General features: G+C 43.2%; 1 protein-coding gene and 1 pseudogene across 5 annotated transcripts; both read left to right on the forward strand.

Annotated features, from left to right (window-relative positions):
* Window positions 1-63,152: 63,152 nt before the first annotated feature.
* On the forward strand, window positions 63,153-121,553 carry NUFIP2 (nuclear FMR1 interacting protein 2). Of its 5 annotated transcripts, none has more exons than XM_056559026.1 (4): window positions 63,153-63,505; window positions 112,207-113,883; window positions 120,288-120,338; window positions 121,392-121,553. In XM_056559026.1, the coding sequence occupies exons 1-4, from the start codon at window positions 63,316-63,318 to the stop codon at window positions 121,442-121,444; spliced, it is 1,971 nt and encodes a 656-aa protein (XP_056415001.1). In that variant the 5' UTR covers window positions 63,153-63,315; the 3' UTR covers window positions 121,445-121,553. The 5 variants fall into 5 exon arrangements, with proteins under 5 accessions (XP_056415001.1, XP_056415002.1, XP_056415003.1 ...); XM_056559027.1 differs by having other exon boundaries at window positions 63,154-63,505; window positions 120,288-120,320; XM_056559028.1 differs by lacking the exon at window positions 63,153-63,505 and adding an exon at window positions 89,699-89,740.
* On the forward strand, window positions 101,477-101,647 carry LOC130359965 (U2 spliceosomal RNA; annotated as a pseudogene).
* Window positions 121,554-122,658: the final 1,105 nt, after the last annotated feature.

Raw genomic sequence — 122,658 nt, forward strand, 5'->3', positions numbered from 1 at the left:
GTCTGCTCGGTCCCGGCGCGCGCGGCCCCACTCCCTAGGGCGCGCGCGCGCCGGCTCTCTGAGATTTAAAGGGCCAGTGTGCCATTGATTGGCACATGGCCCAATCAGTACCTGCACCTGCTCCCTCCTTATAAAAACCCACTTCCCCTTCCTGTCATCGCCGGATCTTGTTGCCTAGTGCCCAGTGAAAGCGTTTTCTGTGTTCCCAAGCCTGTGTTCTGACCTTCTGCTGTTGCCCCTGACTACGACCCTTGCTGCCTGCCCTGACCTTCTGCTACGTCCGACCTTGCTCTTGCCTTGTCCTTCTGTACCGTGCCTGTCTCAGCTGTCAGCTGGGGTTGAGTCGCTATCGGGTGGAACTACCTGGGGGTTACCTGCCGCTGCAAGTCCATCCCGCTTTGCGGCGGGCTCTGATGAAAACCAGTAACCCCTTAGACTCCGTTCCACTGGTACGGCCCACGTCATCACCCCACTGACACAGAGGATCCACCACCAGTGTCCTCGCTGCATATCTATCCGGATCCTGACAAAAGCATTTAAACTACTTAAACAGGACAGCAGTGAAGAAGCATTAAAAAGCTGTAGAGAAAAATTTTAAATATGTAAAAAAAACAGATTAAAGCTGCAAAAATAGAGACAGAAAGACTCACTACCTAAGATAGTAAAACTAACCCCAAAATGTTCTTTAACTATATAAATAGAAAAAAGGTCAAAAATGAAAGTGTTGGCCCTTTAAAAAATGAGGAAGAAATTATAGACGGAGATCAGGAAAAAGCAAATATATTAAACAAATTCTTCTCCACTGTATTCACCGAGGAAAATGAAATGCCAGGTGAAATACAGCGAGATAAGGTAAACTCAACAGTACAGGTCACCTGTCTAACCCAGGAAGAAGTACAGTGCCGCCTACAAAAAATCTAAATAGACAAATCGCCAGATCCAGATGGAATTCATTCCTGATTCTAAAGGAATTGTCAGGGTCCGGACTAGCGGCTGGTGAAGACACTGGAGGTGGATCCTCTGTGCCAGAGAGGCGATGACGCGGGCTGTACTGGGGAATCGGTTCCAAGCAGTTACTGTTGTTCAACAGAGCCCGCCGCAAAGCAGGATGGACTTGCTGCGGCAGTAACTACCAGGTCGTGTTCCCCAGTAGCGACTCGACCTCTCTGGCAGCTGAGACTGGCGCGGTACACAAGGACTAGACAGAGGCGAGGTCAGACGTAGCTGAAGGTTAGGGCAGGCAGCGAGGTTCGTAGTCAGGGGCAACAGCAGAAGGTCTGGGTACACAGGCTTGGAACACACTATAACGCTTTCTCAGGACACAAGGCAACAAGATCTGGCAAGGAGAGGAAGGGGAAGTGGGTTTTTATATGTTAGGGAGTGATTGGGAGTGATTGGGCCAGGCACCAATTAGTGGTGCACTGGCCCTTTAAATTTTAGCAAGCCGGCGCGTGCCCGCCCTAGGGCGCGGGGCCGCGCGCGCCGGGAGGAAGCAGATGGGGGCGAGAGATGAGTGACATGGGGCGCGATCCGAGGGCGGGCACGAGCCGTGCCTCGGATCGAGTCCCCTCCGGGGACCAGGGAGCAGCGCTCGCGGTCAGCAATGCCGACCGGAGCGCTGCAGACAGAAGCACGCCGTGAGCGCTCCGGGTCCCGCTGCCTCCCCGGAGCGCTCACGGCGTGCTTCTGTCTGCAGTGCTCCGGTCGGCATTGCTGACCGCGAGCGCTGCTCCCTGGTCCCCGGAGGGGATTAAGTAATGTAATAGATAGACCCCTATTTTTTAATATTCAAGGACTCTATAGTGACAGGGAAGGTTCCCCAGGACTGGCGCACAGCAAATGTGGTGCCAATATTTAAAAAGGGGTCAAAAGGTGATCCTGGGAATTATAGTCCTGTTAGTTTAACCTCCGTTGCATGTACATTTTTGAAGGTTTTCTAAGAGATGCTATTTTGGAGTATCTTGATAAAAATAAATGTATGACTCCATATCAGCATGGCTTTATGAGGGATCGGTCCTGTCATACTTACCTGATCAGCTTTTATGAGGAGGTGAGCTCCAGACTGGACCAGGGGCAATCGCTGGATGTCGTATATCTGGATTTTTCCAAAGCATTTGATACGGTGCCACATAAATGGTTGGTGCATAAAATGAGAAGTATTGGGCTGGGGGAGAATGTGTGTAAGTAACTGGCTCAGTGATAGGAAACAGGGTGGTAATTAATGGTACTTATTCTGATTGGGTGACTGTTACTAGTGGGGTACCACAGGGGTCAGTCTTGGGTCTTATTCTATTTAATATATTCATTAATGACCATGCAGAGGGGTTGAATAGTAAGGTAGTAATCTTTGCAGATGATACTAAACTCTGTAAAGTGGTAAACACTATAGAGGACAGTGCACTGTTACAAATGGATCTGGATAGGTTCGGAGGTTTGGGCTGGGATGTGGCAGATGAGGTTCAACACTGATAAATATAAGGTAGGATTATGTATTAAATGGGAGCACACTTGGGACGACTGACATGGAAAAAGACTTAGAGGTCTTAGTTAACAGTAAATTTAGCTGTAGTGACCAGTGTCGGCAGCTGCTGCCAAGGCAAATAAAATCATGGGGTGCATCAATAGGGGCATAGATGCCCACAATAAGGAAATAATTCTACCACTGTACAAATCACTAGTCAGACCACACATAGAATACTGGGTACAGTACTGGGCACCAGACTATAAGAAAGATATAGTGGAGCTGGAGATGGTTCAAAGACGGGCAACCAGGGTAATACCGGGAATGGGAGGACTACAGTACCCAGAAAGATTATCAGAATTAGGGTTATTTAGTTCAGAAAAAATAAGGCTTAGGGGAGACCTAATAACTATGTATAAATATATCAGGGGACAGTACAGAGATCTCTCCTATGATCTATTTATACCCAGGACTGTATCCATAACAAGGGGGCATCCTCTACGTCTTGAGGAAAGAAGGTTTCTACACCAGCACAGATGGGGGTTCTTTACTGTAAGAGCAGTGAGTCTATGGAACTCTCTGCCAGAGGAGGTGGTCATGGCGAATTCTGTAAAAGAGTTCAAAAGGGGCCTGGATGCATTTTTGGAGAGTAATAACATTACAGGTTATGTATACTAGATTTATAGGGACAGAACGTTAATCCAGGGATTTATTCTGACTGCCATATTTGGAGTCGAGAAGGAATTTGTACCTCTGATATGAGGGTGTTTTGCCTTCCTCTGGATAAACTCAGTAGGGTCTCAGTAGGGTTATAGGTTTTTTTAACCTTATGAACTATGTTACTATGTATAAAAAAAACATATCCCCTATCTGCACGATAGGTGATAAGTGTCAGATCGCGGGGGGTCTGACCAATGGGACCCCCGCAATCTCCTGACTGGTGCCTGGGCTCTCCACATGAATGAAGTGTGTTGACCACGGCACAAAGCAGCCGATAAGCTCCCTCCATGCATCTCTTAGGGAGACCCAGAGATGCAGTGTTCTTGTATCTCTGTCTCCTTCATAAAGATGCATGAAGGGGATGTGTTGTGCAGTGGTCAACACACTTCATTCATGTGGAGAGCCCAGGCACCAGTCAGGAGATTGGGGAGAGGGTCCCAGCAGTCAGATTACATCGTCTGAATAGGGGATACTTTTTTTTTAGACTGGACTACTCCTTTATGTAGAGCATTAAAGATATCCACTGGATAGGAGTTAATAAGCAGATGTGTCCCCCACCGATCCAAAGAAAGAAGATGGAATGAATAACAGACCACGACTGTGCAGCTCTATTCAATTTCTGTGGGGCTGCTGAACATTTCCAAGTTCAATGTTCGAAAATGTTTGGTGGCTCAATAGACAATTAAAGGGATATTCTGGAATTTTTTTTATTTGACTGTACTACAAAGGCTGTAAAGTTAGTGTACTTCATAATATAGTGTCTGCACCTGTATCTGATAGCTGGTCTTGCAATATTATGTGATCTTTGCTCCGGATGTTAATTTTTAACAGCATTTAAAATTAGTGTTGTCTCAGCTTTTCCCAGGTTGCAGTGCAGTCCAAGACATTACATCACTAGTTAGGTGTTGAAAGGGACCCTGTCAGAGCTTCAGCGGGTGGAGCGACTGCTGGGAGGGAGATCATTCTCCAGAGGGCTGCAGGGAATTGCAGTTTCATGCACAGCATGCAAGGCAGCTCAGCTGTGTTGCAATGGGTGGAGTGGCTGATGTGTGGGATGGAGTAAAGTGACCTCATACTTACAAACAAGGGATCCTGGTACTTGTAGTTGAAGGGAGGGAACTCCAACTGGAAATAGCCATTTCACAAAAAGAAAGCAGCAGTGTTATGATGGACTCACAACACAGCCATTTAGCTCCTAGACAAGCATGGATCCTCCCTAAGCATGTCCAATACTGTCTCGCAGGTAAGTCCTAATGTCACCTTATGTTGGATAACCCCTTAACGACGAAGGACGTATATTTACGTCCTCCGCCGGCTCCCCCGATATGCCGCGGGGTAATGCGGTATTCCCTCGTCATATCTGGTCGTCCCCGCGGCTATCAACGTCCGGGACCCGCGGCTAATACAGAACATCACCGATCACGGTGATGCCCTGTATTAACCCTTCTGACGCGGCGATCAAAGCTGACCGCCGCATCTGAAGTGAAAGTGAAAGTAACTCAGCTGCTCAGTCGGGCTGTTCGGGACCACCGCAGTGAAATCGCGGCATCCCGAACAGCTTACAGGACACGGGGAGGGTCCTTACTTGCCTCCTCGGTGTCCGATCGATGAATGACTGCTCCGTGCCTGAGATCCAGGCAGGAGCAGTCAAGCGCCGATAACACTGATCACAGGCGTGTTAATACACGCTAGTGATCTGTGTAAAAGATCAGTGTTTGCAGTGTTATAGGTCCCTATGGGAGCTATAACACTGCAAAATAAAAGTTAAAAAAAGGGTTAATAAAGGTCATTTAACACCTTCCCTAATAAAAGTTTGAATCTCCCCCCTTTTCCCATAAAAAAATAAAACAGTGTAAATAAAAATAAACATATGTGGTATCGCCGCGTGTGTAAATGTCCAAACTATAAAAATATATCATTAATTAAACCGCACAGTCAATGGCGTACACGTAAAAAAAATTCCAAAGTCCAAAAAAGCGTATTTTTGGATCAAAAAGTCCGATCAAAACAAAAATGGTATTGATAAAATCTTCAGATCACGGCGCAAAAAATGAGTCCTCATACCGCCCCGTACGTGGAAAAATAAAAAGTTATAGTGGTCAGAAGATGACATTTTTAAACGTATAAATTTTCCTGCATGTAGTTATGATTTTTTCCAGAAGTGCGACAAAATCAAACCTATAAAAGTAGGGTATCATTTTAACCGTATGGACCTACAGAATAAGGATAAGGTGTCATTTTTACCGAAATATGCACTGCGTAGAAACGGAAGCCCCCAAAATTTACAAAATGGCGTGGTTTTTTTTTTGTTGCACAATGATTTTTTTCCATTTCGCCGTGAATTTGTGGGTAAAATGACTAATGTCACTGCAAAGTAGAATTGGTGATGCAAAAAATAACCCGTAATATGGATTTTTAGGTAGAAAATTGAAAGGGTTAGGATTTCTAAAAGGAAAAGGAAAAAACAAAAGTGCAAAAACTGAAAAACCCTGCGTCCTTAAGGGGTTAATGGAGTAGAGGCTGCACAGGTGCGATCCACATCATTTATCCATCCTGTAAATAGATGCTAACTAAATGAGATGCTGTCTCTTTAACAAGCCAACTCGACCACTGCTCTATTCAAATGGGGGGGGGGGAGGGGGGTTTTGGGGTGGCACATGAGTCTGACCACAGTGCTCTCTGCTCTGGTCAGTTTCTGACATGGACAGAGGTGTCAGTATAGTGCACTGTGGTCAGACTGGAAATAACTACACAACTTCCTCTGGAGCATACAGCAGCTGATAAGTACTGGAAAGATTAAGATTTTTATATGGAGGTGATTTACAAATCTGTATTAGCTTTCTGCCACCTGTTTGTTTGAAAAAAAAAAATTTCTACCAGAGTACTCCTTTAAGGCCAATGTCAGAGCTTGTAGCTGCTAGTACGATCCTGGAGGTAATCTAGCCTGTGTCTAAAGCTAGTAATAAGAGTCAGCACATTCAGAACAGAAATAACAGGCATCAGCTTCTGCTCACCCCCTCATTCTGAAGCGCAGGCAAGAAGAAAAGCCAAAAGATTGAATAGTTACATTAAAATTAAAATACTTACCTACCAACATATATCCCCCCCCCCCCCACCCCTCTGTGATTCAGTCCCTGCTGTCCACATGCACATGCAGCGTATGCGCACATGGCTGCACCATATATGAATGTCCTCTCTGGATGTAGGGGGCAGCACTCACAGGGCAGACGTGGACTCTGGTGTCAGGTCAGTGGGATGCAAGCAGTCGAACTTCACCAATCAGATAGTTTTAATAAGTATAAATGTAACTTTGCATCTTGGGATAACTCCTTAAGAGCCCTGAGGGTATGTTAACACGTCAGATTTTTTCGGAATGTCTGCATGGAATATTCCGCAAGGACAGTCCCTTTCTATGGAGTTCGGCTGCACCATTTAAATGGCAAAATTTCCGAGCCAGATGTTTCTGCCGTGGAAATTTTGATTCCAGCATCCGCAGAAATAATAGATTCTTCCATTCATTCTGTGGAGTCTGCAAGGAAATGCATTGCCGTCTAAAAGACGGCACATTACCGAGCGGTCCTAGCGTCCAGCGGATCAGACAAATGTGTGGAATGTCCGCAACCGTTTTCTGTGCCGACATTCCACACATTTTCCTAGCGTGTGAACCCGGTCTAAGAGAATCCAGACCAATGTTTGCCAGCTGTTGCAAAACTACAACTCCCAGTATGCCCAGACAGCCAAAGACTGTCCGATCATGCCAAAAGTTGTAGTTTTTCAACAGCTGGAGGAACCCTGGCGGGCAAACACTGGTCTGGAGTAAAAGCAAAATATGTTACAGCCAAGATTTCCTATAATGGAAGAGCATATGTGACTCATGATGTACAGTCAGAGATATGATTACTTTCTGGGTTATGCATGGAAACAGCTACTTTACCTTAAACAACATCATGACTAAAATATATATTCAGATAGATTAAGTGAGAAAACATATGTTTGCTTCCCTACATATATATTCTATTCCATGAATGATGTAGAAGTCAGATTTGCTGTAATAAATCTTTGATCTTTTATTATGTTCAGATACATCCTTTTATTAAAGGTTTTTATACAAAATGGCTCCGCCCTCTGTTCCCGTCCGGTATAGTGCTGCCGCTGCTTTGGATTTTCCACTATAAGTGCTGCAATGACCTCCCCAAATGCTGAGCATGTGACTGTGTACAGTAATTGTGGGAGCAGTAAGTGCTGGGGACAGTAATTGGCATCAAAAAATCAACTCGAAATACCTAATTCTCGATGTTGAGAGGGGGAAAAACCTTATAAAACATAACTTTTAATATAATACTCTAAAATGCACCACACCCTGTGATAAAGAATAAGTGCCCAAATTGTAAAGCAACACAGATAGCAGTTACCACACATAATGTGGATTTTCAATAAGGAGAAGCATAACTATTGCCAAAAACCACCCAACGCGTTTCTGCCACTACGTGGCTTCCTCAGGGGAAATGTATACAGTATGCAATAGATAGTAATACTGCTATATGACAGAATATCAATAGAGTATAAAACAAAATAGTTTAATTCATAGGGAAACACCCGATACACAGTGTATATCCCTTAATTATTTTAGCTCATCCAATAGGGAAACACCCGATACATAGTGTATATCCCTATTGCCATAGTGTGGCTTATCATAACAGGAGGTCAATCATCCTTCAGGGCAACCTGTAAGTAAAGCATAAACATAGAAAAAGATTTCAATGTGCCATCCGTATTCCATAGTTACTGGCCATTTATAGTATCAATATAAATACCTAGAGAAAAGACACATATTCACAGTTTCCAAGTGTTTGCCCGGATACCTATAATGAAGATACAAGGTCCCAATCAATATGGGAGATGCTAGTACCTGCAATACAAGCAGTGCGCATCGCACCAGCTATCATACTCACACTCCTGTAGCCACACGTCCGGTTAGTGGTTCTCAGATGAGCGCACTAAACCCGCTGGCGGGGAGCCGTCTGTCTCTGACGGCTGCTTAGCGCTCACTGAGACCATGCCGGCGTCTGTCGTCATATCCTGTTTCCGGCCGGCGCCGCGTCATAGCGCAACGCCCTCTCTGACGACTACAGAGGGCGTTGCTGAATCTGACAGCGGCGTCCGTAGTAACGGAAGCAGTGTATATTTAAAGGGCAATTCGCTTGTTTATAAATGAAGATATACTTAAAAGAACCTGACTAAGTGTTAGTATGCACAACAGAGGATATAGATATGATACTGTGAATAGAGCAATGAATAGGTAATGATTATTTTGCATATGATAAAAAGGTTTATGAGGAGAGGGGGGGGGGGGGGAAAACAAAAAATCCCCAAAGACGGGGGTGCAGCATGAGGTACCCAATGCTTAGTGAGACAGATACTAGGTCCCTAAAGGTAAGTTACGCTACCCCCACTCGTTCTCATTAAGGATAAATGTTTTCCCCACACCTCACATATATACAACCATATATATAATATAATATAATACATCACATATATAGTGTATGAATGTATGAAAGAAATGCTAAAGTAGGAGGGGATATGCTAACAGAGGGTCAGGACCCAAGGAAGACGACCATTTTCACTATGTTAATCTGAAGAGACCAGGTTATATAAAGAAACTAATGGTTTCCTTAAACAGACGGCTCTCCCACCCCCTATTTATTGTTAGGGGGAATGCCCTAATAAATGGTGTTGGGGTGGTTTATGTGGCCCTAAGGAACCTGAACTGGCCCTGTTCTAGCTGTAGCCCCTATCCCTAGGCAGAATTGTCGCCCTTAGAAGGGCGGTCCCGCTCTCGTACCTCCTACTTGGCCTAGTCAATATCCCTAGATAATTCTATCTTGGTGATGCTAACTCAAGAGGCTCACTAAGGCCTCCTCTAACTACCTAGCCAAAATCACCAATAGGGGGGGGGGGGGCGGGAGAGCAGTATTCATAGGAAACATGCATAACTGAGTTGGTCGTTCAGGCCTACTGGGGCCATAGTTCCTAATTCATAAATCCATCTACATTCTTTACGTAACAACATCTGATCAAAATTTCCTCCTCTTATAGGTGGTTTTACTTTTTCAAGTCCCAAAAATTGGATGTTATATTGACAATCCCTGTGGCATTGGTTCATGTGACGGGCCAGAGAAGTATCACGATCGTGTCTAACATCCCCCATATGCTCAAGAATGCGTTTCTTGAATTCTCGGAAGGTCTTGCCTATGTATTTTTTAGAACAGGGACACACTGCCATGTAAATAATGCCCTTGGTACTGCAATTTATGAAGTCTCTAATGATGTATTGTTTTCTTGTGGCTTCACATCTAAAGTTTTTAGTTTTAAATATATAAGGGCAGGCTTTACAATGTCCACACGGATAATTTCCTGTAGGTTTGGGGATTCTATCAAGCCAGGTCACATGACCCGATGCCACAGGAGTGAGATGGCTATGAGTCACCATATCTCCTATATTTCGACCCCTTCTAAAGGTGATTTGGGGGGATTCTGGGATGACATCTCTCAAATCCGGGTCCATCTGGAGAATCCCCCAATATTTTTTCAAGATCTCGCGCATTTGTGATGCTCCATTATCAAATGTTGCTATTATTCGCATAGTGGGTGTCATGGTGTCACGATTTTTTGGTATAAAAAGTGAATCTCTGGGAGTTTTTAAAGCATATTGGTAAGCTGATCGTAAGGCATACTGTGGGTAGCCTCTATTTATAAATCGCCTCCTCAGGTCCTGTGCCTCCCGAACAAAGTCTCCCCTTTCTGAACAATTCCTCCTGAGGCGGAGATACTGCCCCCTCGGGATACCCCTTTTTAGGGGGCCCGGGTGGCAGCTCTCCCACCTCAGGAGTGAATTTGTAGCAGTCGATTTTCTGTATACAATCGTCCGAAGACTCCCGTCACTGTTTTTTTGAATCAAAATGTCAAGAAACGGTAAGAACGATGAATTACACTCATATGTAAAGAGTAAGCCTATAGTGTTGATATTGAGAGATTTTAAAAACTCCTCAAACTGTTCCATAGTCCCCTGCCACAGTATGAATATATCATCAATGAAGCGAGCCCATAAAAGGGCTCGCTCACTGAATTGTTCCCGAGACTCAACAAAAACTTGGGTGGCCTCCCACCAGCCCAGAGTGAGATTCGCATAGCTGGGGGCACAAGGGCTCCCCATAGCGGTCCCTCTGAGCTGGTGGAAAAAATTGCCATTAAACAAAAAATAATTGTGTGTAAGTACAAAATGCAACAGTTCGAGAATCAGGTCGTTATGTGCTCTAAACTGATTACCTCTAAATGCCAAAAAGTAGGCTACCGCTCTTAATCCTATCTCATGCGGTATGGATGAGTACAATGCCTCAACGTCAATACTCGTTAATAGGGTGTCAGTTTCAACTGTTATCCCTTCTAATTTCTGAAGAAGGTCTGTAGTGTCTCTTGTATATGATGGGAGGGCCTGTACAAATTCTCTGAGGATCTTATCAATATAGATTCCAACATTTTGAGCAACACCTCCTATCCCTGCCACTATTGGTCGTCCCTTTAGGGGAGAAACCCCTTTGTGGACCTTGGGCAGGGCATAGAAGGTGGGGATGATGGGATTTTTTGGGAGTAGAAATTCATATTCCTGATCGTTTATAAGCTTTCTCGACCTTGCTCGAAGCACAATTGACTGAAGCTCTTTTTTATATGGGACAGTCGGATCACCAGGTAGAATTTCATATGTGAATCTATCGTTAAGCAATTTATTACACATGTTGACATATTGTGGTCGATCAAGAACCACTATGTTACCCCCTTTGTCTGCTGCTTTGACTATCAGCTCTTCATTTTTTTGGAGCTGTTGTATCGCTCTACGTTCTTCATAAGTAAAGTTAAGTCTAGATGCAGACAAAGAGGGAATTTCCATTGTTCTAATTTCTTTCGTTATCAATTCCAGGAAGACATCTATACAGGAAGCCTCTCCAATTGGTGGGAAGGATTTATTTTGTAATCTACATGTAGTGAAAGGTCCTTCCCCCTGATTCCTAGAGTTATCATCAATTAAGGACGCTAGGTCTCTTACCGCCGGGAGTTCATTCAAGCCAATGCCAAGTTCTTGGCACTGCTTTCTATCTCGGATCTTATGAAACTTATGCCATTTTAATTTTCTTGAAAACAAATGGAGGTCCTTGGTCCAATTAAATCTATCAAAGGCCACTGTGGGTACAAATGAAAGACCACGACCAAGGACCCCCACTTGCGCCTGTGTCAAGATGTGTTTGGAAAGATTAATCACCTGTAATACTCCTTCATCCCCATCTATTTGCGGGTTTCTCTGACCCTTGTTGGATAAGGGTCCCTGTAGGGTTCTCTCTGATCCCCCCCTAAAAAAGGAGAGGGGCCAGAGGACGGTAAGCCAGAAGATGCCGAACCAGATGAATTTTCGTTTGGCCATTCTGAATATGGTTTCCGATTTGTGTCACCCCTACCTCTAGATGGACCCCTTCCGCGTCTCGGGTAATAATTTCCTCGTCCACGTCTACCTCGTGATCCGGTTCTATCGTTTTCACCAGTTTCGGTATCAGATGAGGAGATGTCCGTTTCTGTATCTCGATAATTCGAGTTCCTAGAAAGGACACTATAGGTCCTGTTCTCTCTAAATTCCTGTAAATCTCTCACAAATTGAATGTGCTTATGTTCTTTTAGCTGATATTGAAAACGTTCTAATGTATTTTTGGTATATGTTTCCTTAGTACTAAACTCTGGGTCGTCCTTAAACCTTAAAACAATTTCTCTCTGTTCTTTTAATTTAGATTCTGCTATAGATAGATAATTTTTTTTCCTCCTCTAGTAATATTTCAATAAATTTAAGGGAGGTGGCTGTGGCTTCCACCTCCCATTTTTTAAGGACAGACGGAGTCCTAAGTCTAACAGCTGGGAGTACGGGAATCCTTAATCCTCTAGGCACTATTTTGTGTCTTAGATAATTTTCAAATGCTTGGGTTTCCCAAAACGCAAGAGCATATTGTTTATAACATACAGTCAAATCTCTCAAGGCTATTTTTAAAGATGGAGTGTATTTGGGTTGCGAGAAGGTTTTTTCCGAAAAAACCTCCTTTGCCTCTGTAAGCCAATCAGCCAGGTTCGGAACTTCTGTTACCAAGCTTGCCATAACAATCAAAATAGAAAAGATTTGCAACAGTTGCATATAAATGAGCCTGCAAGGGCCCAAATTCCCGGTATAAATGTATCAAAAAATCAACTCGAAATACCTAATTCTCGATGTTGAGAGGGGGAAAAACCTTATAAAACATAACTTTTAATATAATACTCTAAAATGCACCACACCCTGTGATAAAGAATAAGTGCCCAAATTGTAAAGCAACACAGATAGCAGTTACCACACGTAATGTGGATTTTCAATAAGGAGAAGCATAACTATTGCCAAAAACCACCCAACGCGTTTCTGCCACTACGTGGCTTCCTCAGGGGAAATGTATACAGTATGCAATAGATAGTAATACTGCTATATGACAGAATATCAATAGAGTATAAAACAAAATAGTTTAATTCATAGGGAAACACCCGATACACAGTGTATATCCCTTAATTATTTTAGCTCATCCAATAGGGAAACACCCGATACATAGTGTATATCCCTATTGCCATAGTGTGGCTTATCATAACAGGAGGTCAATCATCCTTCAGGGCAACCTGTAAGTAAAGCATAAACATAGAAAAAGATTTCAATGTGCCATCCGTATTCCATAGTTACTGGCCATTTATAGTATCAATATAAATACCTAGAGAAAAGACACATATTCACAGTTTCCAAGTGTTTGCCCGGATACCTATAATGAAGATACAAGGTCCCAATCAATATGGGAGATGCTAGTACCTGCAATACAAGCAGTGCGCATCGCACCAGCTATCATACTCACACTCCTGTAGCCACACGTCCGGTTAGTGGTTCTCAGATGAGCGCACTAAACCCGCGTTGGCGGGGAGCCGTCTGTCTCTGACGGCTGCTTAGCGCTCACTGAGACCATGCCGGCGTCTGTCGTCATATCCTGTTTCCGGCCGGCGCCGCGTCATAGCGCAACGCCCTCTCTGACGACTACAGAGGGCGTTGCTAAATCTGACAGCGGCGTCCGTAGTAACGGAAGCAGTGTATATTTAAAGGGCAATTCGCTTGTTTATAAATGAAGATATACTTAAAAGAACCTGACTAAGTGTTAGTATGCACAACAGAGGATATAGATATGATACTGTGAATAGAGCAATGAATAGGTAATGATTATTTTGCATATGATAAAAAGGTTTATGAGGAGAGGGGGGGGGGGGGAAAACAAAAAATCCCCAAAGACGGGGGTGCAGCATGAGGTACCCAATGCTTAGTGAGACAGATACTAGGTCCCTAAAGGTAAGTTACGCTACCCCCACTCGTTCTCATTAAGGATAAATGTTTTCCCCACACCTCACATATATACAACCATATATATAATATAATATAATACATCACATATATAGTGTATGAATGTATGAAAGAAATGCTAAAGTAGGAGGGGATATGCTAACAGAGGGTCAGGACCCAAGGAAGACGACCATTTTCATTGGCATAGCAATTGGTATAGGGCAGTGTATCAAAACCAGAATGCCTCCAGATGTTGCAAACTACAACTCCCACCATGCCCGGACAGCCTATGGCTGTCCGAGCATGCTGGGAGTTGTAGTTTTGCAATAGCTAGAGGCACCCTGTTGGAAAACACTGGCATAGGGACATCTTTAGAGCACCTCTGGTGGAGACTCTGAAGCAGTGGAGGTCCTAGAGCAAGTGTAAGGGTGGGAGAAAAAGGGGGTTGTATTTTTCCTACCATTTTCTGCCCGAGTAAGTTTTTAAAATGCTTAGACAACCCCATTAATACCAACCTGTTTGGAAGATTAGTGAGGCATGCTTGCCAACATTTAACATGCCAAAAGCAGGACATTTAAGCCTGACTCTTGGCTATGTCTATGAGTACACTGAACATGGGTGCGACTCGCAGATACCTGTGTGTTTGCTTGTTTTGGATTGCTATCACTTATACTGTGGAAAAGTGTTGATTGTAGAAAAACCCCTTAAGGGTCTATTCGCTCCCTCTGCTCCCTGAGCTAGGCCGGGAGTGTCCGCGATGTCTGTGAGTGCACTGTGCGTGTACGCGACTCGCAGATCCCTGTGTGTCTGCTCGTAACGACGGATTGCTGCTATGAGCAGACACAGCAAGACACACTGGTGCAGCAGGAGGCACACATAAGGGACAGTTAGTAGTGCATCTGAATACACTGTGAATGTGCTTTGTGTGACCCTACCCTATATCAGGGTAGTATCTAATATCAGATTATAGAGTATGTAGTATCAGATGGTTAAATTCATTGGATGAACACTCCACTTTTTTACATGTTCCAGAACCTCAACAGGCTTTCATGTTACCACAAGGACTACATAAAGGGGTACTCCAGTGGAAAACATTTTTGTTTTTGAAATCAACTGGTATCAGAAAGTTAAACAGATTTGTTAATTAACAAAGGGTGTAGAAGCCAGTGGTTAAAGCAACTTCTTTATTTCATCTAAGTGAAAACATCGACATGGATCAATCTCAAAGAAAATGGAAGTAGAATAAAACTCAGGAAACGCTCAGAATGGTGCGTTTCACGTCATGTGATGCATGATAGGTAGTGGAGAGGTAGAAGATTATATAGAACTAAATGGAACAGGTGTGCTGACAGCAGCCAGGGATTAACCCTGTAAGTTCCATAGCCTAATCACCTCTCAACTGAAAATCATGATTGCAAACATGACAAAGGATACCATAACGGAACCAAACATCACAGAATCAATAACTGAAAGAAACACATATGTGAAAAATGTTATGCAAAAAAATAATATCCAAAAAACTAATGCATCTAATAATGTAAAATAACATCAGATCTTAAATTAAGACCATACGGCTGGAATGTGTGCAACGAATAAATCAAAAAAACGTCTCTATTATGCAAATTTTTGTGCGGTCACCGCCCCTTTCTGGTACCTGGACAAGTTCAACACCATAAAACTGAAAATCGGAAACATCACCTGAATGTACAGTTCTAAAGTGTTTTGAGACATACAAAGCGTTGGTATGGGCTGTGTTATTCACTACCCTTAAATGTTCCTGGATTCTCTTCTTCAAAGGTCTTTTAGTGCTACCGATATAGATGTTGCAACTTCTGCAACATATCCTGTATACAACATATGTAGACTGGCAATTAATAAATTGCTGAATGGCAAAAGATTTTGATTCAGTCATAGCTATTGTGGAAATTTTAGCCCCACACAACACACCTGGCACACCTGGCCTGTCCGCATTTAAAAAATCCAAGAAGGGAGAGTTTTGGAATTATGCAAGGATGGAAGTGCACTAGAAGATAACAAATTTGCTGTTCGGTGACCGTCTACTAGAAAAATTAACACCACACTGTAAATATTTATTTAATACCGGATCCTGCTGTAAAACCTGTAAAAACTTTGTAATAATGTTCTTAATTTTATTGAATTCTAAACTGTATGTAGTAACAAAGGTGGGTTTCGAGGGTTTAGGCGAGGGTAACAAAGGAAGTTTAGGTTTGACCGTAAGAAGGTCCTTTCTACATTTTAACTGCATCTTGCATTTGGCTCTATTCAGAGACCAGGGCTGGTGGCCTCTGTCCCGCAAACGATAGTAAACCGTATCCGATTCAATTTGAAAAGCCTCCTCGGACGAACGAACGGCCAAAACCTTATGTTTGGGGTGGCACGACTCTGCCCGGAAAATGGTGTTGCCCAAGGTAGGCTTCCTGAAGGTAGAGGTGTGAACACGTCCCTCACTAGCTCGCAATAAAATGTCAAGAAATGGAGCATTGAACTTATGCCAAGCATATGTAAAAAAAAAATAATGTGGATTATTATTGACATAGTTGTTCAGAGGAGGACAAAATCCCAATGACGTCATCCACATATCTCCCTGTCACAGCGAGCGCTCCGGTCTCTACCTCCGGACCGGAGCGCCCGCTGCCTGTGTCCTCCGTGCTGGGGTCCCGGAGTCTCCCGGTCAATCACACTGACCGGGATCACGGGTCTCACTGTGGCAGGAACGCGGCTAGCGTGGCGGCTGGTCCCCGCTCACGCACCGCGTCCCCGTTCATGTCACCTGCTACCGGCGCACGCGGCCCCGCTTTTTAGGGCGTGCGCGCGCCGGCTTCAGTAAATTTAAAGGGCCAGCGCACCGGTAATTGGTGCGCTGGTTCCACACCTCCCATTGTGATTTCCCAATAAAAGGCACCTGCCCCTTCCTGCCCCTGCCGGATCTTTGTGCCTTGTGCCTCTGAGAAAGCATTCCCTACAGTGATTATTGCCTTGCCAGCTGCTGTACCCATTGCTACCGTATATGGGTGAACCCTTGCTGCCTGCCCTGACCTCTGCTACGTCCGACTACGCTCTTGCCTGCTCTCTGTGTACTCCGCCATATCAGCCACCAGAGAGGTCGAGTTGCTACTGGAGGATACGACATGGTGGTTACCGCCGCAGCAAGTCCATCCCGCCTTGCGGCGGGCTCTGGTGAAAACCAGTAACCACTTAGAACCGGTCCTCTGGCACAACCCGCGTCATCGCCTCTCTGGTTAAGAGAATCCACTACCAGTCCTGCCGGAATGTGACACTCCCATACCAAACAGTATGGGAGAAAAAGGGATTAGTGGCACAGAAAACATATTGCATTTCCCACCAGTGGACAAAAATGTTTGCCACTGGTGAGGAGGACTTGGCCCCCATTGAAGCACCCGTACTTTGAACATAAAACTGGTCCTGAAAACTAAAAAAATTATGAGATAAGATGTGCGTCAAGAATAAATTGACTTAAATCATGACTGTAAATTGAAAAATTGGGCATGATGTCAGAAACTGCTCTCAAGGATAAAGAGTGAGGAAGGGAGGAATATAGAGACTCTATGTCCATCATAAGCCAAGAATATGATGAGCACCATTTAATATTATCCATAATGGACAAAAGGTGCTGCGAGTCTTATGGCTAGGACATGTGGCGACAAGAGGTTGAAGAAGGGAATCAACCCATTCACAGAGGGGTTCATTTAAGGAACTGATTTCCGTCACTATGGGTCACATAGGAGGCGGGAATTGGTCCTTATGTATTTTTGGCAATGAGTGGAAAATTGGGGTTATGGGATTTTTTACAAACATGTAATCATACTCTTTCTGAGAAATGACACCGAGGGACAGCCCTTCCCTCAGCAGCAGTTCCAGTTTTTTGCTGAACAAAACTGTAGGATTATAAGCAATGGGTGCATAAGTCTTACTGTCACTTAAAATGATTTTATTGAGTATACTATTTAATTCAGTGTCCATGCAAATGACCATTCTCTCCTTTGTCTGCAGCACTTATGGTCCAATTATTATTATCCTCAGATTTCATTAAATTATCAACTTTAGAATTAGCATTATTTTGTTTTAACTCAAATAACTCTTTCAGAACTAAATCCTGAAAAGTGTCCATAAAAGGACTTCTAGAGTTAATTGGATAAAAATCCAGATTTTTTATTTTGAAAGACAGAGACTTAGACACACAATGGTCCTGTCGCCATGTCTCAAAATCAAGAGACATAAGAGCACATAAAGCATTTTGTTCCTGAAAGGAAGAAAAAGTGGTTAATAGCAGACTAGAAACTATATTTGCGTCACAAGATGAAGTCCCATCACAAGAATTAATGTCTATTGAGTCAAAATGTTTCGTTAAAGTTCTAATAAATTTGTTAACATCGAGGATAGTATTGTAAACATCAAAATGGGTTGTGAGTGGAAAGTCAAGTCCTTTAGCTAACACTGCAACGTGTGAAAAGTTTAAAGTAAGTGGTGACAAAATGATGACGTCTGAAGAGGTGCTTACTTGTAGCATCTTTTGTTCTCTCTTGTGGACCTTCTGGGATTTGTGTTTACGCCCCCCCCCCCCCTCCGTTTTTGCCCGTCTTTGATCAGCAGAAAGGTTAGTTGATCCGGTTGCGGCAATGCAGTTGTCCGGAGTGTTGGAAATGTCCGAAGCATCAGATAGAGTATCAGACATTTCTGATTCAGCTGAACTGAAGGTGATGTGTTTATTCCTGTTTGGCATAAGTTCACTATTCCATTTTTGGACATTTTATTGCAAGCTAGTGAGGGACGTGTTCACACCTCTACCTACAGGAAGCCTACCTAGGGCAACACCTTCCTCCGGGAAAAGTCGTACCACACCAAACATACGGTTTTGGCCGACCCTGTTGGTGAGCTGACTTGAGCCCGGAGGAATTGTTCATCCGAGGAGGCTTTTCAAATTCAATCGGATACAGTTTACTATCGTTTGCAGGACAGAGGCTACCAGCCCTGGTCTCTGAATAGAGACAAAAGCAAGGTGCAGTTAAAATCTAGAAAGGACCTTCTTATGGTCAAACCTAGACTTCCTTCGTTACCCTCTCATTCATAACCCACCTTTGTTACTACATACAGTTTAGAATTCAATAAAATTAAGAACATTATTACAAAGTTTTTACCAGTTTTACCGCAGGATCCGATATTAAATAAATATTTACAGTGTGGTGTTAATTTTTCTAGTAGACTGTCTCCGAACTTAGCAAAAGCCCTTCCATCCTTGCATAATTCCAAAACTCTCCCTTCTTGGTTGAATTTTAAAGGATTTTTTTAATGCGGACAGGCCAGGTGTGTCGTGTTTGAACATGTGGTTAAAATTTCCACAATAGATGTAACGGGTCACGGCAGGTGGTGGACCCACTGGACCTATGTGGATGATGACATGAGCCATGCCAGGGAGCGGAGTCTAAGGTGACGTTGGTTTTCAGAGCCCGCCGCAAAGCGGGATGGTCTTGCTGTGGCATGCGGCACCCAGGTCGCTACCCCTGGCATGACTCATCCACACAGGTTGCTAGGATGTGGCATGGCACAAAAGGAAACTGGCAATACGTGGTGAAGGTAGCAGTAGGTCAGGGCAGGCGGCACAGGTGCAGGGTCAGATAATGGAACAAGGATCAGGAACATGGATATCAGGAACACAGAAACACAGTATGCTTTCTCTAGGGCACAAAGGCAACAAAGATCCGGCAGGGAACAAAGGGAGGATCTGATACTTAACGATGAGTGCAGGTGTGAACACTTAATTAAATGAGTTCTCGCCCTTTAAATATAAGAGCTCCACCTCCTAGGGCACGCGCTTTGGCTGCAAGGACAGGAAGACCAAGGAGGTGAGTGACTGGCCGGGATTCGCATGCGGGCGCTTCCACGATGCGAATCCCAGTCCCGCCGGCAGCGGAGACATGACAAGAGATCGCTCACGGCCAGCGTGTCTGGAGTGCAGATGTTACAGTACCCCCTCTGGTCTCCCCCTCTTCTTTGGAATTCAGAAAGTTCCCCACTACATGAGACCAAGGGGTTTCTGGAATGGGCAAAGGCTGTAAGGGACTTGAAGGTTTCTGTTGTGGAGTCTTCCGTCTTATAAGGTGACCAACTGGCAAAGAAGAATGTCTCCAATGCAAGACTTTATGTCTGAGTTTAACAGGCACAGAAGATATCACAGGAAGAACATTATGCCTAGACGTGAAGTCCAATCCTGCGACATCAGAAGATCTGGAAAGAGCGTCGGCTCTGAAGTTTTTATTAGCAGGCCTAAGAGGAGGCATAAGACAGTGATCTTCGCAATATTGTCCCCAGCATGTGATTTCACCAGATTTCCAGTCAAGTTGTGGAGAATGTCATTGAAGCCAAGGAAGACCAAGAAGAAGTTCCAAAGTACAATGTGGTAGCACATAGAACTCAATTTTTTCCTTATGCAAATCCCCTACTTGCATGACGAGGTGCGAAATTGCACCTTACAGTTCAGATTTTGTCCATTAACAGAAGAAATGTAGAAGGGCTTGACAAGACGCTTCACTGGAAGGCAGTGTTTATGGACCTGGGAGGCACCAATGAAGTTGCCAGCGGAACCGGAATCCAAAAAAGCAGAAGTGATGAAAGAAGTCTTGGCAGAGGTAAACACTTGAACCGGGGTGGTCAAGCGAGGAGAGGTAATATTAATATCTAAGGATGCCACTCCTACCTATGCAAGATGAGAGCGTTCTCCCGGTCGCGGAGGACGTATAGAACAGTCTTTGAGAAAGTGCTCCGGACTGGCACAATATAGGCACAAATTCTCATTGCGTCAACGGGATCTTTCCTGCTGTGTTAAGCGAAAACGGGCCACTTCCATAGCCTCTTTGGCAGGAGGCAAATAAGACAGTAGAGGTGGATATTGGAACACGGGTGCCAGACGAGGTAATTGCCGTGTTCGCCCAGGTTCTTTTTCCAAAGAAAGTTTTTCCTGCCTCTCCGCAAAACGCACATCGATTTGAGTGGCTAAATGGATAAGTTCACTCAAATTAGTCAGAGAATCTCGTGCAGCGAGAGAATCCTTGATTCTAGAGGAAAGACCTTTTTTAAAGGTAGCACACAAGGCCTCGTGGTTCAGAGGCCACTTTAGCACGCTCCGTCAGGAACAGATCTGCCATGAGTTCTAGATGGATAGGACACTGTGTCACAAAGCCTCTACACAGCTTGGGATCTCTGTCATACTTAGAAGGCAGGGACAAACGTGCTTGGCCCCAGGAGAAGCTGCAGACACAGGAGGAGGCTCAGGAACAGGTGACTGCTGCTGTTGCTGTTGTTGCTGCTGAGCGGCAAGAAGCTTTTGCACCATAGCTGAGAGTTGATTCAGTTGTTGTGCCTGACAGGCTAACTGCTGCGACTGTTGAACCACGACGGTGGAGAGATCCAAAGCATCTGGCAGATGCACCCCAGTGGGATCCATTGCCGGATCTTACTGTAACGGGTCACGGCAGGTGTGGGCCTGTGTGGATGATGATGTTGTGTGCCATGCCAGGGAGCGGAGTCTAAGGTGCCGCTGGTTTTCACCAGAACCCGCCGCAAAGCAGGATGGTCTTGCTGCGGTAGGCGGCACCCAGGTCGCAACCCCTGGCATGACTTGTCCACACAGGTTGTTGGGATGTGCCGTGGCACAGAACGAAACTGGCAAGACGTGGTAAAGGTACCAGTAGGTCAGGGCAGGCGGCACAGGTGCAGGGTCAGATAATGGAACAAGGATCAGGAAAACGGATATCAGTAACACAGAAACACAGTATGCTTTCTCTAGGGCACAAAGGCAACAAAGATCCGTCAGGGAACAAAGGGAGGAGCTGATACTTAAAGACAGAGTGCAGGTGTGAACACTTAATTAAAGGAGTACTGGCCCTTTAAATGTAAGAGCTCTGGCGCGTGCGCACCCTAGGAGGTGGGGGCACACACGACGGGGCTGCTAGGACAGGAAGACCAGGGAGGCGAGTGACGGGCTGGGATTCGCATGCGGGTGCGTCCTGCGATGCTAATCCCAGCCTGCCGGCAGCGGGAACATGACAAGAGAGCTGTTACAATAGATGTGACTGAATCTAAATCTTTTGCCATTCAGCAATTTATTAATTGCCAGTCTACATATGTTGTATATAGGATATGTTGCAGACGTTGCAACATCTCCTATATCGGTAGCACTAAAAGACCTTTGAAGAAGAGAATCCAGGAACATTTGTCTATACAAACGCCTTGAATGTCTCAAAACACTTTAGAACTGTACATTCAGGGGATGTTTCAGATTTTTTGTTTTATTGTGTTGAACTTGTCCAGTTACCAGAAAGGGGCGGTAACCGCATCAAAATTTTGCATAATAGAGACGGTTTTTAATTTATTCGTTGCACACATTCCAGCCGTATGGTCTTAATTTAAGATCTGATGTTATTTTACATTATTAGATGCATTAGTTTTTTGTGTATATTTTTTTGCATAACATTTTTCGCAAATGTGTATTATGTTTCTTTTAATTACCGTATTGATTCTGTAATGTTTGGTTCCGTTAAGGTACCATCTGTCATGTTTGCAATCATGATTTTCAGTTGACAGGTGATTAGGCTATGGAACTATGGTTAATCCCTGAGCTGCTGTCAGCTCACCTGTTCCATTTAGTTCTATATAATCTTCTACCTATCATGCATCTGATAAAAGGTCACATGACCTGAAACGCGTCATGCTAAGCTTTTCTAGAGTTTTATTCTACTTCCATTGTCTTTGAGATTGATCCATGTTGATGTTTTTACTTGGATGAAATAAAGGTGAAGTTACTTTTACCGCTGGCTTCTACACCCTTTGTTGCTACACTGGGAGGCTATTTTGCTGTGTGGAGGTCTGGGTGAGCTGACTATTCCAGTTCTGTATCAGATTTGTTAATACTTTTATTTAAAAATCTTAATCCTTCCAGTACTTATCAGCTGTTATATAATACCGAGGAAGTTCCTTTCTTTTTGAATTTCATTTCTGTCTGACCACAGTGCTCTCTGCTGACACCTCTGTCCATGTCAGGAACTGTCCAGAGCAGGATAGGTTTGCTATGGGGATTTGCTCCTGCTTTGGACAGTTCCTGACATGGACAGAGGTGTCAGCAGAGAGCACTGTGGTCAGACAGACAAGAAATTCAAAAAGAAATTAACTTCCTCTGTGGTATACAGCAGCTTCTAAGTACTGGAAGGATTAAGATTTTTAAATAAAGGTAATTTATAAATCTGTTTTTTTGGCACCAGTTGATTTAAAAAAAAAAAAAAATTTCCATCGCAGTACCCCTTTAACATAATATACAATATGTTTTAAAAATATTGATTTAAAGGGGTTTTCACATCTTATAAAGTTATTCTCTATGCACAGGATAGGGAATAACTATCTGATCGTGGGGTGTCTGACCTCTGATCTCAAGAACGGGTACCTGAGTCTTCCGCTGAAGTGTGCAGCAGGACGTGCATGCGCATCGCTGCTCCATTCATTGTCTATCGGAGCTGAAGAAACAGATAAACACTGTACTCCCATAGAGAATTAATAGAGTGGCCACCCATATGCTAGCCCATTCTGCTGCATTCTAGTGAGAGAATCAGGTCCTCTTTCTTAACCCTTTAACAACGCAGGACGTATATTTACGTCCTGCGCCGGCTCCCGCGATATGAAGCGGGGTCGCGCTGCGACCCCGCATCACATTGCATCGGTCCCGGCGCTCATCAACGTCCGGGACCTGCGGCTAATACCACACATCACCGATCACGGCGATGTGCGGTATTAACCCTTTAGAAGCGCCGGTCAAAGCTGACCGCCGCTTCTAAAGCGAAAGTGAAAGTATCCCGGCTAGTCAGTCGGGCTGTTCGGGACCGCCGCGGTAAAATCGCGGCGTCCCGAACAGCTTACAGGACACGGGGAGGGTCCTTACCTGCCTCCTCGGTGTCCGATCGACGAATGACTCTCCGTGCCTGAGATCCAGGTAGGAGCAGTCAAGCGCCGATAACACTGATCATAGGCGTGTTAATACACGCCAGTGATCAGCATAGGAGATCAGTGTGTGCAGTGTTATAGGTCACCCTTAAAAAAGGGTTAATAAAGGTCATTTAACCCCTTCCCTAATAAAAGTTTGTTTCACCCCCCTTTTCCCATAAAAAAATAAAACAGTGTAAATAAAAATAAACATATGTGGTATCGCCACGTGCGTAAATGTCCGAACTATAAAACTATATCATTAATTAAACCGCACGGTCAATGGCGTACGCGCAAAAAAATTCCAAAGTCCAAAAAAGCGTATTTTGGTCACTTTTTATAACATTAAAAAATGGATAAAAAGTGGTCAAAAAGTCAGATCAAAACAAAAATCATACCGATAAAAACTTCAGATCACGCCGCAAAAAATGAGCCCTCATACCGCCCTGTACGTGGAAAAATAAAAAAGTTATAGGGGTCAGAAGAGGACATTTTTAAACGTATAAATTTTCCTGCATGTAGTTATGATTTTTTACAGAAGTACGACAAAATCAAACCTATATAAGTAGGATATCATTTTAACCATATGGACCTACAGAATAATGATAAGGTGTAATTTTTACCGAAATATGCACTGCGTAGAAACGGAAGCCCCCAAAAGTTACAAAATGGCGTTTTTTCTTCGATTTTGTTGCACAATGATTTTTTTTTCTGTTTCGTCGTGAATTTTTGAGTAAAATGACTAATGTCACTGCAAATTAGAATTGGTGATGCAAAAAATAAGCCATAATATTAATTTTTAGGTGGAAAATTGAAAGGGTTATGATTTTTAAACGGTAAGGAGGAAAAAACGAAAGTGCAAAAACAGAAAAACCCTGAGTCCTTAAGGGGTTAAAGGGGTACTCCGGAGAACTAAACCCATAGCCCATCCTTTCCCTCTCACAACCAATTTATTTGTCTAAATATCATACATTAGCTATATAGAGCAGTTTCTCTCTTTCAGCTGTCACTTACATACAGGGAGTGAGAGAAATATGTCATATTCAGATGCTGCTTGTCTTGCAGGAGGGTGGGGGCTAGGTCTCAATGATGGGTTTACAAAAAGACAAACACCACATGATTTCTGGCTTCACATCCACAGCTCCCCTCCCTGTGTGAGGAGCTTGCCGGTGAGAGAAGCTCAGTGAAGATTCTCAGTCCCAACTCAGCACATAATGCTGATCTTTGCCTGCTGTAGATCTTATCACGGACTGCTGCCATTCAGAGCATAGCATGATTTATTGCTGGGGGGGAAGGATAGTTTAATAGAAAAGACATGGTGTGTGAGGCTGACTGTTTACAACACAGCATACTCCCAGATAGTGCAATCAATTGTCTGGCAGCCATAACACAGAGCTTCACTGACTTCTGGGAGTTGTAGTCTGGGCTGCAAGCAAGGTAAAATAATATTTAGGAGACTAAAGGGGCCATAGGAGCTGCTAAAACCCCATGGAACACAGAAAAGGTATTGTGGTGGCTTTGGGGCATTTTCATTTTTCTTAACTTCACCGGAGTACCCCTTTAAATACCTATGACCTATTTTGTGGGTAAAGGATAACTATGCAAAATTGGAAAATCTCTTTAGGGTAGGGTCACACAAAGCACATCCGCAGTGTATTTGACACTGCGGATGCACTGCTGGCAGTCACAGAGTGATAGCAGAGCGAGCTACCTGTAGCTCTGTGTGTCCGCCCAAAGTCACGAGCTGACACACAAAGCTACCTGTCCGTAGCAGGGAGCTCACTCTGCAGTCGCTCTATGACTGCCAGCAGTGCATCCGCAGTGCATGCAGACATGAGGCTGTGTTCACTAAGAAGGAAAGAAACGCTTTACAAAGCAGTATGGTAAATTTATTATTGAAAGCATATTATTTAGTTTCAAAAGAAGAAAACTTCAGGAGAAAAAGGGATGGATTTGTATAAGAGTATAAACACTGTCCCTCCAAAAGATTAATGCTGGAGAATTAAATTAGGCTAAATTTCAGTATAAAAATAAATAAATAAATAAAAACGCTATAAAGTCTCACTATGAAAAGACAACCCCAATAAACAATCAAAACGTTCTACTATATAAAACTGAGGTCTCTATATAGTACATTTATAGATTAGACACTCCAAAGACTACACACATCAACATAAATGATAAATATTATTACATAACACTTATTGAACTTTATATCCAGTTAAGAGATCCCTTTCATGTTAGAATAAGATTTAACAAAAAGCCTAGAAAAGAAAAACATCACAGGGGGTTACGATCTGCTCCTAGGAAAATAAAGGTAAAACTAAGATAACACATCCTAGATCTGAATGAATGAACTAATCGTATGAAATACTTTTGTCTTTACATAGTTGAATGTGCTGACAACAAAATCACACAAAACTTATCAATGGAAATCAAATTTATCAACCCATGGAGGTCTGAATATGGAGTCACACTCAAAATTATAGTGGAAAACCACACTACAGGCTGATCCAACTTTTATGTAATGTCCTTAACCCCTTAAGGACGCAGGACGTAAATGTACGTCCTGGTGAGGTGGTACTTAACGCACTAGGACGTACATTTACGTCCTAAGCATAACCGCGGGCATCGGAGCGATGCCCGTGTCATGCGCGGCTGATCCCGGCTGCTGATCGCAGCCAGGGACCCGCCGGCAATGGCCGACGCCCGCGATCTCGCGGGCGTCCGCCATTAACCCCTCAGGTGCCGGGATAAATACAGATCCCGGCATCTGCGGCAGTTCGTGATTTAAATGAACGATCGGATCACCCGCAGCGCTGCTGCGGGGATCCAATCATTCATAACGCCGCACGGAGGTCCCCTCTCCTTCCTCCGTGCGGCTCCCGGCGTCTCCTGCTCTGGTCTGTGATCGAGCAGACCAGAGCAGAAGATGACCGAAAAAACTGATCTGTTCTATGTCCTATACATAGAACAGATCAGTATTAGCAATCATGGTATTGCTATGAATAGTCCCCTATGGGGACTATTCAAGTTAAAAAAAAAATGTAAAAAAATGTAAAAGTAAAAGTAAAAAAAATGTGAAAAATCCCCTCCCCCAATAAAAAAGTAAAACGTCCGTTTTTTCCTATTTTACCCCCAAAAAGCGTAAAAAACATTTTTTATAGACATATTTGGTATCGCCGCGTGCATAAATGTCCGAACTATTAAAATAAAATGTTAATGATCCCGTACGGTGAACGGCGTGAACGAAAAAAAATTAAAAAAAAGTCCAAAATTCCTACTTTTTTAATACATTTTATTAAAAAAAAATTATAAAAAATGTATTAAAAGTTTTTTATATGCAAATGTGGTATCAAAAAAAAGTACAGATCATGGCGCAAAAAATGAGCCCCCATACCGCCGCTTATACGGAAAAATAAAAAAGTTCATCAAAATAAAGGGATTATAAACGTACTAATTTGGTTAAAAAGTTTGTGATTTTTTTTAAGCGCAACAATAATATAAAAGTATATAATAATGGGTATCATTTTAATCGTATTGACCCTCAGAATAAAGAACACATGTCATTTTTACCATAAATTGTACGGCGTGAAAACGAAACCTTCCAAAATTAGCAAAATTGCGTTTTTCGTTTTAATTTCCCCACAAAAATAGTGTTTTTTGGTTGCGCCATACATTTTATGATATAATGAGTGATGTCATTACAAAGGAGAACTGGTCGCGCAAAAAACAAGCCCTCATACTAGTCTGTGGATGAAAATATAAGAGAGTTATGATTTTTAGAAGGCGAGGAGGAAAAAATGAAAACGTAAAAATTAAATTGTCTGAGTCCTTAAGGCCAAAATGGGCTGAGTCCTTAAGGGGTTAAAACAAGTCAAAATGAGGCTCAGTAGTGTGTGTGGCCTTCACGTGCCTGTATGACCTCCCTGCAACGCCTGGGCATGCTCCTGATAAGGTGGCTGATGGCCTCCTGAGGGATGTCCTCCCAGACCTGGACTAAAGCATCCGCCAACTCCTGGACAGTTTGCGGTGCAACGTGACGTTGGTGGATGGAGCGAGACATGATATCCCAGATGTGCTCAATCGGATTCCGGTCTGGGGAACGGGCGGACCAGTCCATAGCATCAATGCCTTCCTCTTGCAGGAAGTGATGACAGCCACATGAGGTCTGGCATTGTCTTGCATTAGGAGGAACCCAGGGCCAACCGCACCAGCATATGGTCTCACAAGGGGTCTGAGGATCTCATCTTGTTACCTAATGGTTGTCAGGCTACCTCTGGCCAGCACATGGAGGGCTGTAAGGCCCCCAAAGAAATGCCACCCCACACCATTATGCTGACAGACAAAGCAAACTTTCTTGCCACGGCTTGCATTAACGTGCCATCCTGGATGAGCCACTTGTGGGGGTTGTAGACTCCGTCTCATGCCATCACTAGAGTGAAAGCACCACCAGCATTCAAAAGTGACCAAAACATCAGCCAGGAAGCATAGGAACTGAGAAGTGGTCTGTGGTCACCACCTGCAGAACTACTCGTTTATTGGGGGGTGTCTTGCTAATTGCCTATAATTTCCACCTGTTGTCTGTTCCATTTGCACAACAGCACGTTAAATTGATTGTCAATCAGTGTTACTTCCTGAGTGGACAGTGTGATTTCACAGAAGTGTGAAAGTTGACTTGGAGTTACATTGTGTTGTTTAAGTGTTCCATTTACTTTTTGGAGCAGTGTATTTGCCTAGCACGATTAGCCTGCTGTAAATGGTTTACTACTCACTGACTCCCCATTGATTTTTTCTACTAACAAAACTGCCCCACAATAATATTTGCACGATTTACTTAATGGCTTATTCTACTACAGTAGAATCTCCCAATAGTGGACACTCACGGGGAATAAAACAGTGTCCGCTATTGAGATATGTCCCCTATTGGGAAAAAAGGCTCCAAAGTTTTTCTAAATGACCGAATACTGTCCCGTACAGTGTAATTACCTATAAAACATGATAAAAAGTGATATTACAGTAGAATCTGTCACGATGCCGGCTGGCGGGTAGTGGATCCTCTGTGCCAGAGAGGGATTGGCGTGGACCGTGCTAGTGGATCGGTTCTAAGTCACTACTGGTTTTCACCAGAGCCCGCCGCAAAGCGGGATGGTCTTGCTGCGGCGGTAGTGACCAGGTCGTATCCACTAGCAACGGCTCAACCTCTCTGGCTGCTGAAGATAGGCGCGGTACAAGGGAGTAGACAGAAGCAAGGTCGGACGTAGCAGAAGGTCGGGGCAGGCAGCAAGGATCGTAGTCAGGGGCAACGGCAGGAGGTCTGGAACACAGGCTAGGAACATACAAGGAACGCTTTCACTGGCACAATGGCAACAAGATCCGGCAGGGAAGTGCAGGGGAAGTGAGGTGATATAGGGAAGTGCACAGGTGAAGACACTAATTGGAATCACTGCGCCAATCAGCGGCGCAGTGGCCCTTTAAATCGCAAAGACCCGGCGCGCGCGCGCCCTAGGGAGCGGGGCCGCGCGCGCCGGGACAGGACCGAGGGAGAGCGAGTCAGGTACGGGAGCCGGGGTGCGCATCGCGAGCGGGCGCTACCCGCATCGCGAATCGCATCCCGGCTGGAAGCAGAATCGCAGCGCCCCGGGTCAGTGGATCTGACCGGAGCGCTGCAGCGGAGAGAGTGTAGCGAGCGCTCCGGGGAGGAGCGGGGACCCGGAGCGCTCGGCGTAACAGTACCCCCCCCCTTGGGTCTCCCCCTCTTTTTAGGGCCTGAGAACCTGAGGAGCAGACTTTTATCTAGGATGTTGTCCTCAGGTTCCCAGGATCTCTCTTCAGGACCACAACCCTCCCAGTCCACTAGAAAAAAAGTTTTCCCTCTGACCTTTTTAGAGGCTAAGATCTCTTTGACAGAGAAGATGTCCGAGGAGCCGGAAACAGGAGTGGGAGGAACAGATTTGGGAGAAAAACGGTTGAGGATGAGTGGTTTAAGAAGAGAGACGTGAAAGGCATTAGGGATACGAAGAGAAGGAGGAAGAAGAAGTTTGTAAGAGACAGGATTAATTTGACACAAAATTTTGAAAGGGCCAAGATAGCGTGGTCCCAACTTGTAGCTAGGGACACGGAAGCGGACATATTTAGCGGAGAGCCATACCTTGTCTCCAGGGGAAAAAACGGGAGGAGCTCTTCTTTTCTTATCCGCGAACCTCTTCATGCGTGATGAAGCCTGTAGGAGAGAATTTTGGGTCTCTCTCCATATAATGGAAAGGTCACGAGAAATTTCATCCACAGCGGGCAGACCAGAGGGCAAGGGGGTAGGGAGGGGGGGAAGAGGGTGACGGCCGTACACCACGAAAAATGGGGATTTGGAGGAAGATTCAGAGACTCTGAAGTTATACGAGAATTCGGCCCATGGAAGGAGATCTGCCCAGTCATCCTGGCGGGAGGAAACAAAATGTTGCAAATAATCACCCAAGACTTGGTTAATTCTTTCTACTTGTCCATTGGACTGGGGATGATATGCAGAAGAAAAATTTAATTTAATCTTGAGTTGTTTACAGAGAGCCCTCCAGAATTTAGACACGAATTGGACGCCTCTATCCGAGACGATCTGCGTAGGCAATCCGTGAAGACGAAAAATGTGTACAAAAAATTGTTTAGCCAACTGAGGCGCTGAAGGAAGACCAGGAAGAGGGATGAAATGTGCCATTTTGGAGAATCGATCAACGACCACCCAAATAACAGTGTTGCCACGGGAAGGGGGTAAATCAGTAATAAAATCCATACCAATCAGAGACCAAGGCTGTTCGGGGACAGGCAGGGGATGAAGAAAATCAGCGGGCTTCTGGCGAGGAGTCTTATCCCGGGCACAGATAGTGCAGGCTCGCACAAAGTCCACAACATCCGTCTCCAGAGTCGGCCACCAATAGAAGCGGGAGATGAGTTGCACAGATTTCTTGATGCCCACATGACCAGCGAGATGGGAGGAGTGACCCCATTTGAGGATTCCGAGGCGTTGGCGTGGAGAAACAAAGGTCTTTCCTGGAGGAGTTTGCCTGATGGAGGCTGGAGAAGTGGAGATCAGGCAGTCAGGTGGAATGATGTGTTGCGGAGAGAGTTCAACTTCTGAGGCATCCGAGGAACGAGAGAGAGCATCGGCCCTAATGTTCTTATCGGCAGGACGAAAGTGAATCTCAAAATTAAATCGGGCAAAGAACAGAGACCACCGGGCCTGGCGAGGATTCAGCCGTTGGGCAGACTGGAGGTAGGAGAGGTTCTTGTGGTCGGTGTAAATAATAACTGGAAATCTTGATCCCTCCAGCAGATGCCTCCATTCCTCAAGTGCTAATTTAATGGCTAGAAGCTCTCGATCCCCGATGGAGTAGTTCCTCTCCGCCGGAGAGAAGGTCCTAGAAAAAAAAACACAAGTGACAGCATGCCCGGAAGAATTTTTTTGTAAAAGAACAGCTCCAGCTCCCACTGAGGAGGCATCAACCTCCAATAGGAAGGGTTTGGAAGGGTCAGGTCTGGAGAGCACGGGAGCCGAAGAAAAGGCAGACTTGAGTCGTTTAAAGGCGTCTTCCGCTTGAGGAGGCCACGACTTGGGATCGGCATTTTTTTTGGTTAAAGCCACGATAGGAGCCACAACGGTAGAAAAATGTGGAATAAATTGCCTGTAATAATTGGCGAACCCCAAAAAGCGTTGGATAGCACGGAGTCCGGAGGGGCGTGGCCAATCTAAGACGGCAGAGAGTTTGTCTGGATCCATTTGTAATCCCTGGCCAGAGACCAAATATCCTAGAAAAGGAAGAGATTGGCATTCAAACAGACATTTCTCAATTTTGGCATAGAGTTGATTGTCACGAAGTCTCTGAAGAACCATACGGACATGCTGGCGGTGTTCTTCTAGATTGGCAGAAAAAATTAGGATATCGTCCAGATATACAACAACACAGGAGTATAGCAGATCACGAAAAATTTCATTGACAAAGTCTTGGAAGACAGCAGGGGCGTTGCACAGGCCAAAGGGCATGACCAGATACTCAAAGTGTCCATCTCTGGTGTTAAACGCCGTTTTCCACTCATCCCCCTCTCTGATGCGGATGAGGTTATAGGCGCCTCTTAAGTCCAATTTAGTAAAGATGTGGGCACCTTGGAGGCGATCAAAGAGTTCAGAGATGAGGGGTAGGGGGTAGCGGTTCTTAACCGTGATTTTATTAAGACCGCGGTAGTCAATGCAAGGACGTAGGGAGCCATCTTTTTTGGACACAAAGAAAAATCCAGCTCCGGCAGGAGAGGAGGATTTACGGATAAAGCCCTTTTTTAAATTTTCCTGGACATACTCAGACATGGCAAGAGTCTCTGGGGCAGAGAGAGGATAAATTCTGCCCCGGGGTGGAGTAGTACCCGGGAGGAGGTCGATAGGGCAATCATAAGGCCTGTGAGGAGGTAGAGTCTCAGCTTGTTTTTTGCAGAAAACATCCGCGAAGTCCATATAGGCCTTAGGGAGACCGGTTACTGAGGGAACCACAGAGTCACGGCAAGGGTTACTGGGAACCGGTCTTAGACAGTCCTTGGAACAAGAGGGCCCCCAACTCTTGATCTCCCCAGTGGACCAATCCAGGGTTGGGGAATGAAGTTGAAGCCAGGGAAGTCCAAGGAGAATTTCCGAGGTGCAATTGGGGAGGACCAAAAGTTCAATCCTCTCGTGATGAGATCCGATGCTCATTAGAAGGGGCTCCGTGCGGAAGCGTATGGTACAGTCCAATCTTTCATTGTTTACACAATTGATGTAAAGGGGTCTGGCGAGACTGGTCACTGGGATGTTGAACCTGTTGACGAGAGAGGCCAAAATAAAATTTCCTGCAGATCCAGAGTCCAAGAAGGCCACGGTAGAGAAGGAGAAGGCAGAGGCAGACATCCGCACAGGCACAGTAAGACGTGGAGAAGCAGAGTAGACATCAAGGACTGTCTCACCTTTGTGCGGAGTCAGCGTACGTCTTTCCAGGCGGGGAGGACGGATAGGACAATCCCTCAGGAAGTGTTCGGTACTAGCACAGTACAGGCAGAGGTTCTCCATGCGGCGTCGTGTCCTCTCTTGAGGTGTCAGGCGAGACCGGTCGACCTGCATAGCCTCCACGGCGGGAGGCACAGGAACAGATTGCAGGGGACCAGAGGAGAGAGGAGCCGAGGAGAAGAAACGCCTCGTGCGAACAGAGTCCATATCTTGGCGGAGCTCCTGACGCCTTTCGGAAAAACGCATGTCAATGCGAGTGGCTAGGTGAATAAGTTCATGTAGATTAGCAGGAATTTCTCGTGCGGCCAGAACATCTTTAATGTTGCTGGATAGGCCTTTTTTAAAGGTCGCGCAGAGGGCCTCATTATTCCAGGACAATTCTGAAGCAAGAGTACGGAATTGTACGGCATACTCGCCAACGGAAGAATTACCCTGGACCAGGTTCAACAGGGCAGTCTCAGCAGAAGAGGCTCGGGCAGGTTCCTCAAAGACACTTCGGATTTCCGAGAAGAAGGAGTGTACAGAGGCAGTGACGGGGTCATTGCGGTCCCAGAGCGGTGTGGCCCATGACAGGGCTTTTCCGGACAGAAGGCTGACTACGAAAGCCACCTTAGACCTTTCAGTGGGAAACAGGTCCGACATCATCTCCAGATGCAGGGAACATTGGGAAAGAAAGCCACGGCAAAACTTAGAGTCCCCATCAAATTTATCCGGCAAGGATAGGCGTAGCCCAGGAGCGGCCACTCGCTGCGGAGGAGGTGCAGGAGCTCGCGGAGGAGATGACTGCTGAAGCTGTGGTAGTAACTGTTGTAGCATAACGGTCAGTTGAGACAGCTGTTGGCCTTGTTGCGCTATCTGTTGTGACTGCTGGGCGACCACCGTGGTGAGGTCAGCGACAACTGGCAGAGGAACTTCAGCGGGATCCATGGCCGGATCTACTGTCACGATGCCGGCTGGCGGGTAGTGGATCCTCTGTGCCAGAGAGGGATTGGCGTGGACCGTGCTAGTGGATCGGTTCTAAGTCACTACTGGTTTTCACCAGAGCCCGCCGCAAAGCGGGATGGTCTTGCTGCGGCGGTAGTGACCAGGTCGTATCCACTAGCAACGGCTCAACCTCTCTGGCTGCTGAAGATAGGCGCGGTACAAGGGAGTAGACAGAAGCAAGGTCGGACGTAGCAGAAGGTCGGGGCAGGCAGCAAGGATCGTAGTCAGGGGCAACGGCAGGAGGTCTGGAACACAGGCTAGGAACATACAAGGAACGCTTTCACTGGCACAATGGCAACAAGATCCGGCAGGGAAGTGCAGGGGAAGTGAGGTGATATAGGGAAGTGCACAGGTGAAGACACTAATTGGAATCACTGCGCCAATCAGCGGCGCAGTGGCCCTTTAAATCGCAAAGACCCGGCGCGCGCGCGCCCTAGGGAGCGGGGCCGCGCGCGCCGGGACAGGACCGAGGGAGAGCGAGTCAGGTACGGGAGCCGGGGTGCGCATCGCGAGCGGGCGCTACCCGCATCGCGAATCGCATCCCGGCTGGAAGCAGAATCGCAGCGCCCCGGGTCAGTGGATCTGACCGGAGCGCTGCAGCGGAGAGAGTGTAGCGAGCGCTCCGGGGAGGAGCGGGGACCCGGAGCGCTCGGCGTAACAGAATCTCTTAGTACTACTTAATCACCCCTTATCATTTCATCCCCCTTTACACCCTGTGCCACCTTATTCCCCTGTGCATTGTGCCAAATTATCCCCCCTTTACCCCATGTGCCACATTATTTCCCCTTGATCCCCTGTGCCATTTTATTACCCCTTCATTACCCTCTGTGTAAATTCATCACCCCTCTCTTTATGAAGTGGCACAGGGGAATAAAGGGGGAATGAAATGGCACAGGGGGATAAAGGGGGAATGAAATGGCACAGGGGGTGGTAAAGATGGGGGTGATGAATTTGCACAGAGGGTAATACAGAGAGAATGAAATAGCACAGGGGGATCAAGAGGTAATTATGTGGCACAGGGGGTAATAAAGGGGGGATAATTTGGCACAGGGGAAATGAAGTGGCACGGGGTGATTATTGAAGGATTGGGGTGAATGATGTAGTCGGGGGATGTACAGGAGCAAGGAGAGCACTGTTTAACCTCTTAAGGACCCGGGGTTTTTCCGTTTTTGCATTTTCTTTTTTTCCTCCTTATTTAAAAAAAATCATAACTCTTTCAATTTTTCACCTTAAAATCCATATGATGGCTTATTATTTGCGCCACCGATTCTACATTACCCAAAAATCTACGGCGAAACGGAAAAAAAATTAATTGTGAGACATAATTGAAAAAAAACGCCATTTTGTAAATTTTGGGGGCTTCCGTTTCTACACAGTACATTTTTCGGAAAAAATGACATCTTATCTTTATTCTGAAGGTCCATACGATTAAAATGGTACCCTAATTATATAGGTTGGATTTTGTCGTACTTCTGGAAAAAATCATAACTACATGCAGGAAAATTTATACGTTTAAAATGGTAATTTTCTGACCACTATAACTTTTTTATTTTTCCGCGTATGGGGCGGTATGAGGGCTCATTTTTGCGCCGTGATCTGAATTTTATAGCAGTACCATTTTTGCATTGATAGGACTATTGATCACTTTTTATTAATTTTTTCATGATATAAAAGGTGACCAAAAATGCACTAATTTGGACTTTGGAATTTTTGTTGCGCGCACGCCATTGACCATGTGGTTTCATTAATTATATATTTTTATAATTCGGACATTTCCGCACACGGCCATACCACATATGTTTATTTTACACAGTTTTTTTTTTATGGGAAAAGGGTGGTGATTTAAACTTTTAATAGGGAAGGGGTTAAATGATCTTTATTCACTTTTTTTCCCCACTTTTTTTTTGGAGTGTTATAACTCCCATAGGGACCTATAATACTGCAGACACTGATCTTTTACATTGATCAGTGGTTTCTCATAAGAAATTATTCTGCTGCTTGACTGCTCATGCCTGGATCTCAGGCACTGAGCAGTCATTCGGCGATCGGACACCAGGAGGCAAGGTAGGAGACCCTTCTCGTGTCCTACAGCTGTTCGGGACGCCGCGATTTCGCCGCGGCGATCCCGAACAGCCCCCTGAACTAATCGGCAGCGATTTAGTTTCACTTTAGACGCGGCGTTCAACTTTGAACGCAGCATCTAAAGGGTTAATAGCGCGGCACCCCGATCAATGCCACGCGCTATTAGCCACGTGTCCCAGCCGTTGTAAGAGGCCGGGCTTTACCCGCTATGACGCGGGGCCACGGGAGCGGACAGGTACGCCCTGGGTCCTTAACAGGTTAAACAGCGGTCTTCTGCTTCTGTGATGGGGCTGCTGCAGGGGGTGCAGCGGAGGCCTGAGAGCCTGGGCCCCTTACTGAGGTATTGGCTGTATTCCCTGACGGCTGCCCTGTGTACAGGGTTGGGCCGGCACGTAAGCCTGGTTGTCCCCTAATGGGAGTGTTTTGTCCCCTAATGGGAGTGTTTTGTCCCCTATTGGGAGTGTTTTGCCCCTTAATGGGAGTGTTTTGCCCCCTAATGGGAGTGTTTTGCCCCCTAATGGGAGTGTTTTGTCCCCTATTGGGAGTGTTTTGTCTCCTAATGGGAGTGTTTTGTCCCCTAATGGGAGTGTTTTGTCCCCTAATGGGAGTGTTTTGCCCCCTAATGGGAGTGTTTTGTCCCCTATTGGGAGTGTTTTGTCCCCTATTGGGAATGTTTTGTTCACTAATGGGAGTGTTTTGCCCCCTAATGGGAGTGTTTTGTCCCCTATTGGGAGTGTTTTGTCCTCTACTGGGAGTGTTTTGTCCTCTATTTGGAGTGTTTTGTCCCTTATTGGGTGTGTCAGCAACCGCTATTGGGAGTGTCCCCTATTCAAAGGGTGCAAATACATTAAGTCCTATGAGACTCTGCCGGGGAATTAAAAACTTTCTGCTTTTGGGAGGTGTCTGCTAAGGGAGATTTTACTGTACTACCTTAGGTCAGTCCTAATTCTGAATAAAACACATTTTGTGGAATGAATTCTCATCATTTTATTCTGTATGTCTGTAAATGATTTTTTGTAAATGATTTTTTAACATATAGAAATAAAGGCTAGTTTTAGATAAGCGTAATGTGGCTGCAGTTTTGTGGCCATACCTATGGCCATATTATATATAGGTGGCAGTGTCTGTTTGATTTAAAATTTCACAGTTTACAGCCTGCAGCCTTAGGCTAAGATAATACTTACCATAACCTTATTACAGTGTAGGTACCATTGGCCATAGTATTGGGTGTTAAATAGTTTCCCCAATACATCCTACACTGTGTTACTCAATGAACTTTATAAGACCTTGACAATATAGGTATTTTTAATTCACTTCTGTCTTAATAATATATATTGAATAAAAGTGAAGTTTTATTATTAGGGGTAACAGGCATTTTGTGCCTAGTCGGCACTGGTTTTTTTTGTAGCTCATGCTCTATCAGCAGCTTCGACCTCTCTATTGAGCTGCGGCGTCACCCGTTGCCGTTGGCCAATCGGGATGATTAGCCATTGTGTCCGGCCTTAGTAACCACACACTCCTGTGGTAATCTATCTGAACTGCCTCAAGACACTTGCCTGAGATAAAGGTTTCTTTCTTGTCCCTGGCTCTTATTTTGCTATATCCTATGTATCTATATATTTTCTCAGCTCGTTCTCTGACATTTTGCTTACTGTATCTGTACTGACTTGGCTTATTTGATTCCGATAATACTGTATGTTTGTATGTGCTTTCCCTGTCTGCCTTTTTGCTGTCCTGATGTTGATTAACCCTCTTGTGCCTTGACCTGTTCCCTGACTTCTGTATCGTGCTTGTTTATCATTTTGACATCTAGACACCCTGCACTTCGCAGTTTAAGGACTATCACCCAGTCGAGAGTTTGTTGTTTATGGCAGATAGTCCTGTAGACAGGGACATAGGTTGTGGGTGAGCTCCTGGCTGCACATATTCCTGTTCTATTTGACCCTCTACAATTACTTAATACACTCATGGAGAGTGTTGAGAATACACCTATAGTCAAACATTGCCATATTCCTGCCTGTCATTTGTCTTCATATACTTGCCTATTACTCCCATAGTTGCCCCTATATGATACAAATGTGTGGTATTCCAGTACAGAACATGCTCTGTACAGTCCTAAAGTCTCCTCAGGTAAAGTCCCTCAGGTCCACAAGGCTCTCCTGCAGGGTCCCCCTAAGTCATGATATGGTATTCTGTTGTATATTAAGTATGTACATCTATTATAAGTACTGTACAGTGAATGTAAACTGTATATAAAGGTTATTAGGAAATTTACCCTATGTAGGACCTTCCTAAGGTCATGTGATATGTCATGTGATATGTGATCACATGATACCCAGAGTTGCATGGGCACAGGTAACCAGAGGCAACCAGCCACCAATGGGCTTTAGTCCAGCCCCCTGATATATAAGAGGCTGTAGTCTCCACATTCTCTCTCTTAGTTCCTGCAATCAAAGCAAGCACAAGTCCTGTACAAGTCAAGTCCAGTATATCTAGGCCAAAGCCTAAAAGTCTGCAGCCACATTAAATCTGTGAGGACAAGTCAAGTCTCTACTGTCCCTAACAAAGTCATAACAATAGTACGGTGGCCGCATCATCATTATTATTGCAACTTCAAGTCCAAGCAAGCCTGAGAGGTTCCATGTGTCCCGGTCACCTCTGTGGAAGTTGGCTATTTGTAAAGACTGTTTTATGCCTCCATCAGTAAAGTTCCAGTTGCATCAAAACTCTCCTTTACTATATGCCGTTTTGGGTTGGTTGTCGGTGGTGCCCTACACCAAACAATCACATCCTGGCGTCACGAACACTCGGGGTTAACAACATCTTGCCCCAGGGGTTAATACCATCCAACCCCACCACTCAGTCCGCTGCACCCGTGGTCCCGCCATACAACGGTGGCTCATCACAGTATGCACCTGATTAGGAGCAAGTAGTAAGCTGACCAATAGTCCTCCGGCTGTGAGCCTTTTAGACACATCTGTGATTCACTATAAGTTGCACTAGAAGTAATGCTTTAGTGTATTTTGGTATCTCCAACATTTTCATCCAACAGCTACATTACAGTAACATACTGGCATACCACTAGGCAATATGTGTGGATCGATTAATATATCACTGTGTATTTTCTTCACTTTAAAGCATCCACACATAATAGAATTCAAGTAAAAGAATTATTTATTAATATCACTAATGGAAGCATTGAGTTTTTCTCGTTGCAGAATACCCTGTGGAGGTGGTTACAAACTTGTGGCTTTCCACTTGATGCATGCCCTGAAGCTGCATGTTAAAGGAGTATTCCGGTGCGCACTTTTTTTTATTTTATCCGGTCCGGGCTGCAAAAAAATCCAGTCCGGGCTGCATATGCGCCCCCGGAGCTCCGGTACAGGTGTTTGGTCACTGGGCTGTATTCTTCTTACTTCCTGTCAGCCCGGCACGTCACATGGAGCTTCAGCCTATCGCCGGCCGAGGCGGGACATCGCTGCGGCCGGTGATAGGCTGAAGCTCCGTGTGACATGCCAGGCTAACAGGAAGTTAGAAGCAAACAGCCCGGTGACCGAACACCTGTACCGGAGCTCCGGGGGCGCATAGGCAGGCAAGAGAAAGTTTTTCTTTTTTGTTTTTGCAGCCCTGACCGGATAAAATAAGAAAAGTGCGCGCCGGACTACTTCTTTAAAGTGATAGTTTCATAGGAGCTTGGAGATCACTACCTTGTGGGGTGCCTTAGCCATTGATCTATAGCTGGCATTGCAACAGATGTAAGTGGATTGTTATATTATTCCATTTCTATTATTCCCATACAATGTAAATGAAACTTCATCACTTCCTTACACTTTCATAGGAACAAAACTTCTTTGTGTTTACCTCTGAAACAATACAGAAAAGATAGACTATGCTATCTGCAAACGTTTTAATGTCTGGCTTTTGAAAATGCTTCTGCTGCTATAGAAACAGGAGACAAATTCACTGTATTATTTGTATGGACAGCAGCACTGCCATCTTCACCTACATCTGAAGCACGAAGCTCTGTTTGTCCACATTAGAACAGTGCGTTCTAGACCGCCATTCCAAACTGCATTATTATGCTAAGTGTTTCTGACTGCTCAGGCCTGAAGTAGCTTTTTTAGCAACTTCAGCTTCATTTCACAATACCAGCTGCACTGACGTCAGACATAACTTATACAATGGAAAAACATACGTCTATAGAATATTCATGGCATTCAAAATAGTTTTTGGTACCATAAAAGCTGAAACTCTTGAATAGAATGGCATTAAAGGGGTACTCCAGTGGAAAAACATTTTTTTTTCTTTTTTAAATCAACTGGTGCCAGAAAGTGAAACATATTTGTAAATTACTTCTATTAAAAAATCTTAATCCTTCCTGTATTTATTAGCTGCTGAATACTACAGAGGAAATTCTTTTCTATTTGGAATGCTCTCTGATGACATCACGAACACACTGCTCTCTGCTGACGTTATTATAATAATAATAATAAGTCTTTATTTATTGTTGTCCTTAGTGGGATTTGAACCCAAGGCCCCAGTGCTAACCACTAAGCCACCATGCTGCCCTTAGCATACATCTGCTATGCACGGTTGCTAAAATGGACAGAGATGTCAGCAGAGAGCACTGTGGTCGTGATGTCATCAATGTTCCAAAAAGAAAGGAATACAGGGTGAACAGAGCCAAAAGAAGGCAGCTCTAGACATTATATAGTGGCCTTGTTGGGTTACCACTCTGTACCCCTATGTTCCCTGGAACTTTATAGTAATACTTAAAGGGGTATTTTTATTTTTTTTAATCAACTGGTACCAGAAAGTTAAACAGATTTCTAAATTACTTCTATTAACCCCTTAAGGACCATGGACGTACCGGTACATCCGGGGTCCTTTCCCTTTCTAGCGGGTCGGGCCCGGCCTCTAACAACGGCCGGGACCCGTGGCTAATAGCGCGCGGCAGTGATCGCGGTGCCGCGCTATTAACCCTTTAGACGCGGGGTTCAAAGTTGAACGCTGCCTCTAAAGTGAAAGTGAAACCATGCCGGTTAGCCCAGGGAGCTGTTCGGGATCGCCACGGCGAAATCACGGTGTCCCGAACAGCTGTTAGACACGAGGAGGGTCTCCTACCTTGCCTCCTGGTGTCCGATCGCCGAAGGACTGCTCAGTGCCTGAGATCCAGGCATAAGCAGTCAAGCGGCAAAATCATCGATCACTGGTTTCCTATGAGAAACCAGTGATCAATGTAAATGATCAGTGTGTGCAGTGTTATAGGTCCCTATGGAAGCTATAACACTGCAAAAAAAAAAGTGAATAAAGATCATTTAACACCTCCCCTATTAAAAGTTTGAATCACCCCCCTTTTCCCATTTAAAAAAAACATGTAAATAAAAATAAACATATGTGGTATTGCCGTGTGCGGAAATGTCCGAATTATAAAAATATATCGTTAATTAAACCGCACGGTCAATGGCGTACGCGCAAAAAAATTCCAAAATACTGTATTTTTGGTCACTTTTTATATTATGAAAAAATGAATAAAATCTAACAAGTCTAATCAATACAAAAAGGGTACCGATAAAAACTTCTGATCTCGACGCAAAAAATTAGCCCTCATACTGACCCATACGCGGTAAAATAAAAAAGTTATAGGGGTCAGAAGATGACAATTTTAAACATAAATTTTCCTGCATGTAGTTATGATTTTTTTCAGAAGTACGACAAAATCAAACCGATATAAGTAGGGTATCATTTTAATTGTATGGACATACAAAATATTTTTACCGAAAAATTTACTGTGTAGAAACGGAAGCCCCCAAAAGTTGCAAAATGGATTTTTTTTTTCAATTTTGTCTCACAATGATCTTTTCTTCGATTTCGCCGTAGATTTTTGGGTAAAATGACTAATGTCATTGCAAATTCGAATTGGTGGTGCAAAAAATAAGCCATAAGGCTAGGTTTCCACTTATTTTTTTTTTTTCTGTCAGTTTTTGGAAAACTGCCACTGCAGTTTTTGAGCCAAAGTCAGAAGTGGATCCATAAGGGAGGAGAAGTGTAAGTCCTTCCTTTATATATCCTATTCCTTTTGAATACACTTCTGGCTTTGGCTAAAAAACTGCAGTGGCAGTTTTCCAAAAACTGCCAGAAAAAAAAAAAAACAAGTGGAAACCTGGCCCAATATGGATTTTTAGGTGCAAAATTGAAAGGGTTATGATTTTTTTTAAAGGTAAGGAGGAAAAAACTAAAGTGCAAAAATGGAAAAAAAAACCTGGTCCTTAAGGGATTAAAAAATCTTAATTCTTCCAGTACTTATTAGCTGCTGAATGCTACAGAGGAAATTACTTTCTTTTTGTAACACAGAGCTCCCTGCTGACATCACGAGCACAGTGCTCTCTGCTGACATCTCTGTCCAATTTAAGAACTCTCCAGAGTAGGAGAATATCCCCATAGCAAACATATGCTGCTCTGGACAGTTCTTAAAATGGACAGAGATGTCAACAGAGAGCACTGTGCTCATGATTCAGCAGAGAGAGCACTGTGTACCAAAAAGAAAATAATTTCCTCTGTAGTATTCAGCAGCTAATAAGTACTGGAAGGATTAAGATTTTTTTAATAGAAGTAATTTACAAATCTGTTTAACTTTCTGGCACCACCCCTTTAATGAAAACCTGACCCAGAGTGCTCTGGGCCTCAGACTGGGCAGCAAGTTCACCATCCATCAAGACAATAACCCTAAGCACACAGCAGAGTCAACACAGGAGAGATTAGGGACAACTCTGTGAATGTCCTTTAGTGGCCCTGCCAGAGCCCTGATGTGAACCCACTGAACCTCTCTGGAGAGACCTGACAATGGCTTCTACCGACAGTCACTCTAGGATGAGATAGATTTATGAAACAGCCTGAGCCAGTAAGATAATTCTCAAACTGTCTAGACCAGTGGCCTCAAACCGTGGCCCTCCAGATGTTGCAAAGCTTCAACTCCCAGCATGCCCGGACAGCCAACGGCTGTCCGGGCATGCTGGAAGTTGAAGTTTTGCAACAGCTGGAGGGCCACAGTTTGAGACCACTGGTCTAGACTAAGTTGACGCTGTTAAATAAATCTGCACCACTTGTTTAGATGTTTTCCGAACTCCCATAGAACAAAATAGATGTGCTGTCAATGTCTTGCTTGGAAATACCCCTTTAAATCTTTTCACATACATTTCAATTTATTATACTGTATTGTGCAAATACCAATTTTAGCTGTAAAAAGATCTAAGTGAATAACTTGTTTTTCATTTATAAGATTTTATTTTATAATCACCATAAAACAGAACATTATGTACAGACAATGTTTCCACAGCATATGCTGCATATGAATTAATACTGCTCACAAGTTCTGTTGCTTTCTGCTTCCAGAGTACATTTTCTGACAATGTCGCCAGCTCGGAAACATGTGACTTCTTAGGAAGTGTGTGGAATCTGCTCTACTGAAGACTCTGCTACCTTTTACATGGCCCCACCGTGTAGAAAGTGCAGTCTTGGAAGAGATAATGCTGACGTTGCCATCAGTGGGAACATGCCAAGTCATAAGAGGGCTGGAAAGCAGATTTGCAGAGCTTTTTCTATCCCTATGTAAACAGCAACAAAATGCAATGAATCCAGTTGTTTGCTGCAATGATTCTTGGACAATTCAAACACCAAAAATATGTAATTGCTGTGTAATAAACACAAATCAAATGGTTATTTTGCCAAATTTACAGTTCGGAAAAGATATTGACATACAGAATAAAGACCCTATTAGACAGCGTGAGCCGCTCTGTAAACAAGCGCCAATTTTGTAGGTTGGAGCTCATTTACAGAGCCTACTACATGGCTACAGAGTTAGTGGTCCGCATCTGAAGCACCCGCCACTCATCCGAAGCGCCAGCCCAGCCAGCACCACCGTTACACCCCCCAACCAAATCCCCCCCCCCCCCCACCCCAGTACTATAATAATCTGCATTCTTCAGCCTACTGGAGGAGCACAGTGCCACCTAAGAGACAGGCAGGAAGGTCAGGTCCATCTAGCATCATGACATTATGCGCCCCACCATTCATCCGCCCCAACCCCCTTTCCACTCCTGAGCCATCACGTCTATCCGCCTTGGAGGAGTACTGCTTTCAGCGGTGACGTACTCCTCAGTACCGCAGGTAGGCATGATCGCCGATGTCCTCTGCCTCATGAAATCACAATGCTGTCTCCGTCCCTCCACCACCGTTTGGGCTATAGAGGACAAAGATGGCACTACTGACAGCCGATGGGGGCTTGTGTGCGGATTCTTACAGCATGTGTAAGTGCACGATTATGTATGTTTGTGTGGTGTCCCGGTACTGTACTCGTGTTATACGTCCCCAAAGACTCCTTGTGTTATAAGTCCCCAAAGTCATAGTTCCTCCGTACTGATAGGATGCTCTTCGTGGGATAACCCCTAGTCACCTCTTCCTTCTTTAATTTTATGTGTTTGTAATATATATAATGTATAGTGTAAATATTGCTTCCAGGACCTTAGGTTACATGATTCATAATTATAATGTTCTGCTAAGGTTAAGGACCTTTCAGGTCAGGTGCTCATGTCACATGTTGTACCATAATGCTTTGTATTAGGACTGACAGGTCTGGGGGACCAATAAGCTTGAAACCTGCCCCTTTAGATATAAGGGTACTGTTACCCAATCCTCGCTCTCTTAGGTTCCGGACTAGCAGAGAGAGAGAAGCTCCGTCCATACCTGCAAGACAAATCTAGGCCTGAATCCTACTAACTTCAGCCGAATACAAAACCGTGAGTTCAATCTAACTCAATCCTAATCCTACGTGACTGCTGGACCTAAACAATTCCCCTAAATCCAGTGGAACAGCGTAAAGCAATTACTTCAAGCTTATTCCCTACAAGGTCCCAACCAAACCTGTGAGGAACCTAAAGTCCGGTCCTCTGTAAAGACTGTTACTACGTTTAACCTGCATAAACTCTGCAGTAAAGTTATCTACAGTTTACTAAGATTCCGGTAGTGGACAATCCTTTATTCCTCCCTATCGTTCCTGGGATGGGTGGCAGTAGGATATATATATACAGAGAGGAACCTGCACCCTGGCGTCACGACAGTTAAGGGTTAATCCAACACCCTTTCATCACTGCACAGCTACACACTACCTACCCTACACCCCCAAGCTACCACATTTGTTACAGCATGTCACCCCAATAGTATGGTAATTACATGAGGTTGTTACAGTGTGTCACGCCAGTAGTAAGGAGATTACATGAGGGGGAGGTTTGTTACAGTGTGTCACCCCAGTAGTAAGAGAATTACATACAGAGGAGGATTGTTACAGTGTGTCACCCCAGTAGTAAAGAGATTACATGCGGAGGAGGTTTGTTACAGTGTGTCACCTCAGTAGTAAGGTAGGGCGTGATAAAGGGCAGAGCCAATGGCTGGAGTGAAGGGGCAGCAAAATTAACAGTGGCTTGATAATGGCTGTGTGAGACAGCCGAAACGTGGCTAATCCTGATCAATAAAGTCACGCACTAATGCATCTCAAACGGAGTGCTGCTGTTTAGTTTTCTTGCTATTGAGGAGCCCCTGACCAGAACTCTGCAGCCTGCAATCGGACACATTTAATAGGAGTGCTGCTTTCCTTTGGAATTAGATAGATAGTAGGTGTCCTCCCTATAATACAACCCTTAGGCCTTATGCACATAGCTGTATTGTAGCTCTGTACAACCTCAACGTTGTTATTGCCACAATTAGGCACCCATAGACTTCTATGAAGTACCAAGGTACCTCTGTTTGGATTTCGCTAACAGACATTTGTCTAAACTGTTTAATAGAAAAACTGACATTGCTGTACAAAACAACCAATCAGAGCTCAGTTGTCTTTTTATCAGAGCATCTAAATAAATAAAAGCTGAGTCCTGATTGGTTGCTATGGGCAAAAAGGAGAATCTTACTTTAACCCCTTAACGACATAGGACGTAAATGTATGTTCTGGTGCCCTGGTACTTAACGCACCAGGACATACATTTATGTCCTGTACATGACCGCGAGCACCAAAGTGGTGCTCCAGTAATGTGCAGCAGGACCCGCCGGTAATGGTGCACATCAGCGATCCTGCTGAAGTGTGCCATTAACTCCTCAGATGCCGTGATCAATACAGATCCGATCATACATAATAGTGGACAGAGGTCCCCTAATCTGCCTCTGTCCGTCTCCAGGGGTCTTCCAGGAGATCACCGATAACACTGATCAGTGCTATGTCCTATGCATAGCACTGAACAGTATTAGCAATAAAATGATTGCTATAAATAGTCCCCTATGGGGAAAAAAAAGTTAAAAAACATGGAAAAAATGTTTTTTTAAATATGTGAAAAATACCCTCCCCTAATAAAAATTTAAACTGTCACTTTTTCCCATTCTACCCCCAGAAAGTGTAAAAAAATAAATAAAAATAAACATATTTGGTTTTGCCGCGTGAGTAAATGTCTGAACTATCAAAATATAATGTTATTGATCCCGTACGGTGAACGACGTAAACGTAAAAAAAAAAAAAGTCCGAAATTGCTGCTTATTTGTCACATATTCCCCAAAAAATTAATTAATTAAAGGTTTCATATATGCAAATGGAGTATCAAAGAAATGTACAGATCACGGAGCAAAAAAATTAGCCCTCATACCGCTGCTTATATTGAACAATGGAAAAGTTATAGGTCATCAAAATAATGGGATTTAAACACACTAATTGGTTAAAAGGTTTGAGAATTTTTTTTACAGCAGTACAATAATAGAAAAGTATGTAATCATGGGTATCATTTAAATTGTATTGACCAACAGAATAAAGAAAACATGTAATTTTTACAGTAAATTGTACAGCATGAAAACGAAACCTTCCAAAATATGCTAAATTGCAGTTTTCTTTTCAATTTCCCCACACAAATAGTATTTTTTTTTTTTTTTTTTCGCCATACATTTTATGGTAAAATGAGTGATGTCATTACAAAAGACAACTGTTCTTGCAAAAGACAAGCCCTCATATTAAGATGAAAAAATAAAAGAGTTATGATTTTTAGAGGGGGAGGTGGAAAAACTAAAATGCAAAAATAAAATTGGCTTTGTCCTTAAAGCTTACCTGACAGATCCAACAAAATTTTTTTTTTTAAATATATCACTCAGTACCTAATCCTGACCATGTACATCTAATTTTTATGTCTAGCACCTTTATTTATTATTTATTACACTTTTAATTTATCTCACTAGTCTGAATTCCTCTCAAAGGGAAAGGGCGTGGCCTCACTGTGCAGGTCTCCGCCCCCTCCCTCATTATGCTGTCTGCTCACATCTCCCCTAGCATTAGAAAAACTACAACTCCCAGCTTGTCCTCACTGACAGTAGCGGGACACAAGCTGACAGTGGGAGGATTTTTCCTCCAGCTATGAGCCCTGCCCTCACAGCTGTCAATCAAGGAAGTGTGTCCATGATATAGGTGATGATGCATGGACACAGCAGGACTAGTATGTGTCCAAGCAGGCAGGGGGGGCAGTTGTTTGACTGGCTTTTTCAGTATGAAATACTGAAAATGTTCTAATGAAAACAATTTCAAAACCTATTGGTTATACATGCTTTACAACATATCAAAAGATTTCCTATCTGACAGTGCCCATTTAAGGTCAAAATGGGCTGTGTCCTTAAGGGGTTAAGGCAGCTTTATAATACTGCCCCTCATAGCTGAACTGTGGTAGTTTTGTTGTGGCAGGGTGTCTGGTGCAGGGCAGATGTTGTTACCTTAGGGGCAGATGGTATTAACCCCTTATATTTGTGACACCAGGGCATGGTTTAGCCTATAACCACCCGAAGGTATACCGCTGGATCCTGGGCTAGGCACGGGGGCAATAAAGACTCCGATGCCAAGTTACAGACAATGGTAGCTTTACTGAGGGTAGACAGTTGGTAAAGTCTATACAGTGCAGCTAGGGCCCAGGGAGGTGACCAGTGACTCAGAGATCTTGAAGGCTCGCTGGGACTTTTAGTAGGACTGGGTATTTTAGTACAGGCCACGTTGACTAGACAGACGACTTGACTTAACGGGTGACTGACAATTACTGCAGGTTTAGCTTACTTGCACTTGACTGTGGTTGCGGACTGGGCTTGAGGCCACCAATGCTCTGGACACACACACTGAGACAGCTTGACTGCACTGGACCTCAGCAACAACAGAGAGAGAAGCTATCTCCACCCAGAGCTTATATGTGGGAGACTAGCAGGGAGCCCATAGGTCACCCTTGTGGTCAGCTGGTCACTGATACCTCCTGGGTAACAATCACATGATACATTTTATTAAAGGTATAACACATCTTATAATACAAAACATATGTACAAATGGGGAAACAACTACAGGGGGCCCTGGTGACACTGTGGGACACTGCCGGACAGGGTAGGAAAGGTACGGGGCAACACCATCCCGTACTGGACCACCGCAGTTTTCTTTGGGGAACAAAGACAGCTTCACTTTTAGGGTACATTCATATGTGCAGTGTTTGCTGCAGCTTTAAAGCAGTATTCAATCATTTAGTTTCATTGATTTACACAGCGTCTAATCTAAAGCGAACATGGTACGTGTGAATGTCTATTCACACGTACAATATCCTGTGCATATTTGATGCACAGGATTTAAAGCTGCAGTCATTTCTGATATGAACAGGATACTGTACATGTTAATACACGTAGCACAAAAAGAAGAAAGTCGATCCAGCAATTCCACTAAAACATCGATTTATTGGTTATTCAGCAGCATAAAATATCCCGCATGGATAGAATTCACCACACACCACCTGGCCAGTGATTCACAGCAAAATGGACGCGTTTTGAGCGGAAACTGGTGTGATGAAGTTCAGTGCAACTGCAAGGCAACCTGATCGCGCGGTTTCACCCATAGTGTTTCAGATTCTGTACAATTCTTGCCAGGTTCCATCCATATTAGGCTATGTTCACACGGCAGAATGTCCACCCAAAAATTTTCCGCCCGGACATTCTGCAGACAGCGGATGCCAGTAGAACATGCCTGTGCAAGGACCTCTCAGACATGCACCATTTCTGTAGACACCAATGTACACGTCAATTCTTTTTACAGAGACTGGAATCTGAATTTCTGCAGCAGAGTGCAGCAGAATACCATTGAAAACAATGGGACTCTGCTGCAACAGAATTTCCGAGCAGCATTTTTTCAACGGCTTTTACTTGGAAATTCCCTACAAAACTATTCTCCCCCAGATTATTTTCACAAATGCCTTTAGTGTAGAATCAGCCAGGAATAAAGCACCAAAGACCACCGAACAGCGGCTCTGTTAAATGCATGCAGGCTTTTGTAATAAAAAAAAACTGGATATATCCTTTAAAGCAATAAAAACGTTTTCTTGGTGAAATGTTAAAAGCTGGAGAGGAAGGATTTGAAAGATTTCAAGGGCCCCAGCTGTAGCACTGTGCTGCTTACATATTGGATGAAATAGTTATAGATGAGCGAATTTACAGTAAATTTGATTCGTCACAAACTTCTCGGCTCGGCAGTTGATGACTTATCCTGCATAAATTAGTTCAGCTTTCAGGTGTTCCGGTGGGCTGGAAAAGGTGGATACAGTCCTAGGAAGGATTCTCCTAGGACTGTATCCACCTTTTCCAGCCCACGGGAGCACCTGAAAGCTGAACTAATTTATGCAGGATAAGTCATCCAACTGCCGAGCCGAGAAGTTCGTGACGAATCAAATTTACTGTAAATTCGCTCATCTCTAGAAATAGTATAGTAGACAGTATGTATTTTTGTTTTCATTCATAAATAACATTTATTCCTTACTTGTAATATTTCCTGTGACTACAATGACCACTTTGAAGCTTCCACATATTCAATAGCTGAAGAGTGAGCCATCTGGATTTCACATTCTCCAGTTATCCTCCAAATGCTGTATTGCAACTCTAAAGTTTTATTTCATTTATCTTATTGGTTTTCTAGTTTTTAACTCGTATTTACAAAGACCGGGAAGTGAATATAATGCATTGTAAAACCTAAGAGAGCCATAGAGAAGAGGGAACAGAAAGAAGTAGACATGCATTTCTATAAATCCTTCTTGACCACAGTCTAAATACACAGCTTATAAAAATGGCTGCTGTAATTTGGGGGCACCCAGGACCCACCTACAAGAGGTCAGGGGTCGAGGCAGAAAGAAAAATTCTTAACCAGTGCACCTACAGCTGTTGCAAAACTACAAGTCCCAGTATGCCTGAATAGTCAAAGGCTGCTTGTGTTTACAATCAAAAGATTGGGGACTAAAAATAGTGAATAAAATAATTTTAATAAAACAGTGTTGATAAATGTGGATAATCTCCTGCCATAATAAACAATTAAATTGCCCTTTTTCCCATTTTTCTAATAAAATATTGTAAACAATAAGAAACATTTGGTATGTCTGGTATGTTCAGAAATGTCTGAACTATTAAAATATAATGTCAATGAAACCGCATGGTTAATAGTGTACATGTAAAAATACCACTGTCCAGAATTGCTGATGTTTGCTCACTTACTATATCAGACAAAAAAGAATAAAAAGTCATTAAAAAAGTCCCATTGAAACAAAATGAATTACACTTGGTTGGAGGTTGAATTTATACAATACAATACTTTAAGACCACCTAGATGGTGGAATAATACCCTTAAGTTCCTAACCTTCAAACTTATTGTGAATTTAATCCTAAATTATAGGGACTTTATTGAAATGGTCCATAAACTAAATAAAGAATATCAAAGAATAAGAAAATCACACTCTTAAAAACACTGCATGCGTGACTGAAACCTGATTGATTAGTGGTTCACTATTTGGGCTAACCATAGCTCCTTATATTTGTCTGATTTGTAGGGGCCATTCTGCAGATAATGTCCCTTTCTACTCTCTATGGCTGGAGCATGCAGCTAATTAAAACCAAAATACTCTGCCCCCCTCAACATTTTGCCACCTCAGTGGCTTTGTCAAGAGGCATGTGGGCATTGCCCCCATGGGACCCCCATGATCAGACATCTTATCCCCTATCATTTGAATAGAGGATAAGATGTCTAGGGCAGAGTACCCCTTTAAGGGGTTAAATTTAACTCAAAAAAGCTGACAAGCTGACCCTGTGCTTTGAAATATATGTGTCCGATGACAGTAACATAAGGGGTGAATATACAAATTATCCAGATTTTCTTTCGTGCTATGTAGTTATTTTGTGGTTTTGTTTAAAACTACAATCTCCTGCCTTGTTCTAAAAATGCAAGTTTGGTGAAGAAGAAGAAGCAACATTTTTAAAATAATCCTATAAAAATGGGTTTTCAAATGAAATGTTATGGTTTTGTGGCACATTAGAAGGGAATTTGTTGGGTACTCTTGTTCACTGTAGGCAACATAAAACTTCCCAATGTACTTGTTATACATATACTACAACTTATATTCCATTTAAGTAACTAAGCTATAAATGCAGTGACCAATAAAATTGACCATTAGCAGGAATTGCCATGGATGTGCAGTTATCCCCCATCCAGTGCTACCTAATACAATGCTTGCCCCAATATGCAGACATTGCCCCAATGCAGACAAAGCAAGTAGAGATGAGCGAATTTACAGTAAATTCGCTTCGTCACGAACTTCTCGGCTCGGCAGTTGATGACTTATCCTGCATAAATTAGTTCAGCTTTCAGGTGACTCTTTCCTAGGACTGTATCCACCTTTTGCAGCCCACCGGAGCACCTGAAAGCTGAACTAATTTATGCAGGATAAGTCATCAACTGCCGAGCCGAGAAGTTCGTGACGAATCAAATTTACTGTAAATTCGCTCATCTCTAAAAGCAAGTTTAAGCAATGATTCACCTTCAGTGCCATATTACTTATCTGCGTTTTTCATAAATGTATATTTGTCTCCTAAAATGCATCATGTTACCCCGAAATTCAAGGTGATACCTTGGCTGAAACTTATTCCTGGATGGAGTCTGTCTGTGTCCTTGTTGTGTCCTTGGGTGTGGCAATGAGGAGGACTCTACTTTTGTCAAATAGAGAAGATGCTTGAAGCCAATGGGCCCCGTGCCACAGGACCGGTAACAAAGGATAGCCTACGACAGCTCCGGCCCACCTTTCAGAGTCCCCTTGGTCGTAACTGCTGCAACCCAGGAAGAACTCCAAGGCTTTTTATGTGTTCGTCTTGTATTCATGTCTATCAGTATACCGCAGTTGCAATGCCAAAAAAATTCTGAATACTCAGGTCATAAACGTGGCACTACTTTGCACGTCCCAGAAAAAGTTTGGTTACTAGTAAGGCACCAACTACAAGGAAGGAACTGTTAACTGTTGTCTAACTTCCAGTTGCACTTCCTACATCACTCCTCAGCCACCAGGACTGTTGGCCGAGGACGGCTGTGTTTAAGAGGGGGAGTTTGTGGTGTCCCAGCACCAAAAGCTGTCCTGTGGCTTTGGACTTCCTCAGGCAGACCTACGGCACAGATGTTGGGCACACTGAGAGTCTGATTATGGTTTCTATTGTGTTTTAGTAGTTTACCAAAAGATAATATATTTTCATATATATCATGTTATGTTATTTCTATATATGTTATTTATATGTGTGTTGTACCTTTAAGAGAGGAGCAGTGCAACCCATGTACTATACTGCACCTAATGTGGGGGAACTGTACTGCACAGTCTTGTGCAGGGGGGCAGGGTCTTGTGCAGGGGGGCATGGGGTCTTGTGAAGGGGTTATGAGGTGTTGTGCAGGGGGGCATGGGGTCTTGTGTAGGGTGGGCATGGGGTCTTGTGCAAAGGGGGCATGGGGTCTTGTGCAGGGGGGAAGGAGATGTTGCGCAGGGGGGCATGGGTTGTTGTGCAAAGGTGACATGGGGTGTTGTGCAGGGAGGGCATTTTTTATTTTTTATTTTTTTATGCGGCCCACATAAACTCAAACCTTGTTTTTTTGGCCCATGTTAGCCTTTGAGTTTGACATGCTTGCTCTAAGGAAAGACCCAGAACAAATCTATCTTATCCAGTCATTCTGCAAGGATCACCTGCATGGTGGAGGTTCATGCCCTGGCGGAGAAAGCTACAGTACCTTGACAGAAGACTAGCTACCTGGATCAATCTTCAATTCTCTCAAGTCAGTATCAATTTATTGGATGAAAGCACCACAAGTCCCAATAAGGCAACAGGGCTCCCAAGGGGTAACGCTGCATCCTCTCCACTCTGCACCATACTGTCTGTGTAACAACATCTACACCCTGCTCAGCAAAGACAGTTATCCATAACCTGATGTTGGTTTGTGTTCCTTTACTCCCCATGTCTAGTCCAGGAGAAGCTGTCTCCAATCTCGGACTGTGTATCGTCTAATGGTGCCCTGGCGTCAAAAAGTGGTAAGGTATTTCCTAAAACCCCCGTGGCTACAACAGAAAGGTTAATGTTTCGCCAACATTTAAAACATGTACAACATATAAAAAGTTTTTGAATCTGACAGTGCCCATTTAAATGTAATAGTTCCCTATGGGGAATAAAAAATAATGAATAACAATGTTAATATAAAGAATGTTAATACATGTCAATAAGTGTCTTCCCTAATAAAAATTTGAATCACCCTCCTTTTACTATGCTTTAACCTCTTGGGGACGCAGGGCGTACCTGTACGCCCTGCACCCGCGATGACCCCACGTCATATCGGGTCGGTCTCGGCGGCTTACGGTAGCCAGGACCCGGGGCTGATACCGGACATCACTGATGTAAAAAAAAGCACTGATCAATGCAATGCTATGGCATAGCACTGATCAGTGCTTGCAATCAATGTACTGCATGTTATAGTCCCCTATGGGGGCTATAACATTCAAAAAAAAAAGTGTAAAAAAAATAGTTAATAAATGTGATTTAACCCCTTCCCTAATAAAGTTAGAATCACCCCCCTTTTCCCATTAAAAAAAAACCTATGTAAATAAAAATAAATATAAACATATTTGGTATCACCGCGTGTGTAAATGTCCAAACTATAAAAATATATTGTAAATTAAACTGCACAGTCAATGGCGTACACTTAAAAAAAATTCCAAAGTTCAAAATAGTGTATTTTTCATCACTTTTTATACCATAAAAAAATTAATAAAAAGCGATCAAAAAGTTAGATCAAAACAAAAGTAGTACATATAAAAACTTCAGATCACGGCACAAAAAAATGAGCCTTCACACCACCCCATATGTGGAAAAATAAAAAAGTTATAGGGGTCAGAAGAGGACATTTTTAAACATTTTGATTTTCAGGCATGTAGTTATGATTTTTTTCAGAAGTAAGACAAAATCAAACCTATATAAATAGGGTATCATTTTAATTGTATGGACCTACAGAATAAAGATAAGGTGTAATTTTTACTGAAAAATGCACTGCATAGAAAAGGAAGCACCCAAAAAGTTACAAAATTGTGCTTTGTTTTTTCCCCCAATTTTGTCACACAATGATTTTTTTGGTTTCGCCATCGATTTTGGGTAAAATGACTGATGTTATTACAAAGTAGAATTGGTGGCACAAGGAAAAGCCATCATATGGGTCTGTAAGTGCAAAATTGAAAGGGTTATGATTTTTAAAAGGTGAGGAGGAAAAAACGAAAGTGGGTTAAATATAACAATTTAAAAAAAAACATGTGGTATCACCGCATGAATAAATGGCTGAATTATTGAAATATAACGTTACTTCAACCGCACAGTTAATGCTGTATATGTAAAAAATACCAAATTCCTGAATTGAGTATTTTTGGCCACTTCATATACCATAAAAAGCAATCAAAAAGTCCCATCAAAACAAAAATGGGACTGATAAAAACTAAAGATCATGGCACAAAAAGTGAGCCTTCATACATCCCCGTATACGGAAAAGTAAAACAGTTATAGTGGACAGAAGAGCACAGTTTTAAGCATACTCATTTTTGTACAAAAAGATATTTTTTAAAAGTAGTAGAAGAAAACAAAACCTATATAAATTTGGTACTGTCATAATCGTATGGACCTACAGAATAAAGTAAAATGTCATTAAGGGTGCATTCAAACCATGTTTTTGCAATACAGTTCCCGCATATGTTTTCAATGTGAAAACTGTATGGAACCATATTGAAAACCGTATGCATTGACTCTAAATTGAAAACCATATGCCAAACGATGCATCAGGTTGTGTCCGTTTTGCATCCTGTAAGGTTTTGTCAGTTTTTTTCCCGTACCCAAAACCGTAGCCTACCACGGTTTTTGGTCCGGATGAAAAACTGTATTAAACCGTATACGTTTTTTTAAAACATGGGAGTCAATGGGAACCGTACAGAACTGTATGCACGTATGTTTTTTTTTTCTTGGAATTTCAATCAAACAAGTGAAACTTTATTCACAATGAAGTGAAAAGTTAAAAACGTCTACGTTTTTTTCTTAAAAAACGGATGCAACCGGACATAATTTTTTAAACCGTATACGGTTTTTAACCGTATACGGGTTGAAATTTGTACACACGTTTTGATAAAGTTTAGTCCGGTTTTGAGGAATCCGTTTTACATCAAAAACCTGATATGGGAACTGTATTGCAAAAACATGGTGTGAATGCTCCCTAACTGTAAAGTGCACTGTGTGAAACTGAGGCCCCCAGGGTTTTTCTTTTTTTATTTTGCCCCACATACAATTTTTTTTTGTTTCACTATAGATTTGATTAGTAGTAAAATGAGTGACGTCATTACATTGGTGGAACAAAAATCAAGCCTCATATGGGTCTGAAAGTGGAAAAGTAGAAAGCGGTATGGCTATTAGAAGGCGAGGAGGAAGAAGAAAAAAAAAGTGCAAAAACGTAAAATCACTGTGTCCTTAAAGGAGTGGTCCAGTGGTGACCCAGTGGTGAACGACTTATCCCCTATCCTAAGGATAGGGGATAAGTTTGAGATCGCTGGGGGGGTCCGACCGCTGGACAGCCTGCGGGAAGGGGGCGTGTCGACCTCCGCACGAAGCGGCGGCCCACACGCCCCCTCAATACAACTCTATGGCAGAGCCGAAGATGTATTGAGGGGGCGTGTCGGCCGCCGCTTCGTGCGGGGGTCGACACCCGCTATCTGGCCGGAGAGCCTGGCCCCCGTACAGAGAGATCGCAGGGGGCCCCAGCGGTCGGATCCCCCGCGATCTCAAACTTATCCCCTATCCTTAGGATAGGGGATAAGTTTTTCACCACTGGACTACCCCTTTAAGGCTAGGTTCACACTACGGAATCTCCGGGCAGAAAATTTCTGCCCGGAGATTCCGAGTGTGGCCAGCACCGACTAGGACCGCGCGGGCACTGCAGTCTCCAATAGACTGCAATGTGTTCCACAAGTATTTCCGCCTGAAGAATGAGCAACGCCATTCTTCGGGCGGAAATTTCCAAGCAAATTTTCCCTTCATAAATTCCACTTCTCAAATTCCGAAGTGTGAATTTGTGAACAGAAAACATTCACTACAGTATACATTTTAGCAAGCGGAATTTCTGCCTGCAATTTCAAAGTGGAATTGCAGGCGGAAATTCCGTAGTGTGAACCTAGCCTAAGGGGTTCATTTTTGGGGTGGGGAGATAATGGAAAATCTTGCATTTGGCATTCTTTGTTTTGCCTTTTATATTTACACCATTCACCATGTGGTAAAAATACCATTATACTTTTTATTTTCTGTGTCAGTATGATTATAGCAATACCAAATTTATAGTTTGTTTTATTAAGTTTTAGCACAATAGAAAAACTTTTTATTGATATATATAAAAAATTTGCTACTACATTCTAAGACCCATCTTTTCTATTTTTTTCTTGATGGAGCTGGGTAAGGGCTAGTTTTTTTCCCCCCAAAAAACATGTAGGTAATATTGCTATTGTTTCAGGTACATGTCTATTGAATCGCCTTCTTTTCAGTTTTTTAGGATGGAGATTAAGAAAATACTGCTATCTTCACTTTGGTTTTTATATTCTTTTTTTAAGTGTTCACCATGCGGAATGAATAATTATATGTATTTTTATAGTCTGGGTCATTTTGGATGTGGTGATACCAACATTGTATAGTTTTTTAATTATTATTTTAATAATAATTGCAATTATTTTCTTAATTTTTATTTTGGTTTTTAACTTTTTAAAGAGCCCCCTAAGGGGACTTTCAGCAGCGATCTTCTGATCGCTTATATAATACACTGAACTACTATTGTAGTGCAGTGTATTATGCTTGTGATCTTTATACTGAAAGGCACATACATGGCAAGCCTTTAGAAGGCCTCCGGCTGCCATGAAAATTGGCACTAGGTTGCCAATGGGGTCACAGGTCCCTTACACCGCAGTCATTATTTGGTTTCTCTGGTCTTGGCAGTTAACACAGGGGCATGGCACAAAAGATGTATGTCCAGAAGCTAGGCTGCCCCCCATGGTAAGGTGGCAGCTTTACTCAAAGCCCCTTAGTAATCATGTAAAAACACGAGTGGGCGGTCACTAAGGGGTTTACATAATGTATATGATGGAGTGATATTGCTTTTATGGTCATATTTTATCATGTTTGTGACAGTGTTGTACTGTGTGCATGACAATATTTTGTTGTGTCCATCCTAGCATTATATTGTGTATATGACAACACTGTGTTATTGAACTGTTGTATATATGATAGCATTGTGAAATTGCTCTGTTGTGCATATAATGGCATTGAGTTAGTGCACTGTTGTGTATATGAGCATTGTGTTACTGCACTGTTGTGTATATGAGCATTGTGTTATTACAAGGTTGTGCATACAGAATTGTGTTAGTGCACTGTTTTGTAAATGATAGTGTTGTATTAGTGCACTGTTGTATGCATGATAGCGTTATATTAGTGCAGTTGTGTATATGAAAGCATTGTTAGTGTTGTGTATATGAAAGCATTGTTAGTGCACTGTATTATGTATGATAACATTGTATTATTTACACTGTTGCACATACATTTGCATTGTGTTAGTGAACTGTTGTATATAAAATAGTAAATTGTGTTAGTGCACTGTTGTGTATATAATAGCTTTGTGTTGGTACTGATGTGTATATGGTAGAATTATGTTATTCAATACACAAAGAAAGAAGATAGACCGCTCACCCAGTAATCCCACACCTCCAGTGCGCGGATCCACCAGTCCCGCCTCCGGCTCCATTCAAGGAATGTAGAAAATATGTCCAGCACCAGGATGCGGTATTAAAATGGGTATATTTATTGAGTTGAAGACAGGCTACAATACACGAAGTCTCTGACGTGTTTCACGCTTTCGCGCTTAGTCATAGAGTAACTTGTGACACATAAGAACATACATATATACTAAAATTATTGACCACCCATTGGTGATGTTACAGATGGAAACAAAATCCCGTAACAGATTCTCAAAAGCACTTACAATCTGATGTTTAAGCTGCATACACAAATAAATTGTACTCAAAGAAAAACATGCGGATATGGAGTACGGTATATATTTTGGATTAACCATCTAATATATACTACTTCAAAGTTTGGACACATGACATGTATTATATGCCATGTGCACCAATGACCAAATAAATCGCAGGAAAAACGCAGAAAAATATTTGCTATGTCTGAACTGGGTTTGTATTTACAAATTAACAATGGATATTTTTTATATTGTATTATCTGGATTTTTATTTATTATTTTATTACAGTATATTACATTTTTACCACATAAATTCAATACCCATACTAGTGTTCATATTTCTGATTTTATATGTATTTTAACTATTTTTGTTTTTATTATTGATGTTGTTTGTATCATTTGAAACTTTACTCAGACCCCCCCCCCCATATGAAAAATAAATTAAAGTTTAATAATTAGTATGTTACAATAATATCATGTCTATGATTTAGACCAAAAGGGTATCGGGTGTTCAGGACAAACATCCAGTATGTTTCCCTATTTAGCAATTTTCTACATAAATCACCCCCTCTGATGTCATTTTTAACTTTTTCGATGCCCATGACCGAGAGGTGATTAACCTCTCCTCCATGTGCATCTCTAAAATGTTTACTTAATGCAGAAATGTTAAATTTATTTGTGCGGGCATCAGAAATATGTCTCCTAATTCTTTCTTTTAAGTGGTTACTAGTGCAGCCCACATATTGTTTTGGTCATTGGTGCACATGGCATATAATATATGTCATGTATCCAAACTTTGAGGTAGGGATCGACCGATTATCGGTATGGCCAATATTATCGACCGATAATCACGATTTTGGGCATTATCGGTATCGGCAATTACCTTGCTGATAAGCCGATAATGCCCCGCCCGCCGCACCGCGACCGCCCCCCCCGACCCACCGCACCGTGTCGCACCCCCCACCGTAGTGCTGGGCGGTATACCGGTATGGATTTTTGCCCATACCACTATACCGGTCGGGCCCCTCCCCCACCCTCCGAGTCAATAAAAAATAAATAAACTTACCCGTAATGGGGGTGGTCCGGGCCATCCTTCCTTCCTGTAGTGTCCGGCGGCATTCCGAGTGGAGGGTGAACTGGTCCGGGCTGTCCTTCTCCGGGGGTCATCTTCTCCACTCCGGGCAGGCTCTGGCCTAGTACGCTGCATAGACGCCGCTACGCCGTGACATCAGGTGCGTCGCTGCGCATGGGCGTCACTGCGCAGCAGCGTCTATGCTGCGTACTAGGCCGGAGCCTGCCCGGAGTGGAGAAGATGGACAGCCCGGAGAAGAAGGACAGCCCGGACCGGTTCACCCTCCACCCGGAATGCCGCCGGACACTACAGGAAGGAAGGATGGATGGCCCGGACCACCCTGACAGGTAGGGGGAGAGAGGTGGGTGACGGCGGCGGCCTATCGCACCGCAAAAGCCACTGCAGTGCATTGATTTAAAGCGCCCACTTTAAATCAATGATCTGCAGCGGTGTTGAGGGGGGATAAATAGCCGATAACTTATACCGGAATATCGGTATAAGTTATCGGCTATCAGCCCTAACCTCCACCGATTATCGGTATCGGCCCTAAAAAAACGATATCGGTCGATCCCTACTTTGAGGTAGCATATATTAGATGGTTAATCCAAAATACATACTCCATGTCCGCATGTTTTTCTTTGAGTACAATATATTTGTGTATACAGCTTAAAGGGTAGCTCCCACCATCCTATTTTTTATTTTTTTGCTAGCCCGTTCCCCCCCCCCCGCTACGGCACTAGCCCGTTCCCTCCTCCCCCCGCCCCGCATACCCCGTTCCCTCATTACACTTGCAGTTACTGCAGAGTCCGGCAGCGGGCGTGCAGGGACAGCGGCGGCAACGAGGCGGCGGCGGCGATGTGCGGGAGGAGTGGCCTCCCAGTCAGTGGCCGGGGAGCCAATGCGCTCGCTCCCGCCTGTCTGATTGACAGGCAGGGAGCGAGTGCAGCCTAACTGAAAAAGGACTGATTGCCACTCCAAAATCAGTCCTTTTTCAGTGGCCGGTTTTTAAATGTAAATTAAACCCTTTTTAATGGAAAAAAAAAATAATAAAAGTATATTAGAGATATGTTGTAGTACATAAGTACTAGAACATATCAAAAAATAAAGTTGGTGACAGTGCCCATTTAAACATCAGATTGTAAGTGCTTTTGTGAATCTGTTACGGGATTTGGGGTTTTCTTTTTCCCGGATCCGGTCCAGATTTTGTTTCCATCTGTGACATCACCAATGGGTGGTCAATAATTTTAGTGTATATGTATGTTCTTATGTGTCACAAGTTACTCTATGACTAAGCGCGAAACGCGTCAGAGACTTCGTGTATTGTAGCCTGTCTTCAACTCAATAAATATACCCGTTTTTATACCGCCTTCTGGTGCTGGATGTATTTTCTACAGAATTATGTTATTACACTGTTGTATATATAAGTGTTGTTAGTACACTCCTGTGTATATGATAGCATTGTGTTATTACACCGTTTTATATAAGAGCATTGTGTTAGTGCACTGTTGTATATATATGTAATAGATTTGTGTTAGTGCACTGTTGTATATATATGTAATAGCTTTGTGATAGTGCACTGTTTATATATGTAATAGATTTGTGTTAGTGCACTGTTGTATATATATGTAATAGATTTGTGTTAGTGCACTGTTGTATATGTATGTAATCGCTTTGTGTTAGTGCACTGTTGTATATATATATGTAATAGCTTTGTGTACTGTTGTCTATATATGTAATAGCTTTGTGCACTGTTGTACATATATATAATAGCTTTGTGTACTGTTGTATATGTATGTAATCGCTTTGTGTTAGTGCACTGTTGTATATATATGTAATAGCTTTGTGTACTGTTGTCTATATATGTAATATCTTTGTGTACTGTTGTCTATATATGTAATAGCTTTGTGTTAGTGCACTGTTGTCTATATATGTAATAGCTTTGTGTTAGTGCACTGTTGTCTATATATGTAATAGCTTTGTGTACTGTTGTCTATATATGTACCGTAATAGCTTTGTGTACTGTTGTCTATATATGTAATAGCTTTGTGTTAGTGCACTGTTGTATATATATGTAATAGCTTTGTGTTAGTGCACTGTTGTCTATATATGTAATAGCTTTGTGTACTGTTGTCTATATATGTAATAGCTTTGTGTACTGTTGTCTATATATGTAATAGCTTTGTGTACTGTTGTCTATATATGTAATAGCTTTGTGTACTGTTGTCTATATATATAATAGCTTTGTGTTAGTGCACTGTTGTCTATATATGTAATAGCTTTATGTTAGTGCACTGTTGTCTATATATGTAATAGCTTTGTGTTAGTGCACTGTTGTCTATATATGTAATAGCTTTGTGTTAGTGCACTGTTGTCTATATATGTAATAGCTTTGTGTACTGTTGTATATATATGTAATAGCTTTGTGTACTGTTGTATATATATGTAATAGCTTTGTGTTAGTGCACTGTTGTCTATATATGTAATAGCTTTGTGTACTGTTGTGTATATATGTAATAGCTTTGTGTACTGTTGTATATATATGTAATAGCTTTGTGTTAGTGCACTGTTGTCTATATATGTAATAGCTTTGTGTACTGTTGTCTATATATGTAATAGCTTTGTGTACTGTTGTCTATATATGTAATAGCTTTGTGTACTGTTGTGTATATATATATATATATATGTAATAGCTTTGTGTACTGTTGTCTATATATGTAATAGCTTTGTGTACTGTTGTGTATATATATATATATATATGTAATAGCTTTGTGTACTGTTGTCTATATATGTAATAGCTTTGTGTACTGTTGTCTATATATGTAATAGCTTTGTGTACTGTTGTCTATATATGTAATAGCTTTGTGTACTGTTGTCTATATATATATATATATATATATATATATATATATGTAATAGCTTTGTGTACTGTTGTCTATATATGTAATAGCTTTGTGTACTGTTGTCTATATATGTAATAGCTTTGTGTACTGTTGTCTATATATGTAATAGCTTTGTGTACTGTTATCTATATATGTAATAGCTTTGTGTACTGTTGTATATATATGTAATAGCTTTGTGTTAGTGCACTGTTATCTATATATGTAATAGCTTTGTGTACTGTTGTCTATATATATATATATATATATATATATATGTAATAGCTTTGTGTACTGTTGTCTATATATGTAATAGCTTTGTGTACTGTTGTCTATATATGTAATAGCTTTGTGTACTGTTGTCTATATATGTAATAGCTTTGTGTACTGTTGTCTATATATGTAATAGCTTTGTGTACTGTTGTCTATATATATATATATATATATATATATATATATGTAATAGCTTTGTGTACTGTTGTCTATATATGTAATAGCTTTGTGTACTGTTGTCTATATATGTAATAGCTTTGTGTACTGTTGTGTATATATATATATATATATATATGTAATAGCTTTGTGTACTGTTGTCTATATATATATATATATATATATATATATATATGTAATAGCTTTGTGTACTGTTGTCTATATATGTAATAGCTTTGTGTACTGTTGTCTATATATGTAATAGCTTTGTGTACTGTTGTCTATATATGTAATAGCTTTGTGTACTGTTGTCTATATATGTAATAGCTTTGTGTACTGTTGTCTATATATGTAATAGCTTTGTGCACTGTTGTATATATGTAATAGCTTTGTGTACTATTGTGTATATATATATGTAATAGCTTTGTGTACTGTTGTGCACATAATGTCCCCGTGTTATTACATAGTAGTGAGGGTCCTCTGTAGTCATCCTCCTCAGGCTGTGAGTCCAGTGAGTGGAGTAGTCCCCTGCCCTGTACAATGTGGCTATTGCACACACGTAGTGGCAGCCATAATGCTGACGTTGAAGCCCAGCCCTGTGAGGTTGCAGAAGCAAAGTTGTGCAGGGAGGGAAGCTGGAGGGGAGGGGGCGGCATGGGGGAGGAGAGGACGGGCTCTTGGAGAGGCCTGATTGCTGGAGAGAGACAGTCAATCGTTTCTAGAAAGTCCCTGAGCCAACCGGCTGGGCCCGAGTGTTGGAGGCTCATCTGCACTCTCACCACACAGGGGCTGTCTGCAGCCAGCACAGGGGAAGCCCGGACACTTCAATGGAGGAGCAGCCTGGGCCACAGCAGCACCACCATCACCACCATCATCTGCACTCATCGTCCTCCTACTACTACTACCCCGCCAGCCTGCAGCATGGAGCAGAGGGCAGCGCTAAGTACCAGCCAAAGCCGATAAAACATGACCATAAACACGCCCTACAGCACCAGGAAACACACCAGAAGAAAACAGGTCTGACTCTGAGGGGCACTTACTACAGCTGAGGGGGGCTGCAGGGTGTGTGGCCTGGATGGTGGGCGTCATGGGATTCTAGGTGGGCAGCAAGACTGGGTGTGCTGGCTGAAGTGGGCACAGCTCCTGTTTGCCCATGACTTGGCAGTGCCATGCTTCCCCAGAACACACAGTCTATGTTAGGACTCCATGGCTTGCAGGGTTACACTTTAGTCCTATGACTTGTGTTTTTCGTGAGCTTTTAGTCACTTATGTTCTTTCCTCCCATTGAAGTCAATGGAAATTGCACATCATTCTGATTGGAACTTGGCATGCTGGAGTTCAGCTCATTGACCCACTGACCAACGTTGAGCCGCACAATGAGTAGTACAAAGGTCCTCATCCACACTGGATTAAAGTTGATCGAAATAGCTAAAACATGACGGTGTTTGAAATGTTAGACAGTTTGTGGACTGGTGACTATCTTTCTATGAAGAACATTCCCAGAAGGCTCATTTGGCCAATGTGCTCCTTCCCTATGTGCATGGTCACCTATAATGCAGCTAAGTCAGTTGGCTGGTGGTAGTGACATGGGGGCTATGACCAGTGACACAGGTTGCATGTCATTGTGTTGGCCGATTCTCATTGTTGTTGTGCATCATTTTCATTGACTTCTATGGAGTGTTCCATTGTGTCAACTTTTGGTGTCCGCCAACTTATCGACCAGTATTTTTTATGCGACAACGTTGCAAAAAAGCATCATGCCACATGCTATCGATTCACTGTGTAGCTATATGGGGATGATACATTTGTTGCAGTCACTAAATGACTTAGTTTCTATGGAGTAGTTAACACCTTGAAGCAATTGATGGTTTAATCATTTGCATGTTCTGCTTTGCCATGTAAATCATTGTCTGAGATTCCAGGTCTATAGTGATCTAATACCAGACACTGGGGTGTCTGCTGCTACACCAGCCCAGGGCTATGACATGGGCTTCGATGGTTACATTACTAGTGGTTGCTATAGTCCCTTTTGGGAGCTCCGGTGCCTCTCGTCCATTGTACAGGTTCTATTCTGGATCTCTTTCTGGGGCGGTGTTTAGTTATGTAAAGCCGGCTGCTTGCTGCAGGGGGTTAATGGAATTCTCCAAGCCGGCTACGTGCATTCTCCACCCCCTCCAGTCAGTTGATCCATATGGCCTAGTGTCAGCAGCCAGAGCCGGGCACTCGCCTAAAAGCTTGTGTTGTGTTGTAGACAGATTTGGGGCGGCTGCAGCTCGGTCACTGAGTCCATGTAGAGGATGACAGTGATAGTGCCAACCTATGCCGTTGACCCTCCCCTTTCCTACTTCCCCATCCTTGTGGTGGTTTACTCTATACGGGTGGAACAGAGTTCTCCAAGATGAATTTTCTAGAAGATGTGGCAGCACGGGCCCTGGTGCCTGCATTATATAACGGGGCTGTGGTGTCCTATCAGGGATGGCACCGCAGGCCGAATAGCATGCCATGTGCCAGAGTTGAGCATGGAGTTACGGAGTATTTTATTTTATTTTTTTGGAGTTTCTACCCATGCGTTCAAAGGATTGCTACACATTTTTGTAATTTATAGGGTTATTCCAGTTTTTTACATTTTTTTTTTTTAAGCTGTGTTCTCCAACCGGTGGCTCTCCAGCTGTTGCAAAACTACAATTCCCATCATGCCCGGACAGCCATCGGCTGTCCGGGCATGATGGGAGTTGTAGTTTTACAACAGCTGGGGAACACTGTTTTCTATAGCATTGAACTTCGTACGCTTTTACTAATATACAAGTGTATAAAGTGGATAGCTAACTTTATTAACAACTTGACATCACCTAGAGAAAGGCCGCCATGTTATGCAATAAATGTAGCGCAGCAAAGTAGTTGTATTATAACAATAATAATATTATAATAAATTCCACTGTAAGTCCTATTTGGTTCCCCCCATGGAGGTGTCCTCCGTGTTGATCCAGCACATTCATGTCATGTAACCCGCTACGTCATGCAAGCGTCAGAGGACACGTAGGGTCACATGACTGACACCGTGTTTTGTTTTATTCATCTTGCCTGTGGATTTGTTACACAAGCCGCATCGTTGCTTCCCCCTGCCTATCCTCTGGCCAGAGACTGTCACCGCCGCTGCCCCATTGCCTCCGCCATCCCCGGTGCTATAATTACCTGTTCCTGGGGTCTGCGCTACTTCTGGCTCCTGCGCTTTTGCTGTGCGCTGCACAATGACGAGTGACGTCCTCAACGCGACGTCCCCATCAGTGGCCCGGCTCACAGTGACGGCTCAGGACACCACCTTAGCCAAAAGTAGCGCCGACCCTGGGAATTATAAAACCGGTGATGGGGGAGGCAATGGGGCAGCGGTGGTGGTTGGATTCAGGACCCCAGGACAGGCAGGGGGAGAGAAGTGGGTGGCGGCGGCGGTCTCTGGCCCCGCAAAAGCCTCTGCAGTTCATTGATTTAAAGCGCCCCCTTTAAATCATTGATCTGCAGCGGCTTCTGCGAGGCCAGAAACAGTTTATCAGGGTATACCCGCACACACACACGCTCCCTCATTTTACCAAGGATATTTGGGGGGGGGGGGGGGAATTAAAATTCACGGAATATCGGTATAAGTTATCGGCTATCGGCCTGAAAGTTCACAAGTTATCGGTATCGGCTCTAAAAAATCAGTATTGGTCGATCCCTAGTCGGCAGGAGCTCCATGCAGTGTGACCTAAGGCTATGTTCACACGACGGAATATTCCAAACATTTACGGGCATGTGAACATGGCCTAATTGTCACATTTAGTTAAAATAGTTCCTGGTAGCTGATGTGCTAGGAATACTGCTCGTTCACATCACGATTCAGTCCTCTGTTGCATGTATATGTTGGCAACCTGTCAAAATTGTCTACCAAAGTATGTATGTGCACAGATTGCTGCAGGTCCCATTTACTACAAGGGCACCAACATAGTCAGGTATTTATTTGGGTCATTTTCTGCACTTCCACATATTTACTTGGACTCAAAATCGCAGCAAACCACCTGACTGCCTGACTATATTCGGACCATTGAAGTACCGTAATTGGGGCCTGTGGCTCTTCAGGATCATATGTCAGTAGATTGGCGATATATACTCAGATTGTGAACTCTCAATTACTCATTGGAAGGAATAAATGAAAAATGTTGGGCAGTTTGGGTGTTGGCCCTGTCTGTACTTGGTGTACAAAGCGCCAAAATAAGGGCCAAAAAAAAAAAAAAAATGATGGCTGACATTTTAAAAACATCTTGGAGAGGTACATTTTGTTGAGCTATTAGTCCAAACTAATGGGCTGGATAAAAAGTTTTGCACATTTTGGTAGGGATCGACCGATTATCGATTTCTCCAATTTTCGGCTGATATTCCCGATTTTGGACATTATCGGTATCGGCAAATGCCTTGCCGATAATGCCCCCCCCCCCCCCCCTGGCTAGAGACCGCCGCCCCATTGCCTCCCCCCATCCCTGGTTTAATAATAACCTGTTCCCTGGGTCCGTGCTACTTCTGGCTGCTGCGCAGCACAATGATGAGTGACGTCCTCAACGCAACGTCACCGTCAGTGCGCACAGTGACAGCTCAGGACACTGCCGGAGCCAGTAGTAGTGCAGGCCCTGGGAACAGGTAATTATAAAACCGGGGATGGGGGAGGCAATGGGGCGGCGGTGGTGGTTGGACTAGGAAAGACCCCAGGACAGGCAGGGGAAGAGTAGCAGGTGGCGGCAGCGGTTACAGGGTTAGCCCTTGGTTTAACCCTTCAAATGGCGTTGGTTAAACCATTCACATGCCGTGGGCAATTAATAATGGATTGTATGTGCGCCGCTTACCTGCAGCAGCAGCTCTGGCAATTCCAGGCCCCTGGGATCTTCAGCTCCGGCTTACATGGCAGCTGGGGGTCTTGTGAAGGCCCACAGACTGGCTATAGGTTTCTGTGTCCCCAGCTGTGTTGTGCAGCATGGCCGGGTACATTGCCTGTCAACATTAGGCTGATAGACGAAATGCACTGCACTAACCAATGCAGTGTAATATAGCAGCGATGTCAGTCCCCTTGCAAGACTAAGAAAAAGTTCAAATAAAATAATTCTAACATAGCGCCATGAGGTGAAAAATAAAAGTTATAGTTCTTGTAATGTGGCGACACTAATTATAATTTTTATTAAATGTTTCTATAATGGCAATAAATTTAACTGATAAATTTGGTATCGCTGTATTCCTTCTGACCTACAGGATTTATCTATAATGATGTTTTACTGTACAATGAACGGCGTAAATTTAAAATGCTAAAATTAATGACAAAAGGCAGCAATGGAAAGCAAAAAATAAATTGCTTGGCCATTAGGCGTTAAAGGGGTACTCTGGTGGAAAACATTTTTATTTTTTAAATGAACTGGTGCCAGAAAGTTGAACAGATTTGTAAATTACTTCTATTAAAAAATCTTTACCCTTTCGGTACTTATAAGCAGCTGTATGCTACAGAGGGAATTCTTTGCTTTTTTAATTTCTTTTTTGTCTTGTCCACAGTGCTCTCTGCTGACACCTCTGTCCGTGTCAGGAAGTGTCCAGAGTAGCATAGGTTTGCTATGAGGATTTTCTCCTGCTCTGGACAGTTCCTGATATGGGCATCAGGTGTCAGTAGAGAGCACTGTGGACAAAACAGTATTTCAAAACGAATATCATTTCCTCTGTAGCGTACAGCTGCTAAAAAAAAAAGTACTGGAAGGATGGAGATTTTTTTTAATAGAACTACCGTATTTATCGGCGTATAACACGCACTTTTTAGGCTAAAATTTTTAGCCTAAAGTCTATGTGCGTGTTATACGCCGATAAGCCGCTGCAGTTCAATGATTTAAAGCGGGCGCTTTAAATCAATGAACTGCAGCGGCTTTGCAGGTGCAGAGACAGCCAGCGCTGCCGGCTTCTCTGCACCTGCCTGCCCTGGGGTCTAGAGCCCTGCTGCCGGCCCTTCTCTCCTCCGGCTATCGGCGCCGCTGCCCGTTCTCTCCCCCTGACTATTGGGGCAGCGGCGTGACGTCAGTGCGCCGCGCCGTGCATAGCAACAACGCAGGGGACGCACACCGGAGGCCTGAAGCAGCGCGGACCCGACCCCGGCAACAGGTAATTATGCAACCGGGGATGGGGGGAGGCAACAAGGCGGCGGCGCCGGCACCGATAGTCAGGGGGAGAGAACGGGCAGCGGCGCCGATAGCCAGCGGGAGAGAAGTGGCGTCAGCAGGGCTCTAGACCCCAGGAAAGGCAGGGGGAGAGAAGGGGGCAGTGACGGCCTCTCTCCCCCTGCCTTTCCTGGGGGTGTATCGGGGTATACACGCGCACACACGCACCCTCATTTTACCATGGATATTTGGGTAAAAAACTTTTTTTTACCCAAATATCCTTGATAAAATGAGGGTGCGTGGTATACCCCGATAAATACGGTAATTTACAAATCTGTTTAACTTTCTGGCACCAGTGAATGAATAAAAAAAATAAAAAATTCTCCAGAATACCCCTTTAACCACTTAAAGCCACTTAAACCACGTCAAGACAGAATTTGTGAACTTTATGATGGCTGCCTGAGAAAAAAAATTTCAAAAACATTTTTTCAATAATTTTTCCTTACATTTTTCACTTTTTTTCCACTGGGTGTCATTTTATTGGACGTAATAAAAGCTATGTTTTAGAGGTTCCCTCTTGGTCAATATTTTTTGTAATTCAATTTGGGAGACGTAACCTTTCATCTAATCAGTGAATCAACAAAAAATGATTTTTTAAATATATCACTCAGTACCTAATCCTGACCATGTACATCTAATTTTCGTGTCTAGCACCTTTTTTTATTTTTTTATTACACTTTTAATTAAGCTCACTAGTCTGAATTCCTCTAAAAAGAGGGGGCGTGGCCTCACTGTGCAGGTCTCCACCCCCTCCTTCAGTATGCTGTCTGCTCACATCTCCCCTAGCATTAGCAAAACTACAACTCCCAGCTTGTCCTCACTGACATTAGTGGGACACAATCTGACAGTGGGAGGATTTTTTCCTCCAGCTATGAGCCCTGCACTCACAGCTGTCAATCAAGGAAGTGTGTCCATGACATAGGTGATGATGCATGGAAACAGCAGGACTAGTAGTTGTTTTCTATTTTCTAATGAAAGCAATTGCAAAACCTATTGGTTTTGCATGCTTTACAACATATCAAAAGTTCTTGTATTTGACAGTGCCCATTTAAGGACCACAGGTGTATGGGTACGCCCTTGCTCGCTGGCACTTAAGGACCAAGGGCGTACCTGTGACCCCCCCCCCATGTCGGCAATCACCGGAATTCACTGACTTTCCAAAACGGAGCCTCCAGCTGTTGCAAAACAACAACTCCCAGCATTTCTGGACAGCCACTGACTGTCCAGGCATGCTGGGAGTTTAGCAACAACTGGAGGCACCCTGTTAGGGGTAGTCACACCAGTGATTCCCAATGTCCACCCCTATGCAATCCTAATTTAGTCGTCAAATGCTCATGGCGCTCTCTCACTTCGGAGCCCAGTCGTATTTCATGGAAACAATTTAGGGCCACACATGGGGTATTTCTGTACTCGGGAGCAATTGCACTACAAATTTTGGGGGGCTTTTTCTCCTTTTACCCCTTATGAAAAGGAAAAGTTGGGGTCTACACCAGCCTGTTAGTGTAAAAAAAATAAAATAAATAATAATTTTTACACTAACCTTCTGGTGTTGCCCCATATTTTTTATTTTCACAAGAGTTAAAAGGGGAAAAAAAGACCCCAAAATTTGTAACACAATTTCTCCTGAGTACAAAAATACCCCATATGTGGGCGTAAAATACTCTGCGGGCGCACAACAAGGCTCAGGAGTGAGAGCGCATTATGTACATTTGAGGCCTAAATTGGTGGCTGATTTTACAGCGGTTCTGACCTAAACGCAAAAAAATAAATACCCACATGTGACCCCATTTTGGAAACTACACCCCTCACTGAACATAACAAGGGGTATAGTGAGCCTTAACACCCCACACTTTTCGTTAAATTTGGATGGGAAAATGAAGAATTTTTTTTCACTTAAATGCTGGTGTTACCCTAAATTTTTAAATTTTCGCAAGGGAAAATGGGGGGGGAAAAAAGCCCCCCAAAATTTGTAACCCTATTTCTTCTAAGAACATACCCCATATGTGGATGTAATGTGATCTGTGGGCAAACTACAATGCTCAGAAGAGAAGGAGCGCCATTGGGCTTTTGGAGATAACATTTGTTCGGAATGGAAGGCCACGTGTGTTTACAAAGCCCCCATAGTGCCAGAACAATGGAACCCCCCCCCCCCCACACACACACTTGACCCCATTTTGGAAACTACACCCCTCATGGAATGTAATAAGGGGTACAGTGAGCATTTACACCCCACAGGTGTCTGACAGATTTTTGGAACGGTGGTCCGTGAAAACGAAAAATTTAATTTCTCATTTGCACAGCCCACTGTTCCAAAGATCTGTCAAACGCCAGTGGGGTGTAAATGCTCACTGCGCCCCTTATTACATTCTGTGAGGGGTGTAGTTTCCAAAATGGGGTCACGTAGGGGGGGGGGGGTTTGTCCACTGTTCTGGCACCACGGGGGGCTTTGTAAACGCACATGGCTCCTGACTTCCATTCCAAACATATTCTTTCTCCAAAAGCTCAATGGTGGACCTCCTCTTCTGAGCATTGTAGTGCGCCAGCAGAGCACTTGACGTCCACACATGGGGTATTTCCATACTCAGAAGAAATAGGGTTACAAATTTTGGGGGGCATTTTCTCCTATTACCCCTTGTAAAAATGTAAAATTTGGAGAAAAAAATGCATTTTAGTGCAAAAAAAGTCGTCAAACACCTGTGGGGGTGTTAAGGCTCACTGTATCCCTTGGTACGTTCCTTGAGGGGTGTAGTTTCCAAAATAGTAGGCCGTGTGTTTTTTTTTTCTTCCCTGTTCTGGCACCATAGGGGCTTTCTAAATGCGACATGCCCCCCAAAAACCATTTCAGCAAAATGTGACTCCTTCTTTACTGAGCATTGTAGTGCACCCGCAGAGCATTTTACATCCTAAAATGGGGTTAGGCGGTATACCGGTTCGTACTGAATACTGAAATTTTTGTACTGCACGATATGAATTTTAACCCATACCGCAATACCGGTTTGGCCCCTCCCCCTCAGAAATGAATTATCAGACCAGCGCTGCGCTGTCCCCACATCGGGGAACTAATCATATGTGACCCGCAAGCGCTGTTCTGCCCCCCCCCCCCCCCAAATTAATTATCAGCCCACTGCTGCGCTATCCCCATCAGGGTAAATACTCACATATCACCCGCAAGCGCTGCCCTCCTCGTCCTCCTGTTTGTTGTGGCTGCCGGCGCTGGAGCTCTATACTGTACGGTATCCCTATGCCTGGGCTGCAAAAAATAAACAAAAAAAATAAACTTTAACTCCTTTCCCGTCTGTCCGTTACCGGCCTCACCTGCTTCTTGGGGACGGGAACGTCGGAGAGCCGTCAGCCTATCACCGGCCGCAGCGATGTTCCGCCTCGGCTGGTGATAGGTTGAGCGCACTGTCATGTAAGAAGCCGGCTTCCTACATGACAGCTCAGCCTATCACCGGCCGAGGTGGAACATCGCCGCGGCCGGTGATAGGCTGACAACTCTCCGCCTTTCCCGTTCCCAGGAAGAGTGTAAGGCCGACATCGGAACGTGCGTTAGTTTATTTTGTTTACCTTTTGCAGCCCGGACATAGGGATACCGCACAGTATAGAGTGTCAGCGCCGGCAGCCGCAACAAACAGGAGGACGAGGAGGGCAGCGCTTGTGGGTGATATGTGAGTATTTACCCCGATGGGGACAGCGCAGCGCTGGGCTGATAATTAAATTGGTGGGGGAGGAAATACCGTTATATACTGTGGAACCGCCATAAGTTACAAAAATACAGTGAAACACATTTGGTCATACCGCCCAGCCCTAGATGGGGTTTTTCTCCTTTTGTGAAAAATCAAAAACTGGGTCTACAAGAACATGCGAGTGTAAAAAATATGAAGATTTTGAACTTTCTCCTTCACTTTGCTGGTATTCCTGTGAAACACCTGAAGGGTTAACAATATTGGGGGATATTTATCAAAGCTGTGTATGTCCCGCATCAATATAGACCAAACTACAGAGGGTTAGGCCGGTCTATTGTGCGCCTAATTTATCAAAAGGCGCACGGCTCTTGATAAATTCTGTGCACAGACTTTGGGTTCTATGCTTTAGACTGTATTTAAACCTGCTCCAACATGGTCTGACATTTCGGCGTACTCTCAGGCGATGCGACTTGTCGCTGAAAAGTCGCTTTTGATAACTTCAGCACCAATGCATTTTCCAATGCATTTCCGTCTAAAATAGACTAGAATGCATCATGTTCTAAAAATCCTCTAGAGCAAAAGTCGCAAAAAAGTTGCACATATTTAGACTGCGACTTTTTGTGCGACAAATATAGACAAGAAAAAACAGTCTAAATAATTTGATAAATCTCCCCCATTGTATATGTGAATCAATATATAATTTATTTGGAATGTCTATTTTCCTTACAAGCAGAGAGCTTCAAAGTTACAAAAATGCGAAATTTTTAATTTTTTTTTCATCAAATTTTGCATTTTTCACCAAGAAATTATGCAAGTATCGACAAAAATTTACCACTAACATAAAGTACAATATATCACGAAAAAACTTTCTCGGAATCAGAATGAAAGGTAAAAGCATCCCAGAGTTATTAATGCTTAAAGTGACAGTGGTCAGATGTGCAAAAAATGTTCTGGTCCTTAAGGTGAAAATGGGCTTGGTCCTTAACCCCTTAACGACGCAGGACGTATATTTACGTCCTGCGCCGGCTCCCGCGATATGAAGCGGGATCGCGCCGCGATCCCGCATCATATCGCGTGGGTCCCGGCGCTAATCAACGGCCGGGACCCGCGGCTAATATCACACATCGTCGATCGCAGCCATGTGCGGTATTAACCCTTTAGAAGCGGGCTGCTCAGTCGGGTTGTTACCTACCTCCTCGGTGTCCGATCGACGAATGACTGCTCCGTGCCTGAGATCCAGGCAGGAGCAGTCAAGCGCCGATAATGCTGATCACAGGCGTGTTAATACACGCCTGTGATCTGTGTAAAAGATCAGTGTGTGCAGTGTTATAGGTCCCTATGGGACCTATAACACTGCAAAAAAAATGTAAAAAAAAAGTGTTAATAAAGGTCATTTAACCCCTTCCCTAATAAAAGTTTGAATTACCCCCCTTTTCGCATAAAAAAATAAAACAGTGTAAAAAATAAAATAAATAAACATATGTGGTATCGCCGCGTGCGTAAATGTCCGAACTATAAAAATATATCATTAATTAAGCCGTACGGTCAATGGCGTACGCGCAAAAAAAATCCAAAGTCCAAAAAAGCGTATTTTGGTAACTTTTTATATCATTAAAAAATGAATAAAAAGTGATCAAAAAGTCAGATCAAAACAAAAATCATACCAATAAAAACTTCAGATCACGGCGCAAAAAATGAGTCCTCATACCGCCCCGTACGTGGAAAAATAAAAAAGTTATAGGGGTCAGAAGATGACATTTTTAAACGTATACATTTTCCTGCATGTAGTTATGATTTTTTCCAGAAGTGCGACAAAATCAAACCTATATAAGTAGGGTATCATTTTAACCGTATGGACCTACAGAATAATGATAAGGTGTAATTTTTACCGAAATATGCACTGCGTAGAAACGGAAGCCCCCAAAAGTTACAAAATGGCGTTTTTTTTTCGATTTTGTCGCACATTGATTTTTTTTTTCCGTTTCGCCGTGCATTTTTGGGTAAAATGACTAATGTCACTGCAAAGTAGAATTGGCGACGCAAAAAATAAGCCATAATATGGATTTTTAGGTGGAAAATTGAAAGGGTTATGATTTTTAAAAGGTAAGGAGGAAAAAACAAAAGTGCAAAAACGGAAAAACCCTGAGTCGTTAAGGGGTTAATTGCTTGAGCATAAGGGTTTAAGCTTAATAGTAACAATCTATATGTATATTTATTGTACTCACCTTGTAGTCTAAATATTTTTTTTTTTATAAAAAATTATTTTGTGTGCTACACCCATTATACACCATTCAACATATTTGTCATAAACATTTATTAACGTACATCTATGCATCTCCCTGGACATAGCAACAAAAAAACTAAACCTTGAATAATAGTAATGAGGTTTATATTACTAAGTGACTTCTTTTTTTCATGACTTTATAAATAGTGTAGTGCCCTGTACATTGCAGCACATCTCGTGATAAATGTCTGGAACACTAAAGATTGTTAGAAAACAGACACCAAACCTGCCCTGACCTACACGGCCTCCAATTCTATAGAACAAAGATCTGTCTTCTGACGTAGCTAAACATGTCTGCAGCATCCCTCGAATGAACGTATTTCACCGGTAGAATCTGATTGGGCCAAACATGCTTTGTAAAACCATGTCACGTTAAAGGGGGTACTCCCATGGAAAACTTTTTTATTTATTTTTTATAAACTGGTGCCAGAAAGTTAAATAGATTTGTAAATGACTTCTATTAAAAAATCTTAATCCTTCCAGTACTTTTTAGTCAGCACTCTCTGCTGACCTCTGCTGTCCATTTCAGGAACTGTCCAGAGCAGGAGAAAATCCCCATAGCAAACATATGCTGCTATGGACAGCAGAGGTCAGCAGAGAGCACTGTGGTCATCAGAGGAAATGCTTTTCTATTTTGGATTTCTCTTTAGTATACAGCCCCTAAGAAGTACTGGAAGGATTAAGATTTTTTAATAGAAGTGATTTACAAATCTGTTTAACTTTCTGGCACCAGTTGATTTAAAAAAAAAAAAGTTTTTTCCACAGGAGTACCCCTTTAAAGATAAGTTCACACACGTTTGGCATCTCAGCAACCTGTCAAAAAGGGATGCAGGTTTTTTTTTTTTTTTTTTGTAGCATGTGGACAGCAGTCCTGCAGAATAAGCCAATACATTTGGAGAAATAGGCTGACCATGTCACTAGTTGACTGCTTTCCCTTTAAATTCAATAGCCTGCTGTCCTTATGCCGTAGTAAATGTCAAGATCCCTTTTTGACACATGCATGAGTTTGTCTTGTGGTAATTGGCCGGTCAGCAAAAATATGGTGCCATTTAGGACGCCCTAAAGGTATAGCTACATATTGTGATTTATTGCCACGATTACTTTATACAGGTTTTTGCACCATTGCTGCGGCCTCTTTATTCAGTTAGTTGGTGGGGATCTTGAAGTGTAGAATAGCACTGATCAATCATTGATCGACTATTTTGAGTTCTGAGGATGGGTATCTGTAAATAAACGAATACCTTTTGACGTTTTTATTCGCTTGGGTCTGCATGTTCTGACCTTGACCAATGACTTGAACAAGGCAGGAGATAGGCGCACTCTTAACACCACTTTGTGTTTGAAACCTGGATGGCCCTGTATACTTGCAAGTCTCTTTGTCATGTGGCACAGCTGGGAGAGCTTGCACTAAGCATGTACTGTGTATGGCTCGTTTCCGTGATCTGATTGGTTCTTAGTGTCTGACATATCAAATGTTTTTCTTAATGGCCTGTACTATTTAAGGGAAGCCTGTCATCATGCTGCCTGAACCACAGGTCATTCGGGTGGTCCCCATAGTCTTCTCCCTGCCCTGAGAGCCTTGATAGATTTCTTTGATAAATCTCCCTATACCCAAACAATCAAGGCCGACAAGGCAGGGAGAAGCCATTGAGGACCATCCCGATGACCCGTGGTTCAGAAAGTGATTACGGTATAGGTTCCCTACCCAGCTTCAGGCCTAGATAAAATGGCAACCATTCTACATCCGTATTATGACTGCAGGTACTCACTGGAGCAAAAAAAAAAAAAAGTGTTGGCGTCATAAGACTGGGTTCAGTTAAAGTAGTTTGGTCAGTATTTATAGGGGAAACCAGGAATGGGATCAAAGCACAGAAAAAGCTGCAAATGTTTAAAAAAATTTCTGTTTGTTCCACTCCTCCTTTTGTCTAAAAATACTAACTAAAATACTGGGTGTGAAGGTTGCCTGAGGGAAAAAATATATTAAAAAAATGGAGTTGGATTATGCTCATCTGAACCTAGCCCAAAGTATAGTATTAAGGTACATTTACGTAGGGCTGACAAGCTGTGGATTTGCTGCTGGATTGTTGCAGATTTTGACTTCCATCAAAATTGAAAATCCTCAACAAATTGGCACCTCAACAATTAGTGATGAATGATAATTTCGCAGATGCGGCCATACACATTTTAGTCTTTATTGTCATGTATCTGTCGATACATGATCAATGACACTGGGCTAAGGACAAACTATCTTTCTGGGAATATTCTGCTAATTTTTTTTTTTTGGAAAGATGACTGATCCTGTCAGTCCCCTGTCAGAATATCATAATAAAAAGATATATATATATATATATATATATATATATATATATATATATATATATACACACTGTATATGAGAAGTGAGGTGAGAGGTGGATAAGTTGAGCAACAGAGTTGTGAATGGACTAGACTGGAGAAAAGTGTTTGCTGGAAGTCCACGGAGGAGGATGTTGCAGTATTCCAAGGGGGAGATGATGAGAGCATGTAACAGTACTTTGGTTGAGAATTAATCAGATTTTTTTTAAATGCCTTAAATGCCTTAAGGGTGCAGCAGGAGGTGTTAAGGGTCTGGATGTCTGGTTTGAAAGACAGGGTAGAGTCAAAGGAAGGTGACCATCAAGACAGTGGACTTGTGGTACTGAGGAAAGAGTGGAGCCATTGGCTGTGAATTAAAGATGGGGAGGCTGGTGGATCAAGCTGGGGTAAAAATATTGAATTCCGTTGTCTACATATTGAGTTTGAGAAAGGAGGGAGGATGATCTCAGTCAGACATTCTGGGATTTTGGATAGAAAGGAGGAGACATCGTTATCAGAGAGGAAGATTTTAGTGTCGTCGAAGTGTTACTTGAAGCCTTGGGATTCTATAATCTTTCCTAGGCCAAGAGTATAGATAAAGAGTTAGGTTCTTTTCACATGGCAGAATTTCCGCTTGCGGAATTCTGCCTCAAATCCAAGGCCATAGACTTCTATAGGATTCCGTACTCACATTTAGGCTAGGTTCACACTGCAGAATCTCTGGGCAGAAAATTTCCGCCTGGAGATTCCAAGTGCGGCCAGCGCCGACTGAATCAGTTAGCGCTAGGACCATGCGGACACTGCAGTCTCCAATAGATGCCATTCTTCAGGTAAATTTTCAAGCAGATTATCTGTTCACAAATTCCGAAGTGTGAACGGAAAACCATTCACTATCCAGTACATTTTAGTAAGCGTAATTTCTGACTGCAATTTCAAAGCAGAATTGCAGGTGCAAATTCCGTAATGTGAACCTACCCTTAGACTTCTGAATATCTCAATTTGTGGCAGAATTCCGCAAGCGGAAATTCTGCTGTGTGAATAGACCCTATGGGCCCCAGGACAGCCTTGGCAGACTCACAGTGAGAGGGCGAGGTGGGCATATGTTTTTCTTGCTGTATGATTTAGCAAACAATGCTAATGCATTCAGCGGCATTTGGGAAGAAAAAAAGTTTACCACATGTTATACATTATACCATGTGGCCCCATTACACTGGAGAACTTTTTTAAACCTGTGATGAAGGATTAAAGTCGTCTGAAAAGTCATGGCCAAGGATTTGTTTGACATTTCAATCAATGCAGTCCTCGCTGCCAGAGAGGAATTTCCGCTCTGTCGACGGAGGAGCGCCATTGTTACCTAGCGACAGCTCTTGCCTATTGTAAATGTCACTTATGCTGCATTTACATTGATGCTGCTAATAATGATTATTTTTATGGAAGCGTGAAGTTTTATCTTTGAGTTTATTTTATTTATTTTTTGTTTTATATTATATTTTTTTCACTCTATCGACGGCCTACACTGCAGCATTGCACATTTCATTGTGATCGCTGGCATCACGGTCTCTTTTTCTTATTTCACGTACATTGGGGCCACTTTACTCCCCTTGGTCCCTCAAAGCTCGATCAATAATGGATGTATATTATTTTGCATTGTGCTTGAAAAGATTAAATTAAATCTTCTCCTAATCACTTACTTTGTTAGAAGATGAAGATGATGTTCTCTGCTTAGGCGGAGCTTCCAGTGGGTCTCCAGTGGCAAACTGCTCTGTAAGGCTTCATTTCTATTAATGGATAGGTAGTTCTTAAACAAAACAGATTGGGGTCACACATAGCGTATTCGCATCGTATTTGATGCTGTGGATGCTCTGTGGGCAGACACAGAATGACTGGGGAGCAAGCTGCCTGTAGCTCTGTGTGCCAACTTGTAGCAGTCACAAGCTGACATACAGCTACCTGAGAGCAGCCGGGAGCTCGCTCTGCAGTCGCTGCAGGCAGCGCATCCGCAGCATCAAATATACTGTGGATGCGATGTGTGTGACCTTATCCTAAATGGAACCAGTCATGTTATGTGATCTGCCAGCATCATGTTGTGGAGCACAAGGAGCTGAGTGGATTGATATAATGTTTTATGGTAAAACATTCAGTTAAAGTTTCTAAGCTTCGAATTCCAGTGGGTGGTCCAAAACAAGTGTTTTCCAAACAGTGTATATCTGGCTGTTGCAAAACTACAACCCCCAGCATGCCCGGACAGCCTTAGGCTGTCTGGGCCTGATGGGATTTGTAGTTTTGCAGCAGCTGGAGAAACTACTGTCATTTCTTTTCTTAATTTTTTTTTCTCCTCACATTTTTAAAGGGCTTTGAAAATATGTGAGAGTTCATTTTAGTGCCACTTTTCTTTTCTTTTGCGTAAAAAAAATTGCCAAATTTTTTAGTTGTTGCCGCCATATTGGATTTTTTTTGTGCCAACATTGCTGAGTTTGGTGCCAAAATCAGCACTTTTGGCACCAAATTTTACATCCCCCAAAAATTCTGGGGGAAGCATCTCATGTAATATTCCATAGTTACTAGTGCCCAGACGAGCGATAACTCTGTATAAATAAAACATTTCTAGAGCTTAAAGGGGTACTCCGCCCCTAGACATCTTATCCCCTATACAAAGGGGATAAGATGTCTGATCGCGGGGGTCCCGCTGGTGGGGACCCCCGGGATCGCTGCTGCAGAACCCCCTGTCATTACTGCACAGAGCAAACTTGCTCCGTGCGTAATGACGGGCGAAACAGGGGTCGGAGCATCATGACATCACGACTCTGTCCCTCGTGACGTCACGCTCCGCCCCCTTAATGCAAGTCTATGGGATGCACCCTCCCATAGACTTCTATTGAAGGGGCGGTCTGTAACGTCACAAGGGGGCAGAGCCGTGGCGTTGCGATGCTCCGGCGCCTGTATTGCTCGTAATTACGCACGGAACGAGTTTGCTCTGTGCAGTAATGACAGGGGGTCCTGCAGCAGAGATCCCGGGGGTCCCCAGCAGCGGGACCCCCATGCTCAGACATCTTATTCCCTATACTTTGGATAGGGGATAAGATGTCTAGGGGCGGAGTACCCCTTTAAATGTGAGTTCAGGTACAGTCACCATGAGAAATTTATTTTATTTATATATTTATTTTTTAACATTTTCCCCCCAAAATTTTTTCTTTTTCAATAATTGATTAAATAACAGTTTCCCCAAAAAATGAAAGGAAAAACAAAACACTGAAACCATTTCTGGGATTTCTACACTAGCAAAAAGCTGTTGTAAAATTTTTAATATAAAATGGACTCTCATCCCTTTTGAAAATATCATGTAAAACATAAAATTTACATAACCACGCCCACTTTTGCAAAACTGGTGTGACTAGTGTAAACCTTGCATAATTCTCATGAAAAACAATTTGAATATCTGATGTGAACGCGTAATTTTTTATGTGAAGAGATTTGAATATGACTCCCACACTGTTTGAAAAGCACTGTCCTAAACAATGATTTGAGGTGATCTCTGTATTACGTGACACCGCCCACTATACTTAATTTTCACCCATAAAACTATATTAATCTGCTTTGCTTCTCCACCTGTATAACATGATGCTGGTGGATAGAACAGCTTTATTGTAGTGACAGGTTCCCTTTTTAACCCCTTCAGGACCAAGGCCATTTTGGCCTTAAGGACCAGAGCGTTCTTTGCACATCTGACCACTGTCACTTTAAACATTAATAACTCTGGAATGCTTTTAGTTATCATTCTGATTCCGAGAAAGTTTTTTCGTGACATATTCTACTTGAACATGGTGGTAAATTTTTGTGGTAACTTGCATCCTTTCCTTGTGAAAAATCCTAAAATTTGATGAAAAATTTGAAAATTTAGCATTTTTCTAACTTTGAAGCTCTCTGCTTGTAAGGAAAATGTATATTACAAATCAAAATTTTTTTTATTCACATATACAATATGTCTACTTTATGTCTGCATCATAAAAGTGACGAGTTTTTACTTTTGGAAGACACCAGAGGGCTTCAAAGTTCAGCAGCAATTTTCCAATTTTTCACAAAATTTTCAAACTCACTATTTTTCAGGGACCAGTTCAGGTTTGAAGTGGATTTGAAGGGTCTTCATATTAGAAATACCCCACAAAAGACACCATTATAAAAACTGCACCCCCCAAAGTATTCAAAATGACATTCAGTCATCATTTTAACCCTTTAGGTGTTTAACAGGAATAGAAGCAAAGTGAAGGAGAAAATTCACAATCTTTATTTTTTACACTCGCATGTTCTTGTAGACCCAATTTTTGAATTTTTACAAGGGGTAAAAGGAGAAAATGTATACTTATATTTGTAGCCCGATTTCTCTTGAGTAAGCACATACCTCATATGTCTATGTAAAGTGTTCTGCGGGCGCAGTAGAGGGCTCAGAAGGGAAAGAGCGATAAGGGAATTTTGGAGAGTACGTTTTTCTGAAATGGTTTTTGGGGGGCATGTTGCATTTAGGAAGCCCCTATGGTGCCAGAACAGCAAAAAACCCTCACATGGCATACCATTTTGGAAACTAGACCCCTTGAGGAACATAACAAGGAATAAAGTGAGCCTTAATACCCCACAGGTGTTTCACGACTTTTGCATATGTAAAAAAAAAAATTTTTTTTTTCACTAAAATGTTTCCCCCCAAATTTCAAATTTTTCCAAGGGTTAATAGCAGGAAATACCCCCCCAATATTTGTAACCCCTTCTCTTCTGAGTATGAAGATATCCCATAAGTTGACCTGAAGTGCACTATGGGCGAACTACAATGCTCAGAAGAGAAGGAGTCCTATTTGGCTTTTTGAGAGCAAATTTTGCTCGGGGGGCATGTCTCATTTAGGAAGCCCCTATGGTGCCAGAACAGCAAAAAAAAACCACATGGCATACCATTTTGGAAACTAGACCCCTTGAGGAATGTAATAAGGAATAAAGTGAGCCTTATTACCCCACAGGTGTTTAACGACTTTTGCATATGTAAAAAAAAAAAAAACATTTCCACTAAAATGTGTTTCCCCCCAAATTTCACATTTTTGCAAGGGTTAATAGCAGGAAATACCCCCCAATATTTGTAACCCCTTCTCTTCTGAGTATGGAGGTACCCCATAAGTTGACCTGAAGTGCACTATGGGCGAACTACATTGCTCAGAAGAGAAGGAGTCATATTTGGCTTTTTGAGACCAAATTTTGCTCGGGGGGCATATCGCATTTAGGAAGCCCCTCTGGTGCCAGAACAGCAAAAAAACTTCACATGGCATACCATTTTGGAAACGAGACCCCTTGAGGAATGTAACAAGGGGTACAGTGAGCATTTGCCCCCCACTGGTGTCTGACAGATCTTTGGAACAGTGGGCTGTACAAGTTTTCATTTTCACGGACCACTGTTCCAAAGATCCGTCAGACACCTGTGGGGGGTAAATTCTCACTGCACCCCTCATTACATTCCGTGAGGGGTGTCGTTTCCGAAATGGGGTCACATGTGGGGTTTTTTTTTTTTTTGCGTTTGTCAAAACCGCTGTAACAATCAGCCACCCCTGTGCAAATCACCTCAAATGTACATGGTGCGCTCTCCCTTCTGGGCCTTGTTGTGCGCCCCCAGAGCACTTTGCGCCCACATATGGGGTATCTCCGTACTCGGGAGAAATTGCGTTACAAATTTTGGGGGTCTTTTTTCCCTTTTACCTCTTGTGAAAATGTAAAGTATAGGGCAACATCAGCATGTTAGTGTAAAAAATTTAATTTTTTTACACTAACATTCTGGTGTAGACCCCAACATTTCCTTTTCATGAAGGGTTAAAGAAGAAAAAGCCCCCCAAACCTTGTAACGCAATTTCTCCCGAGTACGGCGATACCCCATATGTCGCCCTAAACTGTTGCCTTGAAATACGACAGGGCTCCAAAGTGAGAGCGCTGTGCGCATTTGAGGCCTAAATTAGGGATTTGCATAGGGGTGGACATAGGGGTATTCTACGCCAGTGATTCCCAAACAGGGTGCCTCCAGCTGTTGCAAAACTCCCAGCATGCATGGACAGTCAACGGCTGTCCGGCAATACTGGGAGTTGTTGTTTTTCAACAGCTGGAGCCTCTGCTTTGGAAACAGTGGCGTACCGGACGTTCTTATTGGGGGAGGGGGGCTGTGTAGGGGTATGTGTATATGTAGTGTTTTTAACTTTTTATTTTGTGTTAGTGTAGTGTAGTGTTTTTAGGGTACAGTCACATGGGCGGGGGATTACAGCGAGTTTCCCGGCGCAAAATTTGCTGCATCTCAAGATGCGAGAAACCCACTGTAAAAGCCTCGCCCATGTGAATGTACCCTGTACATTCACAGGGGGGGGGGTGCACCAGCTGTTGCAAAACCACAACTCCCAGCATGCATGGTCTGTTAGTGCATGCTGGGAGTTATAGTTTTGCAACAGCTGGAGGCACACAGGTTAGGAAACACTGAGTTAGAAACAATGTTTCCCAACCAGTGTGTCTCCAGTTGTTGCAAAACTACAACTCCCAGCATGCCCAGACAGCTGAAGGGCATGCTGGGAGTTGTAGTTCGGCAACATCTGAAGGGCCAGATGTTGCTGAACTAAAACTCCCAGCATGCCTGGACAGTCAGTGCATGCTGGGAGTTGTAGTTTTGCAACAGCTGGAAGAGCACAGATTGGAGACCATTATACAATGGTCTCCAAACTGGGGCCCTCCAGATGTTGCAAAACTACAACTCCCAGCATGCCCAGACAGCCAAAGGCTGTCTAGGCATGCTGGGAGTTGTAGTTTTCAGACTCCTAGAAGCAGCAGTGAAGATCTTCACTGCTGCTTCTGAGGACCATATACTCACCTGCTGGTCCCGTCGCTGCTCCACGTGGCCGGTCCTGCCGCTGCTCCTCGGTCCCGCCAGGTAAGGCCGCCGGTCCCCTGATGTTCCCCCCCCCCCCCTATGCTGCAGGTCCCCGCGAGCCCCCGCAGCCATCGTCCCCCTTTCTGCCCGACTTCCAGGGGCAGGCAGTGCGGGGGATCTGAACTTTCACCCCAGATCACTGTGATTGGTCCACAGGGACCAATCACAGTGATCGCTGACCAGGACCATCAACGGATGGTCCTGGGGGTGAAGCAGAAGTTGTCCCCTGCTGGAAACAGCGGGACTTCTGCCAGTTAACCCGTGCGATGCTGCGCATCGCCGGGTTAACTGAATGTCATTTATAAACGCCGGGATGCGCGAACGCACTGCACAACCCGGCGTTTATATATGACATTCTGCGGGAAGGGGTTAAAGGTGTTCTCCAAGAGTTTAGAAAAAGTTAATGTAAGAAGCCGGCCAGCTTCTTACATGACGGTGGGCTCAACCTATCACCGGCTGAGGCGGAACATCACTGCGGACTGTGATAGGCTGACGGTACTCGGACGTTCCCATCCCCAGGAAGCAGGTCCGGACCGACGGGGAAGGTGAGTTGAAGTTTATTTTGTTTACCTTTTGCAGCCCGGGCATAGGGATACCACACAGTATAGAGTGTTAGCGCCGGCGGCTGCAACAAACAGGAGGACGAGTAGGGCAGTGCTTGCGGGTGATATGTGGGGACAGCACAGCGCTGGGTTGATAATTCATTCCCGAGGGGGAGGGGCCAAATCAGTATTGCGGTATGGGGAAGTATTCAAATCGTGCAGAACAAAAATTTCGGTATGAACCGGTATACCGGCCAGCCCTAATATCAGCGTGATCGCTGATGTCCGCCATTACCACCGGTACTTGGCTGCTGATAGTTGCTGGGACCTGCTGTGCATGAAGCGAGACTTCAGGGCTCGCATCATGTACAGGACATAAATGTAAGTCCTGGTGTATTAAGTGCCAGGACATACATTTACGTCCTGTGTCGTTAAGGGGTTACAGGTGTTATCCAGGGTTTTCCATCACATGTACTATAGTGAAAAGTTATGTCTTAAGTTAGTTGCCTTACATGTGTGGGGTGATTGACTCCTTTTTAGACATTTCATGTCTGTAGATGACTGTTTTCTCAAGTCTTTCCCAGGGCTTGGCATCTTCTTGTTTTCTCTGACAAGCCCCTATAACATGTGTGGTCCAGCTGTACGTACTGCCCAACCAATGATCAATGCGTCCCCCCACTGTCTGCAGACTGCTAAGATCACGTGACAGCGGAGAGCTCATTGAACGTTGGCACGTCCAGCTGGACTGCACATGTCATCAGGGGGCTAGCTTGTCAGGGAAGACAAGAAGAAGCAAACTACCCTGTGATCAGTGGTTGTCTAATCGAACAGGATCCTGAAAAAGGCTTAAAGGGGTACTCCACTGGAAAATCAACTAGTGCCAGAAAGTTAAACAGATTTGTTAATGACTTCCTTTTAAAAATCTTTATCCTTCCAGTACTTATCAGCTGCTATATGCTCCACAGGAAGTTCTTTTCTTTTTGAATTTCCTTTCTGTCTGACCACAGTGCTCTCTGCTGACACCTCTGTCCATTTTAGGAACTGTCCAGAGCAGGATTTGTTTGCTATGGGGATTTGCTTCTACTCTGGACAGTTCCTAAAAAGGTGTCAGCAGAGAGCACTGTGGTCAGACAGAAAGGAAATTCAAAAAGAAAAGAACTTCCTCTATAATATACAGCTGCTAAGTACTGAAAGGATTAAAGGGGTACTCCGATCAGACATCTTATCCCCTATCCTTTGGATAGGGGATAAGATGTCTAAGGGCCGGAGTACCCCTTTAAAATGTTTTAAATAAAAGTAATTTACAAATCTGTTTAACTTTCTGCCACCTATTGATTAAAAAAAGTTTTCCCGCTGAGTACCCCTTTAAGACAGTGGTCAACCAGAGACCAGAGGAATGCTGGGGTTGTGGACCATGAAATAAAAATAAAAAAAGGGGTCAATCTACCACGTGCACACACACGTAATGGTGCATGCACACCATGTTTTTGCTATACAGTTCCCGTATACGGTTTCAAGTTAAAAACCGTATGGAACAGTATAGAAGACCTTATGCATTGACTTAACATTGTAAACCGTATGCATCATCACCGTAAAGCATCATCCGGTTTAGTCCGTTTTGCGTCTTATACGGGTTTTGTCCATTTTTTTAACCCGTACCCAAAACCGTAGTCTACCACGCTTTTTGGTCTGGGTGAAAAACCGTATTAACCCGTATACATTTTTTTTAACATGGGAGTCAATGGGAACTGTACGTGCGTACGGTTCCATCCGGTTTTCACCATCAGGTTTTTGACTCTGCAAAAAGTTTTTATTTCTTGGAATTTCAATCAAACAAGTAAAACTTTATGCAAAATGGAGTGAAAAGTTAAAAACTTAAAAGTTTTTTTTTCTTAAAAGACTGATGCAACCGTACATCGTTTTCAAACCGTATATGGGTTGAAATTAGGGCTGGGCGGTATACCGGTTCATACCGAATACCTATATTTTTGTACTGCACAATATGACTTTTTCCCCATACCGCAATACCGGTTTGGCCCCTCCCCCTCAGGAATGAATGAATTATCAGCCCAGCGCTGCGCTGTCCCCATCGGGGTACTACTCACATATGTCACCCACAAGCGCTGCCCTCCTCATCCTCCTGTTTGTTGTGGCCACCGGCGCTGACACTCTATACCAGTGGTCCGGGCATGCTGGGAGTTGTAATTTTGCAACATCGGGAGGTCCGCAGGTTGAAGACCACTGCTCTATACTGTATCCATATGCCCGGGCTGCAAAAGGTAAACAAAATAAACTTTAACTCACCTTCTCCGTCGGTCCGGACCTGCTTCCCAGGGAATGGAACGTCGGAAAGCCGTCAGCCTTTCACCGGCCGCAGCGATGTTCCGCCTCGGCTGGAGATGGGTTGAGCCCACTGTCATGTAAGAAGCCGGCTTCTTATGACAGTGGGCTCAGCCTATCACCGGCCGAGGCGGAACATTGCTGCGGCCGGTGATAGGCTGAGGGCTGTCTGATGTTCACGTCCCCAAGAAGAGCGTAAGGCCAACGTAGGAACATGTGTTTAAAGTTTTTTTTTGTTTACCTTTTGCAGGCCGGGCATAGGGATACAGTATAGAGTGTCAGCGCCGGCGGCCGCAACAAACAGGACGAGGAGGGCAGCGCTTGCAGGTGACGTGAGTAGTACCCCGATGGGGACAGCGCAGCGCTAGGCTAATAATTAATTTGGGAGGGGGAGGGGAATACGGTTGCATACCATGGAACCATCATGCGGGAACTGTATTGCAAAAACTTGGTGTGAACCCAGCCTAAGGTAAAGTAAAGCACTTAAAAAAAAAATAATAATAATAATAAAATGCTTCCTGGGAAAACACCTTTACTGTGGTGTTCATAGTATTAGGTTTTCAATGCTTTATAGGCATGCATGCAGAAGGGGTGCTCTTGACTGAAGTCGTTCCTGTACAAGGATCCTTGATATGCAGCAGACCCTTGTGAGCACTACAAGAGGGTGAAGGAGAGAGCGGACTCGTACTACACAAGTTTTACAATCATTGCAGACATATACGTCCTAATTTCAGTCTTCGTCATCAGAAGCTGAAGTAAAATGGTTCTATGCTTTAGTATAAGGTATTTCTGTGTGTATGGTGAAAACTACCCTCCTCCTGCATTGTGCTGCATGTCATTTGTGGGGAAACCCTTTCAAGGACCCTCAGTGCACTTTGTACAGCACCTTGTTTACTTGCTTTTGAGGGCTGAGGGGGATGAATGAATGGATGGCACTTCTATGTGACATGACCCAGTTTATGAAATTGCTCTTTCTAACTTGATTACAGGGGAATCCCAAGTGGTGAGGCCCCCTTTAATCAGACACTTATTGCCTATCCTGTTGATAGAAATTAAGTAACCATGTGTCAGCTCTGTGTGCTGCTGCAGACACCAGTGGGCAACTTTTAGGGTGTAAAAGCAACCCGGAGCAGATGGGGGGTTGCCAAACTTATAAATCCAACTTTATCTTCCTCAGCCAAGTGTCAGGGAGGCGGAGCCTGGCTGCTCTATTGACAGCTTGGCACACCTCCTCACTTGTCCTAACCTCCCAGCCCCTCCATGTATATTAGTCATAAAGAGGCTGGGAGGTGAGGGCATGCAAGGAAGCGTGTCTTGCTGTGACACTTGAGCAGCTTGGCCTGCCTCCTTGACACTTGGCTGAGAAATAATTATTTTATTATTTTTTATTATATTTATCATTACTTATTTCACCATCAGCACCAGGGAAGGTACAGTTTACTTTCATAGCCTAACACCAATCAAATGGTGTCGGAAGCTTTTAGCAGCAAATGGAGTCTCTTTAGGGTAGGGTCACATGTAACGGATCCGCAGAGTATTTCATGCTGCGGATCCGCCGGTGAACTGACCCATTTTGTGCCTCCAGCTGTTGCCACCCCCCTTCCCCTGCCTCGACCACCCCTGGCCTGCTCGCAGCAGCAATCCACCGCTTCAAGCAACCACACAAGGAGCCTGCTAGTCACTGAGTCCACTCTGACATCGCGGAGCAGCCACGATGTCCTAATGCAGTGCGCGTGTGCAGTGTACTCAGGCATCACGGCTGCTCCGCGATGTCAGAGTGGACTCCGTGACTAGCAGGCTCCCTGTGTGGCTGCTCGTAGCGGCGGATTGCCGCTGCTAGCAGGCCAGGAGCGGGGGAGGGGTTGGCAACAGCTGGATTCACAAAATGGGTCGGGTCACCGGCAGATCCGCAGCGTAAAATACGCTGCAAATCTGTTTGGTGTGACCCTACCCTAAAGGGAGATGCCCAGGATTAGAAAATCTATGCTACCCTTTGAACCAGCATCACAGCTATGTGTTGGCCCTTGACTTAAGTTCAGCTGCTGTATCGGACATGACCCGTGGACGCTGTTCTTGGAAGAAACCAGTCATGTTATTGGAACTGCCTGGTGATCCTCCCTCTTTAGCAGTGATCCCTTGCTGGAGTAGTTCCCATTGAAATGTGGCATAAATTCTTCATAAATGAGAAGTCTTTGAAGCTTTGCCGATTTTTCTAAGATTCATATGTATGTTCTACCTGTTCCTTTTGTTCTTTCTGAAATCTGGATATAGAAATCTACAAACTCAATGGCCCTCATTTACTTAGAAAATCGGGTTGTAAGTCTATGTTGCTTTCTTACCCGACTGCTTTTTTCCCCTGGTATTTATTATTATGTCACATCCTGTTTGTCGCACGTGGGTTTTGTTGGTTTTGGTTTCCAACTCCTCTGAGTTGTCGGGAAAAAATCCACAACAATTCAACAAATTCGGGTTGGAAACATTTATAAATACGTGGGAAAGCTCAGAAATGTCGGGTTACGCCCCTTTTTCGGGTTTGGGAGAATCCACATCGGGTCCGTCGGGGGAAAAAATGTTGCATCATGTCGCAGACTGGCGCACGATGTCTGCGACATGTCGCAGACAAAGATGCGCCAAACAAACCCGACAAAACAAGTCGGGTTTAGAATAGTAAATGAGGGCCAATGTGGGAGATTTCTCAAAACCTGTGCAAAGGAAAAGTTGCCCAGTTGCCCATAGCAACCAATCAGATCGCTTCTTTCATTTTGCAGAGGCCTTGTTAAAAATGAAAGAAGCGATCTGATTGGTTGCTATGGGCAACTTTTCCTCTGGACAGGTTTTGATAAATCTCCCCCCCCCCCCCCCATATGTATTAATTGGGAGGAGGTGTACATAGGCTCAGCAGGGACCATGCTGAAGAGAGGTTTTAAAGGGAACAACCTGTAGGAGGGAATGTCTGGGGAATATCAGGGCTTCCCCAACCTTGTTATAATGGTTCACAGTGTGAAGGAGGTGGATGGATCCAGCTGATGTATAAGCTAAGCACAAGGATCTCAGCAGCTGTGCTTCTCCATGTTCTTAAAGGGGTACTCCGCCCCTAGACATCTTATCCCCATCCAAAGGATAGGGGATAAGATGTCTAATCGCCGGAGTCCCGCTGCTGGGTACCCACAATTTCGGCTCCAGCACCCCAGACATCTGGTGCGCGGAGCGAACTTCCAGATGACTCGTGATGCGGGGCGGAGGCTCTTGACGTCACGGCCACGCACCCCCAATGCAAGCCTATGGGAGGGGGCGTGACGTCCGTCACGCCCCCTCCCATAGACTTGCATTGAGGGTGCGTGGCTGTGATGTCACAAGCCTCCAGCACTGCACCAAACTGTCTAAACGAATGCCGGGTGCCACAGCCGAGATTGCGGTGTCCCCAGCGGGGACAAGTGAGGAGGTGTGCCAGGCTGTGTCAACTGAGCAGCCAGGCTCCGCCTCCTTGACACTTGGCTGAGGAAGATAAAGTTGGTTTTATAAGTTTGGCAACCACCATCTGCTCCAGGTTGCTTTTATACCCTGAAAGTTGCCCCATGGTGTTTTATTTAAGGGTATGTTCACATCGGCAAATTTTGTGCAAGTTTTCTGCTGCTTGGTTTTCGAAAATCTGCAGCACATACGTTGAACTTAAATGGAGCCTGCTGCTGATTTTTTTGCTGGGGAAAATTTGTCGTGGCTAAAACCTGCAGTGGGAAACTTGTCTGTGTCAAAAAGTCATTTTCCAGGCAAATCTTAAATTTAAAGTACCGTATATACCTCCCCATGCAGTAAAATGATAAAATCCGAGATCCTTAACTCCGCTGCTCCCGCTGACAGATCTTCCGTCCCCACCCTCATGTGCTGTTCTTTCGTCCCACTTCCCTCTTACCCCAGTGACTGACTGAGCGGGGAGCAGGCATTCTCAGGAGGAGGAAGAACAGCACAAGAGGGTGACAGCAGGAGCGATGGAGGGAAGTATATCTTCTTTTATTATTTTACTGCATGGGTAAGTGATCACGGTTGGCCAACAGCTGTTGAAGATGAATGGGCACCTTAAAGGGGTATTCTGGTATCAAAAAAATTATGCTTAAAGGGGTACTCCGGTGCAAAACTTTTTTTTTTTTTTTCTTTTTAAATGAACTGGTGCCAAACAAATTTGTAAATTTCTTCTATTAAAAATTCTTAATCTTTTCAGTACTTTTTAGCAGCTGTTTGCTAAAGAGGAAAATCTTAATTTTTTATTTTTTTATTTCTTTTTTTTGTGTTGTCCACAGTGCTCTCTGCTGACACCTGATGCCCGTATCAGGAATTGTCCAGAGCAGGAGAAAATCCCCATAGCAAACCTATGCTGCTCTGGACAGTTCCTGACACAGACAGAGGTGTCAGCAGAGAGCACTGTGGACAACACACAAGAAATTCAAACAGTAAAGAACTTCCTCTGTAGCATACAGCTGCTAAAAAGTACTGGAAGGATTAAGATTTTTTTAATATAAATCATTTACAAATCTGTTAAACTTTCTGGCTCCAGTTCTCCAGTTCATTTAAAAAAAAAAAAAAAAAAAAAAAGTTTCCACCGGAGTACCCCCTAAATAAATAAATCACCCCCAGATAAACAACTTTCTATATAGCAGTGGTCTTAAACCTGCGGACCTCTAGATGTTGGAAAACTACAACTCCCAGCATGCTGGAAGTTGTAGTTTTGCAACATCTGGAATTCCGCAGGTTGGAGACCACTGCTATATAGTGTCATTACAAATTGTACTGGTTTCAGTGTGTTTTTGCTTATCAATTAGATGCCTGGTCATTTCAGAACTGGGGCAGTCAGGTAAGCAGTACTATATGCTTATTCCTAGACCTATATCCAGGGCTCAAGTCCTGCAGGAACGCATAGAAACGGAGTTCCTGTACTTTTTCCACAGCAGGAACACCATTCCCATTAGTAGGAGTTCTGCAGAACCAGCCCTTGAGTGAAAATCTTGGGTGAGTTCCTGCACTTTTTTTGCCCAGGACTTGACCACTGCCTAGATCATATACCCCACAGGGATGGGATATGTCAACCCCACTGCAGGAACATTGGTCTGTCTCTGACCTATTAGATGAGTTGGTTGATGTTGACTGCATCCAGGCGGTGACACGTGTTTTTTTTACTTTTTTTTTTTTTTTTTAAGGAGACAGCTGACAGACTTGCTTGATTGTTTGCATAAATCACATAGGCCTGAATACTGAGAGATGCAACCAATTCTCTATGCATTCTCTGCCTGGGTGTTTGTGCCACCATATCTGACTGATAGGGGACATGGGAACACCATTCTCCAGTAGTTCGGGTCTTCATCAGCTATTGATGTCACAGAATATTCAGATCATTGAAATCTTATTTAAAAAAAAAAATATAAGTGAAGGTGTATACAGTGGGGATCAAAAGTTCAGGCAGGCACCCCAGGTAAAAATTTGAATTAATGTGCATAAAGAAGCCAAGGAAAGATGGAAAAATCTCCAAAAGGCATCAAATTACAGATTAGACATTCTTATAGTATGTCAACAAAAGTTAGATTTTATTTCCATCATTTACACTTTCAAAATAACAGAAAACAAAAAAATGGCGTCTGCAAACGTTTGGGCACCCTGCAAAGTTAATATCTTGTACTGCATCCTTTGGCAATATCACAGCTTGTAAACGCTTTTTGTAGCCAGCCAAGAGTCTTTCAGTTCTTGTTTGAGGTATCTTTGCCCATTTTTCCTTACAAAAGTCTTCCAGTTCTTTGAGATTTCTGGACTGTCTGTCACGCACTGCTCTTTTAAGGTCTATCTATAGATTTTCAATTATTTTGAGGTCAGGAGATTGTGAAGGCCATGGCAAAACCTTCAGTTTACGCCTCTTGATGTATTCCCCAGTGGATTTCGCGGTGTGTTTAGGATCATTATCCATTTGTAGAAACCATCCTCTCTTTAACTTCAGCTTTTTCACAGATGGCATCAAGTTAGCATCCAAAATTTGCTGAAATTTTATTGAATCCATTTTTCCTTCTACTCGTGAGATGTTCCCTGTGCCACTGGCTGCAATACAACCCCAAAGCATGATCGATCCACCCCCATGCTTAACAGTTGAACAGAGGTTCTTTTCATTAAATTCTGTTCCCCTTCTTCTCCAAACGTACCTTTGCTCATTCCGGCCAAAAAGTTTAATTTTAACCTCATCGGGCCACAGAACTTGTTTCCAAAATGCATCAGGCTTGGCTTGTCAGATTTTTGTGGTGAGGACGTAGAAGAGGTTTTCTTCTGATGACTCTTCCATGAAGACCATATTTGTACAAGTATCTCTTTATAGTGGAATAGTGTACCACAACTCCAGTGTCTGCCAGATCTTTCTGGAGGGATTGTGCAGTCAAACGTGGGTTTTGAATTGTTTTTCTCACAATCCTGCGAGCTGTTCTGTCTGATATTTTTCTTGGTCTTCCAGATCTTGCTTTAACCCCTTAAGGACGCAGAACGTAAATGTACGTCCTGGTGAGGTGGTACTTAACGCACCAGGACGTACATTTACGTCCTAAGCATAACCGCGGGCATCGGAGCGATGCCCGTGTCATGCGCGGCTGATCCCGGCTGCTGATCGCAGCCAGGGACCCGCCGGCAATGGCCGACACCCGCGATCTCGCGGGCGTCCGCCATTAACCCCTCAGGTGCCGGGATCAATACAGATCCCGGCATCTGCGGCAGTTCGCCATTTAAATGAACGATCGGATCGCCCGCAGCGCTGCTGCGGGGATCCGATCATTCATAAGGCCGCATGGAGGTCCCCTCACCTTCCTCCGTGCGGCTCCCGGCGTCTCCTGCTCTGGTCTGTGATCGAGCAGACCATAGCAGGAGATGACCGATAATACTGATCTGTTCTATGTCCTATACATAGAACAGATCAGTATTAGCAATCATGGTATTGCTATGAATAGTCCTCTATGGGGACTATTCAAGTGTAAAAAAAAAATGTTAAAAAATGTAAAAGTAAAAGTAAAAAAAAAGTGAAAAATCCCCTGCCCCAATAAAAAAGTAAAACGTCCGTTTTTTCCTATTTTACCCCCAAAAAGCGTAAAAAACATTTTTTATAGACATATTTGGTATCGCCGCGTGCGTAAATGTCCGAACTATTAAAATAAAATGTTAATGATCCCGTACGGTGAACGGCGTCAACGAAAAAAAATTTAAGTCCAAAATTCCTACTTTTTTAATACATTTTATTAAAAAAAAATTATAAAAAATGTATTAAAAGTTTTTTATATGCAAATGTGGTATCAAAAAAAAAGTACAGATCATGGCGCAAAAAATGAGCCCCCATACCGCCACTTATACGGAAAAATAAAAAAGTTAGAGGTCATCAAAATAAAGGGATTATAAATGTACTAATTTGGTTAAAAAGTTTGTGATTTTTTTTTTAAGTGCAACAATAATATAAAAGTATATAATAATGGGTATCATTTTAATCGTATTGACCCTCAGAATAAAGAACACACGTCATTTTTACCATAAATTGTACGGCGTGAAAACAAAACCTTCCAAAATTAGCAAAATTGCGTTTTTCATTTTTAATTTCCCCACAAAAATAGTGTTTTTTGGTTGCGCCATAAATTTTATGATATAATGAGTGATGTCATTACAAAGGACAACTGGTCGCGCAAAAAACAAGCCCTCATACTAGTCTGTGGATGAAAATATAAAAGAGTTATGATTTTTAGAAGGCGAGGAGGAAAAAATGAAAACGTAAAAATTTAATTGTCCTTAAGGCCAAAATGGGCTGAGTCCTTAAGGGGTTAACTTCCACTGTTCCTGATGACTGCCATTTCTTAATTACATTCCGAACAGAGGATATTGACATCTGAAAACGTTTTGCTATCTTCTTATAGCCTTCTCCAGCTTTATGAGCATCAACTATTTTCAGTTTCAGATTTCTAGACAACTGCTTAGAAGAACCCATGGTACTGATTGTTGGGGCAAGGTCAGATGAGTCTGGGCATTTAAAACCTTTTGAGATTGACATCACCTGGTCTTCCTAGATGATGATTGAGAACAATCCGTGACACTGGCAGGTCTCAGCTTTGCAAAGGGGGCAGTGCATGCTATCAATTCTGCTGGGTGCCCAAATTTTTGCAGACGCCATTTTTTTGTTTTCTGTTATTTTGAAAGTGTAAATGATGGAAATAAAATCGAACTTTTGTTGACATATTATAAGAATGTCTAATCTGTAATTTGATGCCTTTTGGAGATTTTTCCATCTTTCCTTGGCTTCTTTATGCACATTAATACAAATTTTTACCTGGGGTGCTCAAACTTTTGATCCCCACTGTATGTGGCAGAAAAAGCCTCCATTGACTTAATTGTCCACAAGCCTATTTGGTTTAGAAAACAGAATTTGTATGAATTTGGTGTCCATTTTAGGACATCGTCAGTTGTCAGCCGTAAATCCATCCTCTGTCAGGTGAAACGGCGTCCCGCCTCCTCCCTCAGGCCAATCTCCGTCAGGTGTCAGCAGCAACTCCCTCTTCCCTCCTGTGTCATACTAAAGTCTCATCCGAATCTTTCTTGCCGTGTAGCAGAGTAGAGTCAGTGTCGGCTCTCTGCTATACAGGTTCTGCTGTACATGCTATTCAGTGTTGGCTCTGCTATACAGACTCTGTAGCACATGTAGTGTCTGTAGTATACATGTGCAAGTTTCACAGTTTCGACTCTGCTATACATGTTGTGCAGCGTCGGCTCTGCTATGCGGCACGAAGTTGCGTCTGAGGGAGAATTGTCTGAGTCATGACGGCGTTTTGGACGAGGGAGTTTCGGATGAGGGAGCTGTGGCTGAAGGATGACGGAGATTGGCTCAAGGGAGGAGGCGGGACGCCGTTTCACCTGACGGAGGACTGAGTTACGGCTGACGACTGACGATATCCCAAAATGGACACCGTATGGTTGGTATCCTAAGAGGGTGTAATTTTGGTCCATCAGTCAGCATAGTGTCCAGGTACATGGAATGATTCCTGTTATTTTGTACACAAACGAAGATGTCGGTGTCTCAGACTTCCATACACCTTGTCATCTCTATCGTAAAGCGTTAAAGCATTATTTTTAACTTTTTTTTTTCCATGAACAGGCAGTAAAAAAAAAAAAACTTGTTGCAATATATTAGCATATCCATTATTATTTTATTGTTAGAACTTGTCATCCATTAGGTCTGCTTGAAGGAAAATGCTCATCCTGTTCATCCACACTAAACCCAATACACTGGATTAAAGTGTAAGTGAAATGGAGACCGATGGGGGTCACTGACTGTTATATGTACCTGCACTCCAGAGATCTGTCCCTCCGAAGACATGCGTCCATCTTCTGTGAATTGCGGGCTGAAGCCGGCCCCGCCGGCTCAATTTGACTTCATTGTCACGGGTCACGTGAGCGCAGCACCAACTGAGCGCTCATGTGACCTGCGACAATGAATATTCAAATTGAGCCAGCAGTCCCGCCTCCTGCGCGCAATTCACGGAAGATGGAAGCATGTCTTCGGAGGGACAGATCTCTGGAGTGAAGGTACGTATAGGAGTCACCCCACATCGGGCTCCTGTTCACCCAGACTATAACCCAGTGTATTGGGTTTAGTGTGGATGAACAGGATGACAGTTTTCCTTTTTAAATCAGGTTTTGTTCCTTTTCACATTTTTGAAAACAGTCTTCTCTGCATACTGTTTTTTTTATTTTTTTATTTGGGTTTTTATTATTTTGGGGTTTAAACTCCACCTAGTGATAAGCCAATTTAATCTAGACGTGTGAAGTTTAGTTAAAGGTATCTGGACTTGTCATTGCTTTAAACTGTATGTCCAGGTTTTTTAATTTGGTATTCCGGTGGAACACTTAATTTTTATTAAATCAATTGGTGCCTGAAAGTTAAACAGATTTGTAAATTACTTCTATTAAAAAATCTTAATACTTCCAGTACTTATTAGCTGCTGAATGCTACAGAGGAAATTCTTCACTATTTGGAGCACAGAGCTTTCTGCTGACATCACGAGCACAGTGCTCTCTACTGACATCTCTGTACATTTTAAGGACTGTCCAGAGTAGGGGAAAATCCCCATAGCAAACCTATCCTGCTCTGGACAGTTCCTAAAATGAGAGAGCAGAGAGCACGGTGTTCCAAAAAGAAAATAATTTCCTCTGTAGTATTCAACAGCTAATAAGTACTGGAAGGATTAAGATTTTTAATAGAAGTAATTTACAAAACAATCCATGAAGAAGAAGAATGAAGCAGTCGGCAACTCACCAATCGGTTAGGCAAACTTATTTATTGCACATACTCACAATCTGGGTGGCCCAGGGAGATGACAAAAAGATGGCACAAGCGGGGGGTACCACAGAGAGACGACAAAGTTGTTTCGCACTACATAGTGCTTCAACTGGCCACTATTGTCAGACAGAAAAGAACAACTCAACTCCAGTAGCTGATAATTATTGGAAGGATTAATATTTTTTTAATAGAAGTAATTTACAAATCTGTTTAAATTTCTTGAGCCAGTTGATATATATAAAACCAGTTGATTAAAAAAAAGTTTTCCACCGGAGTACCCCTTTAACGACCATGGACATATATTTACGTCCGTGGCCACATGGTGACCGCGCGTCATATCGGGCTGGTCCAGGCATGTAACTGAAGCTGGGACCCGGGGCAAATAGTGCGCGGCAGCGATCGCGGTGCCGTGCGCTATTAACCCTTTAGACGCGGAGTTCAAAGTTGAACACTAAAACGAAAGTAAAACCTTCCCGGCTGATCGGGACCACCGCAGTGAAAATGCGGTGTCCCGATCAGCTATGACACAAACGGAGGGTCGCTCACCTTCCTCCGGTGCGTCCGATTGGCGATTGATTGCTCCAAGCCTGAGATTCATTTATTAAATCGCACGGTCAATGGCGTACGTGCCCAAAAATTCCAAAGTCCAAAATAGCGTATTTTTGGTCCCTTTTTTATATCATGAAAAAATTTCATAAAAAGCAATCAATACAAAAATGGTACCTTTAAAAACTTCAGATCACGGCGCAAAAAATGAGCCCTCATACTGCCCCATACGCAGAAAAATTAAAAAGTTATAGGGGTCAGAAGATGACCATTTTAAACGTATAAATTGTCCTGCATGTAGTTATGATTTTTTCCAGAAGTACGACAAAATCAAACCTATATAAGTAGGGTATCATTTTAATCGTATGGACCTACAGAATAAGCATTAGGTGTCATTTTTACCAAAAAATTTACTGCGTAGAAACGGAAGCCCCCAAAATTTACAAAATGGCGGTTTTTCTTCAATTTCGTCTCACAATGATTTTTTTTTTCTGTTTCGCCGTAGATTTTTGGATAAAATGACTGATGTCATTACAAAGTAGAATTGGTGGCACAAAAAATAAACCATCATATGGATTTTTAGTTGCAAAATTGAAAGGGTTATGATTTTTCAAAGGTGAGGAGGAATAAACAAAAGTGCAAAAAAAGGAAAAACCCTGAGTCCTTAAGGCATCACTGCTATATAAATGTAAATTAAAAAAAATAAAAAATAAAAATATATATAAATTTTTTTTATGTGGAGTTTTAGTCTTGCCAATCTTTATGGCATTTTTGTGCCTCCATAAACTTCTATGGGGCAAAAAAAAAAAAAAGCCATAGTCTCAACAGGCTGCTATTTTGAACGATTGCCTCAGAGCCCAAATATGCTAATTCAGTTTGGTGTTTCATATTTAACTACCGGTATTTACTTTCAAAAATGTAATTGTGTTTTTTGGGGATGTTATTGCCTGAAATCTAGCCTAATAGGCCCAGTTATGAAATAGTAAGAAATGCTTGTTCGACAACTGATCTTTTGGTTTCTGAATGTTTTTAAATAATTGTTTGTCGGCACACATCGTCCTGTGTAATAGGGAGTGTGCGGCCGCCTAATGATAAAAGTAGAAGTCTGCACAAATAAACCAGCTATCACTTATGTGGCTCTGGCTGCCTAATACTGAGCTGTTTCGTAGGCGCTGATCTCGTAGATATCAGGCAGGGGGTTGGGCTAGGTAATACACCCCTTAGGCTGGAATTCCATTGAGGATTTTCAGCAAAAAAACGCAGCATCCAGATGTTAGTTGCAAGTCAATAGTAAACTGCAAAATGCCAGATTCACTTGGCGTGTTTCATTTTGGAATTTTTTTTAATCCTTTTTGAAGTTTTTTCAGCTATTTTGGCCTCAGAGGCTGGTTTTCCAAAACGCCCTGCAAAACCTAGTTTGACGTTTTTTGCACAGAAATCGTGGAGCTTTCCTTACATAGAAGTCTATGGGAGAGCAAAAAACGCCATGTTGGTTTTAACTTTTAGCGTTTTTCTGGAGGTTTTTATTCTTTTTTGGACTTATAAAAAAAAATACAGTATTGATGGAAAAAATAGTATTTAATGAAATTTACATCATTTTTATAACAAATTTTTTATAAATTTTTAAACAGTGATCCATTTATATGGGCGGGCAGGGCAACAAAAATGTAGCCGACAATAATAAAAATGTAGTGTGTGTGTGTGTGTGTGTGTGTGTTTTTTTTAACTTTTTTTTTTTTTTAAACATTTTTTAGGTAGTACTACTACTCACAGCATGGAACACACTGTTCCATGATGGGAGTAGCAGTACATGTACTAATTGACAGATCTCACGGGGTCCTTGGTGATCCTTCTGTATAATTTATAGATGCGCACTGTCGTGTATATATACACCTATTCATATTTCCCGCAGAGAGCTGTGATTGGTCAGATGGTTCCAGCCAATCACAACTCTCTGTGGGAAATATGAATATGTGTATATATGCGGCAGTGCAGGGGACCATAGAAGAGCGGCCGGCCGTATCTACACATTATACAGGAGGATCACTGCGGGTGTCAGAAGTGACACTCTCTGTGATCTATCTACCCGCAGTTAAAGACAGATGACAGCGGGTATCACTCCTGACATCCGCAGTGATCGTCCTATCTATTGCAGAGAGGCTTTCTCCTGTGCTCCGCATCTCTGCACTATACTCAGGCTGGCCAGTGATGTAAATAGAACATCACTCATATTTCCCGCTGAGAGCTGTGATTGGCTGCCACCATCCGACCAATCCTCACTGTGGGCAAAAAATATGAATGAGCGAGGTGAATTCACATCATCTCTGCAATAGATAGGACGATCGCATCAGGTGTCAGGAGTGTCACCCAGGGCAATCTGGTCTTTAGTACAGCTACTACTACTTCCATCATGGAACAGTCTGTTCCATGCTGGGAGTAGTAGTACTACCTAAAAAATTAAGAAAAAAAAAGTTAAACGCACACACACACACACTTTATTAAAAATATATAAAAATTTTGTTATAAAAAATTAAAATGTTGTTAAATACATTTTTTTGGCCAAAGGGGTCAAAAAAGGAAAATTCCACACAAAGGTAAAAACGCCAGAAAAAATGCCAAAACGCAGGGAAAAACAGTGCCAGTTTTTCTGGCATTTTTAAGCCTAAGAAAACGCAGTGCAAAAACCTCAGTGGAATCCTAGCCTTAGACTGCTGTTTCCCAACCAGGGTGCCTCCAGCTGTTGCAAATCTGCAACTCCTGGGAAACACTGCCTTAGGCCTTGCACATTCACCCGTGGTGGGCTACTCCCGAGTTTTCTACTGCGTGTTTGTGTTTCCCACTAAGGATTTTCTGCAGTGGGATCTCTGCAGCCAAAAATCCGCAGCAGATTACATGTGTGAATGTACTCTAAGGCTATGTTCACAAGGCAGAATTAACATGTGGAATTTCATAGCAGCAGAAGACATCATACCCACAAAGGCAGCAGCATGGAGGACATTATAGAGCAGTGCTGAGCAGCTTAAGCTGTGAATCCAGCACTTGTGTTAGATAAAACATTTCCTACAAGCTGCAGCTCTGTGTCGCTCTGCTTTACCCTCTTCCTAACCCCTCCCATTTCCAAAAATTCTTATGAGCAGCATCCATAGAGTTGAATTTTTATTTTACCCTAAGAATCGGATGTGAATCTGTTGATGGCACATGCATACTAAACCATGCAATGTTGATTTATGCAAAGTTTGTTGAAATAACACATTTAAAGGTGAGCCCACCATTATCTGAACGGAGAGCAAAAAGTGTATTTTTGGCCTCTTTGAAGATGGCCTGTAGCAGCTGTGTTTTTTATATATATTTTTTTTTTGTTCTCTGTATATTTTATGCAGTGGACATATAACCATAAGGTAGACCTTTCTTTCTTTTTGTTTGCATTCTGGCCAATGGCTGGTATATGTGGCTATGTAGCAAACATCAGAAATGTACATTGGAGGTATACATCAAGGAATACTCCTGACAAACGTATAGGTTAAACACTGTGTGAACATAGCTGTCAGCTGAATGCTTGTTTGGCCAAAAAGGGATTCTAAGGCCCCTTTCACACTGCCGGTATGACCAGTCAAATACGTCCGGCAAACTCCCCAAACCCCCCCCCCCCCCTTTTTTTTTTCCTGCAGTTTGACGACCGTTTTGACGGGTAATAACTGGTTTCTATGGACCCCATTATAGTCAGTGGGGTCCGTCGCGCACCGTTATCTTCAGAGAGAAAAGCCAAAGAAAAAGACAGTGCAAACTTCTTGCCTTTTGGCTAAGATCAAGTGTAGTATCTGTTCTTATCAGTGGTTTGGTCTTTGCCATTGATGTAGGATAGATGCTGCTTGGAGGAGCAGGAGGTGCCACAAGACCAGCTCAATGGCTGCCCTGATTTGACCTGTTTCCTCTGGGTCTTGCCACGAGGCTCGGAGGGTCTAGAGTTGAGGTACTTTTATGCCTCGGAGTGGTGACCCTGAGGTGCCGAAACTCACTGGGTGTTATAGATCACTGAGTGAATGCACCGCACAAGACACTCTTCACCTTCGGCACTCACCCTTGGGATCCCTGCCTTCTGGCTAGGATCAGGTACATTGTTTATAGATCCAGCCGGATAACCAGGCAGCATATCTGTATGCATCCACTTATTTATTTTGTATGTCCCTGTGCCACTTTACGTGTTTTGTTTGTACACAGGATTTGTCAAGATGCGGTAGCCCTTCTTGATGTCCCTCCTGGCGGTCTAGGGGAGGTGTGTGTCCATCTAATTCCTCACCTCCCTGCAACCCCCTGGGCATCTTGGCTTCGGTCAAGCTGCCATCAGTATATGGCTCCTTGGCTGATACCTTGGTTAACGCCAGGTGCATTTGCGGCTCCTTAGTAGCTTCGACGAAAAGGGGCATCGAACCTGAATCCTTGCAGGTGCCTTTTGGCCCGGAGGTGAAGGGTAGGTTTGTTGGGGGGCCTCTACTATTGAAGGGTTTGCGATAGTCCGCATCCTTTGTGCTCTTTTTTTTTTTTTTTTTTTTTTTTTTAGTGTGACACGTTTGCACTTTTTCTTGCACTTTGGGTGATAGAGAGCGCTTGCCTCGGCGTTAAAAAAAAATAAAAATAAACGCTGCAAGCACTATTTTTTCCTCTGGCTTTTCTCTATGCTAGAATATGCGGGCAAGGGCTTGTCTCCTTTTCAGAAGTGTATGATTGTGGGGGTTCCAACTGCTGGGACCCACATGATCTGGAGAATGGGGTCCAGAGTCTCTTGTCTGAACAGTGCAGCGATCATGCCTGCACTGCCGCTTCATGCGCTATAAATGGCCGCTGTCTGAGATAGTACAGCACTCGGAGATCTGCAGGAGCTCACACAGACCATGAATGGAGCAGATGTAAAAGTGCATGACTATACACTTGGGACCCCAGCAGTCCCTGTCACCATATGCTTATCTCATATCAGTGGTCTTCTACCTGTAGACCTCCAGCTGTTGCAAAACTACAACTTCTAGCATGCTTGGACAGCAGTCTGTTCATTGCTCCGGTCAGTATTCTCCAACCTGTGGTTTTCCAGCTGTTGCAAAGTTACAATTTCCATTATGCATGATTGGGGTTGTAGTTTTGCAACAGCTGGCTGATGGGGGCATAGTGAGGGCTGTAGTTTTTCAACAGCTGGTTGTTTAGGACATTGTGGGGGTGTTAGTTTTGCAACAGCTGTCTGTAGAAGCATGCTGGGGGTTGTAGTTTTGCAACAAATGGCTGTTGGGTCATGCTGGGGGTTGTAGTTTTGCAACAAATTGCTGTTGGGTCATGCTGGGGGTTGTAGTTTTGCAACAAATGGCTGTTGGGTCATGCTGGGGGTTGTAGTTTTGCAACAAATGGCTGTTGGGTCATGCTGGGGGTTGTAGTTTTGCAACAAATGGCTGTTGGGTCATGCTGGGGGTTGTAGTTTTGCAACAAATGGCTGTTGGGTCATGCTGGGGGTTGTAGTTTTGCAACAAATGGCTGTTGGGTCATGCTGGGGGTTGTAGTTTTGCAACAAATGGCTGTTGGGTCATGCTGGGGGTTGTAGTTTTGCAACAAATGGCTGTTGGGTCATGCTGGGGGTTGTAGTTTTGCAACAAATGGCTGTTGGGTCATGCTGGGGGTTGTAGTTTTGCAACAAATGGCTGTTTGGTCATGCTGGGGGTTGTAGTTTTGCAAAAGCTGTCTGTAGAAGCATGCTGGGGGTTGTAGTTTTGCAACAAATGGCTGTTTGGTCATGCTGGGCGTTGTAGTTTTGCAACAGCTGGAGAGCCACAGGCTCTTGTGCTTATATCAGTGTTTCCTTCCAGGGTACCTCCAGCTGTGTCAAAACTACAACTCCCAGCCTGGTTGGCTTATATGTTCGCACATGATTGTGTTCTAATAGCAGGGCGTGTGGTTTTGCAGTGGACAGCGCTGAGGCAGTCGCCATTGTGCCCATTGTGTCTGCACTTTCTGCTGACTGTTCTCTTTTTCGCGTAGAGAGTGAACGCCACACGTTACGCCGGGCGGTGTCACGTCTCCGCCTCTGATTGGCGGCCCGAGAGAGAGCGAGAAGGACTAGGGCGGTTCCGCGCATGCGTACTACTCCACGTTGTGACGCAGACTCTCGCCGCGTATTCTCGCGTTGGCTATATATAAAAAAGTAAAATATAAAGAATTCAACGAGCATGCGCAGCTCTGACTAGGAAGTCTCGCGTGAACTGTAAGTTCTTTGCCAAAGCGAGACTTCCCGGCTCCGGCACGGTGCTGCTGAATGGTGGCGTGAGAGAGGAAGCCGGGACGGTATACGGGTGCCGGGGCCTCGGGGGTGAGGCGCCCCCTGCAGCTAGTCCTCCACACGTCAGTAGTGCGACTGTCCTGGGCCGTCCAGCGGAGAATGAGAGGCTCCATCCGGCCGGCTGCTTGCTGTGTGAGGACTGCTGCCCTCCTTCCTGACACCCGCCCTTCTGCAGCTGGGACTCGGGACCTCACAGTCAAGGTGACCGATGGCAATAGCGGCCTGGAGAAGGTAGTGATGGCGCTGTGTGTGTGTGACACGATGTACCCCCCTCCCCCAACCTGTGGCTCTACAGCTGTTACCGAACTACAACTCCCATCATGCTCTAACAACCTTTTTGGCTGTAATATGGTAGTCCATGGGGCTATACCAGTGTCTCTCAACCAGCCTGCCTTCAGCGGTTTTAAAACTACAACCCCCAGCATGCCCAGACAGCCGAAGGCTGTCTGGGCATGCTGGGAGTTGTAGTTTTAAAACTGCTGTAGGCCACAGGTTAGAAAGCAAACAATTTTACTACTCCTGTCATCGTCTGCCACATTGTCCAGCGCCAATTTTGTCCATTGCTCACTTAACCTTTTAAGGACATCTTTTTTTATTTATTTATTTATTTTTTGCACTTTTGTCTTTAGCGACCTGCCTTCTAATAGCCATTACACTTTCAGTTTTCCACCTACACCCCAATATGAAGCTGCTTGTATGCGCCACCATGTGAACTTTATAATTACATCACTCATTGTACCACAAAGTCTACAAGGAAACAAACACATAAAAAAAAAAAAAATATATATATATATATATATATATATATATATATATATACCTCCATAAAAGAAAAGCGGCACTCCGATGGCAAAAAAAGGTGTATTTATTCACCTATCAAGTCAATGCAACGTTTCAGCCTCACAATGAAGCTGAAACGTTGCATTGACTTGATGGGTGAATAAATACACCTTTTTATGCCATTGGAGTGTCTCTTTTCTTTTTTGTATAGATATAGATATATAGATTAGTTAGGAGTAGCCGTATTAGTCCAGTGATGCAGTGTGTGTGTGTGTGTGTGTGTGTGTGTGTATATATATGTATGTATGTGTATATATATATATATACACATACACATACACATACACACACACACACACACACACACACACACACACAGTGAAAACTCCCTGGCAGAGTCCCATAGGACTTAATGTATTTGCACCATCTGCATAGGGGACTAAACACTACCAATAGGGGAGAACCAGACCTACCTTGTACACAGGGCTTCTGCCAGGGGGTACAGCCAATACCACAGGAAGGGGCCTAGGCTCTCCCCCCCCCCCCCCCCCCCCGACTGTAGCATCCCCAGCACACCCCTTGTGCCAAATCATCCCTCCCTGTGCCAAATCATTCCCTCATCCCCATTCCAAATCATCCCCCCATACCAAACCCTTACCAGCCTTATTACAGTGCAAAATGTATTGTTGTTTAGCTTTTTTATCTTGTTTTGTAGGTAATTGCACTCTGGAGTGAGTACAGGACAATATTCTGTCATTTAGAAAGATGTTTATGCCTTTTTTCCGAATAGGGGACATCTCCCAATTAGAGATGAGCGACCTTACAGTCAATTCGATTTGTCACAAACTTCTCGGCTCGGCAGTTGATTACTTTTTCTGCATAAATTATTTCAGCTTTCAGGTGCTCCGGTGGGCTGGAAAAGGTGGATACAGTCCTAGGAAAGAGTCTCCTAGGACTGTATCCACCTTTTCCAGCCCACGGGAGCACCTGAAAGCTGAACTAATTTATGCAGGAAAAGACGAATCGTGACGAATCGAATTTACTATAAGTTCGCTCACCTCTACTCCCAATAGTGGAGACTTTTTTTTTTTTTTTTTTAATTCCCCATGAGTGTCTGCTATATGAAGATTATATATATATAATATTTTTTTTTTTCAAGCAAAAAACTATTTAGCTATTTCGGGGCTTCCGATTCTACGCAGAGTACTTTACAGTACAGGGATGTGGAATTCCTATCGCCCGGAACGTGCAGTTCCAGGCGCAAGGCAGGTGAATTTTTCCGTCCCATAGCCTGGCTTCGGGCAAGCAGGGCCGGACCTGATAAGCGTAGCGGCGGCACTCAGCAGTCTGTATGGTGCGGGCTCCTGACTCCTGCCTGTTCCGTACTCTGCTGCCCCCAAGCTGTTCTCAGTAGCTGTGGGCCGCCGCTAATTGCCGCGGCTGGCTGTTAACCCTTTAGATCGCGTCTAAAGGGACATGTGAATTCTCCCTGGTGGGCTAATGGGGTGGATCACCCCCCCCCCCCCTGCAGCGTGATCGCGGGGAGGAGATCCACTATAGAGGTAGCTGGAGGTCTTACCTCTGCTTCCCTTGTGTCCGTGGCTCTGTCATTGATAGAGCCTAGTCCAGCCAGGCTCTATCAATGGATTTCAGAGCACACAGATCAATGGAATTCAATAGAACTCTATTGATCTGTATGAGGAATCTTATGATTCCTCCTAAAAGTCTAATAAAGTGTAAAAAAAAAAAAAAAAAAAAAAAGTTTAAAAGACACACATTAACCCCTTCCATGTTAAAGGGTCACTCTCATTAAAACAAATTTTTGCTATTGCACTCCTTATGGTAAATGAAAAATATTTCTAATATACTTTGTTTAAAAAAAAAAAAATGAAGTTTTCTGTGTTTTATTTGTGCTTAAAAAAAGCTCAAGAGCACATTTTCCCCCCAACTGATACACAGACTTTGGACCAAAGTCCAAACACAGGTAGTGCCGCCTGGAGTGCTGAGGAGGGGGGGGGGGGGTGTCCAGCCTCATCCAATCATAGCTCCTCTCACACATAACTGCCATATGCTGTTGGTTGGACACCCCCCCCCCCCCCCCCCTCAGCACTCCAGGTGGCAACAATGGGATTTTGGAGAGTGAATTTTTCTGAAATGGATTTTGAGTGGCATGTCACATTTAGGAAGCCCCTGTGGTGCCAGATGGGGTCCACTGTTCTGGCACCATGGGGGCTTTGTAAACACACACAGCCTTCAAGTCCAGCCTAATTCTCTCTCAAAAAGCCCAATGGCGCCCCTTCTCTTCTGAGCATTGTAGTTTGCCCGCAGAGCACTTTACATCCACATATGGGGTATTTATATACTCAGAAGAAATGCGGTTACTAATTTTGGGGGTCTTTTTTCCTATTACCCCTTGTGAAAATGCTAAATTTGGGGTAACACCAGCATTTCAGGGAATTTTTTTTTTAATTTTTCATGTCCAACTTTAACGAAAATTTGTCAAAGACCTGTGGGTTATTAAGGCTCACTATACCCTTTGTTACATTCCATGAAGGGTAAAGTTTCCAAAATGGGGCCACCCCTGTGCAAATCACAAATTTAAGCCTCAAATGTACATGGCGCTCTCTCATTCCTGAGCCATGTAGTTAGTCCGCAGAGCATTTTCCGTACACATATGGGGTATTTCCGTACTCAGAAGAAATAGCGTTAGAAATTTTGGGGGTCTTTTTTTCCTTTTACCTCTTGTGAAAATGAAAAGTATGGGGCAACACCAGCATGTTAGTGTAAAAATGAAATTTTTTTTACACTAACATGCTGGTGTAGCCCCCAACTTTACCTTTTCATAAGGGGTAAAAGGAGAAAAATCCCCCCCAAAATTTGTAACGCAATTTCTCCAGAGTACGGAAATACCCCATATGTGGCCCTAAACTGTTGCCTTGAAATAAGATAGGGCTCTGAAGTGAGAGAGCGCCATGTGCATTTGAGGCCTAAATAAGGAATTTGCAATAGGGGCGGACCCGGTTACAAGGATGGGGCTTGTCTCCACCAAAACCCTACAGCAGTGTTTCCCAAACGGGGTGCCTCCGGCTGTTGCAAGACTCCCAGCCTGCTAGGACAGTCTGTGGTTTTGCAACAGCTGGACATTAGGAAACACTGCCGTATGAGACGTTTTTCATTTTTATTGGCACGGGGGGGGGGGGGAGGAGAATGTGTAAGGGGGTGTATATGTAGTGTTTTACTTTTTATTATTTGTTAGTGTAGTGTTTTTAGGGTACATTCACACCGGCGGCAGTTAACAGTAAGTTTTCCACTGGGAGTAGGAGCTGCGGCGGGAAATTTGCCACAGCTCAAACTTGTAGAAGGAAACCCACTGTAAGCACGCCCGTGTGAATGTACCCTGCAAATACATGGTCACGTGTTACTTATATGTCAAATAAAAATATATAATAGTTAAATTAACCCATAACCTTCCCCATTATGTGAAGGATGGGTTTTTGTTTCAAGTCCCATACAAGTGTATAGGACTTCTGTTGCCTTACTCCACAAGCTCCGCATCTCCTGGTGAATGTGTCGCTCCGTCTGGCAAGCTGCATCCTCCCTGCATTGCATGCCCCATCATGCAAACATACGCCCACCCTTTAAACCACACCTTTTTTTTTTTTTACAATGCAGCCCCATCTGAGGACAGGATATGAGAATTAGATGAGGATTGGAAATGGGGTCGGGATATAAGGATTAGAAATTGAGTCGGAATATGAGGATTACAAATGGGGATGGGATTTGGTGTTGGGCTATAAGGAGGGGATTTGGGGTAGGGATATGAGGACAAAAGTTCCCTCTTTTTTTGTTTTTCCTCCCCACAAGGATAAGGTAGGAAAAACCGGGCAGCGCTGGGTACTCGGCTAGTATTTTATCTGTAAACATATTGTGCATTCGTCGCAAAGAAAATGCATACTTTTCTTCCTCGCTCCCTTGACCTTTTGGCTTTCTGCTGACAGCTGCTTTAGATACATACATTTTCGGTAGGGACAATCACTGACTATAGTGGTGTCCCCCCCCCCCCCCCCCATCACTGCCAAGACAAGTTCATCTCTAAAGCAGCTGCCAGCGGGGAGCCGGAGGTCCTCACAAGGGGATCCTTGAAGGACACGGTAAGGGAGTACAGTGGTCCCTCAACATACGATATTAATTGGTTCCAGGAGGACCATTGTATGTTGAGTACAATATGTCTATGGAAATCTGGTCATTGGTTCTGGAGCCACAGAACCATTGTATGTTGAGTACATATCTCTATGGAAACTGGTTCCGGGATGACCATTGTATGTTGAGTGTTCAACAAACCAGTGTGCCTCAAGCTGTTGCATAACTACAACTCCCAGCATACCTGTACAGCCATTGACTGAGCTGGGAGTTGTAGTTCTGCAACTGCTGGAGACACACTGATTGGGAAACATTGATATACAGGATTAGATCACCCCCCCTCCCCCGGTAGGTTGGCAGTCCCCTTAGATTAGACCACCCCCACTCCCTAGTAGGTAGGTAGTCCCCTTAGATTACACCACCCCCTAGTAGGTAGGTAGTCTCCTTAGATTAGATCACCCCCACCTATCAGTAGACAGGTAGTCCCTTCCACTTACCTTGGGCTACCGTCCACCAGATGACAAACGATGCGACATCCGTACACATGCTGGGCTGCTTAATTACGCAGTGATGCTGGCCCTGTGATTCTGGGATCGTTATTGCGTGCTACATCATTACGCGGCTACCATATCTGTATGGAAGCTGTATAGTTGGTCATCTGGGGAGGGGCCTTTGCTCTGCTCCTGCACGAACGGCCTGAGAAAACAAGTCGGTCGGGAAAGTGTTATATTCAATGAGAGCCGGAGGCAGAACACTGGCTATCCAGAGGCTGCTGAAGCAGTCAGTGCTGCCTTATAGCCTTCTTCGCGATTGCCCCGACACAGAAGCATCGTATGTTGATGCTTCCTTCAACATATAATGGGCTCTGAGAGGCCATCGTATGTTGAAACGATTGTATGTCAGGAGACCACTGTATGGGTTTAGTATCTGGCATAACCCTTTTACAGGTCATGACAGGATGACTCTATTCACACAACTTCCTCAGATGCAGGGTAAAAGATGTCAAGACATACAGAATATTATGCGTTCTGGACTAAGACTGGACTAAGAAAGCTTGTACATGAGTAAGAGGCAGCTGCTTAGAGTTCATCCAGGTCATGAACTCTACTATTTATATGCAGCTGAATGCAGCTATTCAATATGATACTTTTATACACACACTGATAGACATGGTGCACGACTAGTCTGTTCACCACTAAGCACAAGCTCCCCCTTTCCCAATTGGGAAGAGGGACAGTTGCACCAGGTGGGTTTTGTTTCCATTGATGCTCATGACCGTAAAGTAAATCCTTGTTTTATTCAAAAACTTAAGAAGCATCCAGTTACAGTTGTCACATTACCTGGAGTATTATATGGACACTATCTGATGTCACTACTTGTGATATAGTGTGATGCTTTGTCCCTTTTAGCAGCTGAAGTGTCTATCTACCCCTAATATCCTTACCTCTGATAGTTTAGGAGGTCTTTCTTACTGTAGCTGTCAGCTATTGGTTATCTTCCGGTACACCACTGAGATACTTTATGGGGAAGATTTATCAAAACGTGTGCAGAGCAAAAGTGGTGCAATTGCAATCAGATTGCTTATTTTATAAAAATTAAAGAAGCAATTTGGTTGCTATGGGCAACTGCATCACAGTTGCTCTTCACAGCTTTTAATAAATCCCTCCCAATGATGCTCCGGTTAGTTGAGTTTAGGTTGTTTATGGCAGCAACTTCAATCAAATAGTTGGTTCTGTATATCCCACTATCCAACCCAATGAAGTGACCGATCATCCCCCCCCCCCCCCCCCCAAATAATTCCCTTTTCAGATTCAGACAAGTTGGTTATTTTCCTTTCTCTGTATACCGGTCTCTGGGGAGAAGGGACGTGAAATTTGCTTATAGAGTTACTATGATAGTGTATTCATGTATTAATGGGACTTGTCCACAGCAATAAGGAGGAGTGTCATAATATGGTCTGTTTGCTATATAGTTACCAAGAGTCCACCAATAGTGTGTATTCTCAGTTTAGGATGATATTCATGGCACTGGAATTTTAACCCTATTTGCATTCTTGTTTTTCACATTATTCATTAAAAGTTTTACTGCTACATTAGTCATTGTCTAGTTGCTACTGGGAAATTGATGCTATGGACTGGCCCGCCCGTTCCCCAGACCTGAATCCGATTGAGCACATCTGGGACATCATGTCTCGCTCCATCCACCAACGCCACGTTGCACCACAGACTGTCCAGGAGTTGGCGCATGCTTTAGTCCAGGTCTGGGAGGACATCCCTCAGGTGACCACCTAGTCAGGAGCATGCCCAGGCGTTATAGGGAGGTCATAAGGGCACGTGGCAGCTACACACACTACTGAGTCTCATTTTGACTTGTTTTAAGTACATTACATAAAGTTGGATCAGCCTGTAGTGTGGTTTTCCACTGTGATTTTGAGTGTCACTCCATATCCAGACCTCCATGGGTTGATAAATTTGATCTCCATTGATACATTTTGTGTGATTTTGTTGTCAGCACATTCAACTATGTAAAGACAAAAGTATTTCATACGATTCATTCAAATCTAGGATGTGTTATCTTAGTGTTCCCTTTATTTTTTTGAGCAGTGTATATACTCAGGGAGGGGGAAAAATAATTTTCAGACTTGTCTAACAGCAACTGATGTTCTATAGAAGTAAAGTATTGGATGTGTTGAAATCCATTGTGGCAGATTGTTCTTTTTCCTGAAAATCTGACACAGAAGAGGCAAGAGGCTTCCATACACACTAGACATCTGGTCCGACTGATATTGGCAACTCTGCTGGCTTTTATCTGCTGTATGTGGGTCCTAACCATTTAAGAGCTCCCAGTGATAACCAAATGGGGGCACAGTATTTGGGAGAGTTGCTTTTTCTTTTAGAAAAAGCTAAAAAGGGCCAAGATTCCTATATTTGAGAGTTTGCTAGGGGTCAGTAGATAATGGAATATTCAAGTGGTAACACTTAGGCTAGGATCACACCATTGTATTTTCAATTTTGATTATTATAGGAGAACAATGATGTGAATTGATTGGTACCTAATAGACCCTACTGACTTTAATATGGCCTGTCGAGTTTTCACCATGGTGTCCAGCATTTTACTAGGAAAATAGTTCTGTATGCAGCACTAGTTTGTCTGATATTTTTCCAATGCAGGTGTGAACCCAGCTTTACTTTGATAGATAATACTTTTGAGATCTACTATTTGAGAATCTCTGGTAATTTTTGTTCTGTAATAATAAATTTTTTTTTTCTCTTTGTAGTACATGGAGAGCTAAATGGTACTACAGGAGACCGCAAGACCCTGGCCTCTGACAAACCTGCAAACCAGATTGCCTCCAGAATTCCCAACGGCAGCCAGCAAGCCGCGGCAGAAATCGGCACCAATTCTAAGCACCTAGCCAAGCCTACTAACTTTGGAAAGGCGAACAATAGACCCAAAACTTTGCTTCATAGAAACAGTATGGACAAAAAGAATGAGAAATCTTATGAAAGCAAACCTAAAGATATTAGATGTGCAGAAAAGGGTGAGAGTGGGTCCATCCAGAATGGTTTGCTGTCAATCAGCTCTGGTCTTATTACCAATGGCTATGTAAGCAAAGGTGCTGAGAACGATGGCAGCGGTTCGGAAAGTGGATATGCCGCAGCTAACAAAAGGAAAACCAAGTTTACCAATGCCAAGCCTGCGGAGAACTCCAGCTTTTTGATTGGCAAAATGTCAGACTCTGAAACTAAGCTGGATCCTGAAAATTTCAAGACAGATTTTTTCACAGATCAGAAAGGGGCGACTAGGGTAGATAATGGTAAAGCAACTTGGAAAAATGAACCTTTAACTACAGGCATCGGTCGGGGAAAATCAAACCCTGGAGATATTCAGAGGAAAAACTCGGACGCCAAACCTGTTGTAGGAAAGAAGTTCGACGACCGGCCCAAGGGGAAAGCGTCTCCAGTTAGCTCCACTAAGGAGGACTCTTGGACATTGTTTAAACCTCCTCCTGTTTTCCCGGTTGACAACAGTAGTGCTAAAATAGTTCCCAAAATTAGTTATGCAAGTAAAGTTAAAGAGAACCTCAATAAAGCAGCCCAGAACAACGCAACTTCTCACTCTTCCCTTTCTTTTTCCACTCAAGCTGGGGAAACGACATCATCAAACTGTGTGTCACAGGTCCCCATGTCTGCCATGAAGTCTGTATCTACAATTAATTTTGCCAATGGACCCCTTTTAGTAGGAACTGATGGGGGTTTTATGGCTACTGCTGCTAGTACTGTTTCACATGCACTGCCTGGGGGAGCAGAGCCCTTGCCCACAGAATCTTCTTCTGCCTCTTCAAATCCCTCTGAACAAAAGAAATCTGGCCTTTTTACCTATCCTTTAAATATGCAACATGCCCTGCCGGACGCTTTGCAGGGAGACCAGTCTGGACAGTCGAATCAGCATAGCTTAGGAGAAATTTTTCAGAACCAGTGGGGCTTGTCTTTTATAAATGAACCAAGTGCTGGCCCTGAGACTGCAGCAGAGAAGCCGGACACTGGGCAGGTGGTCTGGGAGCACCCAACTCCTCCTGCATCACAGGGTGCTGAAACTGTTCCCTCAGGAAATGAGCGCCCTGTTTTTCCCAAGGCCTATGAGCTGGAGAAACGGACTAGCCCTCAAGTTCCAGATGGTGCCACACTTAAAGCAGCTCATGTTTCTGGGGGAGATGTGGGTGCGTTATCTTTAGAGACTCTGCATATATGGGAGCTGCAAAAGCCAGAAGCTGCTAGCCAGGGTTTATTAGTGTTTCAGGCCAAGGTCTGTGAAAACGAAGAAACTCCTCAGACCCCTCTGAAAAACACTTTACAGACCTCCGCCAAAGATAAGAGGTACCATGGAGATCTTGATTGCAAAGATAGCTGGGGTTCTTTTGACCTGAGGGCTGCTATAATCTATCACACTAAAGGTAAAGATTGTGTCCTTTTTGTTTTTAATGTAATATGTGGGAAAAAATAAAGTTTACAGGGGTACTCCACTATAAACTGGTGCCAGAAAGTAAACTTTAGTGAAAGAAGGGTATCCAGCTTCCAAACAAAAATTAGGAAAATTAAAAATGGAAAATGTAATGAACAATTTTAAAAACGCTAAAGAAAACACCCAGTGAAGGTAAAAACCCCTACACCAATGCGTTTCGGACCAGTGGGTCCTAAGTCATGGCAAAGGAGGAAAGTATTAACTGACCTTATATACTTCATATTCAATAACACACGTTTTCCAGAGACTCCCTAATCCCCGCCTGGAAGTTGGCATCTGTCATCACTTCCTGGGAGGGGTTGCAGCAACTCAGTAAAAATTAACCCATTCTTGTAAGAAAGAAAATAATCGGGATTGCCATATAATACTGCACAGGAAGCTATAGAATGCATACCTATCCCAGCCACAAGAAGAAACAAGGAGAAATGCAAAATAATTTTTCAAAGCAATCAAAAAAATATTACAAATTAAATACATATATAGATAAATCAAAAATTCAGTAAAAACATCTGGCAATAGTATCCTGTCTGCCACAAGTTGCCACCCTAAGGATGTTATACGTAATCTCCCAATAGGAGAATTTGTTAGGGCTAAGAGGGCTTTGTCCAATAATGCTGCATATGAGGAATCATGTCACGATATAACAATGAGATTGCGACAAAGTGGTTATGGTACTAATAGGGCAAAGAATATAGTGGATAATAAAAATCGCAATATTTACCTTGATTCGGAGACCAATCAGACACAAAAGGACTAAAACTAATTATGGCAATCAAGGGGTTAACCATCCTGTGACCTTCTCTACCCCCTATAGTACCCATTTCAACAAGATCAGGAATATTATACAGAAACACCTACCTGTATTGTACAATGAGGACATCTGTAGAATCCTAGGCAACAGGGTCAGAATTGTGGCCAAAAAGGGTAAATCCCTACAAGGGAGGTTGTCGAATAGTGATTTAAAAAAACGTCAGAATGAATGCTGGCTAAGATCAGTGGGAAACTATAGATGTTCTCGTATGAGGTGAAATCTATGTAAATACATGACACATACCAAACCATTTTACTCACCTGCAAATGGAAAAATGTATAATATAAAATCCTTTATAAACTGTGAAACCACACACGTGGTCTATTCAGCAGTATGTACCAAATGCAATGTACAATATAATTAAAAAAGCGGTTTGATGAGCATTTCATGTACAACAAGAGGACAATATTGGTTCTCGTGCACTTTCATGTCTAAGTAGGCATATATTGGAAGAGCATGCAGGGGACCCGCAATTCATTTCGGTCACAGGAATAGAACGTGCCCCTCGCCCCCAGAGGGGAGGAGGTTGGCCTCATGCAGTTTTCAGAAGAGAGGCATTCTGGATACTAAGGTTGGATTCACATTACCCGCAAGGTTTGATTTCTCGCAATGATTTGTCCTATTTTAACAGATTTTTTTTAAAATATTTTTTTGATTGCTTTGAAAACTTATTTTGCATTTCTCCTTGTTTCTTCTTGTGGCTGGGATAGGTATGCATTCTATAGCTTCCTGTGCAGTATTATATGGCAATCCCGATTTATTTTCTTACAAGAATGGGTTAATTTTTACTGAGTTGCTGCAACCCCTCCCAGGAAGTGATGACAGACGCCAACTTCCAGGCAGGGATTAGGGAGTATCTGGAAAACGTGTGTTATTGGATATGAAGTATATAATGCCATGACTTAGGACCCAATGGTCTGAAAAGCATCGGCGTAGGGGTTTTTACCTTCACTGGGTGATTTCTTTAGCGTTTTTAAAATGGTTCAATACATTTTCCATTTTTAATTTTCCCAATTTTTGTTTGGGAGCTGGATACCTTTCTTTAATTAAAGTCTACTTACACCGAGGAAATGGCTCAGCATCATCCTGGCTTCCAAGAGCAACAACGAGTGCCCAGAGACTGATCTGTTTCTGGCTCCAGTTGATTTAAAATAAATAAATAAAAATGTGTTCCAGTGGATTACCCCTTTAACAAAGCAGAAGAAAAGACTCAAACTCACCACTGCTGTGAGACACGGGGACTTTATTCCATGTATCGGATCGTTACACAGTCCATGTGGAGGCAGGGGGTACAGGTGGGAGATGTTTCATGCTGACTGGGCACTTCCTTAAGCCACACGAACGAAGGTGAAGGATAGACTGTTATATCCACTTCTATTTTTGCTTCTGAAACACTTCTACCAAATTGGCACATGTGATTCCAACCCCAAAGGCATCCGGGGTTTAAAAATTGATAACCTATTCTAAGGCTAGAACATGAATATTACATTGACCCCCACAACCAGTTTGTGGAAGATGGTGAGAAGCTTATTGCAGCTATACTTTTGGCTGCTTTTTAGTAATCTTGATTTGTCCTTTAAAAAAAAAAGGAAAATTTTTTTTTTCTTGCAGCCACCAACAGTCGGATAGATGTGGCCAGGGGTTGGCAATGCCTCAGAGCCGCCATGCCTACCTCTTGTACATCACCGCTGGGACCGCTAAGTTTTGCTGTAAGTTTTACAATACACAGGCTAGCGAGTGTTGTCACAAATACAACTTGCCCTGTGTAATGCTGTGACTGTGCTTGCTACCTTTTTGTCTGTTTTACACAGGCGCGCAGTGTCAGGAGCCATCAGAAGCCAGCGCTGTCTGTGTTACACAGGCGCACTTTGCGGGGAGCCATAAATAGCACTGTCACAAATACAACTTGCCCGGCGCATGGAGTAATTGGAAGCAGAGTTTTATACACTTAATTATCCAGAGTTTTATATACTTGATTAACCAATATAGCTCGAGGAGCAGAGATACAGGGTGCATGCGCTTAGGACCTGTGTGTAAATTACACGGTGGTCCCAGCCTTGATGTACAGGAGTTAGGTGTGGCTGCTCTGGGGCATTGCCAACCACACCTATCTGACTGTTGGCGACTGCAAGAAAAAAGTGTTTTTTAGGACAATAACGGTTACCAAAAGCAGCCAAAGGTATTGCAGCATGGTATCTCACCATCTTCCACAAACTGGGCTTAGGTTGTGGGGTCAATAGTCATGACAGTTGCGCTTTAAGGGGGTTCTCCGCCCCTAGACATCTTAACCCCTATCCTTTGGATAGGGGATAAGATGTCAGATCGCCGGGGTCGCTGCTGCAGCACCCCGCTATCATTACTGCGCAGAGCGAGATCGCTCTGCACGTAATGATGGGCAATACAGCGGCCGGAGCATCGTTACGTCATGGCTCCGCCCCTCGTGACGTCACGACCTGCCCCCGTCAATACAAGTCTATGGGAGGGGGTCTGGCGGTCGTCACGCCCCCTGCCATAGACTTGCATTAATGGAACAGGCCGTGATGTCTTGGGGGGCGGAGCCATGACGTCACTCTGCTCCAGCCCCTGTATCCCCAGCAGCCGGACCGCGGCGATCTAACATCTTATCCCCTATCCTTTGGATAGGGGATAAGATGCCAGGGGCGGAGTACCCCTTTAAGGGTAGAGTCACATGTGCCGTATTTTGCTGCTGCGTCTTTTCCTACTCATTGAAGTCAATGGGTAGCAAAATCAGCTGCAGGAAATATGCAGCAAAATAATTGTGTGTCCCTTCTCAAAAGTCGCTACATGCTCATGCAAGCACTGCAGCTTCTTCAGTGTTCACAAAAATTTTTCCTTGTAATTTCCATACTTGGAAACAGTGATTTGGATTCGTGTTTGTTTTATTTTGATCTAAATATTTTTATAAATTATTGAAATAGTTAAATACTGAATTCTACTGCTGATTAAGTTAAGCCACTCTAAGACTTGTGAAGCTTTGATGGGATTGTTGATATATGAACAAGTTCACGTTAATCTGTTTGAAAATGAGTGAATGACTGAAGTTGTCTTTATTTCCACATCAGTTGTAGTTCTGTTAGAAGATCCCAATTGTGATGTTAGTCTCTGACGAATGGTCTGCAGTAAAGTGTTTTGTCTGGCAGGATAATTACATTTTGCAGATCTGGTGAAATTATAAAATAAGCCTTACCCATCTCCATGATCCCTGCTGCTGTCGTTCCAATGATCACCTGGTCCCCCCTGATCTCCTTTTCCTGTTCCAGTCACTGGCAGAACAGACATTTCCTTCCTGATACATTTGTGACACTCAGCAATTGGACATAGAGGGGAGTACAGTCCATTGCTGCAGTAAGTTCAAATACTTTTGAGTGGCATCTAGCACGTTGCAATAGACAAGCCTTTGTGATTGATCCCTCAAAGCATTCAAGCTACTTATTGGAGAGGTATTTAGTAAAATTGAGTACTTTCTTACAATATAATAATGTAGCTTTATTGTATGTCTCTAGAAAGTTAAATAGGTTATCTAACTTTTATAAAATGTATTCCTTTCCTGGAGGTATGCCATCAGTATCTGACATTGGGTCTGACACCCAACAGCAGCAAATGTGCGATTGCCGCGGCTTCTTCAAATTTACAGACTCTCATCCTTGCATGCACTTTACTTTTTTAGTAGAATCATACCATTTACTGGAGGCGCCGCAGTAGCAATATGCTGCAATTTCATAAGATAGGAGACTTTTCCTACTTTACGACACCTTGTTGCCTTCAAGCAGACCTCTCCTGAAGACTACATCTATTGTGAAGTCCTGAGCTGCAGTTGTCAAAGCTTTCACTAGGGAAAGCTGTGTGTGCCTGTGTCGAGAGGGATCTTGCTGCAAAGACTGACCATAGAAATTTGGGATGTAAGAGAAATGAGACTTAAAGGGGTATTCCGGCGCTAAGACATCTTATCCCCTATCCAAAAGGATAGGGGATAAGATGCCTGATCGCTGGGGACCCCCGTGATCTTCCACCCTGCACCCCGTTAGAATCAGCCCCCGAGCGAGTTCTGGCACCAGTTCATGTAAAAAAAAAAAGTGTTCCACCGGAGTACCCCTTTCAAGGGGTACTCCGGCGCTAAGACATCTTATCCCCTATCCAAAAGGATAGGGGATAAGGTGCCTGATTGCGGTGATCCCGCCTCTGGGGACCCCCAGTGATCTTCCACGCCACACCCAGTTAGAATCAGCCCGGGAGCGTGCTTTCTCCCAGTCTGATTACTGGCGATCACTGGGACGGAGCATCGTGATGTCACGGCTCCGCCCTTTGTGATGTCACGCTCCGCCCCCTCAATGCAAGCCTATGGAGGGGACATGACAGCTGTCACGCCCCCTCCCATAGATAGGCTTGCATTGAGGGGGTGGAGCGTGATTTCACACGGGGCGGAGCCGTGATGTCACTATGCTCCGTCACCGTGATCGCCAGTAATCAGACCCGGAGCGAGCATGCTCCCGGGCTGATTCTAACTGGGTTTGGCGTGGAAGATCACGGGGGTCCCCAGTGGCGGGATCCCCGCGATCAGGCATCTTATCCCCTATCCTTTTGGATAGGGGATAAGATGTCTTAGCGCCGGAGTACCCATTGAAAGGGGTACTCCGGTGGAAAACTTTTTTTTACATGAACTGTTGCCAGAAAGTTACAGATTTGTAAATTACTTCTATTTAGAAATCTTAATCTTTCCAATACTTATTAGCAGCTGTATGCTACAGAAAAAAATTATTTTCTTTTTGAATTTCTTTTTTGTCTTGTCCACAGTGCTCTCTGCTGACACCTCTGTCCGTGTCAGGAACTTTCCAGAGTAGCATAGGTTTGCTATGGGTATTTTCTCCTGCTCTGAACAGTTCCTGATATGGGCATCAGGTGTCAGCAGAGAGCACTGTGGACAAGACAAAAAAGAAATTCAAAAAGAAAATAATTTCCTCTGTAGCAAACAGCTGTTAATTAGTACTGAAAGGATTAAGTTTTTTTTTTTTTAAATAGAAGTAATTAACAAATATGTTTACTTTCTGGAACCAGTTGATTTAAAAAAAAAAAAAAAAAAAAAATGTTTTCCACCGGAGTACCCCTTTAGGGAAATTAAACTAGCAGATGGCAGAAATCTTGAATGTGGTGCTAAGATTTTGAGGTGGCTAATAAACCTTTTATTTTAATTTTATTTATTTTTGTTCAATATGGGTATGTACCCTTTAAGATTCTGCCAACATTTTGATTCAATCATTTCATTACTTTACTGGTCTCTCTAGCCTTGGGATCTGTCCTGTTATGACAATAGTGTACTGTATTTAAGATACATGTCAAACCTTCACATTTACCCTATTTATTCTATTACACAAACCTTTCAACAAAAAGCTGTTTCTCGGGGACACATTCCAGCCTCAATTTCTGTATAAGAATATTCTGTTTTGCCAATATGACATTATTGTCATTTACTATGCAAAATTTACTATAATCTCTTTCTTTCTTTACAGAAATGGAATCTATTTTGAACTTGCAAAAACAAGGTAAATTGAGACAGAAAGGTAAACTGCTTACACTTGCTTACCTTAATTAAACAAAGTGTCTTATCTATTCCTTTTATACTCCTGTAATCATTAACATGGCCCTGGCCTATACACAGCACCAGGTTCTGTCCTGAATATGTATAATGAAGCTCAGGCTATACAGTGCCACCTGCTGTTCAGAATTGCTACATAACATCCCAGTAACTAGAAAGTACCAGGGGGTCAAATTTTAAAGAAACATACTTGCTACTTTTTATTTTATAAACAGCTGTAGAAAGTGGCTTTTAAAGGCAATACATCTATTTACATCCTTTTTAAAAACAACATTTTTGAGGGAGACACCATATCTACCTGGTGCCTTGTGAACACAAGCGTATATTAGGTCCCAACTACACTCCGGATCATTTCTGCAGAATATCTAGGAGTGATTCCTGCTGCACCCTGCCATTGATTTTAGTGAGAATTCCACTGCTCAGCGCACACATCCAAAGTTCTTTTAGGGGACATATGATGAGGAATTGGGTTCTGGCATAAGATTGAACATATAAAAAAAAGTCACCGGATACAAAAGTTATGCAAAATAGCGTAAATCTTTATTAAATATACAGTGGTTATAAAACATCAGTAAAACCACACAAAGGGTACAGAACAAGGTGGGACTAGGCTGAAAGACACTGTATATACTGTATGCCTGAAAAAATACTAATATTAGTGGCCAAAAACTGAATTTATGATGGATATAGTCCACAGCCTTTGTCTATCTGGAAATGCTGGGAGTTGTAGTTTATCAATAGCTGGAGGCAACCGGATTGGGAAACACTGGTCTAGACTGATCCAATCCACAGCTGATGCCTTAGTTTTGGTGTTTTGTACTGTAGTTTCATGCATCTCTGCGAAGGACCATTGGCACGTTGCACCTTACTTTTACTCACATATCAATAAGCGGCTTGTGCTACCGCAGTGCAGAGTTGTCTCAGTCACTGGTACAACATCTTGTCTTTATAAACATAAGGATTGTTACATTTGCAAAAAAGTAATTAGGGTTTTAATTTTATTGTTTTTGTTTTTCAGATCCCAATAGGATAATCACTTATAATGAAGCCATGGACCACCCTGATCTCTGAGATTACTGCCGGGGGACTGCTGGCTTTTCTTTTCCGAAGTCATTTCATCAGTGCATGAGAGGCATAACCTGGCTGTCGTGCTCCTTTTAAAGAATATAAAAAAAGAAAACAGGGGAGAACATAACAGATCCTAAAACCAGACATAATCAAATCCTTGGATATATAATTATATAAATATATATACGTATATATATATATTTTGTTTAGATAACTATGTATAGAAAATTCTATCTAAATAAATATATATAAATATATAGTTATTTAAACAAATTTAAAATGAAAATATTAATAAAACAGTTTTGATCGTCAGAAACCGTAAATTCCTTTCCTAGGAAAAAAGTAAAATTGCTGGTACTTAAATTTTTTTTGTTACTCCTAGTTTTGTTCTTTGTTTTTTCTTTCCTTCTTTTGCATTTTCACAGAAGACTAAGATGCTTAAGTGAACCAGAGTACAGAAGCATTGTAGACTTGATCCTGCTACGTGACGGTCACATTGGATAAAACATGCTTAAGTACTTATCTGCCAATGACAAGAGAGCACATCGTATCGTTTATTTGGGGGTTATCCTGACAGTCCGCTCTTATTCTTCTACCTTGTTTTTTTTGTGTTTAAAATGGCTTCTGCATACGACACTTATCCCGGCTAAAACAATGAACACATTTTTATGTTTTAAAATAACACTTTATATATCTTTTTTTTTTTTTTCCTATTGCTTTTTTCAGTTTTTCTTCTGGGACTTACAAATTAAAGACACAGTCAAAAATAAAACAAAACAAAAAACCACGCAAGCTGTCTTAATTTTTCACTTTTTTTGAAACTGGAGACAGATGCGCTTTTTTTTTTTTTCAATTCTGGAAAAAAAATTGGACAAGTAGGTTTCTTAATTTTTGACCATTATAGTTTGTGTCCCCTCTATCGAAGACCTAGAAAAGATGCTTTAAAATTTAAGAACAAAGGACAAAAAAAATGTAAAAAAATAAATAAAAAAATAAAAAAAATAGCAAAAACGCAAAAGAAATGAATCTATTTAGGCATTTAATATATTTAAAAGATATATAGAGAGAGTCAAATCTGTTCCCTGTTTGATGTCATTGTATGAAAGGAGGGAACAAGCTGCGTGAGGCTGTTCTGGACACTGGCTGCATCATCTCCTTGTGTGTTGCGAATACCTGTCCGTTTGGGTTTTCTGCTTTTACCCTTTTTGTGTTGGATG

Source organism: Hyla sarda, chromosome 2 (assembly GCF_029499605.1).
Source record: "Hyla sarda isolate aHylSar1 chromosome 2, aHylSar1.hap1, whole genome shotgun sequence".
In the NCBI taxonomy this organism is placed as follows: Eukaryota; Metazoa; Chordata; class Amphibia; order Anura; family Hylidae; genus Hyla; species Hyla sarda.

Bases quoted from the DNA above. Each gene is read 5' to 3' on its own strand.
- NUFIP2 (XM_056559026.1), top strand. From the start codon at position 63,316: ATGGAGGAGCAGCCTGGGCCACAGCAGCACCACCATCACCACCATCAT. The intron at 113,884-120,287 runs GTAAAGATTGTG...CTTTCTTTACAG, and splicing joins TATAATCTATCACACTAAAG to AAATGGAATCTATTTTGAAC. The intron at 120,339-121,391 runs GTAAACTGCTTA...TTTGTTTTTCAG, and splicing joins AGGTAAATTGAGACAGAAAG to ATCCCAATAGGATAATCACT.